This window comes from Oculina patagonica, chromosome 6, assembly GCF_052425735.1.
Source record: "Oculina patagonica isolate OP01 chromosome 6, crgOcupat, whole genome shotgun sequence".
NCBI lineage: Eukaryota > Metazoa > Cnidaria > Anthozoa > Scleractinia > Oculinidae > Oculina > Oculina patagonica.
In genome coordinates this window covers 33,994,140-34,101,704 of record NC_135763.1, presented here as the reverse complement: position 1 = coordinate 34,101,704, position 107,565 = coordinate 33,994,140, and the positions used below count along the sequence as shown (strand labels likewise).

Here is a 107,565-nt window from a genome sequence, read left to right as displayed (position 1 = left end):
GTGTCTGTTGTTAGAGGGTCTTGTAGTTTAATCTGTATTATAATACGTGATTTGTAGGGTAAAGTTTAACCTTATGCTCGTTACCATTTGAACAAATATTACGTAACTTACTGTGACTTATAATTTTTTTTCTCCTTGAAAATTTCTACTAAAACTGATTTTGATAATACTGAATTGGGAAAAGCATTAATTAATGTGAAACCTGTATAAGAGAACGATTGTTTTATCATGGAGAAATAAAAGTCAATTTTTAAGGGGGGTCGGGATGGGCTTGTAACTAGAGTTCCCATTAATTTCCTTGTCTTAAATACCAAATATTGATTCTGGAGTTATTTTTGTGAAATTTTTTTGTCATAACTTAAGTTTTTATTGTAATGATTTGATTATATCCACATTTGGTCTTGCAAGTCAGGAGTAAAATTTTGTTGTATAACTAACTTAGCATAGGAAAATTGAAATTGTTAGTTTTATTGATTAAAATTAATTTCAGCTGACACTAAGAATTTTTTTACATTGTGTTTTGTTTTTCTAATAATGTTAAAGTAACATACATGCATGTACCAACAATGCTGTGAATGTATATAGAAAATAATAATAATTGTAGTTTGTGCTTTGTGATTTATTCGGTTGTGTTGATGTAAGTTTAGACGAAACTTCGACCATCTTGATCGTCAATAAATTGCATGCGCGGTTTCTAGCCCTCTGATTGGCTAAGACGTTTTGGGAAACCAACAGAAAGATCTCTTGCTATAAATCACAAAGCAAAGTGTTAAAATGATAATAATGCAATAAGGCTTGTAGTATCCCTGGTAAGGGAAACTTGGTTAACATTAAATTGCCAGTATTATACAACAGTTTGTAAGTTTTGTTTTTGTCTTTGTGGGAAATTCCATTAGAAGTGTTACCAGCCCAAAACCTCCATTTTTAGGGCGCCCCCTCACGTGCCATTTTGCGGCAAGTTTTGGAGATGATTTTACAGTTTGAGACATTTGGTACGATTTTTATACCTAATCGTACCTTTCTAGTACGCTTCGACGGCATATCAGGCGAGTTTGGTCGAGCCATGGTTCGTATTTTGGCGAGACGCAGTCGAACCAAAATAGCCATGGCTAGACCAAACGAGCCTGATATGCAGCCGAAGCGTACTAAAAAGGTACGATTAGGTATTTACCGTACCCAAATTCAGCCAAATTGTGTTGACTTACTCTTCAACACTTTTACCAAGTTCTTCTTCTGCCTCTTTTTCCACTCGTTTGTTTAGAATTTCATTCTCGAAATTTTCACAATCAAATTAAGCGAAAAATTTGGAAATTCCGACTCCATATTTTTAGTCTGAATGTCTCAGTACTTGACGGCAAACATCGCGCAACTGATGAGCGCTCAAGTTTAGTTTTGGCGGGAAAGTTTTTCTCTTTTTACGACCGCTAAATTTAAATTACGAAGTTCTGTTTTATTGGTAAAACCTCTTTTCAATGCATCGTACAGAAACACTACTTTACTTCAAAGTGACCGTGATATGGTGGCATATCAGGTCAGTGACTTGATATCAGAGGATATCAGGACAGCAGATCGCGCTTCTGATACTTGCGAATTTGGGTAAAAATCGGCGCCCGATTGAGCAACACCTGTACCCCCAACGTCAAGAATAAGCACCCCCTCGTTAAAATCACTTCACTTTCCTTTTGGCCCTTATCCCCGTTGGAGAGAAAAGGGTTGGCACTGTCGAAATCACGGTTCAATATCACGAATCACGCCCGGAATTTTATCTATTTCCTGAATCACGCGCTCAATATTTCGGTCAATCCAGGAGCCCGCTAGTTCCCCAGGGCGCTTTTTCCTTCAAAATGCGGGATGGACATCAACGGACAATTAAGCCTATCCAAAGCCCCCCTCCTTTGCCCAAATAGGGCATTACCTTTGTGACCAAACGTTTTTCAAAATACCTTATTCTTACTAATTTTCGCGAGTACTATTTTTCGCGATTTTCGCGATTTCAAAATAATTGCGAAATTTAGTACGTGCGAAAAAACATTGCGCGAAATTTAAAAACGCGAAAATTAATACCATATTATATAACAAAACAATAAAAATTTTAAAGTGGTACTGTGATCAAAATTTTACCTTCCCTTTCTCTTCGGTTTTTGAAAGTACTTACATTAAATAGTAACCTTGCCAAATTTTAAGTTCAAATTCGAATTGGAAGACCACTTATTTCACGCGTGAACTTCGCCTTCGGCTTGCCGCCATTACTAGATTCAAAAATGTCCGAGGACCAAATAGAGATCTGGAACTAGTTGGGGCGAGTGCATGCTGACGTCATATGCGCATCAACAAAATGGCTGCTTCGACACTTATGAAACATGATAAAAACACGGTAATTTACCATGGGAAAAAAAGTATTAGAAGGAGATAAATATGCCTGTTTATACCACTTCATAATATCGACTTAAATCGAATCCTTAGCGCCCCAACATAACTGTATCATGTATAGTATCAAAAAGCTTAAGGTTTTTACGCGATTTAAACTGTTTATTTAGATTTGCACGATTTAGTAGCCGTGGTAAGTTGACGCGCAAAATTGTCACTACACCACCATGGTACGGTGGTGGCTAAAGCTATCTTCTCGTTACCATCCCTTATATGTTGCTTATCGGCTGCATTACTTTTATTGGGAAAAAGGTTTTTCGTAACTGACAACACTAAAGACAGTAGTAGGGCCCTAGTTAAATGAAAAAATTTATTTGCTTTGAAATTTTTATGTATAAGTTGCAACAAGGATATTATACTCAAAATTCATCATCCATTCATTTGAACAATCCAAGACCATGACTGTTCATTGAAAATAATTTCTTCAACCTTTTTATGATTCGACTAAGCGATAACACGAAGCGATAACAATCCGCCATGAAAGTTTTGAGCTTACGCTTAGCTGACGCAATGTGCTCCGTCAAAGAATGGTATGAATGTATTTGCATTCGGTAGAAATTAATTGAAGGTGCCAGTGATAGAGAATGTATAATTTTGTATTGGCATGAAACGCATGTGCGCTGTTATGGCCCTAATTGAGTTTTTGTTTTGTTGCTTATTATAGTTTAAACTTTGGCATGTGTTATTTATTCATCTCAGCTTTCGAAGTTTTTCAAATTAATTTTTCTACTACAAAAGAATGATTCAAAAAATAAATAAATAAAGACGTTACTTACTTACTTACTAATAACAAAGCACATCTATTTTTCGTTAGAAGAATTCAGTACATCTTGATGACAGCAACAACTGCACCATAGGCTCTCCCTGGATTCCGCGGACTTAGAAGGTAGAAGCAATTCCTAGGCAAAAAAACGGAAAAAGCGACAACAGTGAAATAGTTGAGAAAAACAAAAGCACGCGTGAGAACAAAATCCAGCGAGCAAACAATGCAGTATTCGCCTTGTGGCGAGAGCTGAAAAAAATAAATGAAATACCCTCATCCGGCTAGACAAAAGCAATATCTGACCTAAGACTGGAACAAAAAATTGCAATAACCACCAGGAAAAAATAAGTGCCAAAAAGCAAAAAAACAATAATAAAAATAAAAAGTAAAAAAGTGCCACCAACCAAAAATTGTCATCCAGCAAAAAGAATTGTAACTCAGAAAAAAGTGCAAACCAGCAAACGTTTGTCGCAATCTCTCCTAAAACTTGGTAAATAACAGTGCCACCCGGCCAAAATAAACCGGAATGAAATTCTCTGCACACTGATGCAAGATAATCAGTGACCGCTTTTGACATACGGTAGCTCAGCGTGCAGAGTACACATATATCACTGACGGCTACTTCTCTCCACAATGCGAGGTAATGATCGCTTTTGACATACAGCATTTGTAAACTTCGTGGTGTAAACAGTAAATGGAGTGTGGAATTTTTTGTTTTTCCATTTTCTAATGTTTTGGTTGCTTTTCCCATAAATGTTTCCCTGGTTTCCAAAGGATACTACACGACTTTAAGGTAAACTTGCTCAAGTTGCCTGTAGCAAAATTACAGAGTAAGTTACTAGTTTATGGTACTATCCATTCTACGATCGGCGCTTTCCGAGTAAGATAATTGGTATTTCTGCCCCAGCCAATGTTAATATTAAAGGTCTTACTAGTTTGGTACCGATATAAAATGGGGCAAGTTAGCAAAAGTCTTAGAAGAGTTTCATTGAGCAATAACGATCATACCTTCTTGCATTTGCAAATCCCTACTTGATTGGAATTTAAAAGAGTGATATGAAAGCAACGTCAAAAACAGATATCAACCCGTATCCCGCTTTATTTTCCTGTTTTCTGCGGTTGTTATTGAGATGGTGAAAATGAGGCTCATTTTAGCACGTGCTCACCACCGAAAAAAAATACGTTAATTCGCCGGCCTCTGCTATGTATCTGTTTGGTTATTATATCTTTTCTCCCTCTAGTTATTGTCTCGCAAGCTGTATCGTTTACGTAATCTTTCAGTGACCACTATCCAATCAAAATATGTGATTGCCTGAGCAGTTCTAATCTCAGCTTGCAGAGTACATATGATGAACTTGGTTACTGCTAAATTCCCAGGCGTGTTTGGAAAATCACGTTACCGCGAAAAGCTTCGAAACAAATTACTAGGTTTACTAAGATACTTTAACATTTCTGCAAATGAAAAGGTCTGACACCATCCTAAGAAACAATTACTTTTTTGACGCCAGTTCTGTGCCTTTTATCAAGATGGTGAAAAAGGGACTCTTTTGAGCACGTGTCCACCAAGTGTAAAATATATTACTGACGGCTACTTCTCTCCACAATGCGAGGTAATGATCTCTTTTGACATACAGCATTTGTAAACTTCGTGGTGTAAACAGTAAATGGAGTGTGGAATTTTTTGTTTTTCCATTTTCTAATGTTTTGGTTGCTTTTCCCATAAATGTTTCCCTGGTTTCCAAAGGATACTACACGACTTTAAGGTAAACTTGCTCAAGTTGCCTGTAGCAAAATTACAGAGTGTGTTACTAGTTTATGGTACTATCCATTCTACGATCGGCGCTTTCCGAGTAAGATTATTGGTATTTCTGCCCCAGCCAATGTTAATATTAAAGGTCTTACTAGTTTGGTACCGATATAAAATGGGGCAAGTAAGCAAAAGTGTTAGAAGAGTTTCATTGAGCAATAACGTTCATACCTTCTTGCATTTGCAAATCCCTACTTGATTGGAATTTAAAAGAGTAACATAATAGCAACTTCAGAAACAGATATCAACCCGTATCCCGCTTTATTTTCCTGTTTCCTGCAGTTGTTATTGAGATGGTGAAAATGAGGCTCATTTTAGCACGTGCTCACCACCGAAAAAAAATACGTTTATTCGCCGGCCTCTGCTATGTATCTGTTTGGTTATTATATCTTTTCTCCCTCTAGTTATTGTCTCGCAAGCTGTATCGTTTACGTAATCTTTCAGTGACCACTATCCAATCAAAATATGTGATTGCCTGAGCAGTTCTAATCTCAGCTTGCAGAGTACATATGATGAACTTGGTTACTGCTAAATTCCCAGGCGTGTTTGGAAAATCACGTTACCGCGAAAAGCTTCGAAACAAATTACTAGGTTTACTAAGATACTTTAACATTTCTGCAAATGAAAAGGTCTGACACCATCCTAAGAAACAATTACTTTTTTGACGCCAGTTCTGTGCCTTTTATCAAGATGGTGAAAAAGTGACTCTTTTGAGCACGTGTCCACCAAGTGTAAAATATATTACTGACGGCTACTTCTCTCCACAATGCGAGGTAATGATCGCTTTTGACATACAGCATTTGTAAACTTCGTGGTGTAAACAGTAAATGGAGTGTGGAATTTTTTGTTTTTCCATTTTCTAATGTTTTGGTTGCTTTTCCCATAAATGTTTCCCTGGTTTCCAAAGGATACTACACGACTTTAAGGTAAACTTGCTCAAGTTGCCTGTAGCAAAATTACAGAGTGTGTTACTAGTTTATGGTACTATCCATTCTACGATCGGCGCTTTCCGAGTAAGATTATTGGTATTTCTGCCCCAACCAATGTTAATATTAAAGGTCTTACTAGTTTGGTACCGATATAAAATGGGGCAAGTTAGCAAAAGTGTTAGAAGAGTTTCATTGAGCAATAACGTTCATACCTTCTTGCAAAGCCCTACTTGATTGGAATTTAAAAGAGTAATATGAAGGCAACGTCGAAAACAGTTATCAACCCGTATCCCGCCTTATTTTCCTGTTTTCTGCGGTTGTTATCGAGATGGTGAAAATGAGGCTCATTTTAGCACGTGCTCACCACCGAAAAAAAATACGTTAATTCGCCGGCCTCTGCTATGTATCTGTTTGGTTATTATATCTTTTCTCCCTCTAGTTGTTGTCTCGCAAGCTGTATCGTTTACGTAATCTTTTAAGCGACCACTTTCCAATCAAAATATCATAGTAGCCTGTGCAGTTCTAATCTCAGTTTGCAGAGTACATATGATGAAGTTGGTTACTGCTAAATTACCAGGCGTGTTTGGAAAATCACGTTACCGCGAAAAGCTTCGAAACAAATTACTAGATTTACAAAGATACTTTAAAATTTCTGGAAATGAAAAGGTCTAACACCATCCTAAGAAACAATTAGTTTTTTGTCGCCAGATTTGGCAAGGTTTCTGTGTCTGTTATCAAGATGGTGAAGAGTGACTCTTTTGAGCACGTGTTCACCAAGTGTAAAATATATTACTGTCGGCTACTTCTCTCCAAAATTCGAGGTAATGATCGCCTTTGGCATACGACATTTGTAAACTTCGTGGTGTAAACAGTAAATGGAGTGTGGAATTTTAAGTTCCTCCATTTTCCAATATTTTGGTTGCTTTTCCCATAAACGTTTTCCTGGTTTCCAAAGAATACTACACGACTTTAAGGTAAACTTGCTCAAGTTGCCTGTAGCCAAATTACAGAGTGTGTTACTAGTTTATGATATTCTCCATTCTACGATCGGTGCTTTCCGAGTAAGATTATTGGCATTTCTGCCCCAACCAATGTTAATATTAAAGGTCTTACTAGTTTGGTACCGATATAAAATGGGGCAAGTTAGCAAAATTGTTAGAAGAGTTTCATTGAGCAATAACGTTAACGTTCATACCTTCTTGCAAATCCTTACTTGATTGGAATTTAAAAGAGTAATATGAAAGCAACGTCAAAAACAGTTATCAACCCGTATCCCGCCTTATTTTCCTGTTTTCTGCGCTTTATATTGAATGGTGAAAATGAGGCTCATTTTAGTACGTGCTCACCACCGAAAAAAAATACGTTAATTCGCTGGCCTCTACAATGTATCTGTTTGCTTATTATATCTTTTCGCCCTCCAGATCTTTCCTCGCAACTGTATCATTTACATAATGTTTCAGCGACCACTATCCAATCGAAATATGTAGTTGCCTGAGCAGTTCTAATCTCAGCTTGCAGAGTACATCTGATGAAATTGGTTACTGCTATATTCCCAGGCGTGTTTGGAAAATCACGTTACCGCGAAAAACTTGAAAACAAATTACTAGGTTTACTAAGATACTTTACCTTTCTGGAAATGAAAAGGTCTGACAGCATCCTAAGAAACAGTTAGTTTTTTGTCGCGAGATTTGGCAAGGTTTTTGTGCCTGTTATCAAGATGGTGAAAAAGGGAATCTTTTGAGCACGTGTTCACCAAGTGTAAAACTGTTGTAAAATATATCACTGTCGAATCACTGACGGCTACTTCTCTCCACAATGCGAGGTAATGATCGCTTTTTTACAGGAAAAAAACGCCGAGTCAATACCACTCAAAATATTGAGTAAATCATTTCATCCACAATGACTCTTAATAGCGAGTAATTTAAAGCAATTTTGCTGAGTAAAGGGTACTCAACATAGTGAGTAGAAAGAACTCATGTGAGTAAATTGTACTCAGCCCATGAGTAAGCTTTACTAAACTCATGAGTAAACTGTACTCAACCCACGAGTAAACTGTACTCAACCCACGAGTAAACTGTACTCAAATTAGGAGTTAAAATCACTCAAGAGAATTGCATCCACAGTAACTCTTTATTTTGAGTTAACACGTAGTTTACTCAATTTGTGAGTAAATGGTACTCTTGAAAAAGAGTTAAAATACAAATGTTATGAGTAAATGGTACTCTTACAGAATAAAAGATAGTTTACCTTTACAAATCAGTAACTAACACTCTTAACCTCTTAACAAGGAGAAACGTTTTGCAGTTGTTACTAAGGCATGTTCTAGTGATATTTGAACAACGAAACAGACTTGTACCCACAATAAAACTTATTTGTGTGCAGAAAAAAGGGGCAATTGCAAATTGAGAAGAACTTATTACAATAGCAATTAATCAATAAAAATGATCTACAAAAAATATTAAAATGTATATATAGCCTGTGTAATAGCTAGAAAAAGTACAAATTGAGTCTTACAATGATCATTGAAATTTCAACAAAAGCTTAATACATATCAAGACAATAAACATTGCATGACACTTAGAGCTCAGGTTTGATTCAAGCCTAATTGAATCAAACCACAGTGTTAAGAAAACTATGTAAACCACCCATCTTGCATTTATTGCAACCGAAGTTATGCTGTGATTATAACTTTAAGTGTTTTTTTTTTTCATATATTTTTTCTATTTAGTGCTGATAAAGGATGTGGTAGAAATTAATTGGAAAGTAAATTAAAATAAATAAACCCCTTTCTGACTTGCTGGTACATTGGAGGATAATGCCCTTGGCTGAAAGATTGTCCTCAAAGTTTCACAGTTGCTTGACGCTTCTCAGCCAACTGTTGATCCATTTTTAAGACAATCGTTCAGCCTCAGGTATTATCTTCCAAAATACCAGCTGCCTGAAGGGATCGATTTACTAACTGAAATGGGGTACAATAATAATTACTAATTTGCTGCCTCTCCCTTTGAGTACAATTAAAACTGAAGTTAATAAAAAGTACCCTCTGTAAATAGCGTACCAAGCTATACTAGCCTGCGTGTCGCGCTTCGCGCTCTCCCTCGCTCGCGCTTCGCGCTCGAACTTCCCTTCTCCCTCCCCTTCTAACGCCGGCCACGCAGGCTAAGCTATACAGATGACTGATTCATATAAAAAACTAACATGCTATTAAAGAAAATCCATGCATAAAGTGAATTCTGAAGTGACCCTGTACCATTGATATATATATTTTTCTTTTTAAAACTTTAACAAGGAAATTGAAACATGACAAAGCCCACAATTTGCTACGTGGCAACATGCAGACTGTAAATTAGGAATAATTTTCTAATTACAGAATAAAACTTACATGTGCAGTCAAACTTGATAATCTTTAGCTAGAAACTTTGCCAAGTGGTGGGCTGAGCCATTTACTAGGTTCATATCTGACATGTGTCTTGCATACTGATAGAATCACAAGTGTGATTCTTGCTAAATGTATGACTGAATATAATTTCTTGCCCCGGCAGGGTTCCGGCCCACAGTCGGGAACCCGAGGGGGCCACCTTAGAAGTCCCCGCGTAGATAGGTAATTAAAAATGTGTGCATTCAGAGAACGATACCAGAAAAAATCTCGATTTTGGTCAAGCGGGGTAGCAAATGATTTTCGAATAAAATCAAATACACCTTACGATGATATGATAATATCATATGATATACATGTCTCCCATCTCACTTGAGTAACAGAGAAGTTCTAAGTTTCTGAAATATTTTAATTTTTCAACCAATTAACAAAGACGTAAGTCATCTACACAGAGTAGGTGTATCTCTGGTATTTTAAAAAGGACAATGGAAAACAAGCAGGAGTTTCTTTCAAAACAGTGTTTAAAATATTAGTAAATAATAAAGATGGTAAATTTTAAGCTCAGTAATAAATAATGAAGATGAATAATTCAACATGACACGAGCATGGGACAAAGAAAAATTCTGAGTCCCCGACGGGAATCGAACCCATGGCCTCCCAGATACCGGTTGGGCGCTCTAACCAACTCAGCTACGAGAGACTCGCTGTGAGCTGGGCCATTTTACTAGGTTGATAAGTGACACGTGTCCTGCATACTGCTAGGATCAGCAATGTCGAATTCATCAAGTTTTGTAGTAAATAATAAAGATGGTAAATTTTAAGCTCGGTAATAAATAATGAAGATAAAGTATTCAACATGACACGAGCATGCCAGGGACAAAAACAACATGACTCTGAACTAATTCAACGGAGTAGGAAATTCTTGTGCATTTTGAAAGAGCCTTTAAGATTAATTTATTTGACAGATTTTAGAAAAACATGATGTGTCCAACTTTAGAACACAATAGACGCAAGTATCCTAGGTACACAGCAGAGCAAAACTTTCTCCGGTATGTTAAAAAGGCAGTTAATGTTTTTAATGTATCACCAATTAAATTGAACTCAGTACACAACTTGCATTTAAAATGGTGTTTTAAATTTTTCGTCCAATTAAAAAATGACTTGACTCTGAGCAGCAGTTTCTGTGGCACTTTTATCGTTTATCACTGAGCTTAAAATTTACCATCTTACCGGTAACTATTTATGTCACAATTCAAATTTGCCTTGCAAGTAACGGCTTGCATTTTTAATTTAAGCGATTCTCAAATTGGCGATTCAATGTAAGCCTGTTGCTAATTTCTTGCAGTCTGTTGGCAAACAGTCAACAAACTATGGAACAATTGTTTGGCTCAGCCTCTATTAAAACAGAGATGGTAATAATTATAATTTTTAACAGCAAAATAAAAACTAGAATTTAGCAACAAGCTTAAACAAATTTGAATTGAAAGATGCAAGCTGCTTTGATCAGACTGTCAATCAGTAGTATTGATACATTGCTACGCAACATTGCAAAGTTCCTAACAAAAGAACATCCAGTTTGAACGTAATATCAAGGTTACATGTAAGTCATAACTTTTACATATGAACCGTGACACTTCGTATAGGTGAGTACAGTAAATTATATTTGGAAAGTATTATTATTGAAGATGCAATCTTGCATTTTTTAAAATAGGCATTTTTTGAAAAAAAAAGTGAGGGCTCAGAACTAGAGTGGGTTAGCCCACTCTTGTTGTAAGCCCCTCAAATTTAAATAAAAGTTATACCTGCAAACATAAAAAGCAGTCATGAGGCCAAGTGTATACGTAGCTTCTACAAGATTTTCTGCAGTTACACGTACAGTTGTATGTGTACATTCACCCCTCCTGGCTTTTTAAGGGTTCCCTTGAAAATTATTAAGATTAATTACTATAAAAGGACATGCTTTTTCCTTTTATGAAGCAATCTTCTCTGCTCTGCTCTGGAACTATCCTGTTATAAAGAAAGAAATTATGTGATAAGTTATGTGAACTGATAACCCATATTCCTTTTACATGTATACGGTGGTATAAAAAATCTCTATATAATGAAGTCCTGGGAACAATATTCTTTGCCCCAGTTATTATAACCCCAATAAAATGAAGCCTTGTTATGGCAAACATATTTTGCTAGTCCCTTGGCCCTTCATTAAATCAACCTTCAGCTTCCCCATCCATCAACATTTGCCTCACGAAGATTAGGGATCTCCTTGAAGATTTTTCCATCACATTCTCTTTGTTGCTCAAGGGTCGATCTTGTTGGCATTTTTCCAAAGGTGTTTAAAGAAAACGACAATTTTTTTAGTTTACATGAAATGTTTCGACGGAAACCTCTGTCGTCTTCAGATGAATGACTTACAAATAGTAACATCATACAGTGCAAAATGATTAAAAGGATAATTTTAGGCTAGATTGCAGAATATCCTGCCACTTTTTGCATCTCATTGAATAACAACAGTGCCTATTGTTCAACTACTGATTAAGGCAAGGTATTTCTTTTTGAATATAGTTAGCCTCCTTTATCTTGAGTTGAAAGCTGGTAGAGGCGTGATCTAAATATGACAGCAAATTATATAAGTGCTCACGTAAATGTCGGGTGATTTCGCCGAACATATCAGGCATTACAGCCCACACATGCAATCTTATAAACCACACTCGAACGAAGCATTACAGCTTCTTAGCATTACATGTATAACTCACACATAGCATGCAAAGGCAATACAATTTTGAGACATCTCATACCTTACAACTATAAAACATTCATCCGGCTTAACTGTATTATTACAGTCATACACTTGACTTGTATTGCTTAAAATACTACTAATAATAACAAAGTCCTGATGTAACAAAAAATCACTTACTATGTCCTCGTAGACTTCCGAGTGGACTTCATTTCTTCCCGTATTTTTCTTTTTCGCACTTGCAGAATCGCTAAAATCTGTTTGCAGATTTCCACGCGTTGGCATTTCTCTAAGTTTAACGTCGACAAAGTTGACATGTAAAAGCAACTCAAACCAACCAAAGCAACTCAAACCGTTCAAAAGCTAGTCAAGCTGCAAAAAAAAGGGTAACAGACGGACTTCTCAGACTAAAAACACTCTCGATAACCTTTTCCTGTGAACTCGCTGGTAGACTTTCTAAAAGTCGTTCGCTTTAGTCTAACTCGCTGGCTACAAACGAAGAAATTTCACAAGTTCTCTGAACCAGGAGATGCAGCCGCTGACCAATGCTATTGCAGTCGGTGGTAGAAACAACAGTTTTTTTAACCCACTATTCTCATTTTTACCATGGGAATTGTATGGAAATTTGATCTGTATTATACCTCGTCTCAGAGACATACATGCTATCCGGATTTTACTCAGTAAATCTTTATTATTTTTAAGTACAACAGGGGCCATGAGCTATAATTATGACCTGTGCCAATCACTTATGCTGTGTGCAACAGAGCACTGTTGATTTCCTAGCTACACTTTATTTTGAGTTTGCAATATATTTATTTTTTGGCATGCCCTTTTTGTTCATAATTTGAGAATGTAGTAGCCAACAATAAATCATGTGAATGTGCCAGAGAACTCCTGAGCTGCTGATCCATCATAATTTTTCTAACACAAGTACAGTCCAATCTGTACCATAAATAAAAATTGATTGAGGTGCAGTGGCCTAAGTGTAAGTTGTCGGACTCTGGATCAAGCGGTTCAGGTGTGAACTCTTACTGGTGTCATTGTGCTTGTTCTTGGGCAAGACTACTCTCATGGTGCCTCCTCTCCAAGTGTAGAATGGGAACTGGCAAATTGATGGTGTGACGAGGGGGGGGGGGGTAAACCTTTAATGAACTTATACTTGCATCTCATCCAGGGGGGAAGTAGAAATACTCCTGCCGTGCTTAATCCTACTTAGCCAGGATAAGCTTGCTTGATGGGCAACTAGACTTGCATGCAGACCTTGCCTTTTTGTAACAAGGGGGTAATTATGAGGTCACACAGGACTCTTGCAACCATTATATACATATTTATTTATTTAGTTCAGGTGTGAGCCCAGAACAGCGTCATTACATGTATGTGGGGGGAGTGGGGAGGTTAAACCTGATATGCTTTGGCCTGATGGGCAAGTAGGCTTGCATGCAGACTTGGCCTTTTTGCATCAAGGGAGCAATTATTTTGAAGCACATTAATGGGAATTAAGCCCTTATGAAAGGAGAAACTGTCTCCAATAGGGTGTCTGTTTATTTAGGGTGGTACTCGGAGCTGGCTTGTTTACAGTCACATTAAGTTGACACAAGATTAGTCCCAAAATTGAACTCTCAATTACATACACATACTGCAGATGCACAATGTACTGCCAGTGATATTCTCTAGAAAGAGCCACTGTCATATTGCATATGATACCATATTTTCTTGAGTAGACGCCAGACCCCGACTCGATGCGGGCTTCATTTAAATGCCGGTTCAAAACTGGAAACGTTTGATCAAGGTCCCAGTGTTTGTTCAAGGTCCAGGTGTTCCCGTTAATGAACTTAAAACTTTATACCCTTAACATTATTTACTTGTTCCCATGTTGTGATAAAAATAACTAAAAAAAATCACGGGGCCAAGAGGAAAACAAATGGGTGAAATGAGAAGGAGAAACTACTCCTACCCAGTTTTGCTGCTACTTGTGGGCCAGTTTCATAACATTATCAGTAAATAGAGTGAAGGACTCTATACAGCATTCAAATGGTTTTCTTATTTTAAGAAACAGGAATACTGAATGCTGGCTGAAGCTGGATGTCTAAAGGGTTATACCCATTAAAACACTTAGTTTTAAAAAGGTTTATTACCTGTATTGTAGTCAAGGAAGGTAAAACTGTATAAAACTCAAGGAACTAAATCCATTGATCACCTGCACCATCTTGTTGACTTTAATTTTTCTGTATAAATTTTACATTATTTCATGTTTATAAAGCTTTTTTCGGAATAAACAGCTGAGATAGATTTTATGCCCATGGCGTGTATGATAGATTACAAGAATGAAAACAACAGTTAAGATCATTTCAATCCTTCGCAAACGGCAATAGCAACCTACATGTATTTGCAGCTCTATTAATTCAAACATTGCAGACATTTTATCCTAACTATTCAATTATGTTGTTCTCATCATACCATGTATTCAAACGTACGTAGTCCATGAATCGCCGTTCCTCTTCGTTCTTCGAGGCTTCTTCGATCGGTGCTTCGATTGGACAAGAAGACGGCAGCTTCGTTGTAGGCATACAGCGCCAAAACCTCATCGAATGAAATAAATATTGAGTATTTGCATACAAACATTGCCCTTTAGACCGACGGAAAACGGCTTTAAATTCTCATTATAAGAAACGATACCGCTAAATTGCAATGTCTCTTCGTTGCGGCTCTCTTCGGTTTCGCCACCGGGCAAACTAGACGAAGAATTTGTCGAAGAAATATCTTTTTATAACCCTGTTAATTCTCAGTATATTCTCTCTTGGAACACTCGAAGCTCGAAGCGACGATGCGCATATGACGTCACGAACCAACTCATGCGTACATCCGCTTTTCAGTACAGTCGCTGGTTCACTTTAGACGTCCGAGTAATGGCGGACGGGTTTTCCACGATTTTCGGCAAGCTATTTCAAGGCTTATATCGCTCGCAATGTTCTAAATTCTAGCGCGCTAGTTAAGTTTAGCCTTATTGAACAAATTGACTTTAGAAAAAGACGAAAAGAAAAACAAAAATTTTGGTCATTGGAACTGCAACTATCTACCTTTAAAATATATATTTCCGTCTTGTTTTTGACTAGCACCCTTCCTCTGAATACTGTTTCGAGTATGTAAATTCAAAACCTCTTTAGTACAGACAATAAAATCTCCGTTTGCAGGAGTAGTCCAGTCATTTTACTAAAAATAATGGGTCAACCTGCAACTAATTGCAACAGAAGAAATTCCAACGGTTTTTGACTGAGAAACTTATCGTTAATATCATATCAAAAGTCCCAGAAAATCCCGGCAGGGAAAGTCATTGAAAAATGGGTGTTTTTAGAAGCTCCGAGACACGTTTTTAGAGATGCACGGAAACGAGGCTGAATAAAGCTTTTCCAAAAAAGCGCGTGTTTATATCTTAAAAGTCAAAAATACAACAAAATTTGAAACGATATCTCAATTGGAAGGTTTTCTTATTTTAGAAATCAAGTTAATTTGTGATATTTCACTACACAGCTTTAATTTTATGTCTATTTTAGTTGCTTGCCGCGTAAAAAAGTCGCAACCCTAGCCTGTGTATGGAACTGAATGACATTAAGTAAAGTTGGCTTTTTTAACTGGAGCGATTTTTTATTTTTTTATTTTTTAATGAAACTAGTTGAACTGTTTAAACCTTTCTTCAAAAATAGTGATACAATTTAAGGAAGCTTAATTTTCGTGTAGAAAGAGAAATAAAAGCGTGAGTTGGCGTGAGATCGAAGTTTTTAACTCGGAGGCGTGTATGAGACTCACACCCAAGGCGGGTGAGTTCGCAGGTATAGTGTGCTGTGTTTGACGCCTGCAGAAATTTTAATCTCCATCGAACAAAATGGTTTAAGAACTTCAATGTTCTGTGCTCCGACCAGGTAAGTGTATTCTGAGTTCTCTTCAAGAGTAGTTTTTTCTTTCAAAATGGAGAAGTTTCCCTTTGCTGACTCATAGTGATCGCATCCAATGTACTGTTTCTAAAGCGATATTAACGAGTTTTCTGCGGCTACAGTATTTCTTCGAGTGAGTCTTTCAACGCAGTTGAAATGTGACGTATCACATTCTGGTTTCAAAAATATTTACTAAAAAGCGAGATCACTGCATACAATGATGCAGTGAGTTAAAATAAGAACAACGTTATCCTTTCTTCTACTTATAAAGAATGATATGTTTCCGAAAGGTTTTAAACCCGTTTGCTGAAATTTATTGGGCGAAACATGGAGCGTCTATGATTCTATTGCACGTTTGACACAGTCTAATTTATATCCTGGTTATTTTTAGACCAGCAAGAGCCTAAAATGGATGAAATGTGTTGTGCAATTTGTCAAAAATAGTATCTCTCCGTCTGAAGGGAAGTGAAGGTATAAACCGCGCAAGCGCAGAGCGCAATGACATCCAAACTATTCCCGGTCAAAAGGTATACAAGGCATGTCGCCGCACGTATTGCCACCCTAGTAACATTGGCCAAGCCAAGAAACAAGAAATTGCAAGCTCAAGTTAACGTCGTTCATTGGATCGCAAGACTGAAAAATTCTTTAGCTTTAAAACTGACTGTTTCTACTGTGGTAACAAAATTGATTTTGAGAAGCAAAAGAGAAAGCCAGCAGAGGTGTTCCGTGTGACAACCCTCGAGACAAGAAAGACTGTGCTAGACACATGTTCTGAAAGGGGGATTCTTGGGCTGAAGTGGAACAGACGAGAATTTTAAATGTCTATGATTTGCCGGCCGCCGGTGCTGTTTACCATCAGCCATGCAGCGTCAACTTCAGGACCGAAAAACAAATGCCAAAAGTATTCAGTGCGTCAGATCAGCTGGATAGTAAGAAAAAAAAAACGAAGCTTTTATCAAAGTGGTGAACTTTCATAATTACTGTCATTGATCTAATCAGAGTATTAACTCTGATCTAATGGAGGAATTTCTTAGTGACTCAGCTACTGCCCATATAGCCACACCCATATGAAGGCAAGACTTCAGGAACACTTTGGCGATCAGATTATTATAACCGAGATCAACGAAAGCCAAATGTTGTACCATTTAGAAGTACTGCATCAGCTATTCTGCACGAATTTCACTCACAGCAAAAGGAAGTTGATCTGGTTTCGGAAAAATTAAGTATTATCAGAACCCCGCTGCCTCAAGGTTGATTAAGAATGACATCAAATTGCTTAAAACATCTAATAACGAAGTCTTCCCTTCGATCGAAACAGAAGCTGAGGAAAACGTTGACTTCCTTCCAGCCACGTTAAAGATGTTTTTGGAGGGTATTCTGGTTGGTAAAGATAACGTGAAGTTAGCATCAATTGGACAGGCTATTGTTCAGACGGCGCGACCTAGAGTGATTCTTGCGCCTTTACAAGTTGGTTTAGCAGTGCAGCTTCATCACAACTTCGCATCGAGATTTCTAATAGACACCCTTCATCGCCATGGCTTCTTTTCTTCGTACCAAGAGGTACAGCTGTTTAATAAAAATGCTGCATTGGACCAGGGAACTGATATGCCAGATTATGACGGAGAGTTTGCTCAGTACATAGCTGACAATGTGGACCATAATCTACGTATCCTTGACGGTAACGACACCTTTCATGACCAGGGACCGCGGAGGGGGAGGGGCTGGTAGGGCTATAGCCCTACCACTTTTTTGGTTGGATTGACATTTCAGGGCTCTGGATGAAAAGGATAATGTAGTAAATAGATTTAGGCAAGCCTAAGAGCGGAGCTTCCGATTTATTTAAAAATGACCTAAATGGCAAAAACTAAACCTTGCCTACACGAAATCTATCGAAATTGCGTTCAGAAAGTAAAAGCAGGCTCAGCAATTCAGTACAGGTTGTAAGCTTGCATCAGGGTCCTGTCTCTTTCTTCAGCGGACTTGATCTATGCAGTAGTTAGCTTCGTTTTAACACAATCATTTGCTAAAGTTAAGCTTATTGCATCCTTGATGATAACAGCCGCAGATTCAACAGCAAACAACAGAAAAAAGCTAACAAGACTTTCACAAGGAATTTTATTCACAATTATTTCGGGCCTCCAGCTCGTAAACAATTTTCGTTTTCCACAATTTCACGGAATATAAATGACTTTTGAGGACATCGTGGGAGAAAAATTGGGTAAGAAAGTTCTCTGTCGCTCTTTTTACTCGCGGTTTCATTCAAACTACACAGTGAACACCGCGCAACAAATTTTCTCGCCTTTTTATGTGATAACTTTGTTTCGATCTAACTGAAACGTCCACATCATCCAGTCGATAGAAGATAACGTCAATTGCTCGTTTTACGGTTGCGAAAAATGCGACCAGAGACCAATAAAATTAAAAGTTAACTGTGTAGCGATTGAACGAGAGTCGCATTGTATCGAGGTTTCGATACACTCACACATGAAAAAGACAAAAAAAAAAATAGAGCAGTTGAATAATAAACATCTCAGATCGTTTGCTGTGTACTGTCGCTGAGTAATTTTACCCGTTGTCTATATTTTGTCTTGCCCTGCGAGCTTCATTTGCTGTTTCCCCTCCTTTTCTTTAGCCGGCCACAGGCGGGAAACTTCCTCGTCCCCAGGCCTAATCCGTGCGTACTTACGGGGAAAGCGGCAACCCCCAAAATTTCTCGGTTCGATGGATAACCATTTGCTTACTTATGGATTCTCCGCTCGCACGCCTTCGGCGCGCGTGGGTGCCCGCTATGAAATTTTTACACGATAAATGGCAGAACAGTTACCCGTAATGCTTGCTTGTCTTAGCCAGCTTTTTAGCCCTACCACTTTAAAAAGGTCTCCGCGGTCACTGATGGCATGGGCATGATTTGTATCATCACTCCTGGCACGAACCGAAAAAGAAGCGTCCCGAGACGAAAGTTAAGTCCTCAAGACATCTCAGCAGCTGGAAAAGTTGGCCTACGCCCGCCATCTGAGCCAAGGCAATCACAAGTGGAAATAAAGTACAATGACGTAGTTGTTGTAAGAGAAGTAGATCCCACTGCGAATTTGGACATACTTTGGAAGACGTTTCTGCTGTTTAGCACCACACGCCCAGCATGGGCTGGAATGATGCAAGCTGTCCACCGGGGTAACCATCAGGGGAAGTCATCAATAACACTTCTATCGATGATCGACCTGAACCCAAGTGAAGTCACATGTATTTCCTCCACTCTGAAAACATGCGCGGCGCCACAACATCGCTATCGCAACTACCATTTTTGGTGTAGATAGATTAGCTCCACAATTGAAAATTTAAATATAATGAGATTTATTTTGCTTTTTGAATACTTTTTGATTAATTTTTCCTCCGGATGAAAGTTTTCAAGCATATTTAAAGTATATTTTATGGTTTTTGGATGAAATAAATGAAATTCTGGCCATAAACAAGCATAATAACAGAACTTCTGTTTTTGAGCCTCGTTTTCATGTTACGCAAAAGCACGACTTAGAATCCGTTAAATTTTCGAGATGTTCCCATGCATGGATCCTTTGGGACTTTTAGTATGTTGATCTAGAGACGTATTCGAAATGATTTGTGGTCAGAAAGCTTCTGTTGCAATTAGTTGCAGGTCCAACCACAAAATGACTGGACTAGAGCTCGTTTGCAGGCACATTATTATTACATCCCAGACCGAGGGGACCTGGGTACTATTTTAAACATGGCGGCCAAAGTCCAATATCGTGGTTTCCCGTCTAGGAACTGAACTGTGAAAACAATGATTCCCCTCACTTTAATTGCGTTTAAAAGAAGGCTTTACTACATGAAGTATAGATTTCAGAGACTCAATCGTTTCTGGAGGTTTATCATCTTAGCATTACTTGGAGTTTTGCTGTGGATTTGGGGTAAGTCGTATTAAGCTTTTTAACTTTATAAACTTATCTACACTTTTGAGAAGTTGTGATTAATCAATTATAGACATTATACGCACACAGCTGGCTAGGCTTCGTCGATCAGGTTGATTGGGGGTTCAAATTCCAATGGGTAGCTTCCTTAAATGATTTTTTAAGCGATGGCGTGACATCGCTTATATGCCGGGTGTTACGAAAACTAAGACCCTCGAAAGACCTATTAAAGACCTAAGACCCGGTCTTAGTTTTCGTAGTACGAAAACTAAGACCCCAGGTCTTAGTGTTCGTAGTACGAAAATTAAGACCCCAGGTCTTAGTTTTCGTACTACGAAAACTAAGACCCTATATTAAAATCAGAAAAAAATCATTGAAATAACTATTGTAGACGTACAATGAGCACCAGTAACTGTTATTTTAGCTTTTAATATGTGAGACACTTCGCGCGTAGTGTTTTCTTGGTCTTTCTTCAGTCATTACTCCTTTCGGCTCTTGGCTTTGTTTTTCTACGCAATCGTGTGCGATGAGTGCTAGTTTGCAACAAATTTCCCCGTCGAAAGAGCGATAGGAATAGTTTAGGGCCTCAATAGGTTTAAGCAAGCTGAATTCGGGCGCGTACTCTCTTTGTTGCGTGACAGAAGTGTACAATAAAAGAACATGATCTTCGAAATTGTTGTTGGTGGTGTGTCCGAACAATAGCTTGCTTTCAGCCATTGAGGTCGAAGGTCGGCTATCGCACGTGAGGCAGAAGTAAACATTTTGGCGCGAAACTTGAGACACATATTTAGATCGAGGGGTAAAATTTTCAGCTATGTCGGTTTTTCGAAAGTTTTAGCTTCCTCAGCTATTACGGTATTCCAATCAAAAATGACCTTCTTCTGTTAGGAAAAAGATCTGCTAACTGTGTAACGCATGCAAAACAAGATAAAACACTTATTCGAAGAACATGTTATTTTACTGTACACTCCTGTCACGCAATATTTGTTGTTGGATACAACCAACAACAATTTCGAAGATCATGTTCTTTTATTGTACACTTCTGTCACGCAACAAAGAGAGTACGCGCCCGAATTCAGCTTGCTTAAACCTATTGAGGCCCTAAACTATTCCTATCGCTCTTTCGACGGGGAAATTTGTTGCAAACTAGCACTCATCGCACACGATTGCGTAGAAAAACAAAGCCAAGAGCCGAAAGGAGTAATGACTGAAGAAAGACCAAGAAAACACTACGCGCGAAGTGTCTCACATATTAAAAGCTAAAATAACAGTTACTGGTGCTCATTGTACGTCTACAATAGTTATTTCAATGATTTTTTCTGATTTTAATATAGGGTCTTAGTTTTTGTAGTACGAAAACTAAGACCTGGGGTCTTAATTTTCGTAGTACGAAAACTAAGACCTGGGGTCTGATTTTAATATAGGGTCTTAGTTTTTGTAGTACGAAAACTAAGACCTGGGGTCTTAATTTTCGTAGTACGAAAACTAAGACCTGGGGTCTTAGTTTTCGTACTACGAAAACTAAGACCGGGTCTTAGGTCTTTGTTCTTCGTTTTCGAGGGTCTTAGTTTTCGTAACACCCCTTATATGCCATTGCACGATCGGTTCGTTTTGTCTGTTTGGCCCGATCGAACAGAAAATCAAGTTTAACTTAACAAGAAATCGCCGCGTAAACACAAAAGCAAAATACTTCCGTGCAGTTAGAATGGAACACTACAATGTATAAACGAAAGAGACTAATTATATATGATGGGATCTATTAGATTTAGTTGACAGAAATTACTAATTCTTATAATACAAAGGGACACTGTGAGCAAGAGACCGTTTGACCTTTCTCGCAGCTTCAAAGCTTGCTCGCGCGTATCGTATGTCGTTTATCCGTGATATCACACTACAGTATAACGCAATATTTGTTGAGACAGCATAGGGAAATCTAAAAAAAAGTATAAAAATATAAAATAAAATATTACTTTTGTTCAATTGGGAAAATCTACGAAGAAAACGTATTATTTGCATCCTTGGTCTGTGAATTCATAACAGCTATACAATCACTAACAAGCTTCTTATGTTTAAAAATTGTAAGCTGCAGTTGGATAACAGTTTTTTCACACACAAGGTGTCAGCTACTTTTCCTCAAAATTATGTAAGACCCCTTGTGAAACGCCATCGCTTCTGCATGCATCGCATGCCATTTATTTTTTTTGTACAGAATAAGTAAAAAGCCTAACTTGCATTTTTGAACCTTGGCATTTCGCGGCAGCCCGCCGCGGCTCAAAACCTGATTGGTGAATTTGAAATGGCCGGTATGTTCGGGCTTTCTCTGGTCGCTGAGTTGAGCACCGATCATAGTCAGCAAGCCGTATGCATGATTTCAGCGTGGATTTTCTCGGAAATTGTTGGAGGGATGAAGTTCAAATTCGGCGAAGAGATAGAGCAACAACCCACCGATCGATAGCCGTCATCGGATAGGTGAGATTTTCAGAAGTTTGGCGTTAATTCCGGTTTGAAGTGGAGGAGGTCGCTGCTGTCGGCCGCCGACTTGCAAGCCTTGTCTCCTCTTTCTCTATTACCGGCCTTCGGCCGGCTAAATCAGTTAAAAAGGCGCTTAAAACGGCCCGCGCAGGCGAAGAAATGCAACAATTGAGTCGATAAACGTTTCATTCAACTTTATTGAGATATTTAGAGCGAAATGTAGTTTAGATATTTAATTTCCAGAGCTTTATTTCAGTAGCCCTTATAGATTTCAAAATTTCTTTTGTTCGTCTCATGTCAACAACAATAATTAACTACGAACACATAGGGTGGTCTGCCTGTGCTTGAACTGTCCCCCACGTGTAGGCAGGTCCTTTCAATTTCGATTTCAAGTGTCAAGTCCATGGTGGCCCAGCATTATCATAGTAAAATATGTTAGGTCTTGCAAAGAAAAAGTGTAAGAAATATGAAAAAACGAAAAATAAAAGCAATCGAAATAGAAAAAAAATGAAAAAAGTATAATTAATATAAATATAATTAATATGATTAAAAAAATAAAAAGAATAATTTAAGCACAAAAAATATTTTAAAAAAAATCACAATTGAAAAAAGAAAAAGAGGAAATAAAATTTAAAATCAACATTAAAAATCGACATTGGAAATAAACATTAAAAATAGACATTGAAAATACAACATTGAAAATCAACATTGGAAATCAACATAGGAATTGAAAAAACGTTATTTCCACGTGGCCCTTTGTTATCATAGACCAGGATGCTTTGCATGCATATAAAACATATTTCGTCCATAAGAGAGCCCCAGAAGTCATTAGAAGCTCCTGATACACCAGGGTTTTCCAGATGGTACTTGATATGTGCAGTAGATGATATCTTAAGTGTACATATTGTGAGCACTAGAGAGGAAAACGCAAAGGAAACAATTCTTTTTATGTGCAAAGCATCCTGGTCTATTCACTGATCAATGTTAAGCTGCAGGATGGGGGGGGGGGAGTTCGAGCATAGGCAGGGGATTTGGACGTAAATGAGATTTTCTGTTCAAATATCAGCTACAACAATCAAAAATCCCCACTATGGACAGATAATTGCTGTCAAGCTTCCCCTGTCCTGCAGCCTGATGCGTGCAGTAATTATAAGTAAAGTTGGGTGACCTGTGCAAGCAAAAAACCCTCCTAATAGTGCAGCTGCATCTTTACAGTAAATCGGCATGCAGTACTTTCCTCATAAACTGAAACATATCAGAAAGACATCTACATCATAAACTTAGAGAACTTACAGTTTATTTACATTTTAATTTACAGTGTGGAATGCGTCCAATTCATCCCGTAGTTATGATGGTGCAACATCTCCTGAAATTCACAAAACAGTGCAGCAAGTTGTGGCACATTATTGTAACTTTCCAATGCGTACAACTGGTGCAGAGGGATCATTAAGCTTTGAAAAACTCCTTAATCAACAACGCTTCCGTTTAGAAATGGCACAGGTATTAATTCGACATGGAGACAGAACTCCTGCTATGTTTATCCCAAACATGGATAATGGAAACTTTGATTACGACTGTACATTCAAGACTTCAGATTCCGACCACAAACAAATGTTTGAAGAATACACACAGGCAACTAAGCATATCTCTACACACGAGATTGCAAAAGGTGTAAATACGGCTCACCATCTTCTTCCATCGGGACATAGGTGCAGGATTGGTCAACTGACAAAGAAAGGTTTCTTACAACATTTTGCTCTTGGGAAACATATGAGATCAGCTTACAGTAGTTTGATAAACACAGGCATCAAGTCTAGCGATCTTCATGTGCGATCGACTCGGAGAACAAGATGTGCACAAAGTGCTGCCGCTTTTCTGTACGGCTTGTTAACAAAGGATGTTATCATGAGAGGTAAGATAGCATAACATAACTATTAATTGCAATTAACATTATAGAATAAGCAGAGTCACTATTTAAATATCAAGACACACAAGGCGACAAGTCGCAGTGACAGGTCTCTGTAACAAGTTGGTCCATGTGTACTACTTCAAAACAACTCGCTGCAAGAGAGGGATTATGTAACTAGTTTTCCAATTCAATATGGCAAAAATACATAACGCTCTCTTATTGGTTTATTTATATTTTGACGCAGTGACTTGTCACAGAAGTGTGCACACGCTGCAGCAATAAAGATTCTCGCAAAAATGCACCATGTCACACTAGGCGACATGTTGCAGCCACTTCGTCGCTGCGACATGTCGCCTAGTCACCCTAGTGTGCCCTGACCTTAAGAGATAAAATCTAATTTTGAGTCACAGCTGATGCTGATTCTGAGAGTCTGATCAAGTCAAACCACTGAATTGAAATGAAATGTTCTTGTTTTGTAAGACATTAACCTGGCGGTAAATAAATTCTCAGTCAGGTTTCAGAGAATAATGATTTTAATAGTAAAAAAAGAGAATAATTTTGGATTCAAGGTTTGTCTACTGTTTTACAGTACATTTTAAGTAGCTGGCTAATTTTGTGGTGTTTTGTCTTATTTCATTTTAATATTTTTAATTAATTCACCTACATGTACTGACATTTAAATCTTATTCACTCACCATTCGCTGAAAATACTGACTTGATACAAGGAGTGGATCTGGTCATACAGTTAACTACTCCTTAAATATGTTTTGAAGAAGAAATAAGTTTGTGATGAGACACATGTGTGCAAGCTCAGGGAAAAACCTTGAAAACTGTAGCCTGATCTCTTTCATGTTTAACTACAAAATACAAAATATTTATAAATGGGGAGAATATTTTTTTTTAGTGTAATCACAGGCTTATCACCTTCCCTCTGTGATCTTTGGCTTCCAACATTGTAAGAATTATTTTGAAAAAAAAATCATAAATTAAAATAATTATTACCCTAATAAATTTTAAAAACATTGGAAGGGGCATTTAGACTCAGATATTAAAACTCAGGTAGAAAATTGTTAAAGATTAAGTTAATAACAACAAGTATATTTTGTTGAAGAGAACTGCCACTAAAGGTCCGAAGTAAAGAACTTTGTACTACGAAAAAAACTCAGCATTAAAAAGTGTTCTTTATTGTTTAGAGGGTTTAACCATCAACATCAGCTCAGGTATATGGTTTCATGAAGATGATGATGGCATACCATACAAGTGCCCTTCATTGACGAGACGTTGGGATGAATACAAACAAAGAAGTGAACACCTGACAGGAGCTGAGGCAATGGAACCCATCATGCAGCAGTTTTCACGTCTGTTAAGGACACCAAGGCCTTCTCTGCCAACCATCATATTGTAAGATAAGCTCTCCTGATGTCAGTTTTATGTAACGCAAATGATATAAAATAAGTGCAAATTGGTGTTACATTAAACACTTAATGACTGGTCCCAAGGAAAACAGTTAATTTTGTTTCTCAAGAATCTCAGTGTTTCCCGAGGGTGGAGCCGAGAAAAACATTGATGTCATAGATTTTGCAATGTTGCCTGCTCAGCAACTCTTGGATTAGCACAAGTGTTGTATCAACAGTCATTCAATAAACTTTGTTTACCCGTCAGTATAATAAAAATGAGGCAAAAGATCTTAGCTACAATCATTTGCAAAAAGAGTCAAGATGATCTTGGTTAAGAATGTCATTTTACATACTTAAACAATGACAACTTGTGTTCCTAACCCAGTCCCCTAATCAGTGTTGTCAGATTTTCAGGATTACATTTAAACCCATAAGCAACAACTTTCAAAAGGGGAGGGGGTCAGGATAAAAGTTTTTTGCAATGTTTGTCTTCCAAAGAGCAATGATTTTTGAAGTAAAAGTGCAATTTCAGGGAAAGTGTCTCAACTATTTTGCCTGTGGTGAGTGCCATATTTTGCAGTAGACCACTTAAATTCATTTATTGCTTTGTATTACTTTGTAAGATTGATTGATTGATTTCATTGATTTGGACTAAGACTTAGCTTAATACTTTTATTTTTTCAGCTTGACTGATGCAATTTACACTCGTTTCTGCTACAATTATCCCCTGCCCTGTGGCCCTGGAGGTTGTGTGACAGAAGAAATGGCAGCGCAGGCAATGGATTTTGCGACCTGGGCATTTGTGGATAACTACACAGGCATAGCTGATGTTGCAACGCATCCAATGCTGATACAGATAGCCAAGAGAATGATCAATAAAGTTCAAAGTAAATCCGCACTTAAGTTTGTACTGTACAGTGGTCATGACAGCACAGTCACACCACTACTATTAAACCTTGGAGTCCATGATCAGAAAAGATGGACTCCCTATGCAACTCGTGTCGCCTTTGAACTCTGGAGGGACACTCATGAAGACTCTTCAAAACAGCAAAGTTCTCTTGACAACTTTTATTTTCGTGTTATCGTCAATGGTAAAAGGGTCACTAGCAAAATGAGATTTTGTGGTGATGCTTTGGTCAAAGGTGAACTTTGTCCTCTGAAAGAATTGGTTTCATGGCTCTCTGATGGTGCAGGTTTTGAAGGAATGGACGAGAGCTACAAGACACTTTGCTCACAAGACAGTCTTTAGATAATTTATCATTTGTAATTTTTATCATTTAAAGTATTAGCCAGGGCAAGGATTGTTTTTTATTCCTCCCTGGATGGGGTGCTTGTCCATCACAGGGTTACCCCCAGTATTACAATCACCAGCATTTCTGGTAATTTTTAGCGTTTGAAAATTAATATTGTTAAGTGACAATGTACTTACAGATTTTGCTGCTATATTAATGTGTTATTTATCATCATCATCATCATCATCATCATCGTCGTCATCATCATCATTATTTATAAAGAGACTGTGCAACCCAAGTTTGCATTTTTTTAACTTTTTGGGACAAAATTTTCTAATTTTTCCAAACAAAATATTATTGCCCATATACCTGTAACAACACAATATTATTTATGCCAATGAGGAGACACCCTTGGTTTAACAGGTTTTAAAGTATTCTCTCTATTAGGAAAAAGCAAAGTCAGGTACATGAGACATAAGTGTGCAATAACATTAGAAAGAAATTACGTACTTGGCTGGCATACTTACTCAGTCAAGCTGTGTGATAAGGTCTGTTGGTGCAATGTGGTCAACTGCTAAAGCGCTGGGTTTTTAAAAACTTTGAATATGTTGTACATGTATATATAGTAGAGTTCGAAAAATTAATGGTGTTATTTATTATAAAACTTGGAAAAAGAAGTTGTTGAAAGAGAAGTTGTTTTTAATTCTTGGTTGTTTCAAAACGGTAGAAAAAGAGAAGAAAAACTTAACCAAGTAAAAAAAGCATGATATTGTAATTAAATATCTTTCCAAAACAAAAAAGTTGATTCTTGGTGTTTTTGGTTTGGTCAACAAGGCACCCTAGGGGTTTCAGGGAACAAGGGGACATGCATGGCCATTAACTTTTTGGGAACATGTAAACTAAAGGAAAAAATTTAACTGGGAACATGGGAAGAAAAGCATGTAATTTTAAGTAAAGAGAGAACATCAAAATCGAAGAATGTCCGGGGAATGACTTCCAGACTTGTGGCTGTACTTTTATTGTTCTGTAAACGACCAATGAAAATTTTTTTCATTATCCCAGAGCAGAAGCATATCCTCATCCTGAGGAGGAAGCAGACTCTGGGATCCCCACCTCATCACAGCAGTCAAACGCACAAAGTCTCTGGGCAAAATCTAATTCTACTTCTAATAACAAACAAGACTGCAAGGCTAATCGTACTACATGAAAAGTAGACTTTGCGAGACACCAATACGACGAGAACCGATACAGCAGAATTGCAACCGCGGACAGCTGTTTCGTCCTTATTGGGACTCATCAGCGCGGTGTAGCAAATCTAAATAACGCCAGCTCAAAGGGCCAACGCAAATAAATTGCCCAGCCCGTACACCGTATCAAGTTCCGTACTTTAATTCTATACATACGAACAAACGTTACAAAACTGAACTTTCACGTGATTGTCCTTGTAAGCTTTTGTCTTGGACTGGAATTAATGCACCTGTCAATGTTAAGCCCCAGGGTGGGGGTGGGGGGCAACCCACGGGAATTTGAGGGGAATTTGACATCGTGAAGCTCTCCCAGGATGGGGATTTTGACATCCAAAATGGTCTGCTAGGTGGGCCGGGTTAGAAATTTAAGAGGAGATATGTGAAGTTTGACATTCACTAGGTGCCCAGGGGTGGGGAATTTGACTCTGGCTTCCAAAAAATGTCAAAATCCTCTGTGTCTGTCCCCCACCCCCCCCACCCTGGGGCTTTACATTGATTGACAGGTGCATAATGAAAGTGGAGAATTTTGAGCGGCAGTTTTGGCGGGAACTATGCAAACTCGATTTGCATTGGTAATTAATACCCTGGGGATTATGCAAATGAGACTATAAAAGGGGTCACATGTGCTCCACCCCATCACTCTACTCGAGGCCGCGAAAGTGAAATGTTTGGCATTTGTGTTCAACCCGACTTGCTCGATGGCTGAGGCAGATCAAGTTCCTAACGCTGTCGGTGCTGAAGAAATTGCAGCTCAAGTGAACCCGCCAGTGCAGGCGCCGGCTCAACAACCGGGTGAAATTCAACCAGCCGCTGGGGCTCAACCGGTGTTACAAGCGAATGAGGTACGGTTTTATTTTGTTCTGGTTTGAACGTTACGCTTTTTGGACTCTTCAAGTCCTTGGTTGGTTGGCTGATATTTGTGTTGATAATGCCTGTGAGGTTTGTCTGCGCGGCTTGGTTTTTTGCTATTTTTTAACTTAATGCCTGTGAGGCTCGCTGACGTGGCGAAATGTTTATAGTATATTGCCTGTGTGGCTTGCCTGTGCGGTGAATTTGTTTATCTTTTATTGCGGCGAAATGTTGTTCTAATATTGCCTGTGTGGCTTGCCTGTGCGGCGAAATGTTTATCTAATAATGCCTGTGTGGCGAAATGTTGTTTTTTATATTGCCTGTGTGGCTTGCCTGTGCGGTGATATGTTTATCTAATATTGCCTGTGCGGCGAAATGTTGGTCTAATATTGCCTGTGCGGTGTTATGTTTATCTGATATTGCCTGTGCGGCGAAATGTTGCTTTTTATATTGCCTGTGTGGCTTGCCTGTGCGGCGAAATGTCTATCTAATATTGCCTGTGCGGCGAAATGTCTATCTGATATTGCCTGTGCGGCGAAATGTTTATCTAATAATGCCTGTGCGGTGAAATGTTGTTCTAATATTGCCGGTGCGGCGATATGTTTATCTAATATTGCCTGTGTGGCGAAAATGTTGGTTTAATATTGCCGGTGAGGCTTGCCTGCGCGGTAAATGTTTGTTTAATATTGCCTGTGTGGCTTCCCTGTGCGTTGAAATGTTTATTTAATATTGCCGATGCGGCGAAATATTGTTCTAATATTGCCTGTGTGGTTTTTCTTTTGCGGTGAAATGTTTGTCTAATATTGCCTGTGCGGTAAATTTGTTTTGGTATTGATTGTGTAGCGGAAGATTCTTTTGTTCTGTTAATACCTGTGAGGTTTTTTGAATGTGTCTGAGAGGCTCGTTGGCGTGGTGAATTATGCTTTTGTGTTGATATTGAATTTAAATTGCCTGTGTGGTTTGCTCCGCCTCGTGATGTTGATGTTGTCTCTGAATTCTTCATGCGTGAAAATGTTTTTCCTGTAAATGCCTTAGGCCACTCGGCGTGTTAAATTTTTGTTTTTGGCGGGTGCTCGTGAGATTTGTTGGCGTGGTAAAAAGTGAAGGGAAACAAATAGAAACAGAAAATGGCACTTATAATTTTAAAGTTTTATCTGTGAAAGTCCGTTTTTGTTCTATTTGATGCTTGTATGGTGTAATTATGTGACGGAACGTATTTGGCCTTCTTTAATTCTAATGCTTATGTTTTAATAATAACAATAACAATAATAATAATAATAATAATAATAATAATAATGTTTTTTCTATGGTTATAATGGTTTAATGATGTTTATTTGCTCGCGTTGCTCTGAATGTACAACATATGGAAGGGAAACGTTTGGAGAATAAGATTGTTAATAAACGTATCCTCTTGACTTTATTATGCAGGAAGAGGATGACATGTTACGCGTCATGCGGAGGCTGGAGACTTTAGAGAACTCCCAGAAGGCTTCTGTTGAGTCAGCTTTAGAGGAACTGCAAAGTTTCATTAAGATGCCCATGTTCAGCAAGGAGAAGGCCTTGGATTACCTTATCAATTTGAAGATTGTGGCGAAAGAGTCGAAACATCCCAAGTCGGGGTTCTTCAACACTGTCTTCAACGCGGTATTGCAGGCTATGAAGGATAAAATTAGGGTCCCGGACTCTCAATTCCAGCAGTATCTTCAAGTCCTATTGGGCGACAAAGATCATGAAAAGGTTCTCGATTCGATTTCTAAAGTTGATAAGGCTATGCGAGTGGCAGCTCCTAGACCCTTCGCGCCTAGGGGTCGTGGGCGTAGTGGTCGAGCCTAAGTCTAATGAATATTGTATTTTCGGGATTACATAAATAAATATCCATGTCTGTCATGTTTGTTGTCACAGTATTTTGCTTTATTTCGTTGTCCCGTTTTCTTTCTTTGGCTGTATTTCAAATAGCTCTTGATCAGGGTGAGTGACTCCTGCTGGTTTACCGTTTATCTCGGTAGCCACCAGACGTTCTGCTCTCAGACGTGTTGAAGTCGCTCTCTCCTGGTCAGGAACCCCGTTTCTCATATAGATTTCTTTGCTTTTATATTTATCTGGTTTCGGTTGGTTTAAGGTAAATCCTTATTTAAACCCGTCTTTTTACCTAGATGGTGGGTCGTAAGAGAAAATCCGTGGTCTCCAATGAAGGGATTCTGGAACAAGCAAGTCACTGGGTAGGGTTTCGGAATCAGGTTAAGGGAATCAAGCCGAGAATCAATTCGAATTGGGTGAATATAAACGGGGTTCCTGACCAGGAGGGAGTGACGGAGGTAGTACATTGGAAGGACGTGCTCTCGGGCGTGGCTCCTGAGTTAGAAGCATTTAAATTGAGAGATCCCGATCATTTTTCGGTTGGTGGCTTACATCAAAACGTTGGGGCGTGGGATAATGTTCTCGAGGGCCATCCCCTAGCTGATCGTATTGGCGGGTGGATTCGTGACAAAGTGGACATTCTCCAATTTGCTCGACCTTTCTCTGGCGTCTTTAAGCGAGCCAGGTATTCCTCAGATTTGCCGCCACAGAAACGGTTTCCAAACCATGAGTCGTGCAGGAAGTTCTCGGATTTTATATCGCGAGAGATTATTAACCGTGTTTCTACAGGAGCGTTCAGAGTATGGGGGGAGGTTGGTGTGGATGACCCCCCTTACCTGGTGCTTCCTTTAACGGTAGAACCGTCCAAACCAAGACTTTGGATCGACGCCAGATTTCTGAATCTTTGGATGAGAGATATACCCTTCTCTCTGGATAAATTGGCGGACGTACCCAGATTTATATACAGGGGCTCGTTTATGACCAAGTGCGACGACAAATCTGGCTACGACCACGTGCTCCTTTCCGAGAACTCCCAGACCTATTTTGGTTTTAGCTTTGGGGGTTTATGGCTGGTCTGTACGACTTTGCCGTTTGGATGGAAGATTTCGCCCTATATTTATCACACTATTGGTCTTGCTGCCTCGGGCTTCCTGAGAGCTAAAGGGATCCCTTGCTCTTTATATATCGATGACCGTTTAAATGGCGAACTTTTGACTTCCAGTGGTTCTTGGTCGCAGCTCCCCCTTAACAGATCAAGGGAATATCGTCTACTTGCAGCAAGGGCAGCTTTGTTTGTTGTTCTCTCGATTTTGGTAGAGCTCGGCTATACCATTGGCATAAAGAAGTCCGTTTTAACTCCGACTACAGCACTCGAGTACCTGGGTCTTGTTGTCGATTCTGAAAAATTGTCCTTTCTGATACCTGTTCGCAAGATCGAGTCTTTCGCTGCTTTGAGGGAGGACATTCTTGCTTGTAAGTCTTGGGTGGCTCTCAAGACCTTGCAACGCTTCCAGGGGAAGTGTATTTCTTTCTCGTTAGCTGTGCCAATGGCAAAGCTGTTTATTAGAGAAATGAGTGCCGCCATTGCGAGAGCTCCTGCTAATGGCCAGGTACCCTTGAACGAATTCCTTAAGGAGGAGTTGTCCTATTGGCGTTTCTTGGATAATTGGAAACAATATCTCCCTTGGAAAGATGAAAAACATTACACCGTTTCTCTCTCTACCGACGCGTCTGGTCATGGTTGGGCTTGTGTTTTACATCTTCCATCCGGCGATCAGAGCTTTAGAGATTATTGGAACCCAGACCAGAGAGAGCTTTTTATATCATCTAAGGAAATGCTGGCTTTGGTTTATGCTATCAAGGCGCTCCCACAAGAAATTCGTAACGCTAGACTTGACGCCTATGTTGATAGTCAAGTTATGATTGGTGCCTGGAATGCGCAGGGAAGTAAGAAATCACCTCAGCTGACGAAAGTTACAAAGCAGTTGTTTTTCGCTTTGTCGTCACGCAACATTCAACTCAACCTGCAGTATCTTCCGTCCCGGGAGAACCAGGTAGATGCGCCTTCTCGAAGACTGTCATCCCTTGATTGTTAAATTGTCGGTCGCGGCCTTTGCGGCGGTGGATCAGGCATTTGGGGGATCAGGCGGACACTCCTTTGATTTAATGGCTCTCGACTCGAATGCTCCTATGGGTAGGAATGGTATTCCTCTGCCGCACTTTACCCCTTTTCTTAGCCCTTGTTCCGCGGGAGTAAACCTTTTTTCTCAGGATCTACGGTCTGTGAGCCAGATGTCTAATCCGTACGTTTTTCCTCCTTTCGGCCTGATTGGTCCCGTTTTAAAGTTTTTTGTTTGGCTTCAAGATCCCCTTTACAGTAATAATTCCGGAGTTTAATCCTCCATTATTTTGGTGGCCAGAACTTATGGCTCGTTGTTCCGACAAGCTGTGCCTCGGCGAGCAGGGAGACATGAATGTCCTTCTCTCCCCCTCGAGGTCTGGTTATATACCGACTCCATGTACGACTAATATGTGGGCATGCCGGATATCTTGTTTCTAGATTGTGCCAGGCCTTGTGGACTTCAGTAACATTTTCCACATTTCGTTTCCTTGCAGACTCTGCCTAGGGTCCCGAAGTTATATACTCCATCTGTAGCGTGTCCTGTATGCGGCTACCCGAATGACGAACATTTCAAATTTTGCCAGCAATGTGGCTATGTGAGGCGATCTGTTGGGGATCATGCTCAGTCGCCCGCAAAGAAATGTAAGATTGATGAAGGCAACATTGCAGAGCGTCTACGGCAATTGTCTTAGCAGCGATCCTCTTCTCGTTACGTTAAACAGAAATCAGCTTTGGAACTTGAGCTTGGCCAATTCCTTGCGAGCCTGTCGACGCCAAAATCTCTTTCTTCTGCTCTTCCTGCTGATATCAAAGCCTTCCTTGTTTGGAAGGATCGCGGCGGGAGAACCAAGGTCCACCAATCGGCTTGCCCAGCAGTGTCTCAAACTGGGATGTCTTGTGCTTGTCCAAAGAGACTTGCTTTTGGAACAGTTGACTCGTTAATTGGGAAACTTCGTGCAATATTTATTGAACATGGCAGGGGTTCAGAGTGGCATTCCTTACTTGGTGTGGGGAACCCAGCTTCTTGTCATTCAGTAAAGACTTACCTTGCAGATGTTCGAGAGGAACAACTTAGGGCTAGAATTACGCCTCGTCAAGCGGAGCCAATTATTTTAAGTGATTTAAGAGTTATTTCTGGTTATTTAGAAAAGATGCTTTTGGATAGCTCGGTGCTGAGTGCGGTACAAGTATTTATTTATGCGAGAGATCAAGCTCTCTTTAAAGGGGCTATGTCAGAGGGATTTAGCAGATTTTTGGTCTAAACTGCTTTGATATTAGAGGTAGCCAACTTAACCCATGGAAATCACTTTCTTTGAACATCTAAAGGAAGACATAACCATAATTTGCTGTGAGGAATCAAACTACGGCTTAAAATATCGAGTTTTTGAAGACACACAGAAACCATTTGAAAAATTAAGCCTTAATTTTTCAAATTGCAATCCATTTCCATCCGAACCATCCGCAGCCAAAGATGCTTGTTTACAGTTTCAATGCTCTAATATAGCAATTGTTAATGAAAATGGACCATTATTTTTAGGTTTCTTACGACACAAATATAAATTTTGGCTGTTCAGAAATTTGGTAAAATCATGACAAAGCCCCTTTAAGGCCTTATTTTTTGCGGGTGATCGAGCAGCAGATTTATTGCAAGTCAAGGTATCTGATATTTTACGTTTTCCCGATGACTCAGGATTTTTATTTAATCATGTTTGGACGAAATCTTAGAGGTCAGGAGATGCCAATGTTTTTGCGTTTAAACGAGGTTCCAATAAATCAGTTTGTCCAGTTCGGGGTCTGGAAATGTACTTTAATATTTGTAAACTTCTGGGTATAAGGTTGTCCCCGGGCTTCCTTTTCCGCTCGGTAACTAAAACAAATTTGGTTGGTCCTCATTGCTTAGAGTCAGCGGCCGCTCAGGCGAGACTGAAAATTTACACTTCCTTATTAAGTAAACAACTATCTAGCGACCATTTTACTCTTCACGGCTTTCGTAGTGGGGCGGCCGTGTCCCTAGCCCTCGAGGGTGTAAGCCTCCACGAAATCATGGATCACGTGGGGTGGAGAAGTAGTAAAACGGCTCTACACTACATCAAGCTTAGACAAGTTGTGAATCCGGCGGGAGCGGCAGCAAAACTGGCAGACTTGCCCTTGGAATCAGGACAGTCATACAAACGTCTTAATAATTTGAAGGGATTTTCTCAGGCCTTTCCGAATGTTTAGTATAAAGCTGGACACTGGAACACTGCTTTCTAAATTGAGAATTGTCAAGTGTTATTGGCGTTAAGTATAATTATTTAGTGTTTAAGTTAATTATGTTACAATTAGTGAGGATTGGGAAGAGTAAAGTCATGTTTTGAGTTCCGAACGTGAGAAAAGTGAACATCTTTTGGTGTTAAGGATGAGAATGGTGGTGAGCTTGCGGAAGGCCAGAGCGATTCTCCATATCTTATTACCATGTCATTAATAACAATACCCAGGGTAGAATATTACACTATGCAAACTCGATTTGCATTGGTAATTAATACCCTGGGGATTATGCAAATGAGACTATAAAAGGGGTTACATGTGCTCCACCCCATCACTCTACTCGAGGCCGCGAAAGTGGAGAGTTTGGCTACCCACCCTCCCCCCCTAATCGAGTAAGTCGGGTTGACCCCCTCAGCTCCTATCCTCGCCTGGTCTTGGGCTTGTCCCAGGCCAGAGCGATTCTCCATATCTTATTACCATGTCATTAATAACAATACCCAGGGTAGAATATTACACTATGCGCGCAGTGCGTTTGACCGCGTGAAGGGATCCCATTAGGGGCCTAGGTACTATTTTCAACATGGCTGCCAATAGCCTGTGTACAGTTTTGTACGAAGATACAGCCGGCCGGCTGTACACAGGCTACCAATATCGCCAATAGCCGGCTATAAACTGAACTGTAAGAATAATGATCCCCCTCACGTTAATTTCACTGAAAAGAAGGCTTTACTACATGAAGTATAGATTTCAGAGACTCAATCGTTTCTGGAGGTTTATCATCTTAGCATTACTTGGAGTTTTGCTGTGGATTTTGGGTAAGATTTTAGCTTTATAAAGACATCTGATTCATCAGAGATTCTTGCATGACTCAGCTTAAACTCTGGTAGATAAGGGTTTATAAGTTTAGACAATGGTTTTGTAGGCAGTTACACAGATGAGGCCCTCACGTTTAGTGTGTGTGTGTGTGTGTGTGTGTGTGTGTGTGGGGGGGGGGGGGGGGGGGGGGTCTGAATAATCCACAACCCTGGGTAAATTTTGGGAATAATGCGTATTTTAAATTTTTCAAAAAATATAATACTGAGATATCCCTTAAGATAATGACTGAACCAACACATATAATCTGTAATTCTTATGACCAATAATAGACCTGCCAACTCTCACACATAATTTACGAGTGAGTCTCACGCCTGCAGATTCAAAATGTTGATGACCAGATCTCACGTATACAAACCAATTTCTCACGCCTGACTGAAAATCTTGATTTTGTTATTCTTAAACCCCATTAAATGTAAATCGATTAATTTCGGCGAAAAAAGTCCAAAAAAGAGGCATCATTACATGTATTTGTGTTTGAGTCAACTTCACACACATCGGCAATGTCTTAAAGTTATCAGAACGTCTTTGGTGCTCTTCTGCATAATTATTTGCTCAGAAATCATCGAAACATCTTCGGGATCTCCAGAAATAGTCGGAATAACTTAGGAAAGTTGGAGATTGTAATCTAACGCATTTGACTTATGAAAAGTTGGCAGGTATATAAAAAAATAATCCTAAAATTCTAACAGGGCCTCACAGATGGACAGGGTTTGTGGGTAAGAGGGGGCAGTGTTAGGGCTGGTATAGCTACACTAGTAGCGCTTATCAGCTGGTGTGCTTCATATTTCTATTTGATTAACACAGTAAAATGTTTGCCTTGAAAATATGGAGTCCAATATCACAAGCCTGGTTTTCACTCGGCAGTGCAAACACAAGTGCAAGTAGTCTAAAGGATAATTAACTTCTCTTATTTCACCCTGAAAACGGCTTTGACGCAAGCATAAGTACAAGCGCATTGCATTTTCATCCTGCTGCTTCGGCAAGCACAAGGTTAGGATCAAAATTTCTCCTTTTCTCATGCTTGTGCAGATGTGGGTTTTTAGCAGTCTTGTCAGTCGTGCATACAAACTGAAACACATTGACAATATATAATTATAGAGAAACCTACAGTTATTGTTTCAACCCTTAACTTACAGTGCGGAATTCATCTGATTCATCCAGCTATGTCACCACAACACCTCCTGGAATTTATAAAACAGTTCAGCAACATCAGTGGAATTCGCCCACTTATGATGACGCCACCGTGACAACTCCAGAAATTCATCAAAGAATCCAGCAACATGTCACACGTTACTGTAACTTTCCAATGCGTACTACTGGTGCAGAGGGATCTTTAAGCTTAGAAAAACCACTTAATCAACAGCGCTTCCATTTAGAAATGGCGCAGGTATTGATTCGACATGGAGACAGAACTCCTGCTATTTTTATCCCTAACATTGATAATGGAAACTTTGATTATGATTGCACATTCAAAACTGCAGATAACGAACACAAACAAATGTTTGAAGAATATACACAGACAACAAGATACATCACTCCACGCGAGTTTGTAAGAGGTGTGAACATCTTTCACCGTCTTGTTCCATCAGGACAATGGTGTCAGATTGGTGAAATGACAAAGAAAGGTTTTTTACAGCACTTTGCTCTTGGGAAACATTTGCAGACAGCATACAGTAGTTTGATAAACACAGAAATCAAGTCTGATGATCTTCATATACGATCAACTCATACCACAAGATGTGTGCAAAGTGCTGCTGCATTTCTGTATGGCTTGTTATCAAAGGATGCTATCAAGAGCGGTAAGACAACACAAAGTTGAAACAGGTTAAATTAACTGATTGAAACCCCCCCTAACCCTGTTTAAGACACACGAACCTCTGATTTTCCTACCCTGTTTAAGACAGAATGCCAATTTTTGATACCCTGTCTAAGACATAAACAAGTACCTCACTGGCTTTGTTGTTATGATAATCATGATTTAAGCTAAGTAACAATGCCGAAATCAACGTAAGTCAGTAATACCAAAGAATTTGTGAAAATTCAGCTTGTGGTTAAGTTTGTATAAATTTGGGTATATAAGCCTATCCTGTTTTACATTGGTCCATGTAACAATACCCTGTTTAAGACAAAAAGGGTCGATATATATACCCTGTTCAAGACAAAAAAAGCCTGAAAACCATACCCTGTCGGGCCGCACATCCCCATTAAGCCCTTATATAAAGGGAGTAACCCCCCTCCCCCATGAGAGGGGGGTTAAAAACTTTTTATCAAAAAACGTTTTATTTCTTTGTGTTCAGAGGGTGTAACCATCAACATTACCTCAAACATGTGGTTTCAAGAAGATGACAATGGCGTTCCATACAAGTGCCTCTCATGGAGGAGACGTCAGCATGAATACAAACAGAGAAAAGAATACATTGCAGGAGCTGCAGCAATGGAACCAATCATGAAGCAGTTTTCACATCTGTTGAGGACTCCAAGGACATCTCTCACAAGCATTGAATTGTAAGATGAGCTCTCTTGATATCAGTTTTAGGGTGTGCAGGGATGGCACAGTGGTGAGAGCACTTGTCTCCTAACAATGTGACCTGGGTTCCTGACTTAGTGTACCTGTGACATGTGGGTTGAGTTTGTTGGTGGTTCTCGACCTTGCTTTGAGAGTTTTTCTCCGGGTTGTTCGCTTTTTCTGCCTCCACCAAAACCAACACTCCTTTATTCCAATTTGATTGGGAATGTGTATATATAGTTCCATAAAATAATTACTAACCACATTTCCCCCATGGAAGGGATTTTTCCTAAAACCCTCCACCCCTCTGGAAATTCCAATTAAGCTTCATTCATCTCTCATTAAAGTTTTTGGGCTTCGAGACCCTCCCACCCCCAGGAATTTGCCATTCTTTCTGTGGGGGGAGTATGGGCATTTTCTGGAACCACACAATCCAAAGACCACAGATTTGTCAGTCGCAAGACAGTGTGCAATGTTAGACAAAGTCGATTTTAATTCATTTTAATGTTAATGATATAGAATGATTGCATGGGGATAATTTGTGTTGAATTTACAAACTCAAGTCACCTGAAGGAATGTAATGCTGGGAGTAACATTGTGATCAACCAACATCAGATGCAGGGGGAAGAAATACTCCTAGTCACTTAATGCTACAGAAAATGGGATTTTAAGCTCCAGAGGTATGAGCCTTTTTACGTTAAAGGAGAAGTTCACTCCAAAATGGCCATTTATTTTCTTTACGCCAATAAAAAGTTTACACCAAGATATGTTATTCACCAGAATTTCAGCGTCCAACATTCGCTATAACCCTATAAAATCTTTCCCAAAACTCGACAACTGAACGCCGCCATCTTGGAGCTGGTAATGTATGCGTGACGTCAAAGAGCTCAGCCTGAAGTTTGGCGGGAAAATTTTTATTGTCAATACTCCTTGTTTTTTTAATTTTTTGGAGCTCTGTTTAAGCAAAATGGAGCTACACAAACAGGCATTTTGAGAAACAAAAGCCACTACGAAGAAACAAGGAGTTTCGAGTATTTAAATTTTCCCGCCAAACTTCAGGCTGAGCTCTTTGACGTCACGCATACATTACCAGCTCCAAGATGGCGGCGTTCAGTTGTCGAGTTTTGGGGAAGATTTCGTAGGGTTAAAGCGCACGTTTGAGGTTGAAATTTTGGTGAATAACGTATCTTTGTGTAAACTTTTTATTGGCGTAAAGAAATAAATGGCCATTCTGGAGTGAACTTCTCCTTTAACTTTATACACTTCTTTACTGATTTGTAATAACACTTGATATACTTATTCTTTCAGCTTGACTGATGCAATTTACACTCGTTTCTGCTACAATCATCCCCTGCCCTGTGGCCCTGGAGGTTGTGTGACAGAAGAAATGGCAGCGCAGGCAATGGATTTCACAAACTGGGCATTTGTCCAGAATTATACAGGCATAGCTGATGTTGCTTCCCGTCCGATGCTCATACAAATGGCCAAGAGAATGATCAATAAGTCTCATCGCAAATCCACACTTAAGTTTGTACTGTACAGTGGTCATGATAGCACTATTATAACACTATTACTAAACCTTGGAGTTCATGATAAAAAAGGAGTCACTCCCTATGCAACTCGTGTTGCCTTTGAACTCTGGAGGGACACTCTTGTAGACTCTTCAAAACAGCTAGATTCCCTTGACAACTTTTATTTTCGCATTCTCGTCAATGGTAAAGCTGTCACTAGTGAAATAAAATTTTGTGGTGAGGCTTTGGTCAAAGGTGAACTTTGTCCTCTAAAAGAACTGGTTTCCTGGCTTTCTGATGGTGCAGGTATTGAAGGAATGTATCAGATTTACAAGAAACTTTGCTCATAAGACTATCTAGTAAATTTGCTCAATTTGTAAAGATTATCATTAAATTAATAGCCAGTGCTAGGTTAAACCAGAATATATTTTTAAAGAGCGGGTGTGATGCAAACCAAGAGGGTTGCAATCCAAGTTTGCATTTCCACTTTTTCAGATAAAATGTTTTCGTTTGCCAAACAAAAAATAATGTTATTAGATTTTTAAAATCATGAAAAATGAATTCCCATATACCTATTGCAGCATAATATTATTTATATATGCCAATAAGGGACACCCGTGGTTTCACGTGTTTTGAGCATTTGTTTTTAGCTCTTTTTAAGGAAAAGAAAAGTATGAGACATCATAAGTTAGCTACTAGAGAGAATGTACTTGGCTGGCACACTGACTTGTTTAACTTGTTTGACCAGGTCTGTTGGTGGTTAACTCCTAAAGCGTTGGGTTTCTGTAAATTTTAAAATATGTTGTATATTTGGTGGAGTTGATGTTAAAAATGATGTTATTTATTAAAATATATAATAAATTTGTAAGTATTATGCGTCTTTTGAAAGAACATTATATTCGATCAGTCTTACAAACAGTAGGAAAACAGAAAGAACCCATCAAAGTGCACATGATTGACGCACGAATGACGATCTTTTCGAAAAGTTCGCTAAGGGCGGGAAAGAGGGAGTGCAAGGTTTGATAGTTTGGCGGCGGAACGCGGGGCAACAGGGCCTGTCCTGATTGTGCTCGTAAAATGATGGAAAGTTGCTCGCGAGAATGCGAAACAGATGCTAAAAAATTGCCAAAAATCCAAAAAGTTGCTTTATTTTTCGTTTTTCACAATAATTGCTAACATCGGTCAAGATTTTAAGGATACTCTCAAGTATAACGAAACGAAAAAAAACCTTGTCAAGTGACAGGTTATGTGTTTGAACAAAAGGTTGATAAACATTCAAGAAATTCACGTATTAAAATTGAAGTTTTCTATGAAGCCGTTGACTTTTTTGTGTTTGATATGTGCTCTAAACCTATATTTTGCCCAAACATTGCTCAGAAAGGCAAAACTTGCTCGAGATTGCTAGAATCGCAAAAAGGTGCTCTTTTTTTCCACAGGCTAAGAGCGCAATATCCAATAGTCTGATCTTGCGGGAATTTTGAGACATGTTCACAAAGCTTAATTAAGTTTAAGGATTGCAAAAATCGATTTTCACTGTTTGATGGACAGGAAGTAATTATTCGGCGAAATGGAGGTAAATATCCACCACATTCACCGACACTGAGGTAAATAATTGTTTTGGTATATACCACACGAGCTGGTAAACAAAGCGACACATGAAGGCAGTTTGTTTCTCTTTAGCTGCTCGGGGGTGAATACTACTTTGCTTATCACCTCCGCGTTAACCAATCAGCACGCACAAAAAGCATTATTCACTTGTGTGGTATATACTAATTGTTAAGAGTGCGAGGGTAACTAAACAGTCCGGAGGAAATGTTTTCACGTTTTACAGTCTATACACGATCGTGTGTACATAAATTATAATTTTAAACAATAGCTTATTTCAGTGCTTGCAACGCTCTATTGTCGTTCACATCAGCATAACGGTGCTCATTAGCATATAAACATCAAATTACGCGAAATCGTTCTTGTTCGCTGCGAGAATAATGATTCCCCTCACTTTAATTTCGCTGAAAAGAAGGCTTTACTTTATGAAGTATAGATTTCAGAGACTCGACCGTTTCTGGAGGCTCATCATCTTAGCATTACTTGGAGTTTTGCTCTGGATTTGGGGTAAGGTTCTAACTTCTGATCCTAAGCTAAGTTAAAACGTACCGAGTAAATTGTTAATGTTTCTGTAATAATTATTTATATGTACACAGCTGACTTGTGGTTCAAATTAATTGACGCTTCGAATGTAGTTACTAGAAACTATCGCTCAATATTTTGATAATCACTTGTGATAGGCGTATTCTTAAGAGGTAAATAAAATTTGCGATGCTAAACACGCGAGATACCGCACTTGAAGCCTTCTAAAAATTCGTTGATTTCACTGACTTGAATATTTCTTCAATGAGCTAACGGTCCAACTTAACGTTGTTCTGACAAGGAAATTGAAGGAATAGTGAGTTATCAAACATAGCAATATATAGTATTTGTTTATGCCTCTTATAAGTTACTGTCGAATGTAACCGGTGCGAGCCAGTCAGTCATGCGAGGCATGGAACGAAACAGATATGCTTGATGTTTTGATAATCATCTGTGTGCTTCAAAAGGGAACTATTTATGCAAATTTATCAGACGTTAGCCTGGCTTTTTCAGACTGCTTCTCTCCATTAGTGAAAAAGAATTAGAATAAAGCAAAACATGTGGCCCATGGAGTAACATGGCAGTCACGGGGTATTATAAAACGTCGATTGGAAAAGTTTGTCATGATAAGTATGAAAATGATAATAAAAAAATTAAAATTATATGTTTCTTATAATTGAATTGCTGAAAGCATTCGTACGAAGTGACTTGTAAAGATTGGCACTTTGTTAACAATATACAGTGTATTGTGTTCAGCTTCAGCTACTGGCCTGCATAGGTAACACGAGTTTTCTGCCCGGGGGGACTCCTATATGAAACGGACGGGGATGCTCGTCGGAAATTTTGAAAAGAACCGGCCTAAATGAGACCAATCTGGGTGTGCTTCAATCTTTTCTTGACCCCTAAAAGATACCAAAAAACTAAGAATAGAATTTATATTTGTATATTTCTTCGTTTGTAACCCTAAACGAGACCATTATGGCTTAAAATATTGGCGTTTTGCCCGGAACATCCTAAGCGAGACCAAAAATCCGAAATTTACACCCCTAAGCGAGACGACGAGCATCCCCGTCACTTTCATATGCGAGTTTCCCCGGGGGTTTTCTGGAATTGCTTGTTTTACCATTTTTACATAAACAACCCACCTAAAAAGTTTTGGCAAAGAAGTCACAAGAAATTAAGCGAGTTGAATTTGGATTTGCTGAGTTGCGATTTGAACTTTCAGTAATGCAATGTTGGCATTTCTAATGTTGGTACCCGTGAAAGAAGAAATTACTTGTTCTTGGGAGAGGGGCGGGGATGGTGCGGATAAGGAGGTCTAAACTGCCCGCTTCCGTACTTTTTAATCCCGGTTCCAGCCCCTTTCTTGAGTGGTTCCCGCCTCTTTGTGCTATTGCTAGTGCAAATTCAACCTTTTTCTCAATTTCTTCCGGTTCCTGCCCTCCCTTCTCCCGTTTCATACCTTATCTTCTGCCCCTTATTCCCCAGGCTCCAGCCCTTTTGCCCCCTCCATTTTGTTCAGCTGCTTCATTGATTCATCAGACTCGAATCAGACGTCAGAGCTGAGTAATACTTCTCCCCATAAGACATTAGCATCATAAAGAAACTAACGACTGCAAATTCACCTTTTAACTTACAGTGTGGAATTCATCCAGTTATGATGTCGCCACATCTCCTGAAATTCATAAAAGAGTCCAGCAGCATGTGGCACATTACTGTAACTATCCAGCCCGTACAACTGGTGCAGAGGGATCATTGAGCTTTGAAAAACCACTTAATCAACAACGCTTTCATTTAGAAATGGCACAGGTATTAATTCGACATGGAGACAGAACTCCTTCAATTTTTATCCCTAACATTGAGAATGCAAACCTTGATTACGATTGTAATTTCAAAACTACAGACAACGACCAGAAACAAATGTTTGAAGACTATACACAGACAACTAAATACATCACTCCACGCGAGTTTGTCAAAGGTGTTAGGAGAACTTACTATCTTCTTCCTTCATGGCAAAGATGTCAGTTTAGCCAACTGACACAGAAAGGTTTCCTACAGCATTTTGCTCTTGGGAAACATATGCGAGCATCTTACAGTAGTTTGATAAACACAGGCACCAAGCCTAGCGATCTTCATGTGCGATCGACTTCGAGATCAAGATGTGTGCAAAGTGCTGCCGCCTTTCTGTATGGGCTGTTAACAAAGGATACTATCATGAGAGGTAAGGAAACAAAACAGATAAGTATTAGTTACAACGTCTGAGTATTAACACATCAGGAGGACCAAGGAGGCAAAATTCTGGCTGCTATATTAGATGGAAATTTCAGCCTTAGATAGTGACCACGGAAATCAAGAGTTAACCTATCACTATCACGAAAACCCTCAGGACCAAAGAGTGTGTGCGCTTAAGAGAGGTGTCCGCTTAAGGAAGGTTAAAAATGTAGTGTTTGTATGTGACTGGGGCCATGACTAAGTGTCCACTTAGGAGAGGTGCCCTCTTAAGGGAGGTTGAAAGTGTAGTGTTTGTGTGTGACTGGGTCCATAGCTGTGTCCACTTCCGGCATTACGAAAGGTGTCTGCTTTCGGGAGATGTCCTTCAGGTAGGTTCGACCGTATTTTGTTTAAAAGAACTGCCAGCTTGCAGAGAGAAGTTAAAAAACTTAAAATTAAAAAAATAAACTCAGTATTAAACCGTGCTCTTCATTGTTCAGAAGGTGTTACCATCAACATCACCTCAGATATGTGGTTTCGAGAAGATGACGATGGCATGCCGTACAACTGTCCTTCATTGAGGAGACGTTGGAATGAGTACAAACAGAGAAGAGACTACATTGCAGGAGCTGCGGCAATAGAACCAACCATGCAGCAGTTTTCACGACTGTTAAGGACTCCAAGGACATCCTTGCCAAACATAGTATAGTAAGATAAGTTCTCTGCCGTTGATATCATTTTTACCCGGGGGGGGGGGGGAGGGTACTCGACATAATTTCGGGTAGGGAGGTGCGGCCCGGCATCCTAAACCCTGACCCTGTTTAAGACACGAACCTCTGATTTTCCCACCCTGTTTAAGACAGAATGCCAATTTTTGATTCCCCGTCTACGACATAAACAAGTACCTCACTGGCTCTGTTGTGATCGTAAATTAAGCTAAGTATCAATGCCGAAATCAACGTAAGTCAGCATTACGGAAGAATTTGTAAAAATTCGCCTTGTTACACCTCTGCAGGCATATACATCCTATCCTGTTTAACTTTAGTCTATGCAAAGATACCCCGTTTAAGACAAAAAGGGGTGAGATATATACCCCGTTCAAGACAGAAAAGTCTGAAAACCATACCCTATCGGGCCGCACGTCGCCATTAAGCCCTAATAAGGGAGTGCCCCCCCCCCGGGCATTTTTAACAAGTAATGTGCGTGGGGCCAGATTGTATGAAAGGTTCAATGTCAACAACTGGCTATTAGGGTTGATTTGGGAGTCATGGCCCAGCCTTATGGTTGTTATATTGGAAATCTTGATCGAGAGGTCAATAGTATAGCCCGTTACCGTAGGGTGCACCAAATATTCAAAATGGCGGCCGATCTCAACGAATATAAAATAATATTAAAAAACGAGCTTGAAAATTTAAAAAGGAAACGTCATTAAGGAAATGTAGGGGGATATGTAAGGATAAAAAAATCTGGATGCGGACAGGTGTAGCAGGTTTGTGTAAGAGCTCTCAACTAGTATAAAATAATTTTCAAAATAGTGTCCGATCTCACGTCATATAAAATATTATTTAAAAAAAGGGCTGGGAATGTAAAGCGAAACTCCATACAAAAATGCAAGGTTGTCTAAGGTTAAAAAAGCCGGTGGTAAACAAGGAAACCAGGTTTTCAATTCAAAACACGAAACGTTATAAGAACGTCATTAGAGCCGCCATCTTGGATTTCACCAACCGACACAATCTCGTCCCCAGAGCCTGCGTTTCCCTTGACCAGCGGGCCGGGAAACTCCCTGGCGCAGACCAGAAGGATCGCGGCCTCTGGGGACGAGATTGCAACCCACCAACCTCGTTCCCAGGGCCTCTCTTCCTTTCTTCGGAGGAAAATAGCGGACATTGACACAAATCAGGCCAGAACGCTTAAAGAAAGTACAATAAAAACAAATTGTATCATTGTTGCTTTAAATAACTGGAAAAATAATGAAATATGTCAAAAAAGAGAAAGGATGAATAAAAAAGCTGAGAGCAAACAAGTAAATTTTCACAGCATTTATTTAACAGATAGGATGGTTGCTTGTTTACACATTACATCATTAGCAAAAAAAACATTTTTTACAAGGTCTAAAAAGTAGAATCGATTGGCTTTTAACTCATAAATACAAGTATCTTGAGGTAACAATGCCGGTTTCTCTCTGATTGCCTCATCTTGTTCTTTCGTGAGCCATCTCTATCAATGTAGCCAATGGAATTCTTGAGAATATGGTTGCCAGGGTGATGTTCTTGGCAAGACTGCCTAAGCTTTTCTTCTTTGTGATCTTTTCTTTCTTTCTCTTGAGTGTTGATTGAGCCTTTCTAGCATTCAACTTGGTGTTTCTTCTAGTAGTTTTATCAGTCTGAACCGTTTCTTCAATAAGTACAGGGTTTTCGCTTGGTATGCTTTTAATCACGTGTTCTCTGTTGTCGTCACCTTTTCCCAAGTTGGGAATATCGGATGAGGATGCGGTTGAAGATACGCTTTCTGCCTTTATTCTTTCCATCGCTGAGATGCAAGTAATGTGATGTGTCAATTTTCGGTAGATTTTATATCCACTTTATGGTTAATTTCCCTTAAAAATGAGCATGAGTAACTCGGTAAAAATAACTTTGCTCAAAATGAGTCACTCACATCTATAAGTGAGATCGCAACAAACCAACGTGCTCATTTTAAGACGGGCGATTGACGAGTGTGCTTAGCGTATGGGTTATTTTTGTCAATTTTGTCACAAATCATTTAGCCGAAGTTACAACAGAAATCGCCACGAGAAGAAAGGTAAAGATTCGCCAGACGTTTTTGATGATGTGGAGACAGAGGAAGAAGAATATGACCACAACGAAGACGAACAAGAAGAGGAGGATGAAGATGTGGAAGAGGATGATGGTGATGATGATGAATCCAGCGTTGAAAGTGACGAAGAAAATTAAAATTAAAATTAAAATTAAAATTAAAATTAAAATTAAAAATAAAATTAAAATTAAAATTGAAATTAAAACTAAAATTAAAATTGAAATTAAAATTAAAATCTAAATTAAATTAAATTAAATTAAATTAAATTAAATTAAATTAAATTAAATTAAATTAAATTAAATTAAATTAAATTAATTTTCTTCTAGATTTATTTGTTTTCAACCGTTTGGAGCGTGAAAAAGTTACATTTACATCGTCTAGAACTTTCAACCTCTTCAGGGTTCTCTTCAGGACATGATAAAGAATATTATATAAGTCACTACGTTAAATATGCTGGGCAAGTAAGAAAATAGCACATGAACATTGATTCCCTAAGGTGCTGTCTAAATTGTCTTATTGTTTGAGTTTCTTAGGATAATAGTATTTAATTAGGATATGTACGCAGTTCTATTCTTACGCTCTGGTGATTTGTCTTTGTGCGTATTTGCGTATATATACAATTTTGAAATAAGAATAAGAATAAGAATTAATAATAAGAACGTTTCCATGCTTGGCGAACCGCGCCAGTCCTATCATTCCGGTCGCAAAAATAACGTTGTTGCTCCGCAACTCATTGTGCTGCTCCTCGTTGGGTCCTGGTCTGGGGGACGGCTCCCTGCAAATATTCCAGTTTACTGTTCATTTGTAGTTGCTCCATTCCCGAGTATTTTGGTAGTCCCGTCACGATGTTGACTCCCTCCTGCACCTGCCGGGTCAGCGGGTCCTTGTGGGTGCAGGTGATCCACATGTCAAAGGTCACCTGCCGGCCGTTGTGGTAGTCAATCACATGTTTGCCCAGGGCGTTGTTTGTCTGTCGCTTCTTGGTCGCGTCTTGGTGATCTAGTGCTCGGGTGAATCCATTTCGCGCCGATTCACCGATGTAGTAAGAGACCATCGGCTTACCAGCTTCGCCTACCACCTTTTCGCCGCTGTCGGCTCTGTCGGGGATGGTGTCTGGCCCCTTGGTCTTACAGTCGCGGCATTCTATCAGGTAGCAGCAGCTATTTCGCGAGCATGGTCCTCCTCTCTTCCTGTCGGGCCTTGTCTCCGCGCTGCGACACACTAGACAGTCTGCTCTGTTGCACGGCCCTGCCCAGGGATCTTTCATCAACCTTGAGCTCATCTTTTGACCTCCTCTTTCTACGATTTTTACTCGCCATCCGCGATCTGTCCCGCTCCTCTCTTCAACCTCCCGCAGCATGTTTGCAAGCCTGCCTCCGGGGGTGGCAGGGACGAACATGACGGTTGAGTAGCCACCGGTCTTGAACCACTGGGTCTTAGCCGACAGTTTCTTCTTTCGTCTCTCCTTGGCCTGGTAGGAGCGCGGCCTGTTGATTGGCCGGTCGTTATCCTCCTGATCTTTCTTCATCCTGTCGAATGCCATCATGGCGCTGGTGATGATCTCTTGACGGTATCTGGCGCCGTATCCGCTCGCTCGCATCCTGGCTGAGAATTCCGACAGCAGCTCGGCTTTCTTGCTGTCTGACAAGTCGAGCGAGGTGTTTCTCAGGATCCTCAGTGCTTGTTGCGTCAGTGCTGTCCTCTTCACCTTTTTACCAAATTAAATTAAATTAAATTAAATTAAATTAAATTAAATTAAATTAAATTAAATTAAATTAAATTAAATTAAATTAAATTAAATGAAATGAAATGAAATGAAATGAAATGAAATGAAATTTAAATTTAAATTTAAATTAAAATTAATCAAATTAAATTAAATTAAAATTAAATAAAATTACATTAAAATTAAATAAAAAATATTTTAAAATTAAATTAAAATTAAAATTAAAATTAAAATTAAATTTAAATTTAAATTTAAATTTAAATTTAAATTTAATAAAATTAAAATTAAATTTAAATAAAATTATTTTTAAAAACACAACAACGCTTTTCAGGTTTTGGAACATGTTTCGATGTTTCAAACATCATCATTAGCCATAATGAATATATAAGGTTTACAGAATGATCGTTATATAGATATGTAACAGCCTATACAATGAGCCTTTATAAATCCAAATTAACGTAAAATACAAACTTATTTAAAGTTTAAAGGCATCGCAACTGTCTCAACAATGCCTGGAACAATTAAGATTTTTAAAAACATGGGAATTTTTGTCCCGAAAAAGATGTTCATTAACACTTGTGTGAAAATGCCTATTGGTTTCACCAATATAACGAGCTCCACAGCTCGCACACGTAAACCGGTACACAACACCTGATTTTAGAGACTTGGGAATAAAATCCATAGGACTAAACATACTGCTAACTTTGAATGGAGAGAATATAACTTTTACATTTAAATCTTTGCAATACGTATTAATAATAGATGAAATTTTCTTCCCTGTGTAGGTAGAATAATAACCAATATATGGTAGTTTGTAAAAATAACAGTTGGATATGTCAAATGTGGAGGTATCCACGAATGATCGCAGACGATCGCAAAATCGTAGAAATTTACTGAACTGTAAACGCAACGATGGCAGAGCGAAATGTTTTCATATGATCGCAGAAGATCGCAGACGATCACAGAAGTGTCGAATGATGGGATCGATCTTCAATATTATGGGATAGTTTTTATTCGCAATTGATCGCAATTGTGTTTCCATATGATCGCAAGAAATCGCAGACGATCGCAGCAAATAAAACCCTAGAACTTGGTTCTAATTTCTGCGATCATCTGCGATCATGTGGAAACCAGGCTGTGGCGCAAGACAGTTTCCTGTATTTTTCAGTACCTCAATTTTGACGAATCAATACTACGACTCTTTTTGAGTTGACACAACAGTTTTGGTATGAAACAGTTGCCCAATCACTGGTTAACAAGATATGATCATTTTCTTGACAAAACATTTTTATGATGGAAAAATGATCAGCATGTAAAGATAAAAATTTTGGCAAAAGTTAAAGAAAATATGTACCTGGGGTTCAGAGCACAATCTTGATAACACGCGTGCCATGACACGCGTGCCATGACACGCGTGTCATGACACGAGTGCTATGACACGGGTGCAATGACACGCGTGCTATGACACGCGTGCAATGACACGCGTGCTATGACACGCGGGCCATGACACGCGTGCCATGACACGCATGTCATGACACGCGTGCTATGACACGCGTGTCATGACACTCGCGCGTGCAATGACAATGACAATGCAATGACACGCGTGCTGTGTCATTGCGTGTCATTGCACGCGTGTCATAGCACGCGTGTCATTGCACGCGTGTCATTGCACGCGTGTCAAAGCACGCGTGTCATTGCACCCGTGTCATAGCACGCGAGTCATGACACGCGTGTCATAGCACGCGTGTCATGGCACGCGTGTCATAGCACGCGTGTCATTGCACGCGTGTCATAGCACGCGTGTCATGGCACGCGTGTCGTGGCACGCGTGTCATTGCACGCGTGTCATGACACGCGTGTCATGGCACGCGTGTCATGGCCCGCGTGTCATAGCACGCGTGTTTTGTCAAGAAAATGATCATATCTTGTTAACCAGTGATTGGGCAACTATTTCATACCAAAACTGTTGTGTCAACTCAAAAAGAGTCGTAGTATTGATTCGTCAAAATTGAGGTACTGAAAATTTTAATTTAATTTTAAAATATTTTTTACTTAATTTTAATGTAATTTTATTTAATTTTAATTTAATTTGATTAATTTTAATTTTAATTTTAATTTTAATTTAATTAAATTTAATTTTAATTTTAATTTAATTTAATTAAATTTAATTTAATTTAATTTTAATTTTAAAAATATTTTTTATTTAATTGTAATGTAATTTTATTTTATTTTAATTTAATTTAATTTAATTTAATTTAATTTAATTTAATTTTAATTTTATTTACTTTTAATTTAATTTAATTTGATTAATTTTAATTTTAATTTAATTTAATTTAATTTAATTTAATTTCAATTTCAATTTTAATTTTAGTTTTAATTTTAATTTTAATTTAATTTAATTTAATTTAATTTTAATTTTAAAAATATTTTTTATTTAATTGTAATGTAATTTTATTTTATTTTATTTTATTTTAATTTTAATTTTAAAGTAATTTTAAATTAATTTTAATTTTATTTAATTTTAATTTTATTTAATTTTAATTTAATTTAATTTGATTAATTTTAATTTTAATTTTAATTTTAATTTTAATTTTAATTTTAATTTTAATTTAATTTAATTTAATTTAAAATGAAATGAAATGAAATGAAATGAAATGAAATGAAATGAAATTAAATTAAATTAAATTAAATTAAATTAAAATTGAAATTGAAATTGAAATTGAAATTGAAATTGAAATGAAATGAAATGAAATGAAATGAAATGAAATTTAATTTAATTTAATTTAATTTAATCAGGGGGGGCCGAAGACTCGCGGATTTTTCGTATCACAATCATCGCCGGTAATTTGACGTCACATCCGGTCAAAAATGGGCAAAAATGTCGAGCACATCGTCTCCGCGAATCGCCGAAAATAATTTTCAAGTGGACGTGTTTGTTTCGTTTTTTTGAAGTGGGCAGCCTCGATTAATTTTGGTCCATGCAGTCGAGGGAGATTGTAGGGACATTGCTTCGACTATTTGTGGACAGATGTCGATAAAAGAAATAGCTTTACTGCAAAATTGATGGCAAATAACGACGGCGTACTTTTGTGTCATGGCGGAAAATTTCGCTTACTCCAAATAATTGACCTGCTGACTTTTGGATCTAGCAATCACGGATGTAGCAAAAGTGATGATTTAAATAGCCTATTCGGTTGACAACACCACGGATCAAACACTGGCGGTTGTAGTTTGCAGTGGCTATAGCGGGAATATCATTATCACAAGCCTTGAAGTTAAAATTTCGAGCGAGTAATCTCTGCAAGACGTCGAAAAGAAGTTTGTAGCAGGCATGTTTTCTTCGTATTTCTGAACTAACAGTTCTTGTGATTTTGTACTGTTGAACGGAGAGAGGTTGCAGATAGATTGCTTTGACCATTGTAGGAAAGATTTTGACTTCAGATACAGTTTAAGGAAAGTTTGAAGGAAAATGACTGAGACCTGCGGAGAGCGAAGTGCTGTGTCATGGCGGACAATTTCACACTCGCAAAACACGAGTCGTTCCAACTTTTGGACCTAGCAATAACTAATGCGCGGAAATTGTTAAGTGAAATAGCCTATTCTGTTTACTAGGCTATGTATGAATTACTGGTGGTTTTAGTTTGTAATGTCTACCTCGGCGATATCATTATCACAGGCCTTGAAGTTTCAGAGGTCGGTATACTGGCTCACTGGAGGTGTTTTTGTTCTATAAACTAGTGTGCACGTGTTCAAATAGAAACTGCATGCATCCTCATGGAGGTTGGTTCTCTATTTCTCGCATTTTGTATTAAACATTATATTGGTTCCAATGAGAATGTACTATAATAAATGTCATGTACTATCGGTACCTGTGGTCATCTCAACTGCGGCTAATATTATTATAAGAAACATAATAAATAATTATGGTTTCTTTCACCTTGGGGCCAAATTTAAATCATATCTTGTTGTAAGATTTGTTTTAAAATAATATCCTTTATAGATCTGTTGCTCAAGGTTAATTACAGGTTTATTAATTGTGGCATAAGAATTAACCTTTTACCTTCTGGGGGCACTTAGGTGTGGCCAGTGGAAAATATAATAACAAATTAAAAAAATGTTAAAAATATAAACAGGATTCTCTGATATAAATGCATAAATACATATATTAATAAATTAATTGTCATTATTGATTTGGAATTTTAGGACTGGCAAAAAAAGTTTTAAGCTTTATTGAAAATTAAATGCTTTGGCCTTGGCTAAAAAAATCCAGTTAGAAAAAAAAAGGAAAAGTGGGGGAGAGACAGGTTGCCTACTTCAACCTCCTAACTAGCGTGGTTCTTATTTGTGCATTTATAAATCTCAATGACTGACCATTTTTGCTAAATATAAAATCTCAAAATTAATTCATTTTATTTATTAATTTATGTGTGTGCATGTGTTTGTTTTATGGGTTGATAGAACAACATAAGACTTACAAACCATAAACCACAACCCTTCAATACACAACCTAAAGAACAAATGCTGCTCCATATTTCATTTATTATTTATTTTTCTGATGTATAGTGAATGATATTTTTAGGTAGCTCGATCAGTAATAGAGTTAAAACATTGGCTGCCACAAGATAAGTGAATTTTTTTATTTTAACAAACAGAAGTCCCCTTTTTTGTTTAAGCTGTTTATGTTTTATTGAACAGCTCACTTCAATGGTATTGGAAAGCTGAAAGGAGAGTAAGCATGAGATGAAACCATGTTTAAGGAGACAATGCAGGCAGAACAAAAGTTTAAAAATATTGAAGGCATGCAGTCAAGGAAAAGGAGGATATTGGATCTACCTTGATGGAAAGGTGTGGAAATACCATTTCCATGCATAAAGAACAAAAGAATGACTGTTTTAAGAACCAAAAGGGATATGAATATTTGCTCACAAGTTTATAATATGAAACTTAAAATAACAGAAAAGGTTACACAAGAATTTCTTTTCAATGTGTAGTTCCAGAAAATATGCATATTCCCCCCTACATTTATCCTATGACTCTGTCTCCCCCCCCCCCCCCATACCCTGGAATTTTTAATTAAGTTTGATGCATTGGTTCAAAATTTTCCCCAAACCACCACCTCCTCTTTGGAATATCCAATTCTTTTGTGGGGGATATCATAGATAAATTTCTGTACCTAAACAATAATGCACTGTATAAATCGGAAACAGAAAATGTCAGAAAATGGGAGTCTATATAATTGCCCAAATACAGGTGTGAATGATATGGCTGAGACATTGACACCCAAAATATAGATGATGTGTCTTAGTATAGCGCAGAAAATACCCAGATCTGATTAAGCTTTTCTCTTGGGTAAGTGAAAATAGAATTTTCATGGCCAGGTAGGTAAGTGAGATTAGTCTCAACAGTTATATATTGGGTCACTGAGAAAGTAGATTTCAAAATTTGTGGCCTAAATCTTTTTCAATTATTTGTTTTTTTGTTTGCTTGTTTGTTTGTTTTTTTATTCGTACCTCAGTGAGACCCCTATCCCATTTGCCCCTAAGTTAAATAGTGCAACCCTTCTTAGAAAGCCCAATATACGAGATAATGGATGCTTAAGGAAGGCTACCTCTCAACTGACTTTGCCACTCACAGATCACACTGTGCCACAGACCAATAACAGGGCAAAAAATTAACCTCTATAATCAAGGGCTAAGTGAAATAACATCCTTATTCCTCTACCAGCTATTATAATGAGAAGACCAAATTAAAAAAATAATTTATCCTCACTCATCCCTGCAAAACCAGTTCAACAATTCAATGAACATTCAAAGGACGAGTCACATAGACCAAAAAATACAATACTTTTAATCAGAATGGGTAGTAGCACATTACCCATGGACATTGTCAAACAAATTTGGCCAAGTACACAATAATTGTTGTTTTGCTTTGTCAAAGTGAAACCCTTTCAGAAAACTGTAAATGGTTCAAAACAGATTAATATGTAGCTACCAGCTTGAGAAGATTTTAGAAACAGGTCAAGAATTATTTGAATAAGTAGCTCTACAATTACTGAGCCATGTGACAATTATTTGGTATCAATCTTTATATAATAGACAAGTCAATCTCAAATTACATACAGGACGATAATATAAAGTGATTATACAAATATTTACAACAATAAAATAATTAAGGAAACTTAATTCTCTTTCAGGCCAATGCTAAATTAAAAAATGCTCAACTATAGGTTTGTGCATTTGTTTTGGCCTCTAAGATATTAAATGATTTCTGTTTAGGAGGCTCACAACGGTTTCTAGCCCTTTACAGCTCTTATAATAAGTGTTAACGTTAAAAAGACAAATTAAACTACTGACTAACAGCTGGTGAGTGATTTATATATAATTACACTAGGATTTGTTGATAGCATGATGTTATTCATCCTCTTTATACCGGTAATTACTTAACTAGCTTCTGTTTCTATTAATTTATTTTTGTTTGTTTAGTTCTAATTATCTTCCACACTCCAGTGCCTCCAGGGCGTCAAAACTTAATTGTTAATGCCACAGTTAATAAAGCTGTAATTAACCTTAACAGATGAACTGATCTGTTTTTAAAAAATCTCAACACAAAATATTCGAATTCGGCCCCCAGGGTCGCCCAGCTGCCCCCAGGTGTCAGAAAGAAACCATATTGTTAGCCACAGTAAAGAATAAACAACTGATGACCACAGAGACCAATTATACATACATTAGTCATTGGAACCAATATAATGTTCAATACAAAATGTAAGAAATAGAGTACCAACCTTCGGAATGCACGCAGTTTGTAAGTTGTCTATTTGAACACGTGCACACTAGTTTATAGAACAAAAACACCTCCAGTGAGCCAGTAATACCGACCTCTGAAACTTCAAGGCCTGTGATAATGATATCGCCGAGGTAGACATTACAAACTAAAACCACCAGTAATTCATACATAGCCTAGTAAACAGAATAGGCTATTTCACTTAACAATTTCCGCGCATTAGTTATTGCTAGGTCCAAAAGTTGGAACGACTCGTGTTTTGCGAGTGTGAAATTGTCCGCCATGGCACAGCACTTCGCTCTCCGCAGGTCTCAGTCATTTTCCTTCAAACTTTCCTTAAACTGTATCTGAAGTCAAAATCTTTCCTACAATGGTCAAAGCAATCTATCTGCAACCTCTCTCCGTTCAACAGTACAAAATCACAAGAACTGTTAGTTCAGAAATACGAAGAAAACATGCCCTGCTAAAAGCTTCTTTTCGACGTCTTGCAGAGATGACTCGCTCGAAATTTTAACTTCAAAGCTTGTGATAATGATATTCCCGCTATAGCCACTGCAAACTACAACCGCCAGTGTTTGATCCGTGGTGTTGTCAACCGAATAGGCTATTTAAATCATCACTTTTGCTACATCCGTGATTGCTAGATCCAAAAGTCGGCAGGTCAATTATTTGGAGTAAGCGAAATTTTCCGCCATGACACAAAAGTACGCCGTCGTTATTTGCCATCAATTTTGTAGTAAAGCCATTTCTTTTATCGACATCTGTCCACAAATAGTCGAAGCAATGTCCCTACAATCTCCCTCGACTGCATGGACCAAAATTAATCGAGGCTGTCCACTTCAAAAAAACGAAACAAACACGTCTACTTGAAAACTATTTTCGGCGATTTGTTGAGACGATGTGCTCGACATTTTTGCCCATTTTTGACCGGATGTGACGTCAAATTACTGGCGATGATGGTGATACAAAAAAAGTGCCAGGCGTCGAGAAGTCTTCGGCCCCCCCTGAATTTAATTTAAAATTAAATGAAATTAAATGAAATGAAATGAAATTAAATTAAATTAAATTAAATTAAATTTCAATTTTAATTTTAATTTTAATTTTAATTTAATTTTAATTTTAATTTTAATTTTAAATTTAAATTTAAATTTAAATTCAATTTTAATTTTAATTTTAATTTTAATTTTAATTTTAATTTAATTTAATTTTAATTTTAATTTTAAAATATTTTTTATTTAATTTTAATGTAATTTTATTTTATTTTATTTTATTTTAATTTTAATTTTAAAGTAATTTTAATTTAATTTTAATTTTATTTAATTTTAATTTTATTTAATTTTAATTTAATTTAATTTGATTAATTTTAATTTTAATTTAATTTAATTTAATTTAATTTCATTTGATTAAATTAAAATTAAAATTAAAATTAAAATTAAAATTAAAATTAAAATTAAAATTAAAATTGAAATTGAAATTGAAATTGAATTTGAAATTGAAATTGAAATGAAATGAAATGAAATGAAATGAAATGAAATGAAATTAATGGCACGCGTGCTATGACACGCGTGCCATTTACCCTGTTCCTGGCGATCGGTTAGTTGGGGCGCAACCCTCGTCTTTTGTTGTTATGACTCGCTGTTCTTGGCGCCTATCCCCACCTAACCAAACGCTTGGAGCAGGCTTCACTGATGCCATTCATGATAAAATGGCTATATTTAGACATGATGCCAAATCAGCGCTAGCTGATTTTCATGCAGGTCCTCTATCCAGGTCGAATTGGAATTTGGAAATGTCGGTTTTCAGCTGGAAGGAAAACTGGAGAATCCGGAGAAAAACCCTTGGAGCAAGGCGAGAACCAACAACAAACTCAACCCACATACCGTATTTACTCGAATAAGCGCCGTGGCGCTTATTAAATTTTTCGTGCCTCAAGTGCGGCGCTTATTCGAGGGCGGCGCTTATTTAAAACTTGGCCGCCGAAAAGAATTTTATATTTTACAGTAATTGAAAATAGCATCTTTTGGTTGTCAGTATTCGTTTCTTGCTGAAGAGAGAAGTGGCGCTAATTATAAGTGTCCTTGCAAAGTTCGCGGCCGTCACAGCATTTATAGAACTATGTACAGTAAGAATGTTGGATAGAAAAGCTGATGGGCGAGCAGTAAAACAATCACTTTGAACTGCAAAACATCACTTTTGCTGGAAAGACATGTCAAAGTATGTTTTAGAGTTGCTTTGTAGGACTTGTAGTGTTCTTTAAGGTAAATGGAATTCATCAAATAAGCGCCGCATCGGGACTGCGATGCTTATTCGGGGCGGCGCTTATTAACTTTTTTGGCCCAAATGCGGCGCTTATTCGAGGGCGGCGCGTATTCGGGGGCGATGCTTATTCGAGTAAATACGGTATGGTACCCGGCCGGAATCGAACCTGGGTCACATTGGTAGGAGGCGAGTGCTCTAACCACTGCGCTAACCCTGCTCCATGCATGGGGGTCGCAAACCGCTTCGGGGTACAAAAACCATTGAGCTATCTGGCTCTTCCTCGATACTCCCAAGATTGGGATGCACTAAACCTTTTTAAAGTTGATTTGTGGTAACAATGAATACATTTTTATTTCAGCTTGACTGATATAATTTACGCTCGTTCCTGCCACAATCATCCCCTGCCCTGTGGCCCTGGGGGTTGCGTGTCAGAAGAAATAGCAGTCAAGGCAATGGATTTTGCAAACTGGGCTATTGCTGAGAACTACACAGGCATAGCTGATGTTGCAAGTAACCCGATGCTTATACAGATAGCCAAGAGAATGATCAATAAGTCTCATCACAAATCCACACTTAAGTTTTTACTGTACAGTGGTCATGACAGTACTGTCACACCGCTGTTACTAAACCTTGGAGTTCATGATCGGAAATGGTGGACTCCCTATGGAACTCGTGTCGCCTTTGAACTCTGGAGGGACACTCTTGTAGACTCTTCAAAACAGCAAGATACTCTTGACAACTTTTATTTTCGTGTTCTTGTCAATGGTAAAGTCGTCACTAGTAAAATGAAATTTTGTGGTGACGCGTTGGTCAATGGTGAACTTTGTCCTCTTAAAGAATTGGTTTCATGGCTCTCTGATGGTGCGGGTATTGAAGGAATGGATGAGAGCTACAAGACACTTTGCTCATAAGACTATCTAGTTAATTTGCTCAATAATTTGCAATCCAAATATGCATTTCTGCATTTTGAGATAAAATATTTTCATTTTCAAAAAATAACGTTATTAGATTTTGAAAATCATGAAAAATTAATTCCCTTATACATATTGCAGCACAATATTTTTTATGCCAATGAGGGACACCCTTGGTTTCACATGTTTTAAGCATTCTGTTTAGCTCTTTTTTAAGGAAAAGGAAATTACGAGACATCATAAGTTAGCTACTAGAGAGAATGTACTTGGCTGAGAAACTGACTTGTTTAACCTGTTTGACCAGGTCTGTTGGTAGTCAACTGCTTAAGCGTCAGGTTTCTGTAACTGTTAAAATATGTTGTATATTTAATGGCGTTAGAAATTGTGTTATTTATTATTAAATTTGTAAGTTTTATGCGTCTGTTAAACTCTTTTACTTTTTTTCTTTTATAAAAACATCGAGGCTGAAAAACGTCAAAATTAAACAACATCCTTAGGACTTCCCCAAGGCTGATTTTGGAATAAACGAAGTAAATCGGAATCAAACTTAATCCATCCTGAAACAAACATTATCATTAACCGTCAGTGAACATCAAAATAAATTGTTTACATCGTTACAGTTATCTTCAGTTTTGTTTTTTGAAAAAAAAAATAGAAAATTGTTGATAGAGTGGCGAAGCCACGATCGAACGAAAGAAAAAGAAAAAAAACCCTCTAGCATCCAGAGTAGAAAACAGCAAGAAAGAACCCATTAAAGTACACATGATTGACGCACCAATGACGCAGGTGTCAAATTTTAGGTACCCAATTGGATACCTTCATTTGGATACCACGTAAATGCGCACCAGTTACGCGACAAATAGGTGAGCGCAGAGTCAGTGGAAATTTTTTGACATCTATTAGCTTGAAGTAAGTTACATCTTCGATTTTTTGAAAAGATCGCTTAGGGCGGGAAACAGGGAGCGCAAGGCCTGATGGTTCGGCGGCGGAACGCGGTCCGTGTTCCTGAGTGCAATATCAGGAAAACAGGCCGTCCAGGCACCAGGCCCAATAACCCCTTGTTGAGAGACGCCACAGGCAACAGTATCAAGAAAATGAAATTGAACTCGTTTCCATTTTTTCACAGGCTAAGAGTGCAATATCCAATTGTCTGATCTTGCGGGAATTTCGAGACATGTTCACAAAGCTTAATTAAGTTTAAGCATTGCAAAAAAACGATTTTCACTGTTTGATGGACAGGAAGTAATTAAAGCTAATTAACAATTATTCAACGAAGTGGAGGCAAATATCCACCACATTCACCGACACCAAGGTAGATAATTGTTTCAGTAAATACCACACAAGTTGAATAACTAGCGGACCAAAACATCATGTTCGGTAAACAAAGCGACACGCGAGGGCTTTTTGTTTCTCTTTATCTGCTTGGAGGTGAATAGTACTTTGCTTATGTACTTTGCTTTGCTTTGTTCGCTGTAAGAATAATGGTTCCCCTCACTTTAATTTCGTTGAAAAGAAGGCTTTACTTTATGAAGTATAGATTTCAGAGACACAATCGCTTCTGGAGGTTTATCCTCTCAGCATTACTAGGAGTTTTGCTGTGGATTTGGGGTAAGCTTCTTCTAACTTCTTTGAAACTTCTGGTGCTTAGTTTAATAGTCTTATGTTTCTGTAATGGTACCATCTAGAAATTTATTGACTTTGTTGACTTGAATATTTCGTAAATTAGCGAGCCGACAGTGCTGTAATTGAGCAATAAGGAAAAGAGAAAGGGTAGTCACTGACTAAACAATATATATTTGTTTATACTTCAATAAAAATAAAAAACACACTTTCGTAACAAACATGACAAGACAACGCATGTCGGAAAAAGCTTTGATTTTTAAAAACTTAACGTTTTGTATGTCATGTTTGTCACCGCAGTGTGTTTTTTATTTTTATTAAAGTTAAAATGGCCTAAGAATAAGAATGTCTACGTTTTGCTTATACTTCTTATATTATTGACGAATGAAGCCGGTGCGAGCTAACCAGTCATGCGAGGCACGGAGCAAAACAGATTAGTGACGTTTCGATAGTTTTTGTGTGGTAGTAGAGGAACTGTTTATGCCAATTCCTTAGACATTAGCTGCATGTTGTTGCTGCATGTAGACATGTTGGCTGCGGTCACATCTACGACGTAACTCAAGTTTAACTATAGTTGGTCGCAAGTTACGTGACGTCATACCTAACTATATAGTTAGTGCTTTCGGTCGTCTTTGCGGTCACACCAATGCAGTTAACTTGAGTTAGCTCTTATTAGCTTTTGAATAATTTCGAATTTAAATTAGACCATGACAGCCCTTGTTGTTGATCTGTGTCTAGTTGTTCCTATATGTTTTTCTATTTTTGCACGGCATCTCGGCGTTGAAGAAAATAAAATGAAGTAAGGATGCTAGACGCCGAAGAATTTTTGCTAACATTGGTGATATGTAATTTCTTGGCATGTCGTTTTTTTAGTTAGGGTGAACAAAGAAGCGGTGACATTACCGAAATAACTAACTATAGTTAATGCCGTCTAATTTATTTACTATAGTTAGTAGTCTAGATGTGACCGCAGCCATTAAAATAATAAAGCTCCAAGGCGAAAAGTGTATCAATGCTTTTGTCGTCGTTTAACGCTTTACTTGGCACGACTGTAAAAGGCTTTGTAACCTTATGTATTTTTCTTCTGATGAAAATGCTGGAAGCATTCTTACGTCGAGCGAAAATAACGCAAAAAAAGACAGTTTCAGGACATTTATCTGTGGCTCCCAAGTTTTCGCTTACCTCGCTTGACTGGCTCACTGTCTCGCAGTTTTACCGCAGTCGTTGGCTCACACGCCTCGCTGGCTCACAGGTTGCCGCTATCCCGGTTTGAACAGTGAGTTGAATTTGGATTTGCTGGCATGGGTTGCCATTAAAACTTTCAGTAATGCAATGATGGCATTTTTAATAAGTTGCTTAAGTTGGTACCTGTGAAAGAAGGACATACTTGTTTAGACTGCAAAACAGTCGATTTTTCTCTAAAGTCATTGGAAAAAATGCTTATTTAAGGTGGCTCAACCCAGTTTTTTTCTAGCGATACCTATCAACTTTGAAACCCTCATACTTAAAGGGATTGATGTCAACGACAAAACTACTATATCACATGCATTACACATAGACTGAACTTCAATATAATATAAATTTTTTGGCGATCAGAATGAATATCACGTGGCAATGACGTCACACAGGGTTTTGCTCTGAATCGAATTTTAGGCGGTAACCGCATTTTCTCTCGAGATCCTCCACGCTACGTATACCTTGGGTGTTTGCCTTCATCTCAGTGGAGTTTCATCGAAATCTACAAGAGGAATTTTGAAATATCTTGGAATTTCTTTTTAGATGGTATAATTTATGCGTAAAATAAAGTCAAGACTTCATATAAAGAAATTTGCTTCTTTTTTTATGTTTAATGAGAGGATTTAGCCCCCATTCGTTTTAGAAATGTCCCATATACTACATCCAAACCTTTAGAAGAAAGTAGACTTGCGCGATTTCGAAATATATGAAATATATGAATCATAGTGAAGCTCAATGTTTACCTCTATTTACAAATTTTCCGCCTACTTTTGCAAAAAAGCGATTATTTCAAAAACCCGTCGATGAATTTTTTCCAAAATTTTTCAGGATGAAAAATAATAAGTACACCACACAATTCCTAAATTTCATGCTCATTGAAAATTTATAAGGTTGTCTAAACTAAACGCAAAATTGAGTAAACATTGAAGCGATGTCGAAGTTTTGAATAATTTTGTGCTCTGGGATTTCCTATTGTTTTGATTTAAACACAACATCGAATTCCATGCACCACGCATGTAATGACCACGCTTTGCTACCCTCCGAAAGCTTTCCGAAATAGTTCGGAATATGGTAATATTCTCATCGAGTTCAAGTAAACAATAATGGATGAATGAATACATCTCCAACTGAAGAAAGCAGTCGCACAACACCAAACTCAAAGCCGGTTAACTTTTATCTCAGCCAAGACTTCGACCCAACAAGAAAAGCTAATGCGTGACAATTTCTTTTCCATTGTTCCATATTTCGGAAAGATTTCGGAAAGCTTTCGGAAGGTAGCCAAGCGTAGTCATTTCACGCGTGGTGCACAGGAATTCGATGTTGTGCTTAACTCGAAACAAAAGAAAATCCCAGAGTACAAAATTATCTCAAACTTCGACATCGCTTCAATGTTTACTCAATTTTGCGTTTAGTTTAGACAACCTTAGAAATTTTCAATGAGCATGAAATTTAGGGATTGTGTGGTGTACTGATTATTTTACATCCTGAAAAATTTTGGAAAAAATTCATCGACGGGTTTTTGAAATAATCGCTTTTTTGCAAAAGTAGGCGGAAAATTTGTAAATAGAGGTAAACATTGAGCTTCACTATGATTCATATATTTCATATATTCCGAAATCGCGCAAGTCTACTTTCTTCTAAAGGTTTGGATGTAGTATATGGGACATTTCTAAAACGAATGGGGGCTAAATCCTCTCATTAAACATAAAAAAAGAAGCAAATTTCTTTATATGAAGTCTTGACTTTATTTTACGCATAAATTATACTATCTAAAAAGAAATTCCAAGATATTTCAAAATTCCTCTTGTAGATTTCGATGAAACTCCACTGAGATGAAGGCAAACACCCAAGGTATACGTAGCGTGGAGGATCTCGAGAGAAAATGCGGTTACCGCCTAAAATTCGATTCAGAGCAAAACCCTGTGTGACGTCATTGCCACGTGATATTCATTCTGATCGCCAAAAAATTTATATCATATTGAAGTTCAGTCTATGTGTAATGCATGTGATATAGTAGTTTTGTCATTGACATCAATCCCTTTAAGTATGAGGGTTTCAAAGTTGATAGGTATCGCTAGAAAAAAACTGGGTCGAGCCACCTTAAGGCGCGAACATTCCCGTCCCCATAGCCCTTTTGTTTCTCTTAGCCGACTTGGCACGAGAAAACGGAGGGCTCTGGGGACACATGATTTTTGAATTAATTCGAATTTTTTTGATTGGCTGTTTGGAACAAAGAATTCCTAAACGGAAGTCGAAATCGTAACGGCTCTCTCATACATTCTTTTGAAACGTCGTGACTGCATACATGAAGACCGGAAGTCCTACAATATAGGACTGGAAATCCTGTGTCCCCAGAGCCCTTTGTTTCCTCGTGCCAAGGCTCAGCCGGCTAAGAGAAACGAAAGGGCTATGGAGACGAGAATGAGGCGCGAATTTTTAGCGTCTCTTCCCAGTCTCACTCACAGTTTTGACATTGGCTCCAGACCTCTCGCTCTCGTTCAAAGACCAAGCGCGTTCGCAAAAGATACGACTGTTTTGCAGTCTAATACCTGTTCAGCTGCTTCAGTGATTGGCAGAGCGAAGCAATAGCTCTACCCATAAGACTTCATCACAAAGGTATCAGGGACGGACCATTATTATTTTGAGGGAGGGGGGAGGTAGGAAAAATATCTTTTTCACCTTCAGTTTGTGAAACATTTTTTTCGCAAGATTTTTTCTTTTCCTCTTTTCCTCGTGGCTCCCCTTGCACGTTTTTTTCAGCCGTTTTTTTCTGTGTAGGATTTTTTGTTAATTCTCCACCCCGTTCCAAAAAGAACATACAGATATTTATTCACCTTTTGATTCACAGCGTGGAATTCTTCCAGTTATGATGACGTCACACCTCCTGAAATCCATAAAAGAGTCCAGCAACATGTGACACACTACTGTAACTTTCCAGTCCGTACTACTGGTGCAGAGGGATCTTTAAGCTTTGAAAAACCACGTAATCAACAACGCTTTCATTTAGAAATGTCACAGGTATTGATTCGACACGGAGACAGAACTCCTGCTGTTTTTATCCCAAACATGGATAAAGGAAGCTTTCATTACGATTGTACTTTCAAAACTGCAGATTCTGACCACAAACAAATGTTTAAAGAGTATACACAAGCATCTAGATACATAACTCCACGCGAGTTTGTGAGAGGTGTGAGGACAGCTTACTATCTTTTTCCATCAAGGAAAAGATGTCGGTTGAGCCAACTAACACAGAAAGGTTTTCTACAGCATTTTGCTCTTGGAAAACATTTGCGAACAGCTTACAGTAGTTTGATAAACACAGGTATCAAGTCTAGCGATGTTCATGTGCGATCAACTTCGAGATCAAGATGTGTGCAAAGTGCTGCTGCGTTTCTGTACGGCTTGTTAACAAAGGATGCTATCATGAGAGGTAATGCAACATTAGTTACAAGGTCTGAGTATTATATTAACAGACTCTTAAGTCTTTGTCTTTGAGCTCTGCTTCAAAATTAATCCATTTTAATATTAGATGGAAATTTTAGCCTCAGATAGTGAACGCTCGCCCTCGACAGGAACTAAGGGTTAAGTTACCATAAGAGTCAAACCTCTCGTAAGCGAACACCCTTAGGACGAAAACGAATAGGTCTTTTCAAAAGCGACTTGTAGCCTGTAGTTGCATGAGCCTTGAGTGGAGGCTTCTGAAGGGGCAAAATTGGAACTGCGATTTGCCTGTTTGTTTGTTTGTTGTATGTTGTTCTCCTTCCAGTGGGAAAATGGGATTTTGGTCACTGGGACTGGGAAACATAAACACAACAAATGAGACTGGGACTGGCATTTGGGCAAAACATAGGCTGGGAAATGGCACTGATACATCTCCCACCCATTCACCCCTTCAGGAGTGTCGTCTTACCGAATCACGGAAGGTGATGTCCGTTCAGTAGGTTTGACTGTAGTTTGTTTAAAAGAACTGCCAGCTGGCATAGAGAAGAAAACAACTTATAAAAGAAAAAATTGAACTCAGCATTAAAAAGTGCTCTTCATTATTCAGAGGGTGTAACCATCAACATCACCTCAGATATGTGGTTTCGAGAAGACGATGATGGCATGCCGTACGAGTGCCCTTCATTGAGGAGACGTTGGGATGACTACAAACAGAGAAGGGAATACATTGCAGGAGCTGAGGCAATGGAACCAATCATGAAGCAGTTTTCACGTCTGTTAAGGACTCCAAGGACATCCTTGCCAAACATAGTGTAGTAAGATAAATTCCCTGCCGTTGGTATCATTCTTAACAAGTAATTTGCCTGAGGTCACTTTTAGGCTGGACTGGGAGGCATGGTCCAGCCTAATGGTTATATATTGCAATGCAAATCTAAGTCGAGAGGCCCAAGTTTAAGCCATAGCATGGATCATTGTCTTGTGTTCTTGGGCAAACAAGTGACCACAAGTAACTCTCAGTATCCATTTCTACAGTATACCCCACCCAGGATCATAACTGGGTATTGGAAAATTGATAAGGCAACATGACAAAACGTAGTAGGTTAACCCAGCAATGGACTGGCATCTCATTCAGCCTGTTCCAGGCTTTCAGTTAGTTGGGGCACAACCCTCGTCTTTTCTGTGACTCGCCGTTCTTTGCGCTTCTCCCCACCTACCCGAACACATGCAGGTCCTCCATCCAGGTCAAACTGAAATTTGGAGATTGGTTTTTCAGCAGGGAGGAATACCGGAGAACCCGGAGAACATCCATAGGCGTACGGGCCGGGGGGGGGGCAGGGGGGGCTGCAGCCCTCCCCCCAAATTTTGGGCAACTCAGATTTTTTGGGCAGCAAGAGAAATTTGGGCAAAGCCAGTTTTTAAAGAAGTTTTTTTTCGAAGAGATAGATATTTTCTATTTTAACCAGAAGACGGCGTGTTAAAGCCAGTTAAATTTACATGAGACAGTGATTGCTTAGCACCTGATGAGTTTCTGGTTAATAGTGAAGGGGATCATTTGTTGATGTACATATTTCTATATTTTTTTTTTACTGTTGGGCACCGTACTGAAAATATCTGTCACATTTAAACACCTGATAAAAAAGCTTCTCCGCGTTGCTAATTAAATTTTACAAAATCGACGGTGAGTTTCTGAAAGCCGAGCAGAAAATGTGCGCGAGTTTTCGTCGTGTGCGCGGTAGGATTAGGCTAAATGACCGTTTCAGAAATGCTGGAGACAATGCAAGAGAATAATCTATTTGATAAGTTTTCAGAGCTTCCTTACGTGATTCATATCCATGCAGTGAAACCTGCTACATCGTGTTCTGCAGAACGATCATTTAGTGCTTTGTGCAGATTGAAACTTACCTTCGCAGCACCCGATGGGGCGACAACGTGTCAGTAAGGCCAAGTAAAACAAACTAAAAAATGTTTCTCGTCCCCGCCCGCTTCATTTTTATTATTTGTTTTTGGAAAAGTTAAAATGAACAAAATCCAACGATGTTCTCATTATTTATGAGCTGATGTGATAGATTCTTATGTAAGATTTTTCACTTCATTTGTAAGCTTATGTTAGTGCATCGTATGATCCTCGTTTTTTCTCCACTGTTTCGTAAAAATTTGGGCAACTTGCGAGAATTTTTTGGGCAAATGTCTCACCGCCCCCTCTGGCAAAAAATTGCCCGTACGCCTATGCCGGAGAAAAACCCTCGGAGCAAGGCGGGAACCAATAACAAACTCGACCCACATATGGTACACGGTCGGAATCGAACCAGGGTCACATTGGTGGGAGGCGAGCGCTCTCACCACTGCGCCAACCCTGCTCCATGGGGGTTAGCCATCTGGCTCTTCCTCGGTACTCCAAGACATTGGGATGAACTAAACCTTTTTTAAAGTTCATTTATGGTAACACTGAATCTATATTTTAATTTCAGCTTGACTGATGTAATTTACTCTCGTTCCTGCCACAATCATCCCCTGCCCTGTGGCCCTGGGGGTTGCGTGTCAGAAGAAATAGCAGCCAAGGCAATGGATTTCGCAAACTGGGCTATTGCTGAGAACTACACAGGCATAGCTGATGTTGCAACTAACCCGATGCTGATACAAATAGCCAAGAGAATGATCAACAAGTCTCGCCGCAAATCCACACTTAAGTTTTTACTGTACAGTGGTCATGACAGTACTATCACACCACTGTTATTAAACCTTGGAGTCCATGATCGGAAAGGAGTCACTCCTTATGCAACTCGTGTCGCCTTTGAACTCTGGAGGGACACTCTTGTAGACTCTTCAAAACAGCAAGATTCTCTTGGACAACTTTTATTTTCGTGTTCTTGTCAATGGTAAAGTCGTCACTGGTAAAATGAAATTTTGTGGAGACGCTTTGGTCAAAGGTGAACTTTGTTCTCTTAAAGAATTGGTTTCCTGGCTCTCTGATGGTGCGAGTATTGAAGGAATGGATGAGAGCTACAAGAAACTTTGCACATAAGACTATCTTAAGTGAATTTACTCGATTTGTAACTAACACAATTTGGTTAATTAGAGAATGCTCGGCGAAAAAGAAAAGAAAACAAGATCAAACGTGTTTGCTTTCCAAAAAAAAAACCACCGTATTAGTTTTGGTAATAGACTGGTTGATTCAGGTAGAAGTTGTACCTTGAAAGTGGCCTAGCAGTCCTGGATCGAAAGAACGTATCCGAAATACCGACTCCAGCTTTGAAAGAAAGAAGCAAATTCCAGAAACGGGGGTCGTTCGCTGCGGCCCCCCGTCTTGGGAGGGGCGGAAGAGAAGGTGTACATGAGAAAGGCAAGGGCTAGCAGTGTTTCTCGTATCAATAGGCTCCCATACAACCTCTACAAGAGATACACACTGTACCTACACATATGAAAGAACATGTGAAAATTGCTAAAGATAGGGTTTACCGGCCTGTTTAGAGCATGCTGTAGTGATTTGAAATGCAATCTGGAAAGCCAGATACGAGAATAAAGACCTGCTTGAAATCGCGCTTAGCCATTGCTCATGGCTTAGTACCATACAAGCTGATTAAGAAACTCTTAGGGTTCGTCAATGTTCCAGAGAGGGTGTCCGGTTTCATTCTTAAGTGGTATAAGATGGCAGACCTTGGAAACTGGCATATCCATGGGTTGTACTTTATCCCAACTCTCCTTTGTTGTGGCCATGGAAATGTTGTTGAGAGGAGCCAAGAGAGGATAAAGTATTTCATCAAGCGCATCGCGTATTAAACCACTGTTCGAAAACAATGATGTCTGCAGTAGATAATTTAAGCGATAAGAAGTTTACATGACTGAATGTTTCAGTAAATTCGAATAAAATGAAAAAGATTGACCAATACTTCAAACTGCTACTGTGATCCAACAATAACGAAGCCTGACAAACTGGTTATCCCAGCCAAGATAAATAGAACATGACAAACTAGTTATACGATAATGAGATTCCACCGCATTTTAACCGCCAACCGGTTAGCTCAGTTGGTAGAGCGCCGGACTATCGTGCGGGATGTCTCGGGTTCGAGTCCCAGATCGGACCAACACTCAAGGTCTTAAAATAGCTGAGGAGAATATGCTGCCTTTGCAATGACATCTGCAAATGGTTTTATATTCTAGTCTTCTCGGATAAGGACGATAAACCGTTGGCCCCGTCTCCTCCATCTTCAGTGTCACGGTCAGCAAGGGACGTAAAAGAACCCACACTTACCGTAAAGAGAAGGGCATGGAATTCTCGGTGTTGTGGTCTGGTCTTTGCCCATTTTGCTGTGTACTGTGGAATTCTCGGAGATATTAGCTGTATAAACTACTCTACAAATCCGAGGGTAAACAAAAGTGATGTATGTATGTTTGTATTCCCGAGGGCAAAAAAAAAGCTTGTGACGTCACCCATTTAATGTATTTTTGCTCTGGCTAATGAGATTCCTGCCCAAAAGGAGGTGTTACCGGTCCATACTATACTACTTCGATTTTTCCAGAGTTTTTTTGTTTTTGTTGAGGACATGGCAGCTCAACCTCCTTCCCAGGATCTTTCTGCGAATGAACAAAAGCAAAATACTCCAGTGCAGTTAGAAAGGATCAAAAAAAATGTATAACCGAAAGGGGGGAGGGAGACCCTGGGAACAAGGTTGATGGCAACTAAGGATAAATGTCTTCGCCCAATGAAACAAGGGGAAAAAAAGGACAATTTTTCGGCGGTAAAGGTTTCTGTTTTTTCTTCTCAGTTCTTCGAATTATAAAACAGTATACCATGAGGTCTAGATCTGCTTCTGACGGCCTGATTGAACAAATCGAAATGACTTCCAGCGTCGAGCCAGCCCAGGATGGACTATACTTGGCACGAACGACAGTTTAAATTTAGCACGGATTATTTTGGCGCAAAAATTGAGTCGGATGATGTTGATGACCTTTTTCAGCCTTTTGGTGTTTTATGTTCTACACTTACGCAGCTACATGAGTTGTTCTGCCTCTACATTTTATTTAGAAAGAAGAATATTGATTTTTGTGGTCAGCATTGTGCTTGGAAGGGAAATTTAATGCTGGCCCGGCAAGCGCGTTTACATGGAAAATTTTCATCCCGGCTAGCCGGGATCCCGGCATCGCGATACCGGGATCTCGGCTGACCGGGCTGGCCCGGTTGTCATGTAATCGCAAATTTGATTTTTGTGCCCGGCTAACCGGGACAGCCCAGCTCATGTAATCAGGCCCTTAGAGTGCAAAACTGTTTTCTTGAAAGGAAATTTTAGAATGATCAGAAGCTAAGCAAGGGCCGAATTTTGGTTACAAGGATATTTCTGCGTGTTGCCTCTGAACAAAAGCAGACAAAGCCTTAATGAATAAACACAGGTAGCCCAACCTCGATATATGAGTACATTAGAACCCTGGTAACTCAAACTCTGAAGGGAAACGAAAAACAGTTCGAGTTGAGGGGCTCGAGTTATCGGAGTCGATTGAATACAGTATTCAGTTTCCCATGTTAACCGTACTGTACTACACACTGAAACGTGATTTCAACAGTGCCGGCCCTTTCCCCCTAGCGGGGTAAAGACCAGAAGTGAAGTAAAGTGATTTCAACAGATTTAAACCCCTCCCCCTGGGGGTATTTCCTTTTGAGACCTTTTGAAGGCGGGTGTGCTTATAAGTGACGGGGATATATGTTCAGTATATAGTACAGTGCCAATTAAACTTATGTCGTCAGAAACTGTAACACGAATATGCATTCCTATGATAAGATCGGGAAATGACTGTCAAATACGTTGCACTAATTAAAATCAAGCATATTTATAGTCACAGGCTGTAATACCCTCAGGGTAATACCGTAAAATCCTGGTTATAAGCCCCCCCTGGTTATAGGTCTATCTATCGGTAGACAAAAAATACCTCCGAGTATAAGCCCCCCGGATTTAAGTCCCCTTCCCTCTAGTTTCCCTTATTTTTTATACAGTCGAAGCTCTCGTAAGCGGATACCCTCGGGACGCGAAAAAAGTGTCCGTAACTAGAGCTGGCCGCTTACGAGAATGGTTCTCGTAAGCGGCCACTAGAGGTGTAGAGGATAGATTGCCACTTACGGGAGCTTGCCCAGCTAACAATAACCGGACGGACGTGGATGACGACAAACCAAACACTGAAATATGGTACTGTAATAACTGTCAAATCATTGTGACGAACGGCGATGTAGAGTTGACAGATAAAAACAAGATACAGAGGTTGTGAATAGGATTTTCTTTGGGGTGTCCGCTTACGGGAGCTTAAAAACAAAGAAACAGTCTAAATCGTAATCTCTGAAAGTGTCCGTGGCCGCTTACGGGAATGTCCGCTTACGAGAATGCAAAAATACAGAGTTTGTATCATGGAGTTGAAATGGGGTTTCAAACAAGGCGGCCGTAAGTAGAGCTGTCCGCTTACGAGAGTGTCCGTTAAGAGAGCTTCGACGGTATAAAGCACTATCAAAGAACACTGGACAACTTCAAACAGAAAATAAGGAAAGATCACAAAACAGGAAGTTTATCACTATCTTTTTAATAAAGCGCTTTGAAATTTTAACATATTAAATTAACAACGCTTCGGGCATTTTACGTAGCACCAAAACAAATTTGTTATGTCTAAAAACCTGTTTTTGAAAGATTAGAAAACGTTGGAGTAATAAAGCTTAAAATTAGTTTTTCCTTTTTTTAAGCAAAGCGTTTTTTAGATTTCCTTTTTTTCAGAACTGACTGAAGAAACCTCCGAATTAGTCCAAGTTAGTATTTTAAAAATAAAACAGAAGGCCTTTCGTTTCAATGTTTCGTTTCAAACTTTCTGAATTAATTGTGACATTTTCTTTGATTTTGACGATTCCCATGCATATTTAAAGTTATCTTAAGGAAGTTAAAACAGGAAGTTATAATAATATCATCCTTTCTCAAAGGTCTCGTCACTTTCACTCCGTGTTTTTCGTTCGCAAAGCTGTTTGTTTTCAGAACCTTGAATTTAAATTCTTATCTACAATTCTTTTAAAACTTACGTTTTCATCCCAGAATGGTTCAAATAATTGAAATAAGTTTTATAACAATGAAAATTAATTTTCAACTTTTCAAAACAATGTAAATTAATTTTTAACACTCCTGTTAACCGTAACGGAAAGAAATTAACCGTTAGCCGTAAAAAGCCAAAGTATTAATCGTCAACCGCAAAAGCCACCACCCCATTAAGACCCTCTTGGTCATCTTCATTGGCTTTGGAGGTCACCCTTACCAATTCTTAGCGCTTCAAAGTTTCAATGCGATTTTAACATAATTTTCAATGCTTCTGGCACTTTGATACAAAGCAACAAAACAACTTTGTATAAAAAATGTTTTAAAAGATTAGAAAACGTTTGGAAAATTAAGCTTAAAATTACTGTAGTTTATCATTTACCACTGAGCCAAAGCAGCTTTCAATGTTTTCAGTTTCTTAGACAACGACCTTCGAATTACATGAAGTTAGTATTTTTTGTTGAAAAAAGTAAACAAGGAAGCGATCGAAACTTGACAGTTGACAGTCGATTGACAGACTGACAGCATGATGCGTCTCTTTCCCTTGCAAGAAAAATCTCGTAGAATATTCATTCAAAAACGTTGCCGCACACGGCTTTCTCTTAGTGTGCCGGAAAGTCAAAGTTTCAACTCAAGTGAGTTTTGTTTCAGAGTCGAACGTCTTATTCTCGCATCGGATCCGTTAAATCTTCTCGAGATGAAGGCAGCGATTTTTGTTTCAGTCCTATTTTGTCTGTTGGTATCTGCTCACAGTGCGCCTTCGATTGCGTCGAACGATGTTTACACTTCTCCCGAGGTAATGTCACAATTTTATTTTGAAACATAAGTTGTCTAGAATTTAGTTTGGTCTCTACAGTTTTTGTATGAAAAAAGGTCCTAACGGCCTAGTGAACGGATTGCAGTATCAAAGAAATTCACTAAACACAGTTTTAAACGAACCGCGAAAAAAAATCTTAACGAAATTTTCTGAACCGCCCAGTTAGAAACTGTAAAATGACCGTAATCGAGTTATATCATCCTCAATGAACTTTTACCCAAATAAATTATAATATTTTTTTATAGTGGGTTTTTTAAAAAAAAAAAAAAAAAAAAAAAAAAATTTCAAAAAAATAATCGAGAGTTTCTTACAACTTTGCCACATGAACTAAACGTGAAGAATTCGAACAACAACCGCTCATCGGCTATGTGAGCCAGAACTAGAGTGACCAGAGGAGTAACCATAAAATGCCTCTCTGTGGTTAAAATGTATTTTAAAAAACCTTTCAGCTCCAATTCTAAATGCGAAATGTCTTTTGTACCATTTCTACACTTACTAAGATGCCTGTTTTTTGAAATTACTTGATTGTGTGGGGTGTTATTTTCAGTAGACTAACACTCTTTACATGTATTGTGCAACGTCTCCAATGAATTTGCTACGTACAAAAAAACTTACTATAAACTATGTTTCTTAATTTGTTATGTTTTTTTTTGTTAATACAGAACACGCACGAGACGCTGAAAGATTTTAAAAAGAAAGCAGAAGACATTCACGTTAATCTGCAAGTCAAAGACAGAACACAAGACTATAGAATTGGGCGCCTTGAGACAGAGTACAAGGTAATGTCTAACAAAACACTCTCCCTGCTTTCCGCAATACGCCGTGCCGCGCCATAACGAACCTAGAGCCTAGCTTCCTTTTAAGTCATAAAAATCATAGAAGTACTGTCCAAAGCTGATTCACAGATTCTCGTCTTCTTTTATTGCTTGACATAGGAGGAGTCAAAGAAGATCTCATCATTGCGGTCAAGTCTGAACAGCCTGACGAACAAAGTTTATGGTGCCAGAGTCTACTGTTACGACACATCCACGTCTTGGGACGATTTTTCCGAAGCTCCCATAATGTTCTTGGACAGGCAGGACGTTAGATGCCCATCTCGATATTTCGTGGCAAGATTTCGACTCGTGAGGGAGGGAGGTTGGAAAGGTTCCAGAGTTCGCTACAATTACAAATGTTGCAAATTTATTCTGTGACGTGGCAAATCTTGAAATACGTGTCAGTTACCTTCATCAAATGTAACCAGTTTTTTTTTTCTCTTTTTTACATCGATAATGCGATTATCATGCGGGATTTGTTTTAAGGGTTTTTTTTGTTAATTTTGTTTATACTACACTCCACCGGTGTGTAAGGTGATGAAATAAAGTAACTGAACCCAAAAGTGACGTTTGCGTTTATGATTTATTCCAAAAAAAAAATAGCCTGCATGTCAAAGCATGTTCTGTTTCCATAAATATTCATTTCAAACTCCGGAGTCAAACGCGTAAATAACGACACAAAAAAGTAAGATTTTGCGGAAACCAGTCGGTAAAATAGCCGGTATTAAAGTCTTTTCCATCGAAAAGGCGCGCTGCTGTTTTTTTTTTCTTCAAAACTTCTTTCTAAGTATTGACAGCACTTTCTGCAAAAACTGGCCATCAAACCGCCGATATTCACGCGTTCGTATTTTTGTATTTCCTTGAAGTGACATATTTATCACCCAAAGCGGCAAATTATTCCCTTGGAAAATTTACGAAAAGTGACCCCAAAAGTTCCCCATTTTAATCACTAAACCAATAAAAAAATGCAATTTTCCGAGTTAAAAATCACATAGTAATCAATGTGACAATATAAGCCCCTGACTCGGAAAACGAATTATGGAACGAGACTATAAAACCGAAAACTTTGAAAACCATTAGTGTTTCCAAGAACAAATCAAGTTTTGAACCAATAAGTTCAATCCCCATCAAAACCAATCAAGCACCTTTATTTGAAGGCATAGCAGACAGCATAGCAAATCGTGTGCCAATCGACCTGTCGCTAAGAATGACATCATCGCTATATAATTTCGCCCTCTAACGTTGAAGGCCTGAAAAAATTTTCTTTCTTAATTTTAAATGCATTTTTCGGTTTCTGAGAGAATTAAATTTAGATTTTCCGGGGGAGCATGCCCACTCACCCTCTAGCTGGCTCGCGCTTACAGGTTCGCGTTCAAGGTCCCCCACTCAAATTCTTGCTTTGCAGGCGTGTTCATAGCCTAGCCTGCGTAGTAGGCGTCTGTGTACGTTTTTTAGTGCATGCAAAAGAGTGCGCGATCGCGAGAGGGCCGCGCGAGGAAAAATCGATTTTTTTTCCTTGCGTGGCCCCCTCGCGCCTTTCAGTCGGAGGGAACAAGTGCCAGTTGATGGCTACATCACTTCTCCGAGAAGTGAATGAGCCCGCGGTTTTCGTCCCAGAAGTTGCTAAGCAACATGACGTATATGCTCGCGCGATTGCTTTCGGAGTACTCGTGAGCGCTCGCGCTAGTTTTTGATTGGATGAAATAATTCGGAAACTCTTCGAGTGCTTCAACGAAGATTTGCCAAAACTGGCACTTATTCCCTCGACTGTTTCGCTTTTCTCATACGCGCGCTCGAAACACGGGTGTTCTAAGCGTGACTGAAAAATCACGTACACATTCATGCATTTCATTGACTTTCTTAATCTATTAAGATAAACAAACAACGGATAGTTCTAAGGCAAAATATGTTTACTATTTCAAATTTTCAATCACATTTGTCAACTCATACAAGATTTCTTTAATAGAAATTTCAACTGCATCACTACAGAAAGATTTTCTTAAGCTTGAATATCAATGGTATTAACTATAAAATAACACGTTTTACTAGCCTGAAGATGTGTTCTAGCAAGATGAAAAGTCAAAATGAACTGAATAATTTGGGAACAGCATAAAGAAGGGCAAGTGGAAAAAACGGGTGGGGCCACGCCTTTCTTTCTTTTCCACTCACTGTTCTCTGTCCTGCTTTCCAACTGGCTGGATGCCTGAAAGAAGCTAAGGGACCAGTCATTGTTTAGAGGGTGGGGAGGGCTGGAGCAAACTGGGGGAGCATAAAAGATTTTTATGTCGGGAAAAAGGGGAGGAATTAAATTTATGCATGCACATTAGGGAGGTTTAAGGGGGTTAGTGGGTAAGAGAGGGGAGCGGCAACAAAAAAATTAATGTGCTCCATAAAAGGGGAGGGTCAGGAGAATTTCAACCTAGCCTCCCTCCATTTGCACCAGCACTACCCCTCCCCCCATAATATTGACTGGACCATAACTGCACTTTAAAGCACAACTCAAAATGAGTTAAAACCTGGGTATAATATCAGTCAGGGCAGACTGCTATTGTTATCTTGCCCCGGTTAAAACAACATAACATAAAGAAGATTTCATCATTACTTCATAACGTAATTACAAAATTATCTCAAGGAAATTTTAGGTGTAACTTTGAGAATAGAAATCCATTCCAAGATGTTTAAAGTTCAATTCAATGAAACTGCCCAGACAAAATTAAGTAATGATTAGTTTCATAAGTAAATTTGCAAGTCTGGACTCTTCTAAAACAAGAATAACTTTTTGGTTTTAATAGTAAGCACCCAGTGATGACACAAGATGCAAATTTGACTGATCAGTGTTCCTGCAGTCAAATTTAAACATTTTATGCTAAATCATTCTGCACCAACTTAAAACATTGGAAAATAATGTTCAACTTAAATGAATATAAAAATTCTGAAAATTAAATTTAACCATGTGTATTCAGCTTTGCAAACTGGCAAAAAATTTATTTCAATCTTTTTTCCTAGAAATGATTAAGCAACATTTACCCCATGCACATATTTTAAATTTGTTACACAAATTAACAAAAATAGTTGCAAAAGTTATAAAAACAATGACCTCATCTTACAAGTCCAATTTGAATACTACACTATCTCACATCTGCAAATGTTAATGTTTAACTTGCTAATTGAATCTATTTGTTACTACCATTTTTGCTGACAGGAAATAAAATTATTCCTATCAATTAAAATCTAGTTCCAAGCAGTTTTCCAATAACTGTCACAAACCTAAAACCAGAGAACTTACAAGAGCAACAAACAAAATAATGCAATAAACACAAATTTGAAGCAAAACATACAGCAGATTCAGGTTGAGAATTTAACAGTCTCCGTTTTTGCCTTCGTTGTCACAGTTGATTGATTGCGTAGCAAGGCAAAATGCTAGGCAAAATGCTAGGCAAAATGCTAGGCAGGAATGGCAATGTTCTGTCTGGGAAAAAGCACGTCGTCACGCGTCCAGCGACTATTTCTAGAAGAAGTATTTGTCTCGGATCTTATGGCGATTGAAGATTAATAAGATCCAAGACACGAATACATCTTCTAGTAATAGTCGCTGGACAAGTGACATTGTGCTTTTTCCCAGACAGGACGTTGTCATTCCTGCCTAGCAACGTCTGTATCTTTATTGGATACAAATGGCTGTCTGTCTGGCTGTCGGTCTGCCCATGGCTGGTCAGACAGACTTTTTTGAAAGCTATTGGAAAACTGCACTATTATACAATTTTAAAAGCTAGCTTATTACTCTTAACTGACTCCGAACGCGGCTTGCTTGGCTTTGAAAGCTTCTTTCCTGGCTTTAGCCTCTTGTGCTTGTTTCTTTCTCTCCTCCTGTTCTTGTCGGATTTCTGCTTCAAACTTGTTTGAAAATGTTTGCTCCTTAACCTTGGCTTCAAAGAACTTTGCTGCGCCACCTACCCCTACTTCATCCACATCAACCTCTGCAAGTCTAGCAAGCTCACTGAGACCAGAGCCAGCCTCCAGTTCACCAGCAGCGGCTTTGCGAAAGATCAAGAGGAACTGCAACATGAAGAAGGAGGTGGTTACGCTTATCTTGAGTAAAAAGATGTCTCACTACATGCCATACATGTATATTGTTAATGCACCGGACTCCAGGTCAAACAGTTCGGGTTCAAACTCTGATCAGGGTCACTGTGTTGTGTTCTTGGGCAAGACATGACTTTCATAGTGCCTCTCTTCACCCAGGTGTATAAATGGGTGGCAACAAAATAATTCTGGGGGGTAGTCCTGCGATGGACTAGTATCCCATCCAGGGAGGATAAGAAATATTCCTAGCCGCTTAATGCTTCTGTTAGAAACCGGGATAACTCCCGTAGTATGGGAGGCTAACCTTACCGATTTTACCGAAAAATGCAAGGAGCTGAAAATAACCCCGTCAGATATTTATTTGAGGTATAATAAGCTGCAGGTATGTATTCAAGAGATATGTTGTCAAAAATTACTAAATTAGACTACGAGCAGTCCCCATTTTTTTCGCAGAGTCTGTCGAGCGTTAAGCGAAATAAGATATTACCGCGTGAGGGGAGGTGGCGGGGCGAGGTGAGAAGCGAAAAAAGTAGGGACTACCCGCAAAGCCAAAGCGTTTGACCTTTCACGGCTGAGTGATTTTTTGCTTTGTTTTTAAATCTAATTTGTCGTGTCCAATAACATTTCCGTATTTTGACGTACTGTCAATTGACACCGCTGCACTTAGTTGGGTTTGTCATGTACGCATCAAACCCAAAACTTTTTTGATGAGTAGTCTGCAAAGTTTTATCTCTGACGATTTACACAGTTCCAGCAATGTTTATTTTTTTAACACTGATTCACCTCTATGGGCCACTTAATGTAAAGTGTTTAAAGCAGGGCTCAAAATAACGGCCGGTCAACGGACAATGTCCGGTCAAGATGACAATTTGTCCGGACAAAGTTTTGGTTTGCCGGTCATTTTGACCGGTCACATACATGATAACTGAAGACCAGAAAAAAAAATTAACATTTTTGGTACAAATTTACATTTTAAGTGTCAACTTAAATTCTAACGACTTTTTGCTTTTTGATTGACTAGTCGCTATCACATCTTACAAGGGCATTAGGAAGCAATCTATTCAAGAAATTGCAGGAAAAACATGTTAAAGAAAAAGCGGGTCTTTTTATGCCACGCAAACAAAGATGATCTATCGAACAGCGGAAACAAACAGTAATTTAAAATTGCTATTTTCAATATTTTCACCGGTCAGAAATGACACATGACCGAGCTAAAATCTGTTTGGCCGGTCAACATGACAGGCAACTGTCCGAAAATTATTTTGAGCCCTGTAAAGCGTTTCTGTTTGTTTAAATTTGTTACTTTATTCCCGGCTTGTAATTTACAAAGCTCATGCTATTAACAGCTATTGTCTTGTTTATGAGCCTCGAATTTCGGTGGAATAAAGTTACTTTTGGTTGAATTCTTCTCTATTATTTTCGCTCCGTACTTTGGCAGACTTGCTGCAAATACATCGAATTAAAAATGTTCTTCGGAGATGCAATTTTATAGCGACAAAGTAAGTCTCAAGAAGATATTTTGAGAGCTCAAAAGCTCCTGCTCCCATTGCTTGCAATATGACATGCAAGTAGGTTGACAACGTATTGACATCTTGCTGTCAACGCTCCAAGCGTTAGCCAATCATATTTTTGCGTTGTGAGAGCAACGCATAATTCAAACACTGTGGCTTTGCAGGTCCCTATTTTTTTCGCTTCTCGCCTCGCCCCACGCGTTCATTTTTTTTTTTTTGCTTCAAGCTTGACGGACTCTTCGAAAAACTTCGAGGGACTGCTTGTAGTCAAATACTAAATAAAAACCCTTGCTTAATATTACAGGACTCAAATAAACTGCAAGAGTAAAAAAAAAAACAGGCTTCCCATTAGACCACTGGGCTTCCTGCAGTACTGATAACATAACCCCTCACATAGAGATTGTGTGGTGTTCAAGATTTCTACGTTACTTGGTTTCGAATTTTCAAGCGTAACTAGTGGTCAGCCAAATAATAGAGATTCACATAACATGATCACATTCTACAAAGATATGCTGCATCAGTGTAGAACTTTTTAAGGCTCAATCTCAGATAAGAATTGATCATCGGAAAACCATTTCTCATAAATCATAAGCTGAAACTCATCTCCTGTAAATTACAGTATTTACCTCTCTGAATGAAACTTTCCCGTCATTATCTTCATCAATTTCTGCTATCATCTGTTTAAGTCCAACGTGGGTTTGAGGAGCTTCTAGTTTCTCCATCATTAGCTTCATTTCCATAAGATCTAAATAGTGATCATTGTTTACGTCATACCTGAAGAACGAAATTTGAAATTACTACAAATGTCTTAAAACAAACATCTATCCTACACACCTCCTACATCTATCATAGGTAAAGCCCAGGGTTCTCATACGACAGACAAGTGCTATAATTTTATTAATTTCTGTTGGTAACTCAGGGCCTGTTTACATGGAAGGCGGGTGCCCTGGCTAACAGAGTTACCCGGCTAACCGAGCTACCCTGGGCGAGCCAACTTTTCATATGTTTCTTTAGAGAACGCATCAAAGCATTTACATGCAAGACGGGAAACCTGCCTTGCCTGGGCACTCGGTCTGCTTGCCCGGGGCACCCTTCTAGGCGGGATAGCTTTTTGCCATGTAAACGGTTATGCCCGGGCTATCCCGGCTTGCCGGGATAAGTCTTCACGCGTGTTCTTAAATTAAATTTGAAGTTAATGGCATAAAATGTATAAATTCTGGACCCAAACAGGGCTATTTGACCAAAATTAGATCAAATTAGTTTTATCTGTAGGTTGGAAAATTTTTCTTTGAGCAACAGCTAATTAATTTGAAATTTTCGTAGGAATGATTATCCTAACTCACGAAACAACAAATTAAATTTCAATTTGGTGGCCAAAGACTGTTGAATTTCGATTGAATTCCCCCATAAATGGACGTACTAAAGTTAGAGCTTGCACATCAAAATAAAATAGGTTTGAAGATTGCTTGCCTTGATTATTTAGTAAAAAGTCATATTTTTCTTCAATCATTTGGAGCTACACGGTTTTCCCACGCTGTGACACGCTTCAATGACGCTGTCTCAATTTGAATTAATTGGGTAGAAGAGCTGTGAATTCTGCATGTAAAGGTGGGCTATGTTTCATCCCTTCTAGCTGGGTTACTCGATTAGCCGGGGCACCCTCCCTCCATGTAAACAGGCCCTCAGTTAGGTAATGAACGTTTATTCGTTTGTCTCACGATAGAATTGCTTTGAGATGTTGATCGCGACGCTTCGACTGCAATACTGCTAGTCTTCATCAGGCGATGAGGTCGATTGTTTATGCGTTGCTATTTATGCACGTTGGTTCGCTGTGATTGGTGCATTTCGATCCTCATTATTATTCTGACTAACAGATGGTGTTCCCTCATAGGCCCGCTTTGTAGTTGAACGGCTGTTATGCTTTCTGATCGTAGGTATCCATGCTTCAGGAATTTCAATTCTGCTATCTCTATTGATGTTATTAGAATGAAGTCTTATTTGGATAGCCTCTTTGACCCTGCGTGTGTATCGGTGAGAGTCTCGATCGATAAACTTGACTTGATTCCATAAAGGAATGTGCCCCGTTTCGTTTGCGTGCTCCGAAACTGCAGAGTTTTGTGTAGGGAAGGAAGGGGGGGAAGGGTGCCTCCTTACTTAAGATTGGAGGGGGGGGGGAGCTTTTTAATTTTCAATTTCAAGCTAAATATTATTAAATTCACCATAATAGAGCAGTTTTCAATTGAGTGTCGTAAAACCAAAACCAAAACCAAAACCAAAGTAATTACTCTAACCAATCACAACAGCACAAACAATCCAGTGAACCAATCAAAACTCGAAGCAAATACATGTAGCTGGCACGAATCGCGGGAAAACGTGCGCAAGCGAGTCGCGATTGGTTTTGGTTTTACTCCTGATTGGCCGAGAAAGTAGCGCGAAATTTTTAAACCAATCACTAAGCGTAGTGAACGCAAAACCAAAGCAAACGCAAAGTACTTTCGACACTCAAGTGAAAACCGCTCTATATAGTTGCTGACGGATTGCTAAGTTACGTGACATAGAATAATTTTAATTAATACAAACACTAAACTCAGCTAGTTCCTAAAGTCTCCAAACAATTTTTACCAGTAAAAATGTTTGGAAAGGATTTCCATAACAGGTTTGAGTGGCCTTTAAAGCTTTAATGGCATATTTTTTTGTTAATATCAAACTAAGAGTAACACAAGGAATAAGGAGGGATCAAAATACATGTCCCTCATAAAAATCTGCTAATCGCTGCTCTTTTGGCTACAAGAGGCACACATTTACGGCCGTAATTTACACGGAACATACCCATGCATAAAAATTCGTATCACGAATAAAATTTCATGCTACAGGTCGAAACTGAAAGTGCTTTAAAATACTTCACATGTGACCTGTTGAAATTGAAGACGAACTGCTATCGATTTCAGAATGCGATAAGCTGGCGAGCTATTAGAAAATCGAACGTCCTATTCCCTCTGGAATCACAAGGTCTTAGAAAGGCCAATCCGCATCGACATGATAAAAAAGAGTAAATAGCAGCTGTGTTAAGTTTACTGACACTTACTTCTTAAATATCTTCTCGAAATCTTTAATCTGCTTCCTGCTAAATTCTTTGAACTCGGTGTACGGGTTGAAAACCTTCATTTGTCGTCTAGGCGCGTCTTCATTTTCGTTCAACGCCTGGCGATGGGCGAGTTTAGCAGCCAGTTCGTCTGTTTCCGACATGTTGTTTAAAATCACTCTTCTGCGCTGAAATAATAATACAAAACAACGTTTTTCTCGAGGAAAACTCACACCCCTGTTCTTCAGTGCGAAATGACTGTTCTCATTCCAGCACAACCCCTGAAGTGCACAGTTGAAAGCTGCACGCTGATTGGACGACAAAATAAATGAGATATTAAACGCCATTTCATTGGCTTGCTAATAAGTTATCGAAAGTAAAGTTTACCTTTATTGAAAATTGTTATGTACATTTAATTACCGGTAAAGTATATTGTTTACTGAAGTGCGAAACGAAATTTATACCTTTTATGGAATTGAAAACATTGAGCTAAAACATTAATCTCACTGTGAAATAATATAAGAGCTGAAGATATCAATTGAAAATACTGTAAACTCTGTACAGAAATAAAACTAATATAAGCACAGAATTTGCGCAGACTGGTTTCGTAACTTGCCATTTTTCGCACGTACTAATTAAAGTTAGTAAAGTTCTTGATGGAAAAGTAATTACTCTTGAAAGTAACCTCATATTATTATTTCCACTAAGCAGATTTAAAAGCCATGTGACACACCAATACTAAATGTATTGAAGGTGAAATATAACAAACATCCATAAAATTTTTGTTTCTCTAATTTGAACACAACATCGAGTCAACATCCGTTTTCACAAAATTTAATTTTTATTGTTTTTGTATATTCTGAAATTTAATTAATGCTCTTGAAAATAAAAACTACTTAGAAACGGAAGACGGCAACTTTATGTCAACAATGCTTACAAAGCCCATGTGATCGAAACACAAAATGATATTACGTCAAGGGCCGGGTAAGGCGTTACATGACGTCATAAACCTGACTGACTTCACAGCCTGGTGCAGAAAAACCTAGTGATGCAAAATAAAAACACGAGGCAGCGATTTCCTCATCCTCGGAGACCCAGGGGCAGTTAGTGGGGCGAAACGAAGGAAAACCGGGCAGAAATCGTGCCGTGCTTGAAAACTTTCGTCGCTACGATTTCTGCCCGGTTTTCCTTCGTTTCGCCCCACTAACTGCCCCTGGGTCTCCGGGGATGCGATTTCCTATTTCTTTTATAAATTTTAGTCTCCTTTGCAGCCGTTGTTTTACATTTGGTCTGTGTACCGATTTAAACATTCAAAAGTACAAAATTTGTGATGCCATGCTCCTTTAAAATAATTATGATGAACAAAGTTCAATCAATAATTTGGGAGGTGGCTTGACCCACCCTCAAAAGGATTTTTTGGACAAAGGAGTGTGCTTGTTAGAAGATTTATTGGATGATTAGTTGCACCCAGAGCCAACTGGTCAATGGGCAGGGTGGGGGAGGGGTGTGGAGGGGGTGGGGAAGGCAAAGGACTGTTTAGCAATACCATTTTTTGACAACTTTTTTTTACAAATATTTCTTCTTATGGAGACACAGTATGGCGTGATTAAGATTTTTTGCCAAGTTGTGTTCCATACTGGACTGGATGCAAGGGTGCTTTTTGCTTTATTTTGGTACACACTTACTATTACTGTGTAACGTACATGTTGTCTCATTCACACCTCCATACAGGCTGTTTATCCAGGTGGGAGTCCAGGAGTCCTATTGACGGCCACTTTTCAGAGAAAATTAATATGAATAACTGTAAACAGAGTTTTTTTTAGGGGTGTCGAATGGTAAATGCGAGACTTTGCAAGACGGCGAGACTGATATCTTTTCTGCGAGCCCGAGACCTTTTTAGCCTTGCAAAATAAATCGAGACTCCGAGAAGGCGTCAAAGAAAAATTCAAGATGACGAGACCCCTGAAATTTGGCTAAAATTTTGCGAGACACACACTTTTTGAAGGACCATTCACCACCCTTTTTTTAGCACATTTGGAAATCTTTTAATACCTTTGCACTCATAACTGCAGAAAAACACCTTGCATGCTCCTCCTATGGGGACAAAGTCAGGTCTTATAAAAATTTTGGACTCTCACTTTTTAAATCCTGGCTGAAAGCCTGCCTCCATGTCCACCCCCCCCCCCCCAAAAAAAAAAAAAAAAAAAAAAAAAACACGCACACACACCCCACTCCCCCAAGCAAATATCATCCCAATATGTTTATTTCATTTTAATTGTCTTCTTAAATTTTGTGTAAAATACTTTGAGTATCTTCAATTTCTTTAAATGACATAAAGCAAGATGAGTAACAAGTGCATTCAAATATTGTAATAATAAATTACATTTAGCTCATATAAAGTTTCTAAATCTAGAAATATTTTAAAGTACAGGAAGAGAAATTTTTAAGGCTGTGACTCAAATGCAGATGTCCAGGCATGTCAAGCATACATCCTCCACTGTGTAACGTTTTGAGGTTTAACACAATGGCATCATAAAACTGCCTAAGACAATGCAAATTCAAGATCAGGCTTTAAAAATATGAAAGAAAGTTGTTGCATTATTTGAAGCTTACAGGAATACCATATCTTGAAGAAAATCAGTCTTAGTGGCAATTCTATAACCACAATTTCATAAGAGCTTAAAAGATCATCAAAAGAAAATTATTTTTATATGTAATTATAATCAGATTTTCAAACTAGAATGTTCAATTTAAACAATTCTATGACTCTCCCTCCTTTGCAGCGCAGCCACAATCTGCCCCACCCGCTGAGGCAGATTCACTTTCTTCCTTCTTCGACTCGTCAGAAGTTATACCAAGGACGTCAAGGATTTGTTCATTAGACACATGATCTCCAGGTGATGATTGTTTGTGACTTAGTAGCACTTTTTCTCCCCCTGCTGTCACAATCAGCATGCCGCCATTGAGTAAGCCATCCCCACGCATGTTTCCTTTGATACCTTTGGCATTGGCCTGAAATTAAAAACACCCAGAAAATATTAAAAAAGAGAAAAAAATCAGGTGTTTTAGCTACAGATGTGTTGGAAAAGAGCAGTTAAATCAATTGAGTGTCATAAAAAAGCAAAGTAATCCGGCCAATCACAAACGACATAGACAAATGCAGTGAACCAATCAAAATGTGAAGGAAATACATGTAGCCGTCACTAAGGGTGGGAAAACAAGAGTTAATTGGTTTTGGTTTAAATTTTGATTGGCTGCAAAAGTAGCGCGACATTTTTAAACCAATCATAAGCGTAGAAATGCAAAACCAAAGCAAATGCAAATTATGTTTGACACTCAAGTGAAAACTGCTATAATGCAGTTAGAGTATTACATGTACTGTAATGTGCAAGCTCTCCAAACAGCTGTGAAACAGTTATATAATATATTAAAATAATGATTGTTTGACAAGATTTCAGATATTTGAAATTACATGTAAATGCAACAATTCTCACCTTAGAAAGGGAGATTCTTGTTTCTTTAGCTGCCAACCCTCCAATGACAGAAACAACATTATACCTTAAAGACAGAAGGTAAACATATTATCCACTAAACATCTCACATAGCCTGACATAATACAAGGGCATTGGAACTAGCAAAACTTACCTTCTGAATCCTAAGTCTTTATAACACTGCTGTTTAGAATCAACATACAGCTCTACAAATGAACAATATAGAACAAGTTTTAGAAATATTTTGTTTCAAGAAATATCCACACACACCCCAAGAAAAACTAGTCTGCCGGGGCATTCAGAGCCACCTTAAATTGTCAAAAATACAAGGTGGCTCTGAACCCCCTTGGCAGAATTTTGGGCTGTCATTTGATAGCGGAGCTCCTAAGCGTAGCACCATAACCATGAAAGAAGGAATACTATCGAAATGAGTTTTCATGGTCAACATGGATAGCGGCATGGTTCGCGGGCGTGTACGTACGGCGTACATACGTACGTACGGAGTCGCGCAACATGGCGGCCATAGTTTGATGGTAGAAAGAGTGAAGCAAGAAGGCCGTATAAAGGCGGCCTTTAAAATTTAAAGAGGTTTGAAAAGAAAAACAAGAAGCAATGAAACAAAATGTTGCTGAAAATTACGTGTAGAAAGTAATCGACCACCAAAAAAGTGGACATTGAGAGCCATAATCGATCGATGACTTTTGTGTCTATCTGTAAAGCCAGCATCATACATGAAGGAGCATTTGAAAGCTAAACAAACCAACCATTTTATTGCTACGGGGTAAAAAAAAAAAAACAAAAAAAAACTTGACCCTCTGGGATTTGAACTCACGACCTCCCAAGCCGCAGACTGGCACCTTACCGATTGAGCTAATCCGACAGACTCTGTAATGCACGTTGAACATATCCTATATCAATGTAATAGATATTGTGGAGTCTACTAAACTGCTGCAAAACTATAACAGGATCGCGAAACTATTTTCTATTGCTAGAAAGCAGATAATTTACTGTACTCTAAAGTAATTTTTCATGCCATGAGAAATGATTTTGCCCCGCTGTCGTACTGCTGACATTCAGTTTAACCCTGAGCTATTTAAATTTGTCTTGCACCTATAAACCGCCATAAACATTAGTACTTTGGCCGCTTATTCACTAGAATGAAAACATTGTAAGCTCCAGTGAAAATTAAATAAATGGGGAGCTCCGCTTTTAGGCGTGCCTAAATCTATATATTACCATTTTTGTAGGGTGAACCAATAGTGTGTTCGTGGCGGCCATGTTGGAGGAGTGAAACAATAAAGATATTTGCATAAAAATGATTTTTTTCCCAAAGGAAAATCATTCTATTGTTTCATTCCTCCAATATGGCCACCATGAACACACTCTATAACCAGTGGTAGTATAATGATAAATTATAATAAATAATAATAAATGTTTTTAAAAAATGTACAACAACGTTTAGTTTGCAAGCAATGGCATAACATGCGTGATACGCAACATTCGTCATACATTTTAAATTTAACGTGCAGCATTTAAATGCGTGAGACATGGAACGATGCGCGCGAGTATAAATACACGGCAAAGAAATTAAACAGTAAAAATAACTAAGTAAATTACAATTATTACACAAAATGATGCAAATAAGTTAAATTAAATTAAACAACACTTATTTATAAGAAAATAACATAATACTAAAATGAAAGAGTTAAGTCAGCATGTTTGAGCTGCTTATTTAACGTGCTGCACGTTAAATTTAAAATGTATGACGAATGTTGCGTATCACGCATGTTACGCCATTGCTTGTAAAAAATTCAACTTCAACTGTAAAGGATCCCACAACTGAAGATGATCGTTGGAACGATCGAAACATGTCTTGCAAACTAAAAGTTGTTGTACATTTTTTAAAAATAGTAGTTTGTCTGCTTTTATCCAGACAATAATAAATGTCTCTTAAAATGTTGAGTAAAGTGAAACAGCAAAGTGTAACAGTTTGATAGTGCTGAGAACTGTTATGCACCACCTTAAACTAACCTCCAGTAAAAAACTTTCCCTCTTGAAATTCTTCAAGACCTAATTCCTCTAGTCCAACACCACAGAGCTTTACGTTGTGTGCATCAAGCTGCGGCTTGACCGAACTGAGTTCAGTCGACCACAGCCTGCACAACTGTCATCCAAAGCGACGCAGAAACACGACCACAGCTGTTTGCTTGGACCACAAACTCTGCAGCTCAACCATCTGTTGAGAAAGACGTATCATATCATCAGTTTAGCATTCGTTTATTTATTTATTTATTTTGCCACACACACAAAAAATATAATTATGAAGGAATAGATAATACAAATCAATATACAAGATAATAATTAATATAAAAGACTACAATATAATATAAGATTATTTAAGATAGAAACAAAATGGCGAGGGAACCTAATAAAAAACCACGGGGTTTGTAAGCTTAGGTTCCCTCACAAGAAAGAACAGATGACTGGTTCAGGTACTAAAATAATGACAAGACTTAATAGAAGACAGAGTTCATAGTTATTGATAATATATGCTTTAAGTTTTCTTTTAAAAGATGCTAGTGATGAAGAGCCCGAAATTTCAGGTGAAAGAGAATTAAAAAACTTAAGACCTTGAAAGAATACGGAGAATTGTCGGATATTTGTTCTAAATAACGGTAGACAAAAGGAGTTTGCATGCCTTGTGTTATGAGTGGCCAACCAGCGAGGTGCTTTACTTTTAATAGTTTCTGTACTGCCCCCTGGATGGGATGCCTGCCACTTGCACTTTAATAGGTAAATGCACTAACTCTTTTTCATATAATTTTTATACACCTGCGTGGATGAACCACCTTGGGAAGAGCTCCAATGCGGGCATTAACAAAACCAGGATCGGATCGGACCGGATTATCAAAACTCGGATCGGATCTGACCGGATTGACAAAACCCAGATCGGATACAAAAAAAGTCGGATCACTATAAATTCCCGCCAAAATCGTCCCGTGATACCTCAAAAGAAGTAAGTAAGTGGATGTTTGCTGTGTGTTGACCCTGCTGAAACGATTTCCGTTCCTAGAGTGTAAGGTAAAGATTGAAGTGGGGATATGAACAAGAAAAGTGCAACGATTGCTGTGATTTCTCTCACTGCTGTTGTGTTTTTTCATTCAAGACTTATCTTTATAAATAAATATGACACCCAATTGTCCCACATTCTTACAGCCCTCGAAGCACTTCGATTAAATTTAATATTTACCTTTGAATTTTCGATCCTGGAGACAAGTACAAAAATGGCAAATCGATTGATTTCAAATCATTCGATAAGACTTTCACATAGGAGCAACTGATGAGGTCCACTGAAGGACCGAAACTCGAGTCTTACTTAATTAAGATAAAACATTTGCCAGGAGACATTGTTGCAGCCTCCTAGAGACTTGAAATGCAGTGATCAAACTGCCATAGAATTTATTTGTTGGATGCAAGTAACACAACAAAACAGATAAAAAAATGGAGGTAAAGTTTTATAGCACCCAGAGCACAAATCACAACCACTCAAACTAAGGGGAGCTTAAAAACAAAAAAAAATCATCGGTTGCAATGCTTAGAGACTGAAGTAGCCTTTAAAAGACTCGGATCTTAGATCCTCGCAACCGTGGTAAGGAAACGTTATCATACGAACTAACCGCCACTTCAGATATTCTAGTTGACAGTTAGAAATCCACTGAACCGATACACAATATAGACTACAACATTCCTTAAAAGGCTATTAAGAATCTCTCAACAAACAAGAGCCAATTAACCTAACGATCTGCCACAGAGTTAGCAAACACAATGGCATAAAGATCATCACTGAAATGGCTCACGAAAGCGTTCATTAAATCCTCCGTTAACAGACTGAAGGCTAACATTCAGCAACCAGCGGGAGTCGTGTTGGCTTGTCTCATTTTATATTAGCACAAAGCGAACATCCACTTACTTCCTTTTTCGCCATCTTCGATTTGAGCTATCATGTGACGATTTTGGCGGGAATTTATGGTGATCCGACTTTTTTTGGATCCGATCTGAGTTTTAATAATCCGGTCCGATCCGATCCGATCCGGGTTTTGTTAACGCCCCTCCAATGCAAACTGGACAACTCAATCAGGAATCCTGCCTTCTAACTATTAGGGAAGGTAATTCAATTCCAGACCTTTGGGTAAGTAGGGAGCTTGATCCACACCCTTGAATAAGAGGGGGCTGCTTTCTTGGCTTTGCAGGCCTTGGCTAGGCCTGAAAATAAGATGGGGGTGGGGGGAGGGGCAGGGACCCCAGGCCCCTCCTCTAGATTTGCCACTGCATGTTTTAATTGTTAATTTTATCCAAAGCTGACACAGTCAGACAAAGTCGCAGAATATGTTTACGGCTTCCTAAAATAAAAGTTTTGTACCTTTTACTTTCAGGGTGTTTTATTGCAATAGTTAGCGAAGCAAAGCCCTTGATTGACAGCTAAACTCAGTTCTAAAAGCTTAACCTGTGCCAGTTAAAAACAGTTTAAAGAGTTGTGGCTGCAGAATAAAATTCTTATTACCAGTTCAACTACATGATCACTTGTGCAAAATTTCCGACATTACACAAAGATGGAACCAAAAGTTAAATGGATTTAATGACTTGTATTTCGTCATTTTACCCGCTGTCTGTCCTTGGTCTTCTGCAGTCTACATTTTACCCTCAGTCTACATTAGTCGGTAGTCCACAGTCTTCATTTTACACTGGTTAGGGTATGAGGCAAGATTGCATTCTTACCAATATTTTTCACCCCCTCCCCATTTCTGAATTTTTTTGGATCCACCCGGTCCCCTACTTTTGGAACTTTATGGTATGGTAGAAGATGGAATTTCTTTGTCTGGTAATATAAGGATTGGGTAGCGTGGCACACCCATGCCTTTTGCCTTTTTTATGGGGGTGGGGCGAAGGGAGAAGAAGGCGAGAATCATTCGGCATGAGTAATTCACATGAACAATTGATTCCAAGGGTCAAGAGAGACCCTTGGGATAAAATCATCACCTCTAAAAATATAATTTTCAAAGGCTTAATATTTTGTTATGATTTTAAAGGTTTTAGAGGTTCTACAGGGATAGGTTATCGATATATTTTTTGCTATAATTTTCTTCTATAACTACAAAAGCTAATTTTAAGAAAATAGGCCTATAGTTTATCTTATGCATGATGGGCTGAGATAGAAGCACACTAGTTCAGATTGTTACGTAATGGCAATTTGAAAATCTGACGAAAAAAGTTCCCAAGGGAAGGCAACGCAGCTGGAAATGAAAGCAAAACCTTTCGTAAATAAAAGACTTGAGGTGAAAGCTTATTAGCTTCATTCAACGCGGAGAAGTTCTTAAACAAAATATCATAAAAAAGCTTTCAGCTTATAAAGCAAGCTCAGACAGCTCTGTTGACTTTTGAAATGCAAGTCCCTTTGAAGGCCTTTGAAAATACCCCAAAATAGGCAATACATCTCCGAGACGTTTGCAATTAAATATTACAATTCTTACCTCACCAGTAGCGACACATTTTATGATATTTTGAGCGACTTTGCTCAAATCCATGGCGGCCAAGCTAAACGCTGGGCACGTACACGAATGTCAACGTTCCCACACAACCTCGCGCTCGACGCGCTCGAAAGGATTAGTCACGTGACAACAAGAAAGGGAAGGTTGCGTGACAAACAAATTTCCGCAAAACTGCGACCTCCTGTGAAATAAAAATAACAATGATATTTAATGTTGGACGCAGCTGGTAGTTCCAGGATTCTGGTGGGCCCCACTTCGGGAGAAAAATATATTATTTTCGGGAGAAAAATAAACTTGATTTTTTTTTATTTCATTTTTTTTTTTTTTTTCATTATTAAACAAGTATGCAGTTGTGCTTCATGCTTGTAAACGAATATAAGGCACTAACCAACAAAAATCTTGTTTCTGTTTTAAATGAGAAAAATATTCATTACAAACAAGTCGAATTTGTTTATCATATTATATCTCCGCAAAACAACAACAACAACAATTTTATTTGAAAAGTCAATTTTAAAAAAGGTAGCTTACGGTATATAGTGGTCCTATACAAAATAAAAACACTTGAAATTAACTTTTATACAAGCAATAAATAAATAAAACATACAATAATATTTACAAAGAATAAAGTAAAAAATATATAATCTAATTATTTGATTTGATATGCCGATATTATCTTTTGAAATTTTGAATTTTTTTTCTTACTTTATAAATTTAATTGGTTTTGCAAGGCGTGACAGAACGTCTAAAATTGGCCTTCAAGCTTTCTGAGGTCAACTTGTTTGTGTCATATTTTATCAATATTTCTTGAATATATGCATTTGAAGGCAGCCGAGCTTCCGCTTTGCTCGATAATTTGCATAATTTAATGCTCTTCTCCGAGGATGATGCTTTGGGGCTCTAAACGAAAAATAATTTCCTAAATCCGCAAAAAACCGGATTTTAAAGTTCCATAAGCCAAACAGGCAGAGCGAATGTGATTTTTTCAAGTCACTGCAAAAAGTTATTTTCACCAGAGCATCGCGTGTATTTCGGCTTCTGTCTGGCCTGACGGCCATTTTAAAACCTTGAAAATTAATCCTTCGTCTTCTTCGATCGCGAGGACAGGTGTTATTTTTCAGCGTGTAATCTCGAAAGACGCTGGGAACAAGACGGGAAAATGTCGTCGACGAGAGATTATACCCGTGCTGAAACTAGCGACACCACAACGAATGTTCCGCTGCTCAGCGAAGATTCGTGGGACGACGGACACAGCGATCCAGTCTTGATGATCACAGATACTGTGGAAGACCAGCCAGACGTTCGCTTTTCTGTCTCTTCTAAGAACGATGGAACACGTCTAGGTTCTCCCTGGAAACTGCAGCTTACAAAAACCACTGTTCTAGTGGCCATTATAGCGCTGTTGATTATAATTTGCATCGTTTTATCCGCCTTGCTGACACGAAGTGGAAAATCGGGTTCAGAACCTAAACACAATGAACACAATGAAGTGTGTGTTACCGAGGGGTGTATAGATGCTGCATATCATATTTTTCACTCGATGAACCGATCGGTGGATCCGTGCGACAATTTTTACGAATTTGCGTGCGGTGGCTGGGCGCAGATTAACCCGATTCCGGAAAGCAAGGCGTTTTGGGGAGTTTATTCAGTTTTGGAGGAAGAAAACGAACGGATTGTACGGCAGTTATTAACTGGCGCTTCGACCAAGTCTGAAAGCACAAAGAAAGCGAAGACTTTTTACGACTCTTGCATGAATATGACAGCGATCAACAGGAAAGGAGCAAAACCGCTGCTCGACATGATAAAGAAACTCGGTGGATGGAACGTAACACAGTCTTGGGACCAATCGAAATTCGATTTCGATAAAACCCTTCAAGCGGTGCAGAGGTATTCGGTTTCTGCGTTTTTCAGCACAGATGTGGATGCAGATGACAAAGATTCTTCGAAAAATATCATCAAGGTAATAAAAAAACAAATTCTGTCAATGCCCGCAGGGTTTATTGTGTTCAGCATGCGCAGTCGAAAGAAAGACGCGTCCTGACCGCAGCTTAAACGCGGCTAAAGAAATTATCGTCTCATCAAAATTCATGTTTCTTGTTTTGTTTTGTAGATTGATCAGGGGGGTCTTACACTGTCGAGGATTTACTACCTCAAAAATATGTCAGACCCGGTAAGTTATGATATACTACAATTTGTATTTCACCACAGGAAAGCTCCTTGAAATCAATGTGAATATTTTTAGAAACTTTGTTTTCAGGCGCGTAGGAGGGGGGGTTCGAGGGGTTCGAACGAACCCCCTTTGGAGGTCAATAATGGAGGAATGAAAACACAATTGTTGATTTTCAGCTTTTGGCAAATAGTGGGGGAATGAAAAGCAAACTTTGAATGTTGCAGCTTTTAAATTAACCTGCACGAAACCGGTAAAAGTATCGGGAAAGTATTACATTGTTAAGAGAATGGGCTCTCCCATCTTTCTCAAGCATATTAAGTATGATACACCTGTCGATCTGGACGAAATTGTCAATCTATTTCAAGGCCTCCACCCGAGGATGATGCAATTGTCAAGTTTGCTTTACGAATAGTCCTGTAGTGAATGAGTAAGTAAGTGGCCTCAATATATCCTAGTGACCTAGTATTATATGTAGTCAAAATAATCCCGTCGTTGAAAAATATTTTCTTAACAAGCGTTCGGGATTTGATAAATGGAATATCAATAGACGACCTGTTATTTTACACTCCATCGAGTTTGAAATATTGACGTGCACAATGCTGAAAATAGCATTTCCGGGCCTCTAGATTTCAAAATATTCTGGGGGGACGTGCTACCAGACCCCCCTGGAGGCTCGCGCCTTCGGCGCTCGTATTTAATAACCCCCTTATAAATATTCCTGGTCAATACGAACACCCTTCCAAAAACCCCAGCTACGCGCCTGGTTTTGTATAAAACATCGTAATTCGATTAGTCACCTCACCTCACCACCCCTTCCTCACTCCCTACCCTCTCCACCCTCCAAAACAAAAAGAAAGAAGATATAGAGACTTCAACATAGCCAGACTTTTGGCATAGACAAGGCAAGATATGTTATCGCTAAAGGCACGAGCCCCTAAGGAGACCTTGAAGCATGCCTAAAGAAAATTTTGAAATCTAGAAGCTCTTTATTATTTTTCATAATAAAGAACTTCTTCAGAAAATCAATCCCGTTCAACTGAGGATACTGGTAATTTTCCTAACTAAACACAAATATTTTTAACTTTATGTAAGCTTAGATATATTTTAATGTAAAAAGTGTCATCAATTATTTTTTTAAAGGGAACCTCTGTTCTTGAGGCAAGTTGACGTTGAGTTGTTTGAATAAATGCCTAAACTACAAATTTTACAGGACAGGGGAGAAACAACATTTAATAACAACCGTAAACGGAAAAGATTATGGCTTTTAAATTTCCCGCTCGGCGCCATTTTGGAATTTATGACGTCAGTGCGTTGCCCAATTGTTTCACACAAAAGAACCTCTGCTTTCTAATAATAGCGGCAAAGCAGTGACGTCATAAAATTCAAAATGGTGGCACGCGGGAAATTTAAAAGCACAAAAATTGACAAATCAAAGGCCCAGTATTCTAATGAAAAAACGAATCCGCGACTTTAAACAACCAAGACGATTTTAGACTGTCGTAAACTGTTTATTTTGACCAGAACTGTTTTACGGTCGAGGTTTCCTTTAAAAAGCTAAATACCTCACTGACACTATAATAAAGTATTTCATTCATTCATTCATTCATTCATTTCGTTTTCAATTTTGGGTTAAAAATCTAGAAGAGTCAAGTTCCGCCTCTTGCCTCTTGCCTCTTGCCTCTTGCTAGCTACGGCCCTGTTTCTGAACAATTCGGAAAACGCCGCACTCCCCTTGATTGATAAGTCTCTCTCCTGTTTTGTTGTTATCGCTGTTGTTGTTGTTGTTGTTGTTGCTCGTAACATCTGTCTGTGTACTTTTGACGCCAACGGCTTCTGTTTACAGATACTGGTGGCTTACTTGAAGTACATGACAACTATTGGTGTTTTGCTGGGAGGAAAGGAGAATGAAACAAGAAATCAGATGCGACAAGTGTTAGACTTGGAAATGAAACTGGCAAAGGTTTGTTGTATGGCTTTTTGGAGCAAATACAGTAACTTAAATCTTACGATATATATAAAATAATAGCGTTGTGTCCAAGCTGTCGGGTGTTCCAAAGCTGACTAATGCGAGGGTCCTGAAGGGGGGCCAGGGGGGGGGAATTAAAATCCCATTTCCCAACCCAAATTTGCCCAAGTCCCATTTCCCAGCCTATTGTTTTCCCGAAGTTTTAAAATCCCAGTCCTAGTTTTGTTTTATTTTTTTGTTTGTGATTCCCAGTCCCAGTGACCCAAATTCCATTTTCCCAGTGAAAATTTGCCCAAATCCCAATTCCCATTTTACCCCTTCAGGCCCGTCTGATGTTAATCCAGGATTTAAAATAACCAGGTTTAATCCTCTAGTTTAAAAAATTTACGTAACAGTCTGTCAGTCAAAGTCAAATTCGAAGGACAAAAAGGACACAGAATTAGAGTCCTGGAGAATTACATTGTATTTGAAATAATTGTACCAGAGTTCACACCAGTAGCGAATCTGATTTATTTAGGTTTCTTTTTTTTCATCAGATTTTTGTGCCTCATGAGAACAGAAGCCAAATCGACGAGATATACAACAAAACTAACATCATGAAGCTTCAAAAGTTTTGCGACAAGGTAACAGAATTGCTGATTAAGCAAATAAAAAATTTTCTTTCCTTGCTGAGAGAGATAGACGACTGTAATTCGAAGCAAAAAAGTTACTACTGATTGTTATATTTCTAATAGGTTGTTTCGTTCACACGAAAATCGCAACCAAGCAACGACCAATCAGAGACACTACACGGAACGGATGTCACGCTACAAGATAACGCAATTTTTGTTGAACAATCATTCAACACAAAAGTTGTCAGCCACTTTTTTTTACGTTAATTTTTTGATAAATTTCCTGAAAATTTTTAAAGACAACCTTGGGAAACGTCATCGCTTCTGCATGCATTGCGTGCCGTTTATTCAAGTTGATACCCGTTCCGGCACTTTGACAACAAGATTGAAATCAGGGCTTTTGAACAGAACAACTGGTTTGTTAAATCTGGCTTTAATGTGTTATTTTTTCCCTCCTCTCAGATCAAATGGCTGGATTTTTTTAAGAACCAGTTTAAAGACACGCCGAAAACTGAAATTGGAGAGAAGGAAGAGGTCGTGGTGTACGCCACACGTTATCTCGCAGCCTTATCGCCGGTCATAAAGAAAGCATCAAACACGTAAGGAATGTGTTTTGTATGTATTGAAAAAAAGAGTTAATACAGTTAGAACTTCAAGTCCAAAAGTAATCCGAACACAAGTCAACTTTCTTTCTTCTTTGAAAAACGGGTGCCATTTTCGCCGGATATTACATTGACATTGACATGACACGAATTAACGTGACGTGACGTGACGCGGCATATCATGACTTAAAATGAAATGACACGACACAATGTAACGTGACATTCCATTTCTTGTGTTGAGTTGTTTTGAGTTCACTTCTAATCCATTTCCTTGCCTTACTTCCAAGGAAACGAGACGAAAGTTGCGGCAAGTTTCTTTTTTACAAAAAGAACTATAGGAGATAACATTTATCTCACATGAGATGATTCACAGCACAACTAAACCATAGCTCAAGCTTCGAGAAAAGCTTCTTTTATAACTATTTCTGCGGGGCTTTAGTATACTGCAATCAGTTTACACTGTGTATTTCTTAAATTATTGGTCAAAATTTAATAACAATCAGTTATAAATGTCATGGCGTGGAATAATTTTCGGGGCTTTTTTAGATATTCTGGAGTCCACTTGATGGTTGAAAGCCGCTATACCTCAGTTGTCATAATATCACATTTCCAATTCATTTTTCCAGGTTACTAAACAACTACATGGTGTGGCGAGTCGTTGCAAGCTTTGCGCCATCATTATCGGATGATTTCCGTGACGCTCACGAGGATCTTGTCAAAGTGCTAACAGGCTCCAAGAGATCCGAAGACTTGTGGAAGCGCTGTATGGGGGAGACTGACGGGGCCATAGGAATGGCTCTGGGACCTCTATTTATTGAAAAGGCCTTTGAGGGAAGCAGTAAACAACAGGTACGCCGCTTGACGGTGCGCGCGCGTTTTCAGGGCCGTTTTTGTGATCGATGATACGGCCCTGGGCCCCCGCCCCCCGGTTGAAAGCAACTTAAGATTGAGTGAGCTTTTCTTCAACCATTTCCTGTGTTCCTAAGGGTCTTCTTGCAAACTTTTCTGGATAAATCAGCGAAGGTGGATTAAAGGCTACAGGAAACATATTGCCGGTGCGAAAAACTCCTTTGCAACACAAAGAACAGTTCCTTAAAATTCTACTTAATCTTGAGTTGCTTTATACAACCGGGCCCTGGAAGCGAGCTGATGCAAAGTGAAGCCATAGCTAGGAACCTTGCCATGATGCCATGTTGTAGGCTTTGAACAAAAAAGGTACAAAATTTATTAACCTTAATTTCTTTAACCAGCTTTTAAAGTAGGGGACGGTTGGTTTCAAATCAAGTTAACGCTCTTGTCATATAAAGTTGGGGGGGCGTTTTTTTGTCCCAAACGGCGCTTCAGGGGCGCTTATTTGGGGGCGGCGCTTATTCGAGTAAATACGGTATCTCCAAACTATGACAGTGTTTCAAATGGTCTCTAGGCAACCGAGATGATTGACGCGATCCGTGCATCGTTTAAAAAAGGTTTACCAGATCTTGACTGGATGGACGAGAAGACACGCCTGGCAGCAGAAGACAAGGTATTGTTTTTAAATGTTTTCTCTGCCTACCACGTCAGAACAAATTTGAATAACCTTACTTAGACTCGCATGTCGCTCTTCGGTGGGTAACGCGAAGTAATCTTGCACTAAAACCTTTAGCTTTTTATCATCTTATGTAATTTCGCCTAGCTATAATTATAGAGTGGTTTTCACTTAGTGTGAAAGTAATTCGCGTTTACATTGATTTTTCATTACTACACTTAGTGATTGGTTAAAAAAACGCGCCCACTTTTTATAACCAATCAGAAGTAGGACCACAAAAAAATCGCTCACACCTTTCCCACCTGACTCAAGTATTTACTTGGAGTCTTGATTGGTTCACTAGATTTTCCGCGTCTTTTGTGATTGGCCAGAATGAGTACTTTGGTTTTGGTTTTACGACACTCAGTCAAAAATCGCTCTATCAGTATAAACTCAACCAGACTTTTTATTAGGATAAAGAAACTGGTCATGAATACTTAGAAGAAAAATGACGACCATTAACAGTGTCTTTCAACTAACATAGTTTTCCCTAACTTAGGCAGATGCTGTCGTTGACATGATTGGGTTTCCAGACTACATTAAAGATCCACAAAAACTGAAGGAAAAATATGATGGGGTTAGTATAAATTCTGTGTACATGTTATCCTTGCAACAAACTGGACATTAAACAAGCGAGGAGATTTTAATCATTGTATACCAAACGAGCCTGGTCAAGCCTAGTCGCAAATGTAAAACATATGCTAAATACTTATACAAGTTCTTAAGGAAACTGGCACAACGAGACTTACAGGTATTTTTCCCTGAATGTAACGTGGATTAAACAAGATCCTGAAGTGGTATAATCTTAAACGACACTACAGCACTTCAAAACAAAAACCGTATACGCGCATGCCGCCTGCCCCGGGGCCGCGACTACATATGAAAGTACACTGCACGCAAGGCTGGTATTACAATATGGAGTATTGAGTATATCAGCTCCCGACCAGAAAATCTGAAACTGTTTTTGTTTAGATTTATTAAATTGTGTCGTTTTTGTGTTCTTTTTCTTTCAGCTAAATTTCAAGTCGACGGAATACTTCCAAAACAAAAGGAATTCAGATGACTTTCACCAAATGAAGATCCTGAAAAGACTTCGAGAGCCAGTGGACAAACATAAGTATGGCTGTGAAAAATGTCGCAAACTAAACCCGAGTTCACTTGGTAGATGGCGTGAAACAACTGAATTGCACGTGCGGTTCCTGGCTAGTTGATTGGCTGGGATGTTTGAAAAACTATTTAAAAGACGAAAAAGCCAATGCCAGTCAGACAGTGACATAAGCTTTTAGAATATTTTTTTTCGAGTTCTCCCAACAGGAATCGAATCGATCAGATTATCTACCACTGAGCTATAGAAGACTCCTGGGAGCTTGGCCATAAATTCAATTGTTTTATCACTGGAATGCTTTCAACAACAACAAACACTCTTATATAGTAGATTTCCACTGATGCGTATTTTTTTACGTGCGTTTACGTTCGTGAAAAAAATTAGAGACAATGTATGAGCCACTTGCGTACACGTCACTTGCGTACACGTTTACGCAAGTCGTTCATACATTGTCTACATTGTCATCACAGTTTCCCAGTCATAAATACTTCCCCCAACCTAGGATTCTCTCCTATCTCGCCGGGGCTCGTTCTAACTCATGGCCCGTTTGCAACATGCATATGCCTCACAGTCTTATCTTGCCGTTCTGTGTTTCTTTCCAGATGGTACATGACTCCTCCCACCGTCAATGCTTATTACAGTCCGTCAAGGAACCAGATCGGTACGTTTTAAACAATCAGTAGCCTGTGTAGCTGGCAGTTTTTTGTTGGGGTTAACGCGCGTGCGAGTAAGCGGCGAAGCCGCCAGGGGCCGCTGCTTTCTCGCGCGCTTGTAAGCCCCAACACTGAACCGCCAGCTACGCAGGCTAAAAAAGTCGTGTCCAGCTCTCTCTGATGGGGTCCGAAGCAAGTGTATACCAAATTTTTTAGTCCTCTTCAGTTATTACACTCCTTGTCAGTCGTAAGTTGTCTCGCGTTTCATTTAAAGGGTTGGATACTTAACGAAATCAAAATCAAGCCGGTAACTAAGGTTTTACCAAGTGTAAACATGTAAAACTTGTCACTGAAAACAAGCCGCACAAAACGTAAAGGCCAACTTAAAAATGTAAACATTTTTAGAGGTTTAAGAGTGTTTATATAACTTTATTGTGTTTTTTTTTTTAGTTTTCCCGGCAGGTATTTTGCAAGCTCCGTATTATAACAAGAAATTCCCAAAGTAAGTTCATATTCCTGTACTTTAGGTGCAAGAGGTTCTTCTTGCGCGGTAATATTTCTGTTTCAGTGTTAACATGATTTAGAAAACATATTCCATCTTCGGCAATGAACATCAAGGCTCCTTTCATATTTTTAATCTTAATGTTATTCAGTATCTTCATTTGACTTATCCATTGACTTGATGCATTGATTTAAACTAATTATACAGTATGGGGTAAGGATAGGGAGGTGGTATTAGTTTTGTTCTTGTTTTTCATTATATTTTTAATGGGTGGGAAAATTTTTTTATATTTTTAATAGCATATATATACGTAAGTGTATTTTAATTTTAGTCCTACGTTTTATACACGAGCCTCTGGCTCGGACATTGAGGGAGACCTCACCCCACGTATAGACAATAAAATTGTATTGTATTGTATTGTATTGGCTTACTAACATTCATTTGCCTCATTTTCTGCCTCCAGAGTCGTCAACTTTGGAGGAATTGGGTCGGTTGTAGGACACGAGCTTTCTCATGGCTTTGACAATTCGGGTAAATATGACATGATTATAGTTTCAGGAACTGCTTCAGTTTGCGTAAACACCTAAAAGGGCTACAAATTCCTGATGTTATAACATCGCATTTCGCATTATAACGATTACAAAAGTAGTTTCACTTACGAAACATACCTCATTTCTAACCAGAGTAAAGCTATTAATATCCTATTTCGACCAATTACGGTTCGAGAACCATACCCTGTGGAACCGCACACACCTACATCTCTATGTAAGAGAGTTCTCCCTCCAGAAGTGCGCGAAGACTTGTACTAGTCGTTTTATTCAGAGAAGTCTTTAAGGGTTCTCATCCGGGCTAATCATTTTAAACATTTTTTGGCTGCAGGTCGCATGTACGATAAATATGGAAATTACGGAGTGATGTGGTGGACTAACAAATCTGTGGAGCAGTACAAGACGAGAAGTGACTGTATGGTTAAACAATATTCACAGTTCTCTTACTTTAATAAACATGTGAGTAGATTGCTGCTTTGTAGTATTTAAAATATACCAAATAATCTGTTTGGAAGGTAGTTTATGGTCAACTTATTTATTTAACGTTCACCTCTCTGGCCGTTACAGAAAACGATAGACGACATACGCACAAGGCCAGAACAAAAGAAATAAGAAATATATAAAATATTTAAAGCACGTTTGACTGGTTTTCGTTTCCCCGTGAATTTCGCACAGGTGAACGGGAAAGTTACCCTAGGAGAAAACATAGCCGATAATGGAGGCTTAAAGGCTGCTTATAATGTAAGTATTTTCTTTTTGTCTAACAGAATACTGTCTTACAATCGCGACTAGAGTGATTTTCACTTGAGTGACGAATTCGAAAGTTAACGTGGATTTCCACTGACGCGCAAATTTTTACGTGCGTTTACGTGCGTGAAAAAAATTGGAGACAATGTATGAACGGCTTGCGTACACGTTTAAGCAATTCGTTCATACATTGTCTCTAAATTTTTTCACGCATGTAACAATACGTAATGCGTCAAGTGGAAATCCACCATTATCCACATATTCTTTGGTTTTTCTTTACTACGTTATATGGGCTTTGTCACGTGTGTATTACAAGTTGTTTCAAAGTAAATGGTTTGAACCCAGGAGTATCAATAGGTCGTATAGTGTGATCGTCTGGGTGAGTGTAGTTCTGAGAAGAACAGTTGTTGGTGACTGATTAGAACTGCTCTCACCCGGGCGATCACACATTACGACCTGCAAATTGTTTCTTATTGACCCGTACTTCTTTCTTGTTAGGCCTATAAAGAATGGGAGAAGAAAAATGGCGCGGAAACTCCACTACCACTGCTGAATATGACACCCGATCAAACATTCTTCATGGCCTTTGCACAGGTACATTTTTCTCTCAGTTTTTAAGCATTACCAGTATTAAAGGCTATTTTCGCGGTGCCGTTCATCCTATTCTGTCAGCATGCATATTTCACCGAGTCGTACCCAGTCGCTTCTCTCGCTTTTTGAGCGGCGCAAAAAAAGTGCGCATAACTTTCTCTCTTTCCTTCCCATCTACCTCTTCGAGCGTACCGAAAAAACGAGTAACGACTGGCGACGAGTCTGCATATATCCTTTGTCGATCCCTACGTCATGATAGCAAAAAAACACATGCGCCGTTGTGATCATTATGCGATGAGAAGCTTTATAAAGACTTTGGAAGGATGTTAACTAAAACTTTGTATTTCTAATGAAGACGCAGGAAAAAATTACATATCATTTCAACTTGTGTTTTTCACAGAACTGGTGTGCGAATATAAGAGAAGAGTTGGCTATTGTCATGCTACATGATGACTCTCACTCGCCTAACAGATTCAGGTAACTTCAGTGCATCTCATTTTCAAACGTACACCTGTGTGAAGAGAGTCGCTATAAGAGTTAGGAGTCTTGCCCAAGAACACAACGCAGTGACCCCAGCCAGGGATCGAACCCGAGCGCTCAATCTTGAGTCCAGCGCGCAAGCTTTAAGGCACCGTTCCTCATAGGGGTTGGTGGGTGGGGGGGGGGGGGGGAGGGGGCACCAATTCGAATTTTCTACTATTGGGTTCCAGATCATTAACATTCCTTCTATAATTTTCCCTTGCAGAGTTCTAGGCTCACTGTCTAACTTGCAAGCATTTGCGGAAGCATTCAAGTGCCGCCCTGGCAGTAAAATGAACCCAACTCACAAATGCCACATTTGGTAGAAGCTAGAATTTTGTTTGACAATGTAATCCACCGAACTAAAATTCACTTTCTTAAAACTAGTTAATTATTAGAAGGTAGTATCCAGACTAACCACTAATAACCGTAAGCAGGAGCCATTACCAAGGGTAACATGAGCTCCTGCCGTTAGAGAGGTTTCCTTGGGTCAGGTAGCAGCTCTCGCGAGTTCTCACATGAATGGTTCGCTTCCCTTCGAGAAAGCAATAAAATAAACAACAGGAACATGTCCCTAGCCCCCAAAACAATAGCAACTGCTACACTAGAGGACCAGTAGAAATACATACAAGATTACGAGAGCTGCTACACTGCTGGCCCCAGTTGTTCAAAGGTGGAGAACGCACACCGGAAAAATAATATCCGTGGATGCAAGTGGGCACTATCCACTGGATGCGAGTTCCGGTGGATAGCGTTTCCACCCTTTGAATAACTGGGTGGTTATCACTCTGAGACCGATCATGACAAACGTAAATATAGCTGTAAACCAATTAGGCTCCAATAAGAACGAGAAAACATGCAACGTGTACCAAGCGCGGGATGATGTGTAGCTGGAGAAAAGCGCGCGAAAACATAAACTTGTATCAAGCGCGGGAAAATGTACTTGGTTGGAAACACGCGAAAACATGTAACGGGGGCCAAGTGTTGAAAAAAGTGCAACAGTCACTCAGCTACCTTTGTTGACTTTGTTTGTTTGTTTTTTATTAAAAAGTTTCTGGTCTTAGCGTATTTTTTAATTTGGAAAAAACCTAAATTATAGGAATAGTTGTATCAAAGGAAGACATTTTAGTTCTATCATTGTTTTTATACCTCGTTTTTTATTTCCAGTCTCAATCAGGTAGTTAATGTTAAAAGTTCATTGTATATAAGTTGGAATGGGAGTGAAAATGTATTATTATGTACATAGAAGGTGCTTGAGTATTGTAGACGTCGGGAACAAAAGTAAAGTGAAAGATATGATCTAGTCTCATGGTCACGATATTTTAAGTCATTTTTCTGATTGCTTCCAAATTGAAGGAAACCTCAAAATAGTAGTTGTGTAAAGTTGGAAAACAACAAAGGAGTAAACGCGAAACGCGAAAATAACCAATGATGGTTTCGACTGACGAATATTAAGACGGATTACGAGCGACAAACTTGAAAAAACTGGCCAGTTTTTTCAAGATCATGTGAGTTGTCCGTGACTGAGCTCTTTAACTTTTAAGTCTTCCGTACACTGATAACGTCACAATAGCTCGTGAGCACAGGCTTCCCAAGCTCAAAATGCGACTCTGTATACGATTTTGAAGACTTCTGCGCCGTTTAGTGGCCCGTCAGAATGGCTTCAAAATCGGCACAAAACACAAGTATAATGCACATTTGAGGAAGGAAAACTTTATTTCAAATAAGATAGTTATTTACACACTTTTTTTTTACGATTGGTGACTTTCCCATTCCCCTACGTATGCAGATTTGAATTTTAAGCTCGGAAAGCCTGTGAGCTATTAAAAGAATTTGTTTTCGTCGGTTGGTTGTTAAATGAAGAGAAATAGGTGTAAATCGTAATTAACGTAAGATACATCTACAGAATAAAAATCAAGTGATAAAAGCCATACAGCCAGTGTACAACTTCATGATTTGTAAACAGATTTAGGGGAGCAAAAAGGTATTATAATTTACTTCACGATGACTCGAGGTAAGGTCGCACCAACAAAACAAATTAAACAACTGAAATAAAACTCCTCCTTGGTTGGTTACTCCCATATGAAATGGACAGGAATGTCAATGTTCGTCAGAATGGATAAACTATTTTAAATTGGTATTCAATGTTATTAATTCAAACATAGAATAAATGTCAGCATTTACTGCCTAACCGGTACTGAAAGTGCAAAATGTATAAATAACAGAAAACTGGGTACTGAATATCCTTAACGGATTTAAGTTTGCAAAGTTTGTCACTCGGCTTAGTTAAGCTGGCGGCCTAAGCTGGCCTGGTTAAGCGTGCTACTCTAAAATGACTGACTATAGCAAAACGTTTTCAGCGAAGGAACTTGTCTCTTTTTTCGAGCTCAGTTGGTTAAATGCATGTCGAGCGGGTGGGTCTCTCAACCAAACGGGTTTCTCGCAAACGATTTGCAAGATCCGTCCTCGCCAGAGCGGTTCTCACGCCAACGTTTCAAACGTCTGTCAGGTTCATCCTTGTCCCCGTGGATGTAAGAAAAGTGGATGTTTAACGAACCTGCATCAGCCATCATGGACAGTTTTTCTTTATTATATGCCGTTCTGTTCATGTAATCATGTGGTTATGAGAAACTCACGGTGAATTTTCATAGCTCATATCTGACCAAAAACTGATGCCAAAACTGTCCAAAAATACGCTTTTTTTTTCAAAAATCTTCAGCAGTCAATGGGTCAAAGAATATTATATCCACAGGTCCATGCCACTGCATCCAGATGGCACCACTGATCAATTATCATCAGTTGAGACATCATTTAAGAGAGTTTGTGTGAAGACTACATCTTAGGTTACTGTATTTCCTTGTATAACTCTTTGCACAAAAAAAGGATCGATTATTTCAGGAAAGGTGAATAATTGATGGGGGGGGGGGGGGATTATTTCAAATATCTCTCACTGGAAGTCTTGCTGTAAATGTCGAATTATAAAATAATGATACACTAAACAGGCGATTTTTACAGTATTTTACCAAAGAGGTGTGATTAATCAAGGGACACTGTGTCATTTAATCTATTTTATTTGTGTTCCATTCCAGGTGGATCCTTCTGTCATACTAAATCACTTTATACTAAAGGCTAAGTCAATAAAAATGATTTATCATGTTAACAAAATGTAAGAAGTAGTTATGCTCATAAACACTAGTTAACGCCTCTATTGTATCATTATAAATTTATAATTCATTATAATATTCTGTTCCCCAATTTTTTACGATCAAGGCTGAAAAACAAGTACCTATCATTTAAGACACATTTAGAATTTGGACTACAATCCTGACATGACTCCCCCCTCCCCCCACCACCAAATCTCTCTTGGTTCGTCTGCCTTCTTGGCCTAGATCATTCTTGTCCCGTAGGCCCCTTTATCTCTTAGGCTATGGGGCCTGTGTATGAAAAACGGGTGACTCTGGGGAGACATGATTTGATTGGCTAGATTTTAACAAAGGGATTTTGCGGAAATCTTGCCAATCAAATCAGCTGTTTTAAACTACCGGTATCTTTGTTTTTGTTACAGTTTCTGTTATTGTTCCTTTTTTAAATAAATACTTAAAGTTTTGTTTTGTACTTTCAGTTGTTTCTCGAAAAAGAAATGAGCAACCTGTCTCGAATTCACACTCTCCCCTGAGGTACAAAAAGTAAATATGGGAAGTGCCCCGGGCACAAACTTGAACCATTACTGTGAAGTGCCCCAAAGAACACAACACAATGGTCCTGGCCTGGGCTCGAACAAAGACTGCTTGATCTGGGGACCAGGTCCTAACCATAAGGTCACTGGCTGTGTCTACCTTTGGCTTTGGAATATCCCTGATCTGAGAAAAAGCAATCTCTTCAAACCTGGCCTTTCACTAGCCCCACCAGCTCAGGGATTCATAGTTTTGACAATTAATCTTGGGTACGTTATGGCATTCTGACAGCAAGTGAGGGAAAACTAACCCCCCCGTTTATAGCAGTTAACTTTCTTTGATTTGCTACAATAATTATGTGATTTTTGTGAATCTCCAGGTTCCAATATACGTTTCCATTGATTTCCGGCTTGTACTGTTTGGCATTTCTGTGATGATGATAATGATGTTGATGTTGGTGATGGTGGTGGTGGTGACTTATTAGTGGTAATTTTAATGTCATTCAAGTGTGGATAATGTCAGCAAATGCCCAAGTTCCTCTGACTGCAAAAATGGTATCAACATCTCTTTCTCCATTAGTGTTTCATTTTTGGGTAAATTTTCCTCAAATGCATTTCTTTAAAGCAGTCTTCTCCCTCGATTAAAGTTTCTACGTTTAACTTACGTTTCTTCGGTTCA

The 107,565-nt window shown here is 38.7% G+C and overlaps 5 protein-coding genes, 1 long non-coding RNA gene and 2 pseudogenes across 10 annotated transcripts; 5 read left to right on the top strand and 3 right to left on the bottom strand.

Annotated features, from left to right (window-relative positions):
- Nucleotides 1-10,221: 10,221 nt before the first annotated feature.
- Nucleotides 10,222-12,352, bottom strand: LOC144658754 (uncharacterized). Its single transcript, XR_013571778.1, has 2 exons — nt 12,217-12,352; nt 10,222-11,309 (listed from the first exon to the last, which is right to left on the bottom strand). It is a non-coding gene; the product is annotated as an uncharacterized LOC144658754 (long non-coding RNA).
- Nucleotides 12,353-19,720: 7,368 nt separating this feature from the next.
- LOC144656857 (2-phosphoxylose phosphatase 1-like) lies at nt 19,721-41,006 on the top strand. Of its 3 annotated transcripts, none has more exons than XM_078517100.1 (4): nt 19,721-19,891; nt 23,682-24,275; nt 25,466-25,673; nt 39,914-41,006. In XM_078517100.1, exons 1-4 carry the CDS (start codon nt 19,765-19,767, stop codon nt 40,464-40,466), a joined length of 1,482 nt encoding a protein of 493 aa, XP_078373226.1. In that variant the 5' UTR covers nt 19,721-19,764; the 3' UTR covers nt 40,467-41,006. The 3 variants fall into 3 exon arrangements, with proteins under 3 accessions (XP_078373226.1, XP_078373225.1, XP_078373224.1); XM_078517099.1 differs by lacking the exon at nt 39,914-41,006 and adding an exon at nt 26,354-27,230; XM_078517098.1 differs by lacking the exons at nt 19,721-19,891; nt 23,682-24,275; nt 25,466-25,673 and adding exons at nt 35,809-36,038; nt 37,236-37,898; nt 38,397-38,604 and having other exon boundaries at nt 39,914-40,999.
- Nucleotides 41,007-42,091: 1,085 nt separating this feature from the next.
- On the top strand, nt 42,092-59,259 carry LOC144656884 (2-phosphoxylose phosphatase 1-like). The gene is made up of 4 exons (XM_078517130.1): nt 42,092-42,228; nt 43,883-44,464; nt 44,955-45,162; nt 58,392-59,259. The coding sequence occupies exons 1-4, from the start codon at nt 42,102-42,104 to the stop codon at nt 58,942-58,944; spliced, it is 1,470 nt and encodes a 489-aa protein (XP_078373256.1). The 5' UTR covers nt 42,092-42,101; the 3' UTR covers nt 58,945-59,259.
- A 1,166-nt stretch (nt 59,260-60,425) lies between these two features.
- Nucleotides 60,426-68,514, top strand: LOC144656885 (2-phosphoxylose phosphatase 1-like; annotated as a pseudogene). Its single transcript, XR_013571408.1, has 4 exons — nt 60,426-60,552; nt 64,649-65,230; nt 65,849-66,056; nt 67,710-68,514. The product of XR_013571408.1 is annotated as a 2-phosphoxylose phosphatase 1-like (transcript).
- A 4,372-nt stretch (nt 68,515-72,886) lies between these two features.
- Nucleotides 72,887-74,492, top strand: LOC144656662 (uncharacterized). The gene is made up of 3 exons (XM_078516905.1): nt 72,887-73,089; nt 73,773-73,889; nt 74,046-74,492. Exons 1-3 carry the CDS (start codon nt 72,991-72,993, stop codon nt 74,301-74,303), a joined length of 474 nt encoding a protein of 157 aa, XP_078373031.1. The 5' UTR covers nt 72,887-72,990; the 3' UTR covers nt 74,304-74,492.
- A 1,377-nt stretch (nt 74,493-75,869) lies between these two features.
- LOC144657038 (EF-hand domain-containing protein D2-like) lies at nt 75,870-82,882 on the bottom strand. Its single transcript, XM_078517325.1, has 3 exons — nt 82,605-82,882; nt 80,146-80,293; nt 75,870-77,981 (listed from the first exon to the last, which is right to left on the bottom strand). Exons 1-3 carry the CDS (start codon nt 82,763-82,765, stop codon nt 77,709-77,711), a joined length of 582 nt encoding a protein of 193 aa, XP_078373451.1. The 5' UTR covers nt 82,766-82,882; the 3' UTR covers nt 75,870-77,708.
- A 1,975-nt stretch (nt 82,883-84,857) lies between these two features.
- LOC144657035 (prostamide/prostaglandin F synthase-like) lies at nt 84,858-91,755 on the bottom strand (annotated as a pseudogene). The gene is made up of 5 exons (XR_013571437.1): nt 91,621-91,755; nt 88,124-88,328; nt 86,247-86,298; nt 86,096-86,159; nt 84,858-85,613 (listed from the first exon to the last, which is right to left on the bottom strand). The product of XR_013571437.1 is annotated as a prostamide/prostaglandin F synthase-like (transcript).
- A 402-nt stretch (nt 91,756-92,157) lies between these two features.
- LOC144656838 (endothelin-converting enzyme homolog) lies at nt 92,158-103,862 on the top strand. Its single transcript, XM_078517082.1, has 17 exons — nt 92,158-93,595; nt 93,746-93,805; nt 95,649-95,765; nt 96,308-96,394; nt 96,845-96,981; nt 97,611-97,833; nt 98,408-98,506; nt 99,048-99,125; nt 99,562-99,665; nt 100,256-100,314; nt 100,757-100,808; nt 101,272-101,339; nt 101,688-101,815; nt 102,032-102,097; nt 102,602-102,697; nt 103,095-103,171; nt 103,440-103,862. Exons 1-17 carry the CDS (start codon nt 92,795-92,797, stop codon nt 103,537-103,539), a joined length of 2,352 nt encoding a protein of 783 aa, XP_078373208.1. The 5' UTR covers nt 92,158-92,794; the 3' UTR covers nt 103,540-103,862.
- Nucleotides 103,863-107,565: the final 3,703 nt, after the last annotated feature.

Excerpts from the sequence above, each read along its gene's own strand:
- LOC144656857 (XM_078517098.1), top strand. The coding sequence starts at position 35,912 with ATGATCCCCCTCACGTTAATTTCACTGAAAAGAAGGCTTTACTACATG. Across the intron at positions 36,039-37,235 it reads AGTTTTGCTGTGGATTTTGG|TGCGGAATTCATCTGATTCA; the intron begins GTAAGATTTTAG and ends CTTAACTTACAG. Across the intron at positions 38,605-39,913 it reads TCTCTCACAAGCATTGAATT|CTTGACTGATGCAATTTACA; the intron begins GTAAGATGAGCT and ends TTATTCTTTCAG.
- LOC144656884 (XM_078517130.1), top strand. The coding sequence starts at position 42,102 with ATGATTCCCCTCACTTTAATTTCGCTGAAAAGAAGGCTTTACTTTATG. Across the intron at positions 44,465-44,954 it reads AAAGGATACTATCATGAGAG|AAGGTGTTACCATCAACATC; the intron begins GTAAGGAAACAA and ends TTCATTGTTCAG. Across the intron at positions 45,163-58,391 it reads TCCTTGCCAAACATAGTATA|CTTGACTGATATAATTTACG; the intron begins GTAAGATAAGTT and ends TTTTTATTTCAG.
- LOC144656662 (XM_078516905.1), top strand. The coding sequence starts at position 72,991 with ATGAAGGCAGCGATTTTTGTTTCAGTCCTATTTTGTCTGTTGGTATCT. Across the intron at positions 73,090-73,772 it reads ATGTTTACACTTCTCCCGAG|AACACGCACGAGACGCTGAA; the intron begins GTAATGTCACAA and ends TTGTTAATACAG. Across the intron at positions 73,890-74,045 it reads GCCTTGAGACAGAGTACAAG|GAGGAGTCAAAGAAGATCTC; the intron begins GTAATGTCTAAC and ends TGCTTGACATAG.
- LOC144657038 (XM_078517325.1), bottom strand. The coding sequence starts at position 82,765 with ATGTCGGAAACAGACGAACTGGCTGCTAAACTCGCCCATCGCCAGGCG. Across the intron at positions 80,294-82,604 it reads TTCGAGAAGATATTTAAGAA|GTATGACGTAAACAATGATC; the intron begins GTAAGTGTCAGT and ends TTCGTTCTTCAG. Across the intron at positions 77,982-80,145 it reads GGAAAGTTTCATTCAGAGAG|TTCCTCTTGATCTTTCGCAA; the intron begins GTAAATACTGTA and ends TTCATGTTGCAG.
- LOC144656838 (XM_078517082.1), top strand. The coding sequence starts at position 92,795 with ATGTCGTCGACGAGAGATTATACCCGTGCTGAAACTAGCGACACCACA. Across the intron at positions 95,766-96,307 it reads TGGAAATGAAACTGGCAAAG|ATTTTTGTGCCTCATGAGAA; the intron begins GTTTGTTGTATG and ends TTTTTTCATCAG. Across the intron at positions 100,315-100,756 it reads TCCGTCAAGGAACCAGATCG|TTTTCCCGGCAGGTATTTTG; the intron begins GTACGTTTTAAA and ends TTTTTTTTTTAG.